Here is a 144,179-nt window from a genome sequence, read left to right on the forward strand (position 1 = left end):
GGAGCAGGTCCTGGTGGGACTCACTAAAGCCAAAAACACAGCTTCAATGTGCCCCAAAAATATCTCAGAATGTCTCATAAATAGTTCAAAACATGACCTATCAGGACCAGTTGAGTCACTTTACAGTTACAGCCTCAAAACAGACTTTGCCCACATGAATGGTGGACTGCAACTATTACCACACTTCACAAGGGTGGACCAGAAACTGACCTTAGAATCTACAGACCCATTAGTCTGACTAGTCTAATATGCAAAGCTATGGAATGAATTATCATGGAAATGACTGGCAAAGACATAGGCAACCTTCAGACACTGGACCCAACCCAGTTTTTGTCTTTGTCAAGATAAGGTAATGCCTATTAAACCTGGTGGAATTCTTTGAGAAGGTCATCAAAGCAACAGAAGAGGAGAAACAATGCATACTGCCTACCTAGACCTAGCTAAAGCATTCAGTACAATTCCCCACTCACGTATAGTTGACAAACTCACCAAACTGGGCATAAACCCCTTACATAATTTGTTGGATTGCCTGCTAGCTCACAGACAGGACCAAGGAAGTCAGGATTGGTAAGACCACCTCCACTGGTCACCTGGTACCTCAGGACTCCATGTTGGGACTGCTCCTATTTGGCATTTACTTCTTGGAGATAAAGGTTAATGTCAACGGTCTTTGACTGGCCAAATTCACAGACGAATACAAATTGGGAGCTACCATAGATTCCCCCAATGGCACAAACATTTTACAAGAGAGTCTAACACAGACAAATGATGGATGCCAAACACATGGACTCAATGCCAAGAAATGCATTATATTGCCTTTTGGGAAAACAGCCACCTAGGCTAATTACTCCATTGATAAGATGCCAATAAGAGTTGACCCAGAAGTCAAGGATCTGAGAACGTACATAGACAGTAATATGACCTTTGACCAGCATGTGGCCAAGGTAGTAAGAAAATGATTTTCTGTTGCCCAGCTTATAATTAAGTGCATGGCATCCGTGTCCAAGGAGATCATAGTGCCATTTTATTCAGCCCTTATCAGACCCTTCATTGAGTACCATATCCCCATCAGGATGTACCTGATGAGACATATACAACATTTGGAACACCCACAAAGGTTCCTTATCAGTAGAAACCATGGTATAAATACATTTTCCTATTTGGATCACTTTAAAACTCTATCTGTGTACTTGGTCTTATACAGGTTACTGAGAGGTAATCTATGCCTGGCATACAAGGCTCCATCAAATCCAGATAGATGGACCTATTGCACTGCCAATCTTGTTGTCTTGGGTCACTTGAGGCAGTGTAGCAATTGCCTCATGTACATTGACAACCCTCTACTAATAACTCGCTCTACTACAGAGGGCAAGAGATGTATCTACACCAAGAATCTTGAATCTATGCTCTCTCACACTCAAAACAATAACACTGAAGAGATTGTCAACCCACCCACCACTACTCATGCACATAGTATCACTACTCATACACATAGTATGCATCAAACAAAAAAATCAACATGTGTGGAGGTTCGCTCAAAGAACTTACTGAAATACCAGAGACCGCCAAAACACAAGACTGCCACAACCAACACAGTGCCAACAGCACCCATAACACATAGTAACACCAGTGTCTCACCTACCAATCCCATAAGGCATGCCACACAAAAAACAAATTTTCTTGCCTTTGGAGACTTCATAGTGAGACACATGGATATTCCACTCAACAGACTGGATAAGGAGAAAATCCCGTCCACCGCCATGATTTGTCAGATCATATATGCACTCAGATCTCACAGCAACAAGTAATATTATGACTCTGTCATAGTTCATGTTGGAATGAATGACCTGAGATGTACCTCACTGGACTATATGAAGAGAGACATGATTGAGCTCTCTGAGTACATGATCCAGCAAGTATGTCCCTAGCCTTGAGCAGCATACTACTGTCACCTAGAATGATGCCACAGTATAAACAAAAAATGAACTTCAATAATTGGCTTAATTTTTTGTGTCATTCAAAGGGGATCCAGTTCCTGTCATTCTGGAAAGCCATGGTCAACAAACCTCGCTGCTTTTCCAGAAATGGTTTGCACCTGGCACCTCTAGGCTTTCAGCTGCTGGCAAAGACTCTTGCCTCCCACATAGTGCCTTTTTAGGCAAGGTCTCGAAAACAAACTTACCGAAGTGAAATTTGCCAATCATAAAATAAGGGTCATGGTGCTAAACGCTAGGAGTTTAAACCAAAAACTGCACACCCTGGAAGCACCTCTATCACTGGAAGATGTACATGTCTGCGCAGTCACAGAAACCTGGTTTAAGGTCTCAGATAGTACCCTAACATTGCAAGGCTACAATGCCTTCCACACCTTCAGACCGCAAAACAAATGTGTAAGAACCAAAGGAGGCAGTGTTTCTATCTATATTAGAGAATAATTCCACTCCCGTCTAGTTAGTCTGGACAACTCCATGGAGTTACCCCACATTCAGGTTACAGTGGGTACGACCTCCATTCAAGTCATAGTCCGTTATAGATCTCCCACTATGGGTCATGACATGCACAAAGCCTACTTGACCAAACTGGAGACAATCCAAATATTACAGAACACTCTGGTTATGGGGAATTTCAATTATCCCACCATCATTTGGGAAACCTACTCTAGTCCTAACTCATTAACATAAAAGTTCCTCGACTTTGTTAACTCAAATGCCCTGGAACAAGTTGTTCATACCCCGACAAGAGGAATAAACATACTAGATCTGGTCCTCACTAACATGTCAAACAGGTGCACTGTTGAAATTATCGGACCCTCATTAGTTAAATCTGACCACAAATCAGTCACCTTCAAGCTGGCACTAACAACAGAAATCACAAAGGGAAAGGGCAAAATTAGACTAAAAGAAAATCAAGGCAAACTATACCCTCCCAGGTGAAGGTATGAATGCATTCCAAGCCCCACCTCCAGCTGGAAGTGGTAACTATTTATTATTTATTTATTTATTTATTTGCTTGTTTGTTTATTTCCAGTTTGATGACCAGGGAAATCCACGGGGCCAAGCAGAGCCCATTTTCAGTGAAGGCCCAGGGAGAAAAGTTCCAAAAGCAGTTAACAAAATATAACATAAGTAAAGTATGGAATATATAGTATACAAAAGCATAAATATACAATTTAAAATACAAATACAAAATCAGGGAGTATATATTTAAAGAACACAAATGTTAAAATGAAGATAAAGTCTAAAGCAATACAGATAATATAATTAAAAGTTGTTGTTGTTGTTGTGTCTTTTGGCTTTTCCCGGTTAGGGGTCGCCACAGTGGAACTCTGGTCTGCTAATGATTGGCAGTAGATTTTTACATGCCGAGTTGCCAGCCCTGACACACAACCTTCAACGAAGGTACGCCCATTCACTCATGTCTCCACACAGAAGACGCTCTAGCTGAGAATCTAACAGGACAATGTCGTACTGTGAGGCGACTATAATTAAAAGTACAAGTCATAAAGTGTTTATACAAGTTTAGTGTTTGTTCTCACAATAATGTTAGTGAAGGAAGGTTTGAAAGAGACAACAGTGTAATTTAGGTGGGATGGGGCAGGAGCAGTCCCAGTTTGAGGTAAGATAAGAATGGAGGAGAGATTTGAAATTAGAGTGGTTGTGAGTACAGTTAAGTGGGGGGGTGGGAATTCCATAGATTAGCTAAGGAGTGCGATAAAAGTAATTGGCCAGGAGGGTGAAGTGGCTTATAGATTTTAAGGAAGTTTTGGTTTTCAGATTTAAGAGTACAACTGGGGAGGTAAGGGGTTAAGACGGATGAAAGAGAAGGGAAGATGAAGGGTTAGAATATGAGTTTGTGAGCAGTGGTGAGTTGTATGAATTTCAGGTAATTAGGAAGCTCAAGCCAGTTTAGGGAGTGGAGGGAATGGCAGTGATGGGTGGAGTTCGGTAACTACACCGAAGCTTACACTAAAGCTCAGTACAATACTTGAGTAAGTGTATAAACTCAGCTGTACCAGAAAAAACAAAAACAGAGCCCCAAGTGAAAACTAACCACCATGGAGGACATCCAGCATCAATAAAGTTTACAATAAATGCAAAAAGTTGCTGTCCAGGCAAACAAAGACGAGGCCCCAACAATGGAAAAGTATCCTCCTCAGCCTCAACAAGCAAATAAGACAACTAGTCAAATCCTCTAAGGGCTTCTTTGAGAAAAACTTAGTAAGCACAGCCAAAAATAACCATAAAAATGTTTACAGCTACTTACATAGCCTAAGAGGTTTGACCCAAGCATGTGCAGAACTACTGACCACTGGCATCACACACATTGACCTCACAGAGATAGCAAACCTGCTAGCGGATAGGTTTGATGAAAATTTCACTCCCCTAACTCCTCCAAACTTATCACAAATTTCCCCAGCCCCCCCCCCCACCCACTCTACATATATGAAGATCAGATCATCAAAGCCTTGTCTAAAGCAAAAAACACAGCTTCTATGGCACCAGGTGGCATCCCAGGCTGTCTTCTAAACAGACTAAAACATGAACTGACATCAAACATTAAGTACCCTTTTTAAGCATAGCCTAACCACTGGCTTTGTTCCTGTGGAATGGAGAACAGCAGCAGTTATTCCCCTCCACAAAGGTGGCTTAGCAACAGACCCTGGGAATTACAGACCCATAGAACTGACTGGCCTCATCTGTAAGGCCATAGAACATATATATCAGTATGGGCCTCATAAATAAAGACATAGACAACCTCCAATCCCTGTATCCAGCCCAATTCAGCTTCGTCAAAGGCAGATCCTGCCTGTTAAATCTGGTGGATTTTTTCAAAAATGTGACCAGGGCTATTGATGAGGGCAAATCTGTGCACACAGCATACCTCAACTTGGCAAAGGCTTTCGACACAATCCCTCACTCATGCATAATGGAAGAACTTAGCAAACTGAATGCAAACCCCTTTATTGTAAGAAAGGTGACCAACTGGCTCAGAAACCAGACACACACTATCAAAGTGGGTGACTCCACATCAACCAGCAGACCTGTCACCAGCAGGGTGCCACAGGGGTCAGTGCTGGGCCCCATACTGTTTGGCATATACTTCTCAGAAGTTCAGGTCAAAACTAAAGGGTTTTGGCTTACCAAGTCTATAGATCACTGCAAACTGGGTGCAATTATTGAATCCACAAACAATGTCAGTACACTCCAGGAGGATCTTACACAGACTAACGACTGGTGTCTTAGTCACGGTCTCAAACTGAATGCAAAGAAATGCATCATCATTCCCTTTGGCACAAACAATATCCCTTCACAGTATCAAGTCAACAATATCCTAAGTGCCCACAAAGTTGTAAGGGATCTGGGTTCACAGGTTGACTGCAACCTTAACTTTGACTACCATGTGTCTGCTGTAGTAAGGAAGGCTTTCTACATAGCACACTTGATTAGTAAAGGCATCACCTTGAGAGCAAAAGAGGTCATAACCCATCTATACTGGGCACTAAACCGGCCCATAATTGAGTATAACACACCATTCAGCATGTAGTGTACAAAGCACCTGCAGCAATTGGAGAGAACTCAGAGATTTCTAACAAAGAAGACCAAGGGACTCCAGCACATGCCTTACACAGACTGACTAAAGTCTCTGTCATTATACTGTGTATCGTATAAACTTCTTAGGGGAGACATGCCTGATTTACAGAGCAATCTTAGACCCAAACCTAATAAACTTGCAACATATCTGTAAATCAAACAGGACTAGAGATACCCACTCCAGGGACCTAAATACGCCCTGTGACTTAAATAGGACATACTGGAGGGACAGATTTGTCTCCCAGCAACTGCCTCTTCTTTGGAATAGGCTACCAATTCATGTGAAACAGACCACCTCTATGGCACTGTTCAAGAGGAACCTGGATGAGTGGATGGGGCACCATAAACTCTTAATGGGGATAGAACCCACAACCCTCCTGGACATGGGCAGTCATTACTAAATACAATCTTGACTTGTATTTCTATGGTATTACATTGGGATGAAACTTCTAGACTTGAAACAACGATGGTCGATAGCCTAGTAATCTCCTATGATCCTATAATCCTATGGTCCTGTTGCAGATTTTAATGGAAATTAGGTGTCAAACGTTTATTGCCATACGGACTTGTATTCATACCTGTCATTCTCTAAACATGAAAATCATAGCAGAGTGACTGAAAGAGGAACACATTCTCACTTTTCAGAATAGAACATCTTCACATAATTGGCACATATAGTTGTAATTAGAACAATTCATATATGCTGTGATGCCCGTGCCCTGGCCCAGCAATCAAGGAGCCTCAATCCTCACCACTAACAACAGAGGGGGCATCTCATATATGAGGAAAGGATAACAAATGCACACAGTAAAGTACAATTTCCCTTAAGAGCACACAGAGATCGCAGTCAGTCCAGGGCTGGTCGCTCCCTTGCTCTCCAGGTCCCCAATAAGACTCCCGACTGGCACAGCTATAGGGTCCAGATCTCAGCCTAGCTGGGCAAGCTAAAATCTCCAGCACTCTCTCTGTCCAACCAGTGCTTCATGCCCCTGCCCAAGTAGCTGACACACATACACTTTGAGGTAAGTTTATACAACCGCACAGACACTCCTGGGAAAGGCTGGCACAGGTTCTCCAGCTGTGCCCCTTTTACCCAGACTATACGGTAGTACCGACTGCCACCACCCAGCTAATATTATCAGCTACCCAAAGGCCCTTAAAATGGTGCCCAATTATTACTGTGCAAGATTATTATCCAATTTGTAGTATAGCCCAGGGCTGAAGCTATTAGAGTGGCCTTGTACAGTTTTACAAAGGCATGCAAGTACTCTTAAGAGCTTAAATTTTCTCTACACAAACCAGCAACAATTAAAAGGTTTTAAAATATTTAATAATAAATAATTATAACCACAAGACAATACTTTCTACTACACAGAGCTAGTCAGGAGTTCAGGGATCACACAGAAATACTTAAAATAATTCAGTAGTACAGTTGTGACATCACAGAAAAACACTTAGTCTAAACTTTCTAATTTCTAGCTCTCTAAAAGAAAACACAAGTCTAAGATAACTTACATAAGAAAACAGGCAGAGTTCTGTGAGTTGGATGATCCAGACAAAAATGCTTCATGCCTTCTGGTTCTCTCTGTTTAAATTTAAACTGCAGTTCTGATAAAACATTACATCATTTCACACTTTCCTGGTGGTCCCAGGCTGACAGAAACTGCATTTACATTATTTTACACTTAGACCAATAAAGGACATTCCATATGTAAATTCTGGTCATTAACTTTAGCCTTAAAGCAATAGACAGGAAGCCTTCATCTAGCCCGGCCGAAGCCGAATTGTAAACATCAAAGTAGTCGTGAAATAATTTTAATTTCAAAGGACCAACAAGAAATGCTTGACTTGGCTATCTTTACAGCAGATGGAAATGTTGCCACATTGTTTTAAGTTCAACATTTCACAGCATATTCTTTCATTTAAAAAAAACAAGCTTGTAGTTCAACATTCATATTTGCAAATGATAAAATTATCTGCACAATTATTCTCGGATGTTGTGCATTCTGTGAGGAGTCTGCATCTCCTCCCTGTGGTTGCATGGGTTTCCTCCGGGTGCTCCGGTTTCCTCCCACATCCCAAAGACATGCTGCTATCTGACTAGGCTGGCAGCCTTCACCCATCTCTACCAGTCTTCACATATGCTTAATTTAGCTGTTTAATAACATATGTGAATTTAAACATTTCAAGAAATTGTCTGTCTTTATTAAGATAATCAATAAATCTAGGAAAATCAGGGAAAAGTCTGACATCAAAAATCATAGCGCTATGCCTAAATCACAGCAGTTGAGAGTTATGCTTTATCTATTGCTTACTCTGTCAGGCAGGCCCAATTACGCAAGTATTACCTTTTTCAAAGGTGTTCCTAGAATACAGGAAGTTAAATTGTTATACCAGGATTGTACAGAACACAAGCTAATGGGGCAGCATCCAAACTGATCATACGTGCAGAGCTCAGGGTTCTAACATCACTCCATTACTAATAAACAAGAGTTGCTTCTACTTTTATTTAATTATTTCTAATTGATTAAGTCGGTTTAGGCAAGAGATCTGCTTACTGGGATACCCATCATGTACTGGAACAAAAGTTAAAAGAATTCTAAATCCATGCCTGTAAGAATTCTTCAGCTTCTTTAATATGTTATTACTACATCTCACATTCTTGTACGTATAAAGCACATACTGTTTAGATTGTCTACAGCCTTTGAGGTATAGAACAATCAACCAGTTGTGTGAGTAAGCTGGTGTTTGTTCTTTAGACAGATAGACTGGGAGTGAAACTGCATTCCTGTAATTTCTGGCAGGCACATGAGTGCAGTTAGCACTGTATGTGCTTTTTTAATATAACTCCTGGTTTAGGCGACAGCCTAGGGAACTATTTAAACATCCTTCCATGGTTGTGTGTGCACCCAGTCGCATGCTCATGTGTGTGTGTGCATGTGTGTGTGTGTTTTAGTGAGAAGTAAGAAGTAGTAAACATGATGCAAAGTATGGGGCAAATGGAATCTGAAACAGCTCAGACTCAAAGTGTTTTTTTTTTTTTGTCTTTACAAGCCCTCATAGTTATAAAAGTTAATGAGGTTACTGTGAGTTAGCAGTTTACACTATTTTAATAAGCAAAGTGCAGTAGTTAGGCAAGGCCTACCCAATATGTGCCTCTCCAACCACATGTGGATTTATGTAGCTTGATGTGGTGGTTCTCAAAGTTTGCCACATTTATTATAGTTAGTTACATGTGCATCATTAAGACAACATTCAGACTGACATGCTTCCACAAGGCTCAGTGAGTTATTTTATTAAATATGTAAGCAATGATCAGACCTTGCTGTGCATTTTTTTTTAAATATAGTCAAGTACTGAGTATATAGTGATGTGTTACATACCTGATATGCAGCTTTTTTGATCTTTACTTTCTTCACCTCCTCCATTGACATTTGCTGGACATACACTTAGACTTACTATTCCCAATGATCACTTCATCGCCCAAGTATAAAACGTGTTGCATGTGTGCATATGTATATGTGTGTGAGAGTGAGAGAGAGACACAGAGTTAGAGAGAAAAAAAGGATGGAGAGGTGACAAGGTGGATGGTCTTGGAGCTGGAAGCATCAAATATTTGTATAGTTCTCACACTTCAGCAATGTAGAAAAATTACAAAAAACAATCTGTATCAAAGGTTTCAAATCAAAGGCACTTTTAAAATATTGCTGTTGATCATTTTGAAAGTTAATGGAATAACAGGATGTGAATTAACGTGTATTTTCTGAGGTAAAACAAGTCTGCAACTGCTATTAGATTGTTATTGAATTCTGACTGCAATGTACCACCTTTTCTCACAAAAGCATCACTTTCGGGAAGGACAGAGGAAAATTTCAAGCCCAGATCAGGTATGACTCTAAAAGCAGGGACAACTGAGAGGCCTGCTATACACCAGCAGCAACGCTTTTGTTTTGTCCAACCTACCCATGGCTGCTGCATGTGAGCACAGCTTCCACAGTGCATATGCTTACCTGCTTGCTGACTTCTCTGTCACAGGGTATTCTAGTATTAATACGACTCCAAATCTTCACCCCCCCCCAAAAAAAGGAGACAGACCATTGGCTGCTCAAGTGACTCCACTGCACAGACAGCTCTCCAAGATCAATATGACAGTGAAACCTCTTCTAATCTGTATCTTATCATACCTCTGTAAATGTTTTTCTTATAAATGTTTGACTTTTGCATTATACAAAGATTTTTATTATTTATTTTTATTTATATTTATCTGTGTTGATGGACTGTTACAATTACTCTTTTCAGCCACAACTTGGACCAGAGGGACAAACAACATGTAGAAAATATAAAGTAGGCAGCAGCCACTGAGAGTGAGTACACTTTCAGATGGTTAAGTAAACAGTGCATGTACTGTTTCATGAAATGTATGCAATATTGTCAGCATACATATCAAATGTACCTTATTACAAGAAAAGCTCCTCATGTTGAGTCTGAAAACTTACATATTACATGCAGTTTCACATTGAAAGGATATATTGCACATTCATTAAGACTTATTTAACAAGTGACCATGGTAAATAATATTGAATCTTAGTAATTCATCACATGAACTTTGTTGGAAGTATGAGAAATTGCTATTAAATGTATACTTGTCTGTCCTCTTAGAGCAGCAGCTATTCATATATCTTACAGGCCTCTCAACTGTCCCTATTTTCAAGGAGCATTTCTGTTTTCAGGTGGGTGTAGTATGTTCCTATTTTTGTACATATGTCCCTATTGTAAAGCTTGATTTACCCCAGTCACACAATTTTCTGAATCCCCTTCATCACTTGTGATTTTTGAAGCTGTCTAGTATACAGAAAATCACACTACATGGCCAACATACTAGCAGTAACAATAATTTAAAGAAAAAGGGCACACATCATATAACTCCCTTTTTCTGAAACAAAAGTAAATTACTTTGTGTGGTAGACTTTTGCAATGCAGTTCATTAAAGTCTACATATTTTACAGTGTTGCCTTGATAATGTGCTTATATTTTCCATCATTTTGTCACTTTTTAAACTGTGTTTCTGAGTAGTATCCCACAAAAATACACCGAGCCCACAGACATTGCCAACATCCTAGCTGACAGGTTCAGCGCAAAGTTCTCCCCCCCTCCCCACCAAAAGGGCAAATATCTATCCCAGCAGAGTGCTGCCCCCCTGACATCTCAGATGCTCAGGTAAGAGCTGCCCTCTCCAAAGCAAAAAACACAGCATCAATGGGACCAGACGGTGTCCCGGGCTGCGTCCTACATGAACTCCAAGAAGAGCTAAACCCAAACATAAAACTACTGTTCAATCTCAGCCTTACTACAGGATATGTACAAAAAGAGTGGCGTACAGCAACAGTGGTCCCTCTCCACAAAGGTGGTGCCTCAATGGATCCTGGAAACTATCGCCCCATAAGCCTGACTACCTTGGTCTGCAAAGCTATGGAAAGGATCATCATGGACCTCATAAATACAGATATTGGGGACCTACAGACAATGGATCCTACCCAGTTTGGCTTTGTTAAGGTCAGATCCTGCCTCTTAAACCTGGTTGATTTCTTTGAAACAGTCACTAAGGCCATTGATGAGGGGAAGGTGGTCCACACAGCCTACCTGGACCTCGCAAAAGCCTTTGATACAATACCCCACTCGGGCATTATAGATAAGCTCACAAGCTCAAATATAAACCCCTATGTCACTAGATGGGTTGCAAACTGGCTCAAGGACAGAACCCACATGGTTAGAATTGCTGGAGCCATGTCAGACTCCAAACCAGTTACAAGTGGCATCCCACAAGGCTCAGTCCTGGGACCTCTCTTGTTCGGTATATATTTCTCGGAGGTACAGGCCAACATGGAAGGACTGTGGCTGACCAAGTTTGCAGATGACTGCAAACTGGGTGCCATAATCGACACTCCAGCCGACACAAGCATCCTCCAAAAGGGCCTCATAGAAACAGACAACTGGTGCCAGAGCCACGGCCTCAAGCTAAACGCCAAAAAGTGTATAGTCATCCCCTTTGGCAAAAACAAAGTGCCCACAAATTACCACATAGGTGGTAATCCATTAAGTACAGAAGAATTAATTAGGGACCTGGGGACCCAAGTTGATAGTAATCTCTCATTTGACAACCACATGGCCAAAGTGGTTAGAAAAACATTTTATATAGTCCACCTAATCATGAAGGGATTCACATCTAGATCAGGGGAGGTCATCGTGCCTCTTTACTCATCCCTCATCAGGCCCATAATTGAGTACAATGCCCCTTTTGGGATGTACCTTACCAGACACCTGCAGTAACTGGAAAGACCCCAAAAGTACCTCACCAAGAGGATCAAAGGGCTCAAATAGATGCCATATGCTGCCCGGTTAAAGAAACTCCAGCTCTACTCAGTGGTATACCACCTGCTCAGAGGCGATCTGTGCCTGACGTATAAAGCCATGTCCAACCCGGAATTAATGGACATGCTGCACCTCAGAAAATCCAAATCCCATCGAGCTACACGCTCGAGAGACTTGAACCTCAGCACTGAAATAAATTGGACATACTGGAGGGACAGATTCATAACCCAGAGGCTCCCTTCACTCTGGAATAAAATCCCAGTCCAGGTTAGGCAGAGTCCCTCATTGACTCTCTTCAAGAGGAATCTTGATGAGTGGACGGAAGATCATAGGTTTATCCCGGGTATCACTTCTGTGTCACTGTTAGGCAGAGGCACAGTATACTAACCTCGAAAAAGAGCATAGCAAAATTAATTTAAAATGGGTGGCGAAAGCCAAACACACTCTGGCTAGGCTTATAAATGCCCTAGGGCAGATAGCCTAGTATGAACCTATGAACCTATGAACCTATTCCTACTGGAATTGGAAAGAGTTATGTGTTATTTAGTATTCAAATGTTATGCTAATTAGGTGTCCAGATTTTTAGCTGGATGTCCCTGTTTTTCAAGGGACTGAGTTCCTATTTTCAATGTCTGCAGCTTGAGAGGTATGTTAACTACACCTCTTACTACTTCCTCTAACTCTTCCCAGCACACATCCTAACTAGTCAGTCTCACTCAAAAAACTGTAACAAATCATTAATCTTATACTTACGTACACATCAGTTTAAATTATCCCTTTGTTCTCTGTTCTGTCCATGTCAACTCCTATAGTAATGGTGTTTTCAACAATGCCAGCACTGTTACTGTTAAGCTTATTCCATACCACTTTTTAATGTGTTAGTCTCAATTCCCATACTTATAATACCTAATCAGTTCCATCGCTTAAATCTCCTTATACTTTTATTACATCACCTTTATGCAATTTAGAAAATATACAGTTTTAAAAAACGTATTTACCTTCCATTTGCAAATATATGTAAACACACACACACACACACACACACACACACACATATATATATATATATATATATATATATATATATATATATATACATAGAGAGAAAGAGTGTGTATCTTATTAAGTATAGTATATATATGCTAAAACTTCAATACAAAAACCCTTATTCTATGAGATCTACTTTCTTATCTCAATTTATCAGGCTAATAATTACTTTCATCTCCTACTAACCACTATCCTTCATATCTCAGGTGATATATATTCCATCCCTGGCCCTTCTAATCTAAGAAACTATTCCTCTATGCCACAGCTTCTCAACACCAATTCATTCCTCACCCACCAATCTGCTAATGCCTCACTCACGTTGTAATATTAACATTCACAGCATTTCCAATAAAACTCATAATTTGATACATGGGTTGCTTCTTACATTCCTTGTGTAATTTCTCTCACTGGTACGTGTTTAAACCTCATATTAAGAATAATACTTTACTATCTCCAGGATATAATATTATTAAAGTTAAATGCACTAACAAGAAATGAGAGGAAGTAGGTCTTATCCAGTCAAATATCCTAACTGTCATACCCTAACTACATGAAATACCTATCTGCTTTGTCAGTCTCCCAAAACTCTACCCCAGACAATAATCTCTTCACAGCAGAAGACATAATATTGGAGATTTCATCTAATATTAACCAAGAAACCCTCATCCTTGGAGATTTTAACCATGAGTGGAATTCAGTTATTTTAAATGCATCCCTAACCTTATTTAACCTATATGTATTTACTCAGTTAATCAATTCTTCCACTAGACAAACTAAATTTACCAACAAATGTACTACCCTCAATTGGAATATGTCTAACTCCTTACAGATGCTCCCAGTCACACTAAGTGATCCCCATCCCACTTTTATCACATAGCAAAGAACAAATACAAATCTTCATGTTTTGCCGCCTATTTTGAGCATTTTCTGGCTTGTTAAACTTGATTTCTGCATTAGTAACTGTATTTAGAGCACAACCTAGAGCTGTTTACTGAATTTCCTGTTTGCACTTATTTTTAAAATCGTTTTTTTTTCTCAAAACTTGCATTTTATCTGTCTTTGGCCTAGCACTCTTGTGTGGGGTCATTTACTGCACTGTTATAACTTGTTGATACTTGTGAACCTCTGCTATCTCTGAAAAAACAAAAAAAAAATCTTGCTTTTTTCCCACTTTTCTGAGATTTAAAAAAGTTCAGTTACAGGCTTGCTGTTCTTGAACTGTTTGTATGTTTCTGTGAGGCCATTTTTTGCTTGGGCTAAAGGGAAGTCTCTCTGTTGATCAGTGGCAGTGAAAAACATTGAGCAGCCTGTCTGCCCCTGTGGGAGTGGTTACTGACTTGAAACTGTAGTTTTATTGGCCATTTTGGGTCAATTCCAAAACTCCTTCATCTTCCTCTCTTAAAACCTGGTTGCCTCGTGGTTTTGGCATCTTTTCAGGCTTGTTGGCTGTTGGTGAAGCACCCACCAAGAGGAGAAAATGCTGATAGAAGAAAGGAGCCACTTTTGAGATTTTAAGTATTTTTCCTCTGTTTATTTGCTAAGTTTTTCTGCATAGCCGCCTATTTTGAGCATTTTCCGGCTTGTTAAACTTGATTTCTGCATTAGTAACTGTATTTAGAGCACAACCTAGAGCTGTTTACTGAATTTCCTGTTTGCACTTATTTTTAAAATCGTTTTTTTCTCAAAACTTGCATTTTATCTGTCTTTGGCCTAGCACTCTTGTGTGGGGTCATTTACTGCATTGTTATAACTTGTTGATACTTGTGAACCTCTGATAGCTCTGAAAAAAAAAATAAAAATCTTGCTTTTTTCCCACTTTTCTGAGATTTAAAAAAGTTCAGTTACAGGCTTGCTTTTCTTGAACTGTTTGTAAGTTTCTGTGAGGCCACTTTTTGCTTGGGCTAAAGGGAAGTCTCCCTGTTGATCAATGGCAGTGAAAAACATTGAGCAGCCTGCCTGCCCCTGTGGGAGTGGTTACTGACTTGAAACTGTAGTTTTATTGGCTATTTTGAGTCAATTCCAAAACTCCTTCATCTTCCTCTCTTAAAACCCTCTTCTGTGCGGTTTTGCGCGTTTTTGAGCATAGCGCAACCGCGGGCAGTGCCGCCTAATTGGGTTTAAACTATTCCTGGCTCCACAAAGTCTGTTCTTCACTTTTTCCCTTAGAACTGCTCTATCTCTCAATTTAAACACCATATTCTCATGTTAAGGCCCTTCACTGGTCCAATTAAGTAATCCTACAAGTTAGCACTATTAAACCATAAGCACTACTTACTCTTATACTCTCTACAATTACCCTGTCCTCTATTGGTCTGTCTTAAATTCAGTTTCCCTATATTACTCTAGCATGTCCAAAGGTCAGTCAATTGTTTCCTCTCCAGTCCAGCTGGTGAATCTGGGAATTTTGAGGCAATGTTACAACTGTCTCATGTACACGGACAACCCTCTCCTCCTCCAAACAGGTTCAAATATATGTGAGAGATGCAACTATTTAGCCAAACTGGAGGCTGAGCTCTCTCATCTCAAAACTGGTGTAACCATTCAGGAGGAGAAGGTAACCTCACAAAACACAATTCCAGTATCACATAGTCCCATCACATCAGCGAACCAAACACATAAATACACAAAAACATACTCAGAGGCTCTAAATAAAAATCTACCTAAGCAACAGAGACCTCCAAAGCAGACATCCAAGCAAACGCTACCTCAAAACAAAACACGCACAACACATAACCCACAAAGTCAGTATGCCAAGCAGCCACAGCCCTTAAGGCTGAATAACACACCTGATACTCTTGTAATAGGTGACTCTATTGTCAGACACACTGACGTCCCACTCACCAGGCTGAATAAAGAGAAAGTCACGGTGAGCTGCCTGTTGGGTGCTAGGATCCGCCACATAACGCAAGCACTCTGGTCACTCCAAAGCAAATACAAATATGACTCAGTCATTGTACATGCTGGTGTGAATGACCTGAGACGTACCTCCCTGGACTACATGTAAAGAGACATAGAGGAGCTCTCTGATCATGTAGCCCAGGCTGGTATGACCCTGACCTTGAGCAGCATCTTACCCTCACCTAGAATGATGCCACAGTACAAAGACAAAATGATCGATTTTAACAATTGGCTAAAATTTTGGTGTCATTCAAAGGGGATCCAGTGTCTGTCAGCCTGGGATGACATGCTCGACAAGTCACATTGCTTCGCTAGGGACGGCTTGTACCTGTCACCACTGGGCTTTTGGATATTGGCAAAGGCTCTTGTCACTCCCATAGTGCCTTTTCTAGGCAAGGCTCAAAAGTCAAACCCACCCCCATAGACAGCACAAGGAACAAGAAACTAAGGGTAATGCTGCTAAACGCCAGAAGTCTTAACCTCAAGATGCACGCATTCGAAGCTCTCTTCAGTATGGAGAGCATCGATATCTGTACATTGACAGAAACCTGGTTCAAGGCTCCAGAGAGCACCCCAGCACTACCAGGCTATACCTCATATCATGCTTTTCGGCCCCAAAACCCGGACCGAACCACAAAAGGAGGGGGAGTTTCCATATTTATCAAGGATATCCACACCTCCAGGTTAGTGGCATTGCATGAAGTATCGGAGACCATCCATGTGCAACTAACAGTGGGCAAGACTGCTTTTCAGTTTATAGCATCCTACAGACCACTCTCTCAAAGTCAGGAATCCCACTCAGCTTTCTTGAAAACATTAGAGAACATGAAGATCTCTCCGAACACCATTATATTGGGCGACTTCAACTACCCAAACATTGACTGGGAGCACTACTCAAGCCCCAGCACCTTAGCCCAAAGGTTCCTGGAAATTATAAACTCAAATGCTATGGAACAACTAGTCACCACTCCCACAAGAGGGGACAACATACTAGACCTGATCATTACCAACATGGGGACTCTATGCTCCACACCAGAAGTATATCCCTCATTGGTAAGATCAGACCATAAATTAATTTCACTGGATGTCCACATCCCGACCCCACCCCCAGCCCAGAAAACCACAGTGATAAACTTCTCAAAAGTGAACTTCTCACTTCTCAAAACCGAAGTGGAATCCTTCAGGGCCCCAGGGCCAGTGGAAACTATGGCCCAAACTGCAGAATCCTATATAAACACATTCTACGGACATCTCCAGGAATGCATGGATCATGCTATCCCAAACAAAACCAAGACCCAATTATCCAAAGGCAGACGTCCAGTCTGGTGAACCCCTGCCATAAATAAACTGTACAACAGAAGGAGGAAGCTACTACATGATAGAGCAAAATCCCTAATAGGGAAGGCATTTCTGATCAGTACTAGCAAAAAGTTACAATCCCTCATAAAATCCTCCAAGGCCAGCTTCGAGAGAAAAATTGCACAGGACACCAAAGACAATCATAAGGCTTTTTTCAGTTATGTTAGAAACCTGGGATGCAACTCCCACACTTGTTCTGAGTTGATTCTAAATGACAAAAAATACACTGAGCCCACAGACATTGCCAATATCCTGGCAGACAGGTTCAGTGCACCTTCTCCACCCCCCCCCCAAAAGAGCAAGTATCTATCCTGGCAGAGGGCTGCCTCCCAAACATCTCTGATGCTCAGGTGAAGGCTGCCCTCTCCAAAGCAAAAAACACTGCTTCCATGGGACCAGATGGTGTTCCAGGTTGCGTCCTACATGAACTCCAAGAGGAACTAATCCCTCAAATAAAACAGCTATACAATCTCAGCCTCACTACAGGATATGTGCCCACAGAATGGCGTACAGCAACAGTGGTCCCACTCCATAAAGGTGGAGCCTGTACGGACCCTGGAAACTATCGCCCCATAAGCCTGACTAGCTTAGTCTGCAAGGCTATGGAGAATATCATCATGGAGCTCATAAACAAAGACATTGGGGACCTACAGACACTAGATCCTACCCAGTTCGGCTTTGTCAAGGGCAGATCCTGCCTTTTGAACCTGGTTGACTTCTTTGAAACAGTCACCAAAGCCATAGATAAAGGGAAGGTAGTCCACACAGCCTATCTGGACCTTGCAAAGGCATTTGACACAATACTCCACTCGGGCATCATAGATAAGCTATCCAGCTTAAATATAAACCCCTATGTCACAAGATGGGTCGCAAACTGGCTCAAAGACAGAACCCACAGAGTGAGAGTTGCTGGAGCCATGTCAGACTCGAAACCGGTCACAAGTGGCATCCCACAGGGTTCTGTCCTGGGACCACTCTTGTTCGGTATATACTTTTCCGAGGTACAGGCAAATGTGGGAGGACTTTGGCTCACCAAGTTCGCAGACGACTGCAAACTGGGTGCCATAATCAACTCTCCAGCTGACACAAACATCCTTCAAAAAGGTCTCACAGAGACAGATAACTGGTGCCAGCACCATGGTTTAAAGCTAAATGCCAAAAAATGTATAGCAAAAATAATGTGCCCACAAATTACCACATAGGCGGAAACCCACTAAGTACAGAGAAAGTTATTAGGGACCTGGGGACCCAGGTTGATAGCAATCTCTTCTTTGAAAACCACATTGCCAAAGTGGTTAGAAAGACCTTCTACATAGCCCACCTCATCACGAAGGGTTTCACATCTAGATCAAGAGAGGTAATCGTGCCCCTTTATTCATCCCTCATCAGGCCCATCATAGAATACAATGCCCCTTTTGGGATGTACCTTACCTGACACCTGCAGCAATTAGAAAGACCCCAAAAGTATCTCACCAAGAGGATCAAGGGTCTCAAACAGATGCCATATGCTGCTCGGTTAAAAGAACTCCAGCTCTACTCAGTTGCATACCGCCTACTTCGAGGCGATCTATGCCTGACATACAAAGCTATGTCAAATCCAGAATTAATGGACATGCTCCACCTCAGTAAATCTAAATCCCTTAGACCCACACGCTCGAGGGACTTGAACCTCAGCACAGAAATAAATAGAACTTGCTGGAGGGACAGGTTCATAACCCAGAGGCTCCCTTCGCTCTGGAATAGAATTCCAGTTCATGTGAGGCAGAGCACCTCACTGAATCTCTTCAAGAAGAATCTCGATAGGTGGATGGGGGATCATAGGTTTGTCCCAGGGTTACTCTTGTGTCACTATTAGACAGAGGCACAGTAAACTAAACCTTAAAAAGGGCACAGTATACTCAAATCAAGGGGTGGCGTAAGCCATACAGAATCGGGCTAGGCTTATAATTGCCCCAGGGCAGATAGCCTAGTATGAACCTATGAACCTATGAACCTAAATGTAAAGAGCTTTGAACCCAATATCTTCTTTTCCTCATAATCTGAAATTAGTTGGACTACTCTTAAGTAGGTGCCATTAGACCAAGCAGTTCTCACATTTAATACCGTCGTCCTGAATATCCTTAATGGCACTGCCCTAATTAGAATGAAATGATCAAATCTAGCCCAGCTCCATGGCGACCATCCCAAAGTAAGTTGCTTAATGAGATAGTATACATGGAAAATAAGGCATACAAACAAATATCTCTGCTCATTCCAGTCTTATAAGCAACTCTGCAATTTTACCAAAACCACATTCTAGCAGACAAAATAAACTATTATACTTCTCTACTGCACTCCCAAAGCTCTAAGCCTAGGTTCTTCTGGACTTCCATAAACCAACTACTTAAACTAGGAACACCTCTACCCAACTCTCTTTCCCATCAGGCTAATTATGACATAGCCTTTAGATTCAACTTTTATTTTATTGATACTGGCGTCTACCATCTGATCACTACTATCAATGTAACATGAAGTCTCGAGCCTTCAAATTTCAGCCAACATTAAACTCAAATCATCCACATTAGCTGCTGATACCCTTCTATCCAAGTACCTAAAATTTGCAGCTAAACCACTTACTTATCCAGCATCCAATCCCATAAACCACTCTATTGCTGACTCTACTGTACCCACACTATGGAAGTAATGCTGTATCATGTCTGTCCACAAAGTAGGGAGCTTATGTAACTTTTGACCTATTGCAGTCCAATCTTCTATTTCAGAAATCCTTGAAAAATGTATACACAAGCAAATTATTCCATTCCTACTCTCTAACAATATTGTTTTACCCATTCAGCATGGATTTTGACCCTACCATAGTACTATCACAGCTTTATGATCCTATCTTACCACTATATATCAAGAAAAAAAAATGAAAATAAACTCCTCTTCTATATTTCTAGATCTTTCTAAAGAGTTTTGATACTCTCTCACACTTAAGTGTACTTCACACCCTTGCTTCATAAGACTTTTCCTCTCTTGCTCTTAGCTGTTTTTCTAGTTAACCCTAATTGTACTCGTGCAGTAAAATGTCTTTCCTCCTCCTCTTCCTTCCTGCCTGTAGCTACTGGTGTCCCACTGGGTTCTGTTCTTGGACCCCTACAATTTAATCTTTATATAAATAACTTCTCCTTGCCTCATTTCAATGCCACTCTCATATAATATGCTGATGCTGCTCTAATGTGTTCTGTTATCTCTTTATCCATGCTATAGACTTTTACTCAAGAATCTTCATTGAAACTTGTTTTTTACATTCTCAGTTGCTCCTGAATCCTAACAAAACCAAGCTAATGCATTTACCCCTAAAACTGAAGCAGAAACCAAGTCCAGTTTTACAGCTGTAACCAGCAATAACATTAAGTTCAAAATAATTTCACAAACCAAACTACTTGGTGTTACCATAGATGACCAACTACAACAAGACAGTCATATTCAAAACAGAATAAAAAAGCAGAAGCATAGCTGGTTCAGTTAGCACCCTGGACTGTCACTATGAATCAGCTCCCCACCTCCTCAGTTGTTCAAGTGAAGAAAGAAAAGAAAAAATAAAAAAAAGCACTTCAGGCCAGATGCATGACAAGCACCCCCCACCCCAGCCATTCAGGTCCCATTTCTTTGCCCTGCCCCCAACCCTTGTTTAACACAAAACAGGAGAGAATTTTTTTTTCTTCTTTTAAACTGTAGCAAACTGTGTCCTACAAATTTATCAAACAGTTGCTATAGTTACTACTCTGCCTGTACGGACTGCTACAGCGCTCAGGTTTTAGTTAAAAAAATATATATATTTTTTTTACATTTAAACTGGAGCAAACTGTTTGCTACAATGAAGCAAGGAGTTGCTACAGTTTAGACCATACACTGAGCTCTACAGCACTCAGGTTTGACTGCAAATGCAATTCTAAATGTAAATGCTACAGTTTATAACTGCCTATGCAGAGCACTTCAGCACTCATGTTTAAGTTAAAAAAATGTATTTGCAAACTGATTACTACAAATGTAGCAAACAGTTGCTACAGTTTATACCCTGCCTCCAAAGATTAGTACCAGGCTACCTGCACTTGTTGGCCATTTTAAGCCTAACCAAATACCTCAGGTGAGTATCAACCCCTCTACCTTGGATTTGTAAGATAAGCAGCTTAACCATTATGCCAGCCTCCCACAACAGTACCAAAGTCCTCGTGTTTTAGTTTTCATAAAAAGAAATAATCTTTTTAAACTGTAGCAAACTGCTTGCTACAAAAGTAGCAAACAGTTGCTGCCATTTATAACCTGCGTGCAAGGAGAGCTAGACCACTCATGTTTTAGTTAAAAAAAGTGTTTTTTGTACTTTTAAACTGTAGCAAGCAGTTGCTACAGTTTTGACCACACACAAAGCACTACAGTGCTCAGGTTTGACCGCAAATGAAATACCAACTTTTAAAAGTCGGTATTATATTATATTAAAGAGTGATCATGGTTGATTGATTGCACCCCATTTTTAGACAAGGTCTTGAAAACAAACTTACCAACGTGAAATTTGCCAACCATAACAAATTAAGGCTTATGCTGCTAAACACTAGCAGCTTAAAACTGCACACCCTGAAAGCACTTGTATCACTGGAAGATGAAGATGTCTGTGCAGTCACAAAAACCTGGTTCAAGGCCATAGAGAGTACCCCAGCCTTGGAATTCTACAGTGCCTTCCACACCTTTAGACCACAAAATGAACATGTGAGAACCAAAGAAGGCAGTGTCTCCATCTATATTAGAGATAAATTCAGCTCCCATATAGTTAGACTGGACAACTCCAGTGAGTTACTCAAAGTTCAGGTTACTGTATGTAAGACCCCCATTCAAGTCATAACCAGTTATAAATCCCCCTCCACGGGTCATGATGCGCATGAAGCCTACTTGACCAAACTGGAGTCAATCCAAATATTGCCGAACACTCTGGTTATGGGGGATTTCAATTATCCCACCAACAACTGGGAAACCTACTCTAGCCTGAACTCACTAGCACAAAAGTTCCTTGACTTTATTAACTCAAATGCCCTGGAACAAATTGTGTAAACCCTGACAAGAGGAGCAAACATAATAGATCTGGTCATCACTAACATGTCAAACAGATGCACTGCTGCAACTGTCGGACCCTCATTAGTTAAATCTGACCACAAATCAGCCACCTTCAAGCTGGCACTAACACCAGAACTCACAAGAGGTGAAGTAAGACTAAAAAACTTTACCAAGGCAAACTATACACACCTAGGGGTAGGTATAAATGCATTCCAAGCCCTACCTCCAGCTGGAAGTGGTAACTACACTGAAGCGTACACTAAAGCCCTGTACAATCACTTGCATAAGTGCATAGACCTGGCTGTTCCAGAGGGAATCAAAGCCAGAGCCCCAAGTAAAAACAAGCTGCCCTGGTGAGCATCCAGCATCAACAAACTTTACAACAAATGCAAAATGTTACTGTCCAAGAAAACCAAGGCAAGGCTCCAACAATGGAAAAGAACCCTCCTCAGCGTCAACAGGCAAATAAGACAACATGTCAAATCCTATAAGGGCATCTTTGAGAAAAACCTAGCTAGCAGAGCCATGGATAACCATAAGGCCTTTTACAGCTATGTACATAGCCTAAAAGGTAGGACCCAAGCATGTGCTGAACTAGTGACTAACAGTATCACACACTGACCCTGCAGAGATAGCAAGCCTACTAGCGGATAGATTTGGCAAAAAGTTCACTCCCTTATCCCCTCCAGACTTATCACAAACCTTTCCTCCAACTCACCCCCACCCTACATAGAGGAGCAGGTCATTAAAGCCTTGTCCAAGGCAAAAAAAAAAAAACAGCCTCTATGGGACCAGATGGCATTCTAAGCTGTCTTCTAAACAAACTGAAACATGAACTAGCATCACCACATATACCCTTTTTAATCATAGCCTAACCACAGGCTTTGTGCCTGCAGAATGGAGAACAGTAACAGTTATTTCCCTCCACAAAGGTGGCCTAGCAAAAGACTTGGGGAATTATAGACCCATAAGTCTGACCAGCCTCATCTGTAATGCCATGGAACAAATCATAATTGACCTTATTAATAAAGACATAGGCAACCTCCAAACCCTGGATCTGACCCAATTCAGTTTCCTCAAGGGCAGATCCTTCCTGTTAAACCTGGCGGATTTATTTAAAATGTGACCAGGACCAAAGATGAGGGCAAATCTGTGCACACAGCATACCTTGACTTGGTAAAGGTTTTTGACCCAATCCCACATGCAGGCATTACCAATAAGCTTAGCAAACTGAATGTAAATCCCTTTGTTGCAAGATGGGTTGCCAGCTGGCTCATAAACCAGACACACACTGTCAAAGTGGGTGACTCCACATCAACCAGCAGACCCATCACCAGTGGGGTGCAACAGGGGTCCATGCTGGGCCCCCTACTGTTTGGTATATACTTCCCAGAAGTTCAGACCAAAACTAAGGGGATTGTGGCTGACCCAAGTTTGTAGATTATTGCAAACTAGATGCAATTACTGAATCCCCAAATGATGTCACCATACTTCAGGAGGGTCTTACACAGACCAATGACTGGTGTCTTAGTCACAGTCTCACACTGAATGCAAAGAAATGCATCATCATTCCTTTCAGCAAAAACAATGTCCTTTCACACTATCAAATCAACAACAATACCCTAAGTACCTACAAAGTGGTAAGGGACCCTGGAATCACAAGTTGACTGTGACCTTAACTTTGACCACCATGTGTCAACTGTAGTAAGGAAGGCTTTCTACGTAGCACACTTGATTAGTAAAGGCATCACCTCTAGAGCAAAGGAAGTTATAATCCCTCTATACTCATCACTAATCAGGCCAATAATTGAGTGTAACACCCCTTTTGGCATGTACCGTACAAAGCACCTGCAGCAATTGGAGAGACTTCAGAGATTTCTAACAAAGAAGATTAAGGGACTCCAACATGTGCCTTACACAGACTGAATAAAGTCCCTGTCACTATACTCTGTATCATATAGACTTCTTAAGGGACATTTATGCCTAGCTTACAGAGCAAACTTAGACCGAAACCTAATGAATTTGCTGCACATCTGCAAATCAAACTGGATTAGAGCTACCCATTCCAAGGACCCTAAATATTGCCTGCGACTTGAATAGGAGATGCTGGAGGACATATTTGTCTCCCAGCAACTGCCACAAATTTTGGAATAGGCTAGAAGTTCATGTGAAATGGAGCACCTCTATGACAGTGTACAAAGGGAACCCGAATGAGTGGCTGGGGCACCATAAATTCTTACCAGGGATAGCACTCACAACCTTCTTGGACATAGGCAGCCATTACTAAATTCAGTCCTAGGTATTAACTAGAGTTTCTATGGTATTACTTCGGGAAGAAATGGCTAGGCTTGAAATTACTCCTATGATCTTATGTTCATCACTTTGTGCCCAGGACTGTTGCTCCTCTCAACTTGCCTTAGCTATGCTACTGAAAAAAGCATCACAATCTAGACCTTCTGTACAGAACATTAAACATTTTCTCTGTTCAATCACACAGAAACATTGCTTTTACCTATCTACTATCAACCTTGCCAGTTCTAACAAAAATTAGCATACCTCAATTAAAAAGCTAGGCCAATGCTACAAAAAATGCTAAATTTGCATCCAAGATGTCAAATTCTACCCACCATTGCATAGCACTCAAAAAAAAATACACTTTCTTGAACTTCGTGACATCCTGAACCTTTCACAGTTAAAACTTGCCCACACGATACTTTACTCCCTTCCATTAATTTCTTTCTGCAATGCTACTCTCCTCTAAAACCTCTACGCTCTACTGATGCAACCTACTTTTGGAAAAAAATTCTTACAACATTTGTGGTGTTTCAATATACCCCACATATATATCAAGTTATAGAACTCCCCACCAACACCTCCCCTTTACCTCTCAGGCAAATAACATTATTTTGCTCTTTCAAAACAAATATGAAAAGATTACCTGCATGACCTTTGCATCTGTTCCTTCTCTTGGCCTCCCAGATAGGCATCCACCTCTAATACTCTCCCTCATACCTCCTGTTCCACTTTCCTCCTTATTTTTATCTTCTCTCTGCTTTCTAAACGTTACCATTAGCTCTTTATCCTATTGTACCGTTTACCTCTTTACCATATATTTCTTACCTTTTACTGCCTACCCTTTCTTCTTGTGCTCTTTTCCACCTCCTTCTTTTACTATTTATAAACCATAAACTTACTTAAATAAAATTAAGAACTGAGGGGGGGCATCGATATGATTGTAGGAATTTGATAGCTGATACAGTAAAGTGATTGTTTTTTGCTCTTCACTTGTGAAAAGCTGGGGGGGGGGGGTGAAGAGCTATATTGGGAAGCAATACTGTGTGCTGAATGGGCCAGCTATGGCTCTGTTTGTACTCTTAAATTTAGATCTTGTAGATGAATACAGCCACTCCTGTGGCATAGAAGGATAAACCCTGACTGTAGCCTTGCCTACTCTGGTTTGATTAGCAGCACTGGCGACTGATGGAATAGGAGGATGGGATGGGTGTTTCCATCCTGGGGGGATGGGTGATCCTGTGGTTTTCTCCATTGACCAAACCTGATGGAAGTTGGGAATGTTGCTACCAGTGGGTGTGCCCAAAGATGGAATAGGGTGGGAACTATGGAAAGCTGAAGTGGGGAGAAATGCTAGATGTCCACTTTGTATGCCCATCCCCCAGAGCACCTCAGGAACCATGAGAGGACAGAGTAACTGAGTAGGTCAAAAAGAAAAAATCCTCCACCCACCTGGTGGATGTTGATGGCCAGACCCCCAGAATGCCCTTAAGTTCTACATCAGCCCTAGCCATATCAGAAGAATCTATTGGTAGGAGATGGCTGGTAGTCATGGCAATGGACATAGAGCATTGGGTAGAGTGCTGTAGGATAATGCAGACAGGAGAAAAAGCTCAACCTTGCAAATTATTCTGTGCTGAAACTATAGCAAACAGCTATCTACACATGTAACCAGTGTATTTACATCTGTAGTTATCTCTGAATGCTAGTACCGCCACCTTGTTCTTTGGGATGCTGACCCTTCAACCCTTCCTAGATATGCATCTGGTAGCAGCTAAAAAGGAAATATGACATCAGTGTTTTTTACCAATGGTTATAATTGATTAATGTTATATTACTCCATATATGCAAATTATATCTCTTAATGTCTGTATATATATATATATATATATATATATATATATATATATATATATATATATATATATATAAAACTCTGTTTAACATGTCTAAAATGATTTGTACTATTCCACAATGTATGCACATACCTCTGTTAAGAATATCTGCAACAGGTTTGTGCTCATCAATGATGTATTTCTTCTTAGCACAAGCAAATGTTTATGGTGTCAAGCAACAGCTACTAAACTTGTACTTCTGTGTTAACAGAACACATATTAATTCTCACATGGTTTCCACTGAAAATGAATATTGCCCATTCAGAATACTGTTGTATTTTGCTTTGAAAGCTCATGACATGGCTGGAAGTGGTTCCTAGTCCAGTCCACCTACCCAGTTAATAATGTACAGAAATAAATAAATCCATGAACTAATGATATGGGTTCAGTAACATAGCTATGGCAAGGCGAGAGGGGCAACTGCCCTGGATGGAAAGTGTTGAAGGGCGTGATCAGCTAATCATGATCTTTCTTTAATGCAATACCAGCTTTTAAAAGATGGTGTTGTATTTGTACTTAAACCTGAGTGCTGTAGCACTCCTTGTATGGTCTAACTTGTAGGAACTGCTTGCTACATTGTTGCAAGCCATTTGCTACAATTTAAAAGTAAAAAAATTTTTTTTTTTTTTACTCAAACCTGAGTGCTGTAGCACTCCATGCAGCCAAGCAGGGTATAAACTATAGCAACTGCTTGCTACATTAGTAGCAAGTGGTTTGCTAAAGTTTAAACAGAAGTTTAAAAAATATGAGCACCATAGCACTCCGTGCAGGGAAGGTATAACCTGTAGCAATTGTTTACTACATTTGTAGCAATCAGTTTTCCATGATTTAAAAATATCTTTTTAACTAAAACATGAGCGCTGAATCACTCTGTGCAGGCAAGTGTAAACTTTAACCACCATTTGTTACAGTTTAAAAGAATAATGGGGGCAGTGCACAGAAATGAATGGCTAGGATGGGGGGGCATGGGTGTTTCATGCATCTGGACACTTGGTTGGTGAGCCAGTAGAAGGAAAGTCTTTTTCATAGGTTCATAGGTTCATAGGTTCATAGGTTGGTACTAGGCTATCAGCCCTAGGGCCTATATAAGCCTAGCCATAACAATTCCCTGGCTATTTCTTCCCACATTATTTACTTTCCTGGACCCCTGTCTAGCAGGGCAACTGACATGATCCCTGGGGTGAATTTCCTTTCTCCCATCCAATTGTCAAGGTTCCTCTAGAAGAGGTCCAAAGAGGCACTCTGCTTGACATGTATGGGCAATCTATTCCAGAGTCTGGGGAGTCTCTGGGTCAAGAACCTATCCCTCCAGCATGCTTTGTTTATTGTGATGACAAGGTTTAGATCCCTGGAGCGTGTAGCTCTGAGGGATTGGGATTTCTTTAAGTGTAGCATGTCCAACAGCTCTGGGTTTGACATGGCCTTGTATGTTAAGCAGAGATCGCCTCTGAGTAGACGATATGCGACAGAGTATAGCTGGAGTTTTTTAAGGCGATCAGCATAGGGCATCTGCTTTAGGCCTGTGATTCTTTTAGTGAGGTATTTCTGTGGCCTTTCCAGTTGTTGCAGATGTCTTGAGAGGTACATACCAAATGGGGCGTTGTATTCTATAATGGGTCTAATGAGGGATGAGTACAGTGGGACAATGACCTCCTTCTTTCTGGATAAAAAGCCCTTCATGATGAGGTGTGCCACATAGAAGGATTTCCTGACTGTTGTGGCGATGTGGTTATCGAAGGTGAGACCACTGTCCACCTGTGTCCCTAAGTCTCTTATCACACTTTCTGTGTTTAGTGTACTGCCACCTATATGGTAATTCATGGATACATGTTTTTTCCCAAAGGGGATAACAATACATTTCTTGGCATTGAGCTGGAGCCCATGGCTCTGGCACCAAGCATCTGTTTCTGTAAGGCCTTTTTGTAGAGTATCCACATCATTTGGGGATTCAATAATGGCTCCCAGTTTGCAGTCATCTGCAAACTTTGTTAGCCAGAGTCCCTTAGTGTTGACCTGTACTTCAGAGAAGTAGATGCCAAACAAGAGCGGCCCCAGGACTGAATCCTGAGGTACTCCACTTGTCACTTGTCTGGAGCTGGATTTGGAGTCAGCTACTTTTACAGTGTGGGTTCTATCAGTAAGCCATTTAGCAACCCATTGGGTGACATAGGGATTAATGCCCAACTTAATAAGTTTATCTATGATTCCAGAGTGGGGGATGGTGTCAAAGGCCTTGGCAAGGTCTAGATAGGCTGTGTGGACCACCTTACCCTTGTCCATGGCTCTGGAGACTGATTCAAAGAAGTCAATCAGGTTCAGGAGACAAGATCGGCCCTTCACAAACCCAAACTGGGTGGGGTCCAGTGTTTGAAGGTTGCCAATGTCTTTGTTTATAAGTTCCATGATAATACGCTTCATGGCCTTGCAGATAAGGCTTGTCAGACTGATAGGACGGTAGTTTCTGGGATCCAAGGTGGATCCCCCCTTGTGGATTGGGATAACTGTAGCTCTGCACCACTCAGTGGGCACGAAACCTGAGGTGAGGCTATGATTAAACATGACACTTAGGTGAGGTGCCAGTTCATATTGTAGTTCATGTAGTACACAACCCGGGATGTCATCTGGTCCCATGGATGCTGTATTCTTGGCTTTAGAGAGTGCGTGTTGTACCTGTGTGGCCGTTATTACTGGAATTTGGCAATCTTCCGGTACTGAGATGGGCCATTTAGGGGGTGAGAGGGGGTGAAGTTGGCACTGAATCGATCTGCTAGGATATTGGCAATATCCTTTGGATCAGTATATTTAATGCCATTCTGTTTTAGCTCAGAGCAGATCTGAGCATTGCCATTTAGATTCTTGACATAGTTATAGAATGCTTTGTGGTTGTCTTTGGAATCTTTGGCAATTTTATTTTCGTAACTAGCTTTGGAGGATTTTATGAGGCATCTCAGTTTCTTACTGAGGCTAGTAAGGGAGTTTTTTGCATCCTGGGATTTTCCTCTTTTCTGCAAAAGTTTCTTCCTTTTGTTGTAAAGTTTGTTTATGGCAGGGGACGACCAGATTGGCTTCCTTTTTTTGGATGAGAGCATTTTGGTTCTATTTGGGATGGCACGATTCATGCATGAGTGGATGTGCTCGTACAGTGCCTTAGTGTAGGATTCAGCAGTTGAACTTTCAGTTCCCTTCTGCATGGGTGTTATGAGGTTTGTCACTTCTAACTTGAGTAGCATGAAGTTGGCTTTGGAGAAGTTTTTTATGGTGGTTTCTTTACTTGGGGGTGGGGGTGGGATGTGGATGTTAAGGGTGATTAGCTTATGGTCAGACCTGACTAACGAGGGGGTGACCATAGGTATGGAGCTTTGATTTCCCATGTTGGTAATGACCAGGTCTAGGATATTGGAGCCCCTGGTGGGACTATGGATTAGTTGATCCAGGGCATTGGAATTTATGAATTCCAAGAACCGTTGCGCAAAGGTGTTGGGACATGAGTAGTTTTCCCAGTTAATGGCAGGGTAGTTAAAATCACCCAGTATTAAGGTGTTTGGTTCTATCTTAATTATTTCCAGTATGTTTAGAAAGGTGTAGTGAGAATCTTGGGGTATGGTGGGGGATCTGTAGCAAGCTACAATTTGGATTGCAGTCTTACCTAGTCTTACCTAGTGTTAGTTGCACTTGGAGAATTTCAGACACATTGTGTTGGCCAACTAGCCTGGTGGTGTGAATATCCTTGGTGAATATTGACACTCCTCCACCTTTAGTGTTTCGGTCCTGGTTTGGTGGCCGAAAAGTGTGGTAAGAGTTGTAGCCTGGTATTGCAGGGGTGCTCTCTGGAGCCTTGAACCAGGTCTCAGTTACTGCACAGATATCGATGTTCTCCATTTTTAGGAGTGCCTCGAGAGAGTGCATTTTGAGGTTTAGACTTCTAGCATTGCTGGTAGGGGTGTGTAGATGTAACTGTAACAAGATGATCAGTCATGGCTTATTACAGTTACAGTGAAGTGTTTTTTTTTCTTGCTGTTCACTTGAAGAGGTGAGGGGTGAGACACTGGTTCATAGTACGAGCCCATGGCACTAACTGAACCAGCTATACTTATGTGTGGGTTAAGTAACATTTACCTTTTTTCTCTAAATACTGTACACAATCTTATACATGCACCAGAAAAAATGTGTGGCACTAAAAGATACCCTGCAATACTACTCTCCAGGTAGAGACCTTCACTCAACCAATAAGCTCTTAATAATCACAGCCAAGTCTAATAACACAGGTGACTCACTGTACTTCCATTACTTATCTAAACTGTAGAACACCACCCCAACATACCTACAATAGGCCATGATACTTTCCACCTTCAACCTTACCAAAACAACACTTTTATTTATTTATGTATTTATTTATTTGACATGTGTTTACTGGGAAAGTCCGACTGGCCAGAGAGTGCCCATTTTCAGTATTATTATGTTACATTACAAAAACAGCAAGTACAGATATTTTCAATCACAAATTATCATGTTACTTTACAAAACAGTAAGTACAAGTATTTTTTTTTAATAATAAATCTTTATTATTTTAACATTTTTTCATACAATAAAGAAAAACAACAAGAAAATACAAATAGTACCCAAATTAAGCTACTAACACCCATACTGCAAACTATGTACACTATTTACATAAATGCTTCCATCCGTTAAACAAAATCAATGACAAAAAAGAAAGTAACATCTAATAACGAGAGTCAAAAGATCTAATATCATTAGAATGGATTGTTATTACCAACTTTCAAATTAAGTATGCATGTCCTGGGGTTGAGCTGAATTCGGTACATTAAGCTAATATAATGTTGAAAATTTGTTCCCACACTTTCGGATTATTAATATTCCTTTTATTATCCTTGATTAAAAGTTTATGTGCTAAAATATGTTTCATGGCTAAACCTTTAAAGTTTTCCCATGAAGTTTGAGATGGAGTCAACCAATTTGTAGCTATATAAAGTTTCATTAATAAGAAAATATTTATAAGTATAATCATTTGGGTTCTATCTAAATTATTAGGAGGGATACGTAGAATCATGAATTCCCAAGAAAGTGTAGAATGTTGATAACCCATCTTTTGTAGTTGGATTTTTAAGGAATTCCAAAGTTTGTATATACATTTACAGCTCCAGAACATGTGCAAGAGGTCCGCTGTTTGATCTTTACAGTATGAACAATTGTGCGAGTTTTTCGAGTTAAATTTATGCAGGCTAAGGCGTGTATAGTAGGCATTATTAAATATCATCAATTGTGTAAATATTAATTTTTGGAGAGAAACTGATTTTATTGTTAAGTTAATTGCTTTTAATATTTTATTTTCTTCTATCAAAGGTATTTTATCTTTCCAATATTTTGACAAGAGTATTTGATTTTGGTATTTCAACTCTTTTATCAGTTCACTTGTAGAAGTTATAAATTTGGCATATTGTCTAAGAGTTAACCATAAGTTTGAACAATTAGTTAACATTTCCTCATCCATTCTGAAGTCTTTAAAGTAATTTATAGAAAGATCCTTTAATTGTCTCAATAATATTAAGTAAGATTTAGGAAGATTCATCCCCTGCAACTTGACATGAATTGAATGATTAAGATATGGATACATCTCAAGTAAATTTAAATTAATTATAAGTGGATATTTTTTAAGATCTATTAATTGATTATTGATTTTCAAATTTGGGTTCTTATGAAAAGGTTGAAAAATCATCATGTGTTGCAAGAGATTTAATGACTGGAAAAGATTTTGTATTAAACTTATATATACTCTAATATGGTCCATTAAAGGAAATAATTTAAGGGTATCTTTGCTTAAAAAAGGTAAAGCTTTCGGGTTAATATTCAAACTTACAACGTGTTTATGATTCATAACTACCCATTTAGGTGGCCATTTATAACTAGATATCTCATAGTAAGCTATTCTTAAAATTCTATTAGAATTTATTATTAAGTAGTAAATTTCAAAATTAGGTAGATCTAGGCCTCCTTTATTTTTCGGAGTCATCAGTTTATCATATGATATTCTAGTTTTCTAAGGTTCCCATATAAATTTAGCCGATTAAGTACAAGTATTTTAAATCACAAAGTATGATGTTACACTACAAAACATGTTGTACTGAGAAAACATAGAACATATGTTTCATAGCAGAGTGCAAAGAAAATAACATGAGTTGAAGAGAATATGTGAGGAAAATTCAAGAGTCATAGTATTTGTTACATAGATTAGTATGCGTAAATTAGACCTGAGATGATTCTAATAAAATATTTAAAGCGATAGCAGAGATTACTTGATTAGAGACAGTGAGGTGAAATTGAGTGATGTCTTAGTATGAGAGAGGTGTTCATATTATGGTTATAGAAGGAAGAAGTAAGATGGATGGCGAGAAGGAGATTATACGAAGAGTGCAGGGTAGGGCATCTTCAGGTAGCTTAGATGAGAAGCGAAGAAAGAAGTTGTGCAAAGGTCTACAGAGATGAATTAAATAAGGTTAGGTAGTGGGGAAAACAAAAAGTTGTGGAGTAGGAGGCTGGCTGAAGAGGATAGTGAAATGTGATCTAGTTTGTAGGGATGAGTGAAATATAATAAGTTCAGCCAGGACTGGCACAGGAGAAGGTCCAAGATTTTACAAGGTATTCTTTTAGGAAGCATTTAAAGGTGGGTAGCTTAGAAATAGTTCTGGTGGTCAGAGTTAAGGAGTTCCATTTTTTTTTTGCCACTGAGTATGAGTATAGGCTTTGTACAGGGGGTTATTCTGTTTATTTAGGGTGAGAAGTTGTTTGTCTTCTGATCCAAGAGTTCTTTTTTGGAAAATACATGTTGGTTAAAGGGGTAAGGGCTGGGCAGGATAACGGTTTGTGTATGATTTTATGTACTATTAGTTGAATGTAGGAGAGCTGGAGAGGGAGTTCCAGTCAGCTAAGGATGCAGAACCTTGCAGTGATGGGTAATGGAGGATGAATTAGTAGCAGATTTGGCAATTTTGTTGTTGCAGCTTTCAAATTTGTTTTTTTTTTTTTTTGTTTTTTTAATGGAGGATTGTAAATTAGTTAAAATTTGTGTTCCATAGAATAGGGAGGGCAAACTATAGGTTTTGGCTAAAGTACTTTTTGTGGGTGTGCTCAGAAAATGACTGTTTCTGTATAGCATACCAAGTTTTTGGTGGGTTTTCTTGATATTGCGTTAGATGTGGAGGATAAATTTAAGATCAATCATCTATTATGACTGCTAATAGTTTGGTATGGTGGACTAAATTTCAGTGCCATTTGCCGAAAAGATTTTGAAAGATGCTTTGTTAGGGGTGTGAGTTTTTGGGGTAAAGAGGAGTAGTTTGGTTTGGGGGGTTGAATCGCAGTTGTGCCATTGTAAGTCATGTTTCAATGGAGATGGCAGCTTGTTGAGTGATTTCTTGAAGGTGAATTAGAGAGATTGAAGAGCAGATGTTGGTAGAGTCATCTGCATAGTGAATCAAAGTGTCTTCAAAAAAAGTTGAATGCAGGTTATTGATAAAAATATTGACCAGTAGAGGATCAAGAATGGATTCTTGTGGGATTCCTGTGGAATTGGGGAAATATGTGGAGATGGATCCCTGCCATTTTACAGCTTGTTGCCTGTAGACGAGGTAACTAGAGAAGAATGGAATAGATGGGGATGTTAGACCCAAGGTGGAGAGTTGATTGTGGAGTTTACTGTGAGAGACCATGTCAAAGGATTTTGATAGATCTAGAAATACTGCAGATACAAGTTTATTAGAGTTGCTAGTCTTATTCACATGATAGTAGTGCAGTATAGGTGCTGTAGTCTGGCCAAAATCCATGTTGTGCATTGATGATTAGCTTATTTTTTTAAGAGATAGTGGAGAAATTGTCGATTGATACATCTTTCAAGGATTTTAGAAAGTGGAGACAGGATGGATATGGGACAGAAATTTGAAATGTCAGTGGAATTGCTTACTTTATGCAATGGGGTAATGTGTGCCATTTTGTACAAGTTAGGGACACAGGATTCTGTTATTGATCTTTTAATAAGAATGCTGATTGGGTATGCTAGTGCATCTGTAGCTAAATTTAGGTATTGTGGGGGGAAGGTTGTTGGCTGAGGAGGAACAAGATTTTAGTTTATGTAAAAGATTTTTTATAAGAGTTATATAAACTGGTTGAAAGGCAAAGTAGGTGGAGATATCTGCATGTGTATTGAAGAGGTTGCAGATAGGTGAGTTTTGTGAAGGAAATGTGCTAGTGTCTAAGGTAGGTTGGCTGCCTGGAAGGGGGTGTGTGTTAGATTAGTTTGAGGTTAAGCTAGCTATGCATTCTATGAAGTATGTATTGAAATAGGAAATGTCTGGGTATTGGGCTAGGATTCTCTTTTATACCTGGACTGATGACAGATGATAAGGCGGACCAGATTTTTTATGGTTGTTTTTATGGCTATCTTGTAGCTGAGTATAAAACAACTTTTTGTCTCTATTAACTTGTTTCTTGACCTGGTTTCAAAGTTGTCCAAATAGTTGCCAATTTTTGTCATTTTTAATCTTTTGCCAGTTAATCCATATTTTGTCTATGTCTTTCATAAGGAGTTTGCATTGGTTGGTGAGCCACGGGGTATGGCTGTTTTTAATTCTTTTTGTACACTCTGGAGCTAATGTGTTAAGAATATTTAGAAATGCTGCATTGAAATATTCATCTGCATCATTTAAGTGGTGACTTTTTAGGACAGACTAGTTAACTGCCTTGAGAGATTCAAAGAAAGACTCTTTGAAAACTTTGGAGAGATTACGGGTAGTTCTGAACTTATGTTCCTTTGTTAACTGTGTAATACTCCTGTGGGTATAATCTGGCATGTGATCACTTAGTTTGTCAGGGAGAGTACCTGAGGAGGTAAAATTAGATGGCTTGGTAACCAGAATCCAGTCCAGGAGGGTTAGTTGGGAGTTATGTTTGCCATATCTTCTCAGTGTATTAATAAGTTGAGTGAATCCAAAAGGTTTGTGCTATTGATCACAGCATTTGCAGATAAAGACTGCCATTCAATGTTTACATCACAGGAGGATAATTTCATTTGTGATTGTATCTGTTATCCAGGATAGTATGTTTACAAATATCGAAATGTTCTGACATGGGGGATATATAGCACAACAATGCATATGCTCTTGGCTCTATTAAGTTTAGGGAATAAAATTAGAATTTCAGCTTTTCTAAAAGTTAGGATTGTGCCTCTATAGGGAGTTACTGTGAGTATATTTGGAAAGATAATAGCTATTCCACATGTATTTTCATGTTTTCTATCGAGCCTAATAGTATTATAACCAGGAGTGGTATTTCAGCATCTTCAATTTCAGGCTTTAGCCATGTCTCAGTTGTAGCTAGGATGTCTGGGTTGTGCTGGGTCATCCAGGTATGAAAATCTGTGATTTTTTTGCATATGCTTCTAATGTTTAGCATGAGTATTTTAAACTTTTAGGGTAAATTTTATGGTTTGGGGTGTGACGAGACCTGGGTTGGGTGGATGTCACCACATTGATGTATGATGATGAAAGTTAGAAGCATTACCTTAACCTTGGGCCTGACATTCTTTTTAGTATTTTGGGGTTACAACAGTGGAATGGAGTTATGGGAAATAAGCTTGAAGAGATTTCTGAGTAGCTAGTGGGAAGATGGTTGATAGGTGAGGATGAAGTGATGGTTGAGGTGTGCTTAGTTAATACTGCTACTGGTTGTGATGTTAGAAATGAGAGGAGGAGGATGAATAAGGTGATACAGGAAGGAAACAGCATGGTTAGTTTTGTAAAAATCTTGCAGTGTGGTTAGGTGAGGTAATGAGGAGTGATAGAGTGGAGAATAGGTAGGTTTTGATCGGGAGGAGCAGAGTGAGATTTGATTAGGAATTTAGAACAGAATTGGGTGCAGATGGTATAACGGGAAAGCTTGTGATTGGATAATAAGTTAGGCACAGGATAGGAGGGTGAGTAGAGGAGGTGGAGTAAGTGAGGTATAAGTGTAGATGTATTGGGGACGGGTGCGAATTGGGGTATGGCAGAGGAGCGGAGGGAAGCCCAAGCATAGTGAGGGCTGATCAGAGCTGGCTGGTGCACAGTAGAGTAAGTACCAGGAAAACTATCTGTAAAACTGCAACAAAAACAGAAGGTAAGACAAATTCTGCTAATTTTAAGGACAGTAACACAAGCTGATAAAATGCTGTTAACATAACACCTAAGTTAAATGCAAAAGGCTGTATTGCAGCGACTTTGGCTTGAAATAATGTTATAGTAGCTGGAGAAAAAAATGAAATAAGAGCAGGACCAACAGGCACTTCAGTGGAATGCAGTTACTCTCCCCCACAGATGGTTTACCACCAAAAACAAACAGTCAGTGGGGTAAAATGTTTATGGATACAAAGACAAGGTCTTTGAACTCTAAATACTTCACATGAATCACAAAATTTAATTTTATGGGTTTTTATTGTCTTTCCAGGCATGTTTTACACTGCTAGAGTAAAATATGCTAAAGTGTTAATTTAGCTTCACCTTCAGTAAAAGTAAAAGGCCTGTGATTTTGGGTGGGGGTGTCCTTCCAGCAGATTCAACACTACAGTACAGAACACACTAATGCATAAGTGAGGGAAAACAATTAAGTTTTTAGTTTGAGTCTTGGAAATTGCCTTACATAGATTTTAACTCAAGCTATTGTTACTTTTGAACTTTTGCAACTGCAGATGAAATTCAGCTGTGCAAGTTCCTTTGGTAGTGAGATATGATAACTTTTTCAGCAGCAATTGTCAAACTTACTGTGTTTGGTACACTTACTGTAGCATGAAGCAGTTGGATGGAGAGGAAAACACTTTGGTCATGGGGGTACAGAAATCACACATGGTCATGCACATGCTCTTCAACTGGGTAAGTCAATTTTCCTTTGTAATCTCATACCCCAATCCTTTTATAACCTCTATCCACTTTTACACAACAAATTTTTTCTACCACTCTGTTTCCACTTTACATTTTTCTATTTCCAACCTCTTACTTTATCCATCTACTTCAAATATTCTTTACTACCTTCTTATAACCAAGCTCTAGGTCAGTATGTACCCATGCATTCTTAACCACACTGTTCTTGACTCATCCGCTATACCATGCCTTTCTCCCTTTTCTAGCTTTAAATGTTAACAGCCAAACGACTACTGTTTCATATTCCTTATCTCAATTTTATTTATTCCTAACATCTATACTGTAACTGTCCTTACCCATGTCTTATAAGTCATATCTAATGCCTGTTTGACACATATATTGTCCATGAACTGTTTGCATACTAAATGCTTTATACTTGGAATTTAACATCATGTTTAATTCCATCAGATGTACTTCTAAACATCAAAGTACATAAATCTCAAACAGTTAATGATTGATCCCAAAAGATCGAAAGCCAAAACAGTGAAAAAAAAACACTTAAGTTGTTGCAGGGTTGCAAGCCCTCATGCACCATCCATGTGGGGGGTTGCACCCCCACACCCCCTGCTAATTATATATACTGACTCTGAGCTCGCTCTACAGTGGGGAAAGACCAAATTCCCGATCCCCACTGTGCACAATCTTGCATGAACTTAACACTTCTGCCATCGTTAAACACATTCTAGATTACAATAAAATAGTGGAAACACAAACCAACTGTTGAAATAACACAAAAAACAAGGCAGCAGCTCGTGGAACAACTAGTAGGACATGATGCAGTTAATAGTACTAGCAGTGAAATCTTCCACCAAAAAAGAACTAATACTAAAAGAAATGTCAAAAAATCTCATTTTGATCCACAAAGTCAACAGAGTTTAACGCTTTCATTCCTCCTGGAACTTCATCAGAACTCAGTTTAAAAAACAACATATTCATATTAATACCATCTTAAAACCAATTAAAACAATCACATGTCCAATTCCTACCAATTGAATCAGTTAAACTTCATTTAAAATTAAATTGCTTTAATTTTAAAATGTGAAGTAAAGTGTCATTCAGACCTGTAAAATATGTTGCATTTAAAACAATTTGCCACTTCAGTTCAGACATATCCAAATGCTCATCAACCACCCTCCCTTGTAGGTCCTTAACAACTTTCTCCACTACCATAGACTTAAAAAAGTGGGTGGGATTTTTGCTAATATGTCTGTATAATGCATTGCTCAACTTACAATTCCTGATATCAGCACTATGCTCGTACATACGATCACGCAACCTTCTCATAGTTTTACCTATGTACAAACTTGTACATAGGTTGTACAACTCCAAATAAACTACATTTTTGGTGTCACAATAAAACCTCCTCTTTACAAAATAAGTGACATTCCTCACAGTAAAATGGTCACTAGTCATAATACCTGAACATTGTGAACACGCTCCACATGTTCTAGTTCCATTAGTTTGCATGTTGTTGGAACTATTAAAGTACCTAACTTCCAATTTCTGTTTTAAAAACACCCTCTTTCTGTATACAAATGTTGGTTTACTACCCATTATTTCTGTTATTTTGCTATATACATCCATATCACTAGCAAAAATATAACATTTTTTCTATTATGTTTTTAATAGCCCTTCTGTCCAAACTATAAGTAGAGCTAAAACTCTTACTGTTAACCCTCTGTTTTCTGTTATTAACTACCATAGTTGAACCATCAGTTCCCAATAATGGTAAAAATACACTGATTTGTCTTTTTCTAACCACTTCACCCTTTAGTTCTTCCAAGAAAACCAATGGGTATCCTCTTTTCATAAACATGGACAAAACTCTATCACATTCAATCATAAAATTGTCCATGTTCGATACCATACGTGCCACCCTCACCAGCTGGCCCTTAACAACAGCCTTATTTTGGTGCATAGGATGCCAGCTGGTGAAGTGCAAATAGGTATTGGAAAACGTGGGTTTTCTATAGATGTCAGGCACAAACATCCCCTCGATTCTGTCCTTAGATAGTGCAATGTCTAAGTCGTGAATCTGTTCACTACTAAAATGTGATGAGAAAGACAAAAACTCCACAGTATTGTCCAAATAAACAAGAAACTGCTCTTGTCTTTCAGTAGTGTCATTCCATAAAAGAAAAATATCATCCAAAAACCTAATATAAACACCCCAACATTGGACAAAAGGGCTATTCAGGATGAATCTTTCTCCCCACTCAGCCATAACATATTTGGCAAACATGGGGGCACAAGCTGCCCCCATTGCCACACCTGTAACCTGCCTATACAGTTGACCTTTAAAATGTATATAATTGTGTTTAAGAACCAATTCCATCAAATTGACCATTGCAGCTGTTCTCCAACCTGTCATTTTAAATACTTTGTTCAGTTGTTGTTCAAAGTAGTACAAACCATCCCTGTGGGGAATCACAGAAAATATGTCTTTAACATCAATAGTAACAAATATGCCATCGGGATTAAAGGTTGTCTCACTTATATTTGTCAAAAAATCCCATGAATCTCTGCATATCTGTTTTGTATGACCTACGCCCTTTTTCAAATTTAAGTCCAAAAATCTTGCTATTGAACTTGTCTTTGACCTCCCTCCGTCAACAATGGGTCTAAATGGAGGGTTGTTAATATCTGAATGTATTTTCGGTATTCCAAATATTTGTGCTATCTTTGGTTTTTCATTCAACATATACCTATACTCATTGATTGAAATTTGCCCTTCAGTTACCATATCTAAAAGAACCCTATGTATTCTAGCATAGGCAATGTTAATTTCACATATGGACACTTCTTCATAGGTTTCTGTAACTAACAATTGGTTCATTGTATTCAAATAGTAAATTTTATCCATTATAATCAAGCCTCCCCCTGATGTTATAATCTTCACATACATTTCTCAATAAATCTTTCTCTTCTATATTTAAGTTAGCAAAATCACATTCACTTTTCTTGCTGAGTGTGTTACGTATGTCTACCTCACGCACCCTTTCAAACTGTTGAATGAGACTGTGCATTGGAGGGTTAAAAATAATAGGCTTGTGTAATGTGTTCTCACACCTAACATGAAAACTCATAATTAGGCTTAAATTCAATTTACGGCAATACCGCTTCAAATCAATCAAACTTTCAACAATACTTGCTCTTTTTGAAGGTACAAAAGTTAAACCTTTCGAGAGCAAGTTAGCGTGTTTAACAGTCAAACTTTTTTGAGAGTAGTTGAACAAATTAAAGTCACCTTCATTATTAGTCACAGTGATATAAGGAGACACACAACAACCAAAGTCACTGGAGGCATTTACTAAATCATTTACCTCCGATACCACTGTTTGTAGTTCTTCGGTTTGGCTCCCTCTTTCCTGTATTGGTCTTCCTCACTGTTTGCATATCATTCTTTCTCCTTGTTCATTATTCTCTCCGATCTGTGGAATCTTCCATTTTCTAAAGGGACCTCAGAGCTGTTGAAGTTGTTATGCTGAGCCGCACTGTTGTTTCCTGTAATTTGGGGCGGTGCTTGTCTACCAGTGTTATCAAAGTTCCTGTTAGTGTTCCCATGGAAATATGGCAGCCGAGGATATGCTTTATAGTTTGAATAATGATCCAAGTCCCTGTTTAGTTTTTTTTAATTTTATTTTGAAAAATGTTGTTGCATTGCTTATCAATTTTGGGGAATAAATTGTTATAATTAGTCTCATAGTTGCAAAACATAAGGTCTGCTCGTATTTTTTTGTCCAAATCATAAATTGATTTAGATAGTGTCTCTAATTCAAGACCGTTGTACTTAACCATTATTCTGAGAATGTCACAACCAGTTCTATCAAACAGTTCATAAAGTTCAGCCAACATATCGTTTTTTTATCTACCCCATTTGGAAACCGCCATATTCTTAGGCCCTTTGGAATGCATTTCAACCAAATGCATTCTGCCAGATATGCATTCTCAACTTGCAGTGTTTTAAACTGGAACATTTGTTTATCCAAAGACCGCAACATGTCAGCCAAACATTTCAGTTGTTGCCGGGAGTTACCAGCAGTACTATCGGTATTCACCTCTGCTTGCCCGTTAAAAGACTATTTATTTAATTTCATTTAATAATGGCAAACTGATGGAGTTAACCCCGCTCTCGTTGTCTCTTATTCTCCAATACCAATTTGCACTTCACTAGCTGGCATCCTATGCACCAAAAGAAGGCTGTTGTTAAGGGCCAGCTGGTGAGGGTGGCATGTATGATATCGAACATGGACAATTTTATGATTGAATGTGATAGAGTTTTGTCCATGTTTATGAAAAGAGGATACCCATTGGTTTTCTTGGAAGAACTAAAGGGCAAAGTGGTTAGAAAAAGACAAAATGGTGTATTTTTACCATTATTGGAACTGATGGTTCAACTATGGTAGTTAATAACAGAGAACAGAGGGTTAACAATAAGAGTTTTTTCTCTACTTATAGTTTGGACAGCAGGGCTATTAAAAACATAATAGAAAAAATTTGGTTTATTTTTTCTAGTGATGGGATGTATATAGCAAAATAACAGAAATAATGGGTAGTAAACCAACATTTGTATATAGAAAGGGGGTGTCTTCAAAACAGAAATTGGAAGTTAGGTACTTTAATAGTTCCAACAATATGCAAACTAATGGAACTAGAAAATGTGGAGCGTGTTCACAATGTTCAGGTATTATGACTAGTGACCATTTTACTGTGAGAAATGTCACTTATTTTGTAAAGGGGTGGTTTAATTTAACACCAAAAATGCAGTTTATTTGGCATTGTGCAACCTATGTACAAGTTTTTACATAGGTAAAACTATGAGAAGGTTGCATGATCATATGTACGAGCATAGTGCTGATATCAGGAATTGTAAGTTGAGCAATGCATTATACAGACATATTAGCAAAAATCCCACCCACTCTTTTAAGTTTATGGTAGTGGAGAAAGTTGTTAAGGACCTACAAGGGAGGGTTGTTGATGAGCATTTGGATATGTCTGAACTGAAGTGGCAAATTGTTTTAAATGCAACATATTTTACAGGTCTGAATGACACTTTATCTTCACTTCCCATTTTAAAATTAAAGCAATTTAATTTTAAATGAAGTTTAACTGATTCCATTGGTAGGCATTGGACATGTGATTGTGTTAATTGGTTTTAAGATGGTATTAATATGAATGTGTTGTTTTTTAAACTGAGTTCTGCTGAAGTTCCAGTAGGAATGAAAGCACTAAACTCTGTTGACTTTGTGGATTAAAATGAGGTGTTTTGACATTTCTTGGACTATTAGTTCTTTTTTGGTGGAAGATTTCACTGCTGGTACTATTAACTGCACCATGTCCTACTAGTTGTTCCACGAGCTGCTGCCTTGTTTTTTGTGTTATTTCGACATTCTAAATTACAAATGTTTATATGGAGTGTTTCCAATGCCACCACAGAAGAAATACCTATTTTATATTTGTATAGTGTCATAGAACAATTACCTGTTTGTATACAAATATCTTAAGAATTATATATGTAATGTATTTTTGTAAAAAAAGTGTTTTGTCATGAGTATCTTAAATGTATCCACAGGAGCTTTTCTCCCTGGGCCTCTGCTGAAAATGGGTCAATCAGACTTTCCCATTTAGCAAAGACAAATGACTAATAAATAATATAAATGAATACAATTATTGCTGACAGTTTTCTGTGAAATTATTTGTTTACAGTTATTTTTGTATTTTTTCATTCAAGGCTGTAGATATTGTGTAGGCTTGTCATATTAATTTCTGGAGCTTATCACACAGTATCCATTGAAAATGAACAATGGCCATTTATAACTTCCTACTTAATAAATGATAATAAATAAAAGCAATACGCAACATTGCAGATGGAAGGTGTGTCACCAAACCAGCCAAAATTACTATGAAATTTAACACAGCTGCTTCTTACTCAGTAATTAACCTCTAGGAAATGTAACAGTCCTAGCTTAAGTGATCATGGGATTGTTTCTGGGAACAGCAGAAAAAAATGTAAATGTTCTGGACTGAATACATGTTCATATGTGACACTGCAGTGCAATATGACTATCATTACTCTAGAGATAAGTTGATTTTTAGATAAAACCTTAATAACTGTGTCTTTTTTCAGCAGAGGAAATAGCTGAGTTTAGTAGCACATCTTGTAAATCTGACAAACGTTAATACAATTGAAAATGGCAATGCATTCTTGTGACGGCCTCTCTTTACCCCAGGACAGTAATCAAGAAGCCTCAATCCCCACCACTGACACCGGTGAGAGATGATCACTAAAACCAGAATGGATTTGCACAGTATTTTAAGATGCAGCTCTCTGCATCAAGCACAGTTTCCCCCTAGAGCATACAGGGAACATGCTCCAGACCTGGGACTGGACTATCTGTCTCTCCAGATCCCAAACAAGACTCACTTTGGAGCACTGTGTCCCAGTTCCAAGAAGCTGATACACCCACACCTGGGTATTTGATTTTCACACACATACATAGGCTAGTACAGATTTACTAACTGCACCGCTTCTGCCCAGACTATAAAGTAACTTTGCTGCTACCAGTCAATCACTAGCTCAGGCTCTTATAGTGTTTCCAATTATACAGAGTAAAACTATGCTAACAAAAAGGGTAGAGTGTAACCGAAGCAGCCTGGCTTTTCAGAGTGGCCAAGGCATAACAAAAATAAGCACAAGTACTCTCAAGATCTTAAAAGTATTTTCTAAAAGACCAGCCACAATGAAAGTTATAAAAATATTTAATAATAAATAATAAAGTAGAAAGAAATGAGAATATTAAATATCTAAGTACAATAAACACCAGAGTTTCAATCACAGGAGAAATAAAAATAACACAGTTGGACAGATTCAAACAGATGCAGAAAAAAACAATACTCAACAAATCTCACTGTATTTCCTGACTGTCTAAAAAATAACTATTCCCTAACTGGCTTAATTAATAAAGCAAGGGAAGATCAGATGCTGAGATACTTACTTCCACAATGCAAAGTGATGAGCTTCTAACAGACTGAAGTGAACATCTGAACCAGCTCAACTGACTGTTATAACTGTCATAGATCTTTATATCATGTTCCAAAGAAAACAAAACAAGCTGCTGTAAGAGTCCCATCTTCTCAGTGCTGGTTGTAGAATAACATGACATTTGATCACCTGACTCTGGTACAATACACAATCAGAGCTTTGCTAAGATCTGTTGCAGCATTTGAAAATTACAGAACAACTTCAAAAATCTCCACTCCTCCCTTCCAGAATCCCCTGTCCAAACATAATCAGTTATAATAACACTGTTGATACATTTTACACATAATCATTTGTACAAGTCAGTGTGATAGTCAAATGACACAAAATTATTTACAAAACTCCAGCTAACTATGCTGACATATGTTACATATGCACTGCCCTGTTCTCCCTGGCACAGATGGCAGCACCTTACATCATCACAATTTTGATAATATGTAATGCATCTTTGCTGATGATTTTCTAGTAAGGACTAAAATTTGACAGAGCATCATATATTCATAAATCAAAGCAGACCTAAGTCCATGATCAGAAAAGCAAAATCACTCTGGCAGTTAGTGCAGAGGATTAAGATACTGAATATTAATGAGCTGCACCGCAACTAAAGGGGCATGCTTTGATTTGTTCTACCTCCAACTCCCTACTGTATGGCTGAGCAAGTCACTTAACCAGATAGTACTCCTCAAAAGGACATTGATATTCAGTGGGCTTACCCTGTTAACAAATGTATAAATAAATACATATAATATGCCACACATTAAAAATATCCAAAACAAATAAATACTGGAGCAATAAGGATTTTTAAAAACATTTCTAGTTGAAAAAAACTTGCACTAGTAACAAAATATCAATTTAAACTAATATACAAATCAAAGAGTCTGTTATCTGGTATCATAATATCAACAAAATGATAGATGTTGTAAAGTTGTAAAGTTCCATTTCAGACTTTTAGAGGCTGAAAACCTCCTCCCCCAAACCACACACACACACACACACACACACACACACACACACACACACACACGGTTCCCATTCAGAAGCCTGAAACATCATAAGCCTGAAAATCAAAATCCTGAAACCAAAAGCCTGAAAATTCAGAATCCTGAAAACTCAAAATCCTGAAAGCCCAAAATCCTGAAAGACCAAAATCCTGAAACTCAAAATCCTGAAAACACAAATAATGCTAATATGTCACTATAAAGACACTAATATCTACCAACAGACCCTGACCCTAACCCTAACCCTAAGGTCCGTCACTATCGCACACTCACCTGACCCGCGCCCTAAACCTAACTCACTTAAACCACCCCTAACCCCAATATTTGTCACTATTGCATACATGCCTAACCTGCGCCCTAACCCTAACTCACTTAAACCGCCCCTAACCCTAAAATAAAACCAACTGCACACTTACCTGACCCCAACGCATGACCTAACACCACAGGGCTCACAATAGCAAAGCCACAATGACATCAGTATGTCTATTTTGTGTTTTCAGGATTTTGAGTTTCAGGATTTTGGTCTTTCAGGATTTTGGGCTTTCAGGATTTTGAGTTTTCAGGATTCTGAATTTTCAGGCTTTTGGTTTCAGGATTTTGATTTTCAGGCTTATGATGTTTCAGGCTTCTGAATGGGAACCACACACACACACACACACACACACACACACATATGCATGAACACGCACACATGCATACACACGCACATACACGCACACACACACACACACACACACACACACACACACACACATACATACACCCACACACACACACACACACACACACACACACACACACACACACACACACACACACACACACACACACACACACACACACACACACACACACACTGAGTTACAAATGGCAGGAAAAATCTTACAGGAATTTCAGTGCCTTCATAACGATTGCAAAAAAAAATAAGAGTTTCACCCCAACCTTTGACTGATTCTAAAGGCTTAAAGAATATCATTGCAGTTATTGGAATTGTATATGTACTTCCTTTGATTTTACAGTCTGTAGAATATTTCATTTAAAATATATATAAATGACTTTAGCTCCATTTCATGTTTACCGTCACCATTGTTTTTCAAATTTTATCTCCATTGCTGTTTATCTCTGTCTGTCCACTTCTTTCTAAAAAGAGAAAAAGCTCTTCACAGAGGCATGGAAGGATGGATTTACATCTCCAATGAAGACACTGTTTTTAAAGCAGCCAGATCTGCTACATCCCCCTAACATTTTTGCCTACGTTCCCTGTGGGCAGACTGTGTCTACAGAATAATGCCGTAATGGGTTTAATTGCTGAATGGGGTTGAGTTTAGATCAGTCTGAGAGTTCCCTCAGAGATAAAAGTTTGCAGATACATAGAGGGAGAATGGCTCTTTAAAAACAGATGAAACTTTTTTTCATGTGATTAGTTTCCACTCAAGTCCAACCTCCATTCCAAGTGCATAACAACAGTTTCCAGGAATAAGATAAAACTCTTTCTCAAAGCCATTGTAAAATGGTATCCATTAAGTCAAAAGCTTTCACAACTCTTTAAAAGTTCCTGTAGAGAACAGTTACACTGTCATCACAATGTTAATGAGATTATGACTGAGAAAGTTTTTCAACTGTTGACTATTTCTAGTTTGGATGTGCTATGAATCTTGCACTAATGTGATTATAAAATATACCCCTTACTTGTCAATTTTCTGCAAAATTTACGAAGTGTTGATAGAGTACTTGCAGTTTATGGTGCATGTGTAGAGGTACCTTTCTGATATGAAAACCTTATTTACTCTAGGTTCATTGTCCTGGCTATTTTTTTCCTCATTCTTTCTTTATGCAACTTGATCTATCACAAACACATTTTCATTTAACATTGTACAGCTGCAGTTTTTCTACGCACCACCACCCCTCACCTCACACCTACATAGACATAAAGTAGTGGAAGCAGTCTAGGAAGGAAATGCTCACTCTTCTTAACTGCTATAATTTATGCATAGTGCTACAATTTTGGAACTTAGATTTAAACTTGCTTCTCTTCAGTTTACTGATGTTGTTCATAAAGTCAGACATGCTTGTGGGTGCATACCTTATTAATGAGATTATTCCTGTATTGGAGGGTTTTATTCCCTCAGCCTCTGTTTGTCTAATGTCTGACTTTGACCAAGTTAAATATTAAAAGAGAATAGCATAATGCATTTGCTAACAGCCTCAGACAACCCACTGGATACAAATGTTCCCATATAATACTGCTTACCACTAACTATATAGGAAGTAGCATACAAAGACATATTTTGAAAAATACTAAATGTGTACCTCATTGCTAGCTCCTGGTTCCTTTTTGTGCTAAGGCACAGTAGGGGCACAGTTGTTAGCTGGTGGGGTAAGTAGGATATGTGAAAAAAAAAAACGCCATACCTATAACATGATACATGTTGACACCTCACCCATAGTCCGCTGTTAAAAAATGAAAGACAGTTTCCCTTCAAAAAAAAAAAAAAACAGTGAATGTCATAATCTTGCAAACCTGAGGCATTGCAGCAATTGCCTCATGTACACTGACAGCCCACTTATTCTTAATAAAACAGGTAAAGCATGTAAGAGGTGTAAATATACTTTAACGCTGCAGGTAAAGCTCTCTCATGCAACCAAAACTAATCCTATAGAGGTTGTCAGTGACACTGGCACCACGCCTACTGTACAGTGTAAAGAACCTACACATAAAACTACTTATACTGAGATACTTACAGGTAACCTTCCTAAAATGCTAAGACCTCCTGCACAATAAATACTCCATTAAAACATCAACCACAGCTACACATAGTAACACTATATCCATCGCCTCTACTGCTAAGCCTATAAGGCAAACCAGTGCACAACCAAATTTTCTGGTCATTGGAGATTATATAGTGAGGCACAATATCCCCCTCACCAGACTGAGTAAGGAGACCATCATGGTTAGATCCATTTCTGGGGCTAGGATCTGTCAAGTCACACAGGCACTCAGGTCATTGAACTACAGGCACCAGCATGACTCTGTCATAGTCCATGTGGGTGTTAATGACCTGAGATGTACCTCCCTTGACTATATGAAGTGAGATGTGATTGAGCTCACTGATTATGTGTCTCAGGCAGGTATGAGGCCAGCTCTGAGCAGCATAATTCAATTCAATCCAACTTTATTGCTATATGTACTAGAGACAGCACCACAAAGTACAATGAAATTCTTATTCTGCAAGTCCTCCAGCAATATATAAGAAACAATGACGATTAACAAAAAGAAGTAATCTAAGAAAAGAAATAGACAATATTATAAATATCAATATCAGTAAATATATATAACTGCAAAAAACTCATTGTGCAAAAGAAAACTTGTTTCCCTCCGAATGTGAACAAACCTACAATATTGGAGGGAGAAGAAGTGAGCTTATTAGAATGTTTCATGACAATAATGAATTAAGAGTCATGAAGCCTGATAAGGGTGGGGGGGTTGTATTATTCAACCAAATGGGCTATATAAATTCACTTCTTGAGATTTTTTTACGACACTGACAAATATCATGAGGTTTCCAAAAATGAAATATTTATAGCGCATAGAAAAATTCAACTACTTTTGGAGGACTCTTTGTTTCAAGAACTTATTTCGGAAGAAGTATTTGAATTTTTAAAGAGTGAACATATACTAATTCCGGTGGCTTTTGGCATACCCAAGGTCCATAAGAATATAGAACATCCTCCTTTCAGAATAATAATATCTGCACAAAATGGCCCTACATACTCTTTAGGGGTATTTATAGACAGGGTAGTGAAAAATGTCATAGCACTGACTGACTATATGCTTAAGGATTCATGGGACCTTTTATCCAAAATAGAACATGGATGGTATAGTGATATTGTTTATTTATTTACATCCATCCTCCATCAGGAAGGTATACAATTATTTGAAGAAGCAATTGGAAGTCTTACCAGGTTAGATGAAACCCTGATTAGATTTATTATTTTGGCCATGGAAGTGATTCTGGCCAACAACTACTTCCCTTTTGAAGGAGCTTATTTTAAACAACTTAGGGGAGTGGCCATGGGTGCAAGTTGTGCAACCATATTTGCTAACCTGGTATTACATGCATGAGAGGCCAAATATATATTTAACAGCAATTTCTCTGACAAATTGGTAAGTTACTTCCGTTTTTTGGATGGCATCCTTATAATTTGGAAAACTAAGGAAGAGAATAACAAATCTTTTCTAGAATATATTAATAATACCCCATCCTTTCTTAAGTTTACAGGTAATTTCAACAATGAGGCCATAAATTATTTGGACATCACCCTTAGTAAGGACAATATTAGGATAAAATTCACTACAACAATATATAGAAAAGAAACCTTTTCTAATAATTATTTAGATTTTCAGAGTTGTCACCCTGGTTACACCAAGAGAAATATATACATGGGGCAAATAGTCAGGGCAGTAAGTATGTACTCTGAGCTGGAAATATTTGAAATGGAAGTAACCAAAATCAGTTCAATGTTTATAGAAAGGGGGTACCCTAAAAAACTAATAGCTGATAGTGGTGAACTAAAACGAGGTTGGGGAACAAAGTTTAAGCCATTATTAGGTAGCAGGGAGATGTCCAATAAAACCAAGGAGGAAGGGCATTCTGCAAAAATGGGGATGGTGATTCCGTATGCATCAGATAGTAAGGTAGTCAAAGAAATAGTGGTTAGGAATTGGAATATTTTTAAGGACAATTTGGAGGTTATGAAATATGTTGGTAGGGAGCCCAAATTTATTTAAAAGATAGGTGGAATTGTAAATCACTGTTTGAAGAAAGCGTAATTAGTGACATTGTACCCAACAAAGGGACCACTAGTTGTGGAGCCTACAATCAATGTCAGTACATATTAAGGCACAGCAACCTAGTTTTAGAAGATATACCCTTTAAAATTAGGTTGCAAAAGGGTAATTGTAGCATGAGATGTGTTGTATACATTGAGATATGTGATGGATATGGGCATTACTATGTCGGTTAGACAGAAAGACTTTTCAAAAAAAGAATATATGAACATGTATATGCTATACAGAGAGCTAACACTAGTAATGCCTTATTTAGACAAAGTATTGAATGCCCAAATTTTTCTCAATTCAAATTTGGTATTTTAGAGGTGGTCCCTAAACACCCTAGAGGTGGTTGGTGGGAAATGAACTTAGAATAAGCTGAATTACAATAGCAAATGAAGTTGAATGCAGTTAAGGCACCCGGCATCAATGATAATATCTCATTACCAGTGCTTAAAAAGAGAGCACTAAAATTATAACACCACCACCTTATGTAAACATATTCAACTTTGTTTTCCTGGTGCATCCCATCTACTATGGCTGTTTTTAGTATATTTTACAAACATAATATATTTTATAACATATTTTATCAACACATTATACTTTTCAACATTGTGTTTATATTTTATATCCCAACAGCATATGCTTTCTATTAGGTTTATAGCAATAATTTATAGTAACACACTTTTTAAGTGATTTTTTAGTGTGTGCATTTAAATTATTGTATAAAGTACTTGTCACTTTAAATGCTGTAATGGTGCAACAACCAGTTAAATGATTCAGTATAAAAGGAAGGTTCTGAAGTGTAATGGCTGTTCTGATGAAGTCTCCTTGCTTGTCGTTGAGGGACGAAAGCGCTTAACAGTCTTTTTATTTTCTGTGATTTAGTCATTAAACTCAGCTGTTCAAATGATCTGGATTTAAAGTTTTGCATTCTGGAAGTATGAATTCGACATGACTCTATGGAACTACATAAGAGGTTTTGCTGTTTTATGATTGTTTCTGTTTACCTCTTTGTTTGCTGACATGATGTACTTCTTAGTTTTATTTAACAGCCTAATAGCTTGAGGTATAAAACTGTCTTTCTACCTTGTCTACTACCTTGTCCAAGGATGAAGCCACATTACCAACAACAAATGATTGATTTTAACAGTTGGATTAGCTTCTGGTGTCAATCTAAGGGGATACAATATTTGATGGCCTGAGAGGACATGGTTGATAGGCAATGCTTCTTTGCCAGGAATGGTCTGCACTTATCCCCTCTAGGCATTTGGATATTGGCAAAGACCTTGTCCTTCCCCATAGTACCTTTTTTAGGCAATGCCAAACTGATGAACTTCCCAACTTAACTGAACCTATGAAGGAATATCTGAAGGTGGCACTGCTCAATGCTAGAAATTTTAACAAGAAACTCCACTCCCTGAAAGCCTTCCTGTCCCTAGAAGGTGTCAACATTAATGTAGTAATGGAGACATGGTTTAATGTCACAGAGAGTACCTCAGTAGTGCAAGGTTATAATGCCTTCTACAGCTTTTGAGCAGTTACTACACAGGAGGAACTAAAGCTGGAGGAGTCTCAGTCTATTTTATAAACAACCTCACATCCAGACTAGTTAAAGTGTATGACCCACTGGAACGCATACATGTGCAGCTCAACTATAAACAGGGTCTCATACCATATCCTTTCAACCTGTAGGTCTCCATCCATGTCCCAGGAAACCCATACTGCCTATCTCAGTGTCCTAGAGTCCCTCACTGTTCAACTCAATGCAGTCTTCATGGGGAACATCAACTACCCATCTATAGATTGGGAATACTACACCACTTTTAATGTGCAAATCCTGTGATCCCTAAACATCATTAATGCCAACATCCTGGAACAGCTGGTCCATTGTCCTTTCACGGGGTACAAACATACTTGACCTTGTACTAATGAACATGGGAGAGTGATGTTCCTCACCCAATGTAATGTCCTCACTCATCAGATCTGACCATAAGGCAGTATTGCTTGAAATAAAATTTTAATCCAGGGACTCAACAAAAACCTTTATGAACTCTTCCAAAGCTAACCAGTCTCTACTAAGTGACACCTTGGCTAAATTCCAGGCACCCATAAACCCAGAAAACCATAGCATGTGCTCAGCTATTTACAAATCCCTGTACAGCCATATTGACAGCTGTATAGAGTAAGCTGTGCCCACTCATATTAAGAATAAGACAAACTCAAAGGACAAATCACCTTGGTGGAATCACAATATCAATTTGTTTTAGAACAAAAGAAAAAATCTTGGCCAAGTGTAGGAGGAACAAAGCCCAACATACAAAGCAAAAACCCAACCAATCTAAACATGTAGCTAAGAGGGCTAGTTAATACTTCAAAGGGTAAATTTGAAGAAAAAATAGCTTTTCAGGCAAAGGACAACCACAAAGCTTTCTACAGCTATGTCCATAACCTGAAGGGAAATAAGCAACAACACGCAGAACTTAAAACAGCATCCCCCACACTGAACCAGAGGCCATTACCAACCTTTTGGCTGACAGGTTCAGCTCAGATCCCCCCCCCCCCGACTCCTACTCAGATAGTCTGAAAGATATACTGCATACCACAATCTCCCCAACAGGACTTCAATGCACTTTCCAAGGCCAGAAACACTGCATTGATGGGCCTTGATAACATCCCGGGGTGCATAATAAATAGCATGAAACATGACCTCTCTGATCCACTTGAATCACTTTTTAAACTGGAGCCTACAGTTAGGCTTTCTGCCCAGGGAATGGAAGATGGCTGCATCTTTCCCCAGCAGAAAGGAGGTCCAACAACCAATCCAGGTAACTACAAATCCATAAGTCTGGCCAGCCTCATTTATTTATTTATTTATTTTACATTTGTTAACCGGGGGTGTCTGACTGAGCCGAAAAGGCCATTTTTCAGCAGAGGCCCGGGGAGAAAAGCTCCACAAAGAAAAATTACAGATACATTTAGTTATTTAGACATGATCAGTATACACACAAATTGCAAGAGACATGTTTTTACAGTGGTATGCGGCACATCAACAGTCACAGTAGAGTGAACAAACAAAAAATATTAATTTAAAAATAAAGGTAATTAATAGATTTGTGGTGTACAGCTGAAATTTGGAACATAGGTGGAATACATACATAGTACACAGGTACAGTACATACATTGTAGATTAGCTAGTGTTTGTATGTAAGATTGAAAACTATTATCAAGATATCTAGATTTAGAATGTATACCTTATCCGCTTTCACTAGCCTGGGGAGCAATCATGGCACTGCCAACTTTGCTTGAGATGTTGCCTGGTGAGGTCTTTAAAGGAGGCTTTGGATGATGTGTTTTGTATGCTAGTAGGGACAGAGTTCCATTTTTTAGCCACTGAACTACTATATAGTGCATCTCCAAAGCTATTGTAGCTGTTGGTGACTTCTAGTAGTAGCTTGCTTGATGATCTAAGAGGCCTTTTGGCTGAGTGATGTTGTACTAGGTTTTTGAGGGCAGGACATTTAATGGGGAGGTAATAGATAGAATAACAAAGGCAGAGCTGATTGTAGGTTAGGAGGTTGGGCAGTTCAAGCCAGTGGAGTTGTCTCAAAGCAGTACAGTGATGAGTTCTACATGAGCAATTTGCAGCAACGCAGGCAATTCTGTTATAGCAGGCTTCCATTTTGCTTAGTTCAGTTTTGTTGAGATTAGTCAGAATGGGAAATGCATAGAGTAGTGTGGATAGAAGCTGGCAGTGAGCAATGGCTGATCTTGTGTTGTTGGTAAGAAATGGTTTGATATGGTAGAGTGATCCCAGTTTGGCATGTACTTTTTTAATAGTTAAGTTGAGGTGACTATCAAATTTTAGGTGGGAGTCTATGGTTATTCCCAGTAGCTTACCCTGTGCCACTGGAGCGATTGGAGTAGCATTTGTGGAGTAGATAGTGAATTGACTGTTATTGGTGTTTTTGTTAGAACTGGTTATAATCATAAGCTGAGTTTTCTTTGGATTGAGGATAAGTTGGGCTTTGGTAAGGTAGTTTTCAACATCAGAGAATGCCAGTTGAGTTGTTTTCAGGAGGGTGGTAATGTTTTATGAAGCACAGATTAAGATAGTGTCATCTGCATACTGAATGATAAATGCATGCTGTGTGGAGATATGGAGGTCATTTGTGAAGACTGTGAATAGCAGTGGTCCTAAGATAGAACCCTGTGGGACTCCTATAGTTATGGGCAGCTGAGGAGAGAGAGAATTTTCCCATTTCACAGCTTGGTACCTGTCAGTTAAGTAGCTTTGGAACCAGGTAAGAGTGGAATTTGATAGGTGATATTGGTTTAGTTTGTTTAGCAGGATTTGGTGTGAGACTGTGTCAAATGCTTTGGACATATCCAAAAAAAGAGTTGACACCTGTAGGCCTTCATTTTTGAGACAGTCAACTGTGTCTGTAAAGCAGAGGAGGGCTGTAGTGGTACTATGGGCAGGTCTGAAACCATGCTGAGTAGGTAACAGGATGTTGCTGTCTAGGAGATAGTTTAGCATCTGGGTATGGATGCATTTTCTAGGACTTTGGCCAGGGGGGAGAGTAAAGCAGCGGGTCTGCAGTTATTAAGTTCAGTGGAGGTCCCACCTTTATGTATGGGTGTAACATAGGATATTTTCCAGAGTTTGGGCACATAGTTTTCAACAATTGATCTGTTTATGAGAGTGGAGACTGGGATAGCAATAGCATCTGCTGTGAGTTTCAAGAAATAGCTGGGGAGTAGGTCGGCTGCTGCTGATGAGGTTTTTAGCTTGGAAAGCATGCTTTTGATTTAAGTGGTGGAAACTGTTTTGAGGGTAAAGCTTGTATTAGTGTTATTTGTGGTGGGGGGGGATAGTGAGGAAGGAACTGTCCTGTGATACTAAGGATAGAATTGAGCTCACAAAGTGGGAGCTGAATTGTGTTTCGATGGGAACTTTAGTGTCAGGGGTGGTTGGTTTGGGGGTAGCCTTTTGGGTGGAGTTTAGTAGCTGGTTTACATTTTTCCAAAATTTTTGGGGGTTTTGTTGGTATTTAGTTTGTAATGTTGTGTAGTAGGATTTTTTGTCCAGCCTAATGCATTTTTTTGCACGGTTGCACAGTTCTTGGTACTTAGTTAGGCTTTGTGTTTTTTTGTTTTTTTGATAGTAAAGCCAGTCAGTGTCTCTGGACTTGAGGATTTGTTTGGTTTCTTTACTGAGCCAGAGGTTTTAACCTTGATTTCGCACAATGGAGCGACAGTGTCTAGGTGTTGTAGAAATATTTTGTTGAAATATGCTACAGCCTGGTCAAGTGGGAGGGATTTTAGGTGGGTCCAGTCACAGTTGCAGAGTAAAGTGTTGAGGACCTCAGGAGAGAATTTGTTGTGTTTCTAGTAGATATATAGTTAGTGGTTTTACATGTGCGTGTTCTACTATGTATAAAGTATATTATGTTGTGGTCACTTAAGGTGTCTGGGAGACTGCCTGTGTGAGGGTACAATGTGGGGTTGTTAGTTAGGACCCAGTCAAGGATGGATTCCCTTTTAGAATTTTTAATCACATCTAGTTGGAATTTGGACTAGCTGCTGGTAGCCATGGAGATTTATTAGATTACTTGGTGGTTCAGATATACAAGTGAACCAATCTAGGTTGAAGTCCCCCAGAATAAGGGTTTCTTGTGAGTATGTGGAAGAACACCAGGATAAGAAGTCTTCAAGGTTAGTAGGTGTATTACCAGGTGGAATATAGATCACAATTGTGGTGATGACCTTTTTAGGGTGAAGTTGAAGTTGTGAGATAAGTATGTTCCAATTATTGGGGGAGGGGTAGGCGTTTGGTAATTGATGGACAGTTAAGTTGGACTTGTACAGTAAGGCAGTTCCAACCCCTTTACGAAGTGGTCTGTCTTGTCTAATGATATTGAAGCCGGTAGGGAGAACTTCTGAGTTAGCTATGTTTTTATTTAGTCAGGTTTCTTTTAAAGCAACTATGTCTGGGGAGTAGTGTGCTATTGTGGCCTGGAGTTCAGGTATTTTATTTTTGATACTTCTAATATTAATATTTAGCATTAAAAGATGGTTGGTTTTGCTGCTGTTGTTGATTTGCCCAGGGATGAAGAAAGTGGGGGTGTTATGTTCAGACATTTGTGTTGGAGGAGTTTGTATTGGACAGGATGGATTTGGGCCTGGGTTGGGGTGGATATCCCCACTTATGGTGAGCCTGTTGTTAAAATGGTGATACAGATGTTGGAGTTTGGTGAGGAGTGTAAGAAAGTATTGTGTTTTTTTTTTGGAGTAGGAATGAGAGCATATGTGTTTAGTTCTGAATTGGTCCGTTATGTAGTTCCTGAACAATTGTGGGCAGATATTATTATAATGTGTGGTGTCTGCATATGAGAGTGCATACTGTAGTGTTGTGCTACTAAGTTTAGGGCTATTGCTAGAGTAATAACTTGTGGTGTTGTAAAGAATTATGAGAAGACAGACTAGACTTAGTTGTGTGATAATCATGGTTATAAAGTTTAAGTTGGTTCTAGGTGGGGTGTTTGAACAGGAATTATAGGGTTGCACTATATGTGGATGGGGAAGTAGTGTGGGTGATGTAAAAATGCCTACTGGGAATGAGAGTGATTGGGAGTATTTTGTGTGGAGCAAGTTGGTGTGGTATAATGTGATATGACTTGAGAAGCTGTGTTTGGTGGAAGTGATGTGAGGGTGAGCTGTGGGTGTGGCTGTGATTACTATAAATGTAGAGGTATTGGGGGCAGGAGGAAATAGGGGGCAGTGCAGGGGATCAGAGAGAGCCCGAGCATTAACGAGGGCAAACATAGCAGGGCAGAGCTCACCAAGACAAGAGAAAAAATATTACTTTACAAATCTGAACATTTTAAACAAATTCCTGAGGTCTAATGGCTTACCAGCAAGCAGAATGTAATTGCTGAAGAGCACTTGTGTCCTGGTGGGAGACTAGACATTTAAAGATGGCTCCATGCTCAGCAGGATTCTAATATAGACTTAGTATTGGGGGAAGGAGATAGCACAAGGGGTGTAAACCAGGTGGAATGCAAAGAAACCAGAGAGGTAATCAGTGGAAATCAGTGAAGGCCTCAGAAGGGGTAAGTAATAATTCAAGCTACCTGTAAAGTGAAGGAGAGTAGAGACAGCAAAGTATATTAAGGTTGGGAGTGTGTCTTCACATTGACTTGCTGATTAGTAACCAGTTTGTGCACGGGTTAGAGTAGGGAGATACATCAGCAATGAAGGGGAATGTATAGAGATGCAAATAAACAGGTGGGCCTCCAAGTGATACAAACTAAGGCAGAAAGCACTGAGAGGGTTGCTTGATGGTTAATTTAGTCACAGGGAGGTATGTAAGGCCATGGAAAGAATCATCATAGACATGATAAATGAGGACACAGGTAACCTGCAAACACTGGCCCCATCACAGTTTGGCTTTGTTAAAAGAAGGTCATGCTTATTAAATCTGGTGAACTTCATTGAGAGAGTCACAAAAAGCAATGGATGAGGGCAAGACTGTGCACACATCTTACCTCGACCTGGCCAAGGCTTTTAATACAATACCTCACTAAATTATTACACACAAGTTCACTAAATTAGGTATAAACCTTTTCATCACCTGCTGCATACCCAATAGGCTCACTGATAGGGCCTAGCAGGTCAAAATAGGTGAGACCACCTCTACCAAGAGGCCAGTTAGTAGTGGAGTCTCCAGGGCCCAGTACTGGGCCTGCTCCTTTTTGGCATCTATTTCTTGGGAATGAAAGTAAACACTGAAGTTTTATGTCTGACTAAGGCTGCAGGTGATTGCAAACTGGGGGTTATCATTGGCTCCACTACAGACACTACCATTCATCAAAAAGGCCTGTCTCTGACTAACTCAATACTAAGAAATTCATAACTGTATCCTTTGGGAAGTCAACCATCCCATCTAATTGCTGTGTTGACAATATGCCCCTCCTAAGAGGTGACTCAGTGGTTAAGGATCTGGGTACACACATAGACAGTAATTAACCTTATCTTTGACTACCAGATGGCCACAGTGGTGAGGGAATCCTTATATGTTGCACAACTTATAAGTAAGGGCATGGCATCTAGGTCTATAGAGATGATTATTCCACTTAACTGCCCTTATCAGACCAATCACAGAGTGCAATGCTCCTTTCAGTATGTACCTGACCAGGCATATGCAGCAACTAGAAAGACATCAGAGTTTTTTTTACAAAAAGAATACAAGGTGTAACAAAACTGCCTTGCACAGACCACCTTAAAGCCATCGACAAACCCCACCCTTATGAATCTCCTGCATATTTGTAAGCCAAACAGTACTAGAAATATGAAATCTATGGACCTGAATTATATATATATATATATATATATATCAAAAACCACCCCTCCTTATGGACAGAGGCAAATTATAAATGCCTGGCCTTCAATGTCATGTTTTGATACAGGAAATCATTGTTCTTTTGGGAAAACTTGGCTAGGCTTAGAAAGGCCCCCAACCTCATTTATTTAGAGCTTCCATGTGCCTGACTTGGACATCTGTGACTACAAGACTTGGATTGCTTCTAAAACCATCTGTACTTACAAAGCTGATATAAGTATTTTTTTTTTGTACTCACTTTGTTTCTGTGCTGCATTTATTGATTTTGTTGAATTTATCACTGTTTTTCAGCCTGCACTTGTTAATGAAACTCCATGTGTTTGTTACTGTACTGCTCTTAGGTTGTTTTAACAGTATTCTGATATTTCCTAACCTCCTCTGATACTGCAAAAGCTGTTCTGAGTTTGCCAAAGTTCTCCTGAGTCTGCCAAAATATTTATAAGTTTTGCATAGTTTTGTGTATTGTGAACATTTCTCAGGGTTAGTAAACTCATTTCCAAAGATTCCCGATATTACAGGAATTCTGACCTCTGTTTTAAAGCATTTATCTAATTGGTCTGAAGGTTTAACTCTATAAACGTCTTTCATCCAACTCTCCAGTTTACAATCCTCTGTAGAAAACACTCTCCATAATCTCCCACTGTTCACAGCTGTTCACAGAGCTGCCAGTTTGTGCAGAGTGTGGTACCACTGCAGGTTATCTAATAGTATACAACTAAGCACTCTCACCTTGACCCTTAAGTGACCCTCCCCTATTCCTTTACATCTAAAATTGTTTTTCCTTGCCTTACACAGACCTGCTGAATCTACATTATTTGGTATCACTGTGCTCTTAAACCAGATATCTTACATTAAGAGGGCCTGCCTGTACCCTTGTGGCAGAAGTGTGTAGCTCAGGACCCACCTGAGTTGGGGATTGCTACAGAAAGGCTCAGTCTGGGGCTTTCCCATAGGTAGCTGTGTTAGAAGGTATTTAAATTCACCTGTATATAAGCCTTGCTTTTGTGAGGGTTTGTACGCAGCTTACCAGAGCTGCTCAACATGTGGCAACTTTAGTCAGAGGTCTGGAGTGCATCTGCACTAAAAGCCAAGGCATCCACTTAAAAAAATGAAAAAAATAAGTATATTTTCAACCAACACTACACTTTGTTATCTGTATTTAATTGAATTACTGTTTCATTGTATCTGTTTGTGACTGCTTTTTACTCAGCACTTTGAAATTATGTTTCCTTGCCTTACATAGTATAGGCTATATTCAAACCTGCTGAATCTAGACTGTTATCACTGTGCTCTTACACCAGCCGTCTTACATTAAGAGGGCCTCCCTGTACACTTGTGGCAGAAGTGTGTAGCTCAGGACCCAGCTAAGTTGGGGATTGCTGAAGAAAGGCTCAGTTTGGGGCTTTTCCTTTGGTAGTTGTGTTAAAAACTGCTTAAATTCACCTGTATATAATCCTCACATTTGCTCATTGCCGCTCACTACACAACAGGGTTTAGCAATGCCCAGTATAGATGCAAATGCCTGGGAACACCATTTTCCCTAGAGACCTTCCAGTAGAACCCCCCCCCCCCAGTTTCCCTGCTGAGTAAAGGCCAACTCAGTTGCGCTCTAAACAGTGTTCTCACACTTATCCACAACCTACTATACACCCACTGCCTTCGCTACTCCAAGTCAAACTAGCCCACTAGTTAAGCCAAAGTCCTAAGTCCAGCTAGCCCACTTCCTTCCCAAATACCACATTCAGATAAATTCTGCCACAATGAATGGGCAGTTTCCCATCATTTCTCCTGCCAGCTTGATTGATATGGCCATCTTTAGACAATGTAGCAATTGCTTCCTATATACCAGTGGTGCACAATGTCCATCCCTGGACCCAAATCTGGCCCCCAACGCAACACCATCTGGCCTCCAGAGACTAACCAAAAGTTAAAAAAAAGTGAAAAAAACGCTATGCCTTACTCCAGTCATGCAAACTTTCCAGCATCTGCATACTTACCTAATTGATTGTGTTGCGCACACCTCTAATTTTAGCTGCAGAAGTAACTATTTTTTGTTGTTTATAACTTGTAGTCTGTAAACAGTAGTAACTTTCTGCAAGAGTTTATAATAATTTATGGCTGCAAGCTAGATTAAAGTTAAATGCAAAGTTGATGTAGAAAACAGGCAATTTCATGACTGCTGTCTTAAGTAAAAACACCAGCCACCTGCACCTATTGTTAACTGGTAATGACTTAATATGTTATGAGGTAGCCTGCAGATGCATTAAGAATTTGTGTAGTGGCCCTCCCCATAAAAAGGTTGTGCACTACTGCTGTATACTGACAACCATTTACTCCTAAAGCAAGCTAACACCCCATGCAAGAGATGCAAATACACTGTGGAATTAAATTTTCCTGACATAAAAACAAACTAGACATCAAACAGACTGTCAGCGCACACACTTCACCTCTCATGCAAACCTCACCTCTCACACAAAATAAGGTCACAACACATAAACCCACATATGTGAAACTACTCACTAAAAGCTTACCAAAAGAACAGAAACCTCCAAAACACACACCACCTACACTCACCATTAAGCAAAAAGAAACTACTACACATATACACACACACACCTGTGTCTCAATAAGCCCCTAAGGTAAAACAGATCAAATGCCTTGGTCATAGACAACTCCATAGTGAGAACACACAAATGTCCTGCTCACCAGAGTGGAAAAGAAGAAGGTCATGGTCAGCCACCTATCAGATGCCAGGATCTGACAAATCATGCATGCGCTCAAGTCACTCAGCAAGTACTGTTATGACTCTGTCATAGTCCATGTTGGAGTGAATGACTTGAGACATACCTCTCTTGACTATATGAAGAGAGACATGGTGGAACTCTCTGATTATGTGCCCCAAACAAGTGTGTCCCTAGCCCTAAGCAGCATCCTTTCCTCACCCAGGATGATGCCACAAAATAAATTAAAAATGATTGACTTCAACAATTGGTTTAGCTTCTGGTGTTAGACCAGGGGGGTCCAGTATTTGAAAGCCTAGGAAGATATGGTTGACAAGGCCACTCTGCTTAGCCAGAGATGGTCTGCAGTCTGCAACTGTCTCCTCTAGGCTTTCGGATACTGACAAAGGCCCTTGTCTCCCCCATAGTGCCATTTTTAGGCAATATCAAAACAACAAATTTTCCAAATGAACAAAATCTAATCAAGACAAACTCAGTGTCATGCTGTTTACTGCTAGCAGTTTAAACACAAAACTGCACTCCCTGGAAGCACTCCTCACCTTGGAGGATGCTGACATATGTGCAGTTACACAGACATGGTTCAAGGCTGCTGAGAACAGCCCAGCCATGCAAGGCTACAATGCCTTCCACAAATTCAGACCTCAAAGTGAATGTGAAGGAACCAAAGACGTGAGTCTCTTGAACTACTCCATGTCCAATTAACTGTTGGGAAAGTACCATACCACATCATTGCTAGCTATACATCTCCCACCATGAACCAGGATAAGCACACCACCTACCTCGATTTAATGGAATCCCTCACCATACAGCCCAACACCTTAGTCATGGAAGATTTCAAGTATCCTTCCATAGACTGGATGACATACGTGAACAAAAACATGCTCACCCAGAGGTTACTGGACTTTGTTAACATAAAAGCTCCAGAATAGGTAGTCTGCACCCCCACTAGGGGCTGTAATGTTCTGGACATAGTACTCACTAACATGGGGTGTCACTGTACTTCCCCATGCGTGATGCCCTCCCTTGTAAGGTCAGACCACAAATCCACGTCTTGTTTGAAGTAACTACTTGAACTGATACGCTCACATGAATAAAAATTATAAAACCCTTTACCAAGGATGGTTTACAAGGATAGTGGACCATACCCCCTCAACCTCTTAGCATGAGGATAATGGACATACTCCCTCAACCTCTTGGCACAAGGATTCTGGGCAAAGCCAAAATTAATGAGGGACAAAGGCCCAAAACCAGGGACAGATTTTAACTAAAAAAGTTAGAAAGTTGCTAGAATAATAGATTTTGCATTAGCATGCATTTTTCTGAAGGATATGAAGTCTGAATCTCAAATGTGTCATTATTTAGTAACATCAGTCTTCCATGATTTGCCAGAAAACCACACATTTTATGAGGAACAGACCAAAATATGAAGCAAAAATCTGAATATTCTGCAAACCTTTGGACAGTTGAGAGGTATGGATAGAATTGTGGAATATTTGTATGATAAACAAAACAACTCACCAGCCATATCCACAGCACAGCATTTTAGTGGTGTGCATAAGAGGCACACCTCAGAGATTAAATACTTAGTACTATTTTCTGCCAACAATGAAAGTGGCCATGATGTTTAGTGTAATATACTGAGACAAAAAGCAGCTTAACATTTTGAAATATAACACAATGTACCATGGTGGTTTTAATTTAGAAACAGAATGGACCGTTTATGACATAAGAAAATTGTGTAATTGCTTTATTTTGTAACTGTTTAATGAATGTAGGGCATGCAGTGCTGTTGCTTAATGGCTTGCTCTAAATGTTCTGTAACTCCTTAGAGGTCAGCATATTAAGATGTCAAAGTTACATTTTAATATAGTAAAATAAATAATAAAATTTTTCAGAACTCCATATTTTTTCATCAATAATTTGCAGATTCTGACATATTTGTTATTTTGCTGCTACAGTAGAGAGTCGATTATCCAAACTAATTGGGACCTAGCGTAATTTGGATAATCAAACTGTTTGGATAATCAAACATATAACTGAACCAGATAAAAAAAACTTCTAAAAATGTTTTTGATTAACATTAAACAAGCAAAATAAAACAAATATACTGTAAGTACAAAATGGTATAGTATATTATTGTAGTACAAGCTCAAAAAACACTCACAAGCAAATATGTGTAACATTTACATATTCAGACTTTATGATTTTTCCTACCTGAAAACATTGGAAGGCTGCATTAGGATAAATGACATTTGGATAATCGACTCTCCACTTATTTACATTTGGATAAACAGTCTACAGCAGTTCCTCATGGTATCTCTCAAAGTCTTTGTGAGAATTGCCTCATCCAAAATATTAAATATCTGTGAAGCTGCTGTTGGGTCAAGTGTTGCATGACCTGAATCATTTCATGCTGGTCTCCTCCTTATCATGCATGGTGCCAACGATGCACGTGAGATCATATACATCCCCAGGGGAACCCACCTGAGGCTGCATCATCTGTTTGTTCAGCAGCTTGTTGGACTTGATGAACATCAGTTCAGGCACCAAATCTTTCCCATAAGACACAGACATCTAGTGCCTGTATTGTGTGGTCCCAGATCATAATACTGATCTATATCTAAATTATGTTAAGGACAACCAAGTAACCCTCAGATCAGGAGCAACCTTCCCAGTGCTGCATCTTTCAAAGAAAACTAAACTTACTGCTCGGGATTTATTGTTAATCCAAACAGCAGCAGTAGCAGCAGCTATGAATAAGGGCTCAGCAGACCGCCAACAAGCTAAAGTCAAAATGTCTTCTTCATGTAGGAACTGCAATAAACTGGAGGTAAGGAAAAGGAAAGATGAATCTTCAAAGCCAGGAAATAGACATCAAAGCAGTTTCTCCTGGGAATAAAGCATGGTTTCACTTTCTTCTTGCCACCAGTATCCTCAGTGCAAAGATAAAGCATAAGGCTTGACTGCTGTGGCAAACTCTTTGTGCTAACTCATCCCCTTTTTGTTGAAGATCAGTTATAGATGTTGTGACAATATGTTCCAATGGAATCTATTGAACTGGAATTACTTCTTTAACTAACACCACATCACAAACCATATGTGGAGCAGTTCCAGTATTCCTTTTTACCATTGCTAGTGTCATGTGACCCATTGACATCACACTTGAAAATTGAGCCGCCAGCTATCCTGATCATGGCCTCAGAGACTGTTATCAGACATACCAAAGCCACTTGAGCATTGCTGCAAGTCCCTGGACCTTGTTGCTAGTTCCCTGTCATAATTCCCTCACAGATCTCATGTCAATGATTTAAAACAATCCCCATTTTATCAATGATTTTCTTATTTTTGTTTCCCCTCTGACCTCTTACTGCATCAGTGTTCCATCAGACAATAAAGTACCACAAGGCAGTTTCCCCTTCAGAGGGATACCCATACCACAAAGGGTAATTTTAGGAGTTAAGGTCACGAGCAGGAAATGATATGGATGAATGAGTCCATGGAGAGTGCTATCAGGCCAAGAAGTACCTGGTACCAGCAGAAAATATGCAATGTAAAGTATATATGTATATATGTATATATATATATATATATATATATATATATATATATATATATATATATATATATATATATATAAACCACAGTACACTTTAGGAGTGGTCAACAAGGTATAATTACTTGCTTTGCAGCACCACTGTCTAAAATAGATCTACACAGGCTTCCATTTTTCTTGTGATTGCTGCAGCAGTAGTTCTCTGCAACTGAATCACTAAGCCCATTTCAGAGAAATTGGAGGGGTTGTAAAGCCACTTCTTTAGCAAAATCCAGTCCACAAGTATGCTAGAGAAAACTGTTTCATGACTTTCATTAGTTGAGTAACAGTACAAAACCATTAAATGTGTGCTAATTGCAGCTAGATTCATGCTACCTGAGCATTCTTTATTACCTCATGCCCAGGAAGAAGGTGATATGGATTCTAAGATATGCAGCTCATTTTTAAAGACTAACCAAAAAAATCAGAATGTTATATAGGTTCATAGATTCATAGGTGTTTACTAGGCTAATGACTACAAGGGGCTTTTTCAGCCTAGCCATGTATCCCAAATCTCTGACAAGTTCTGATACCTTTTTATACAGCTAAGCCATATTTAACGTCATCAGCAGAAATTCACACTAACCCAGTCACTCCTATTATTGGGTTTGCTATAGGCTTGCTATATGCTGCTGCCACACTAACTAATCTAAAAATTCTACTAATAGTTTACACAGGCCACCTTGACTTGACCAAGTCATTTGACACAATCCCACACTTAGGCATTGCTGACAAAATTAAGTGATTAAGTACAAACCCTTATGTTATCAGGTGGATAGCCAGCTGGCACATAGACAGAACCCAGAAAGTTAAAATTGGGGAGTTCACCTTTGCAAAGATGCCATTCACAAGCAGAGTCCCTCATGGATTGGTCCAGGGACCTCTCTTTTTTGACATTTACTTCTGTAAAATCAAGGCCAATATCAATGGCCTCTGGCTGACTAAATTTGCAAATGATTAACTCACCCACAGACACAAATATTTTCCAGAAAGGGCTGATGCAGACAAACAACTTGTGCCAGAGTCATGGACTAAAACTGAATGCCAAGAAATGAATAATAGTATCCTTCGGGAAGTCATCCTCCCCGATAACTATTATATTGACAACACACCCCTAAGAGTTGACCCAGTAGTCAGGGACTTAGGGACACACACATAGACAGTAATCTAGCCTGTGACTATCATGTGTCTACAGTACTGAGGAAATCATTCTATGTTGTGCAACTTATAAACAAAGGTATGGCATCTAGGTCCAAGGAGGTCATTGTTCCAATGTATTTGGCATTCATAAGACCTATTATTGAGTACAGTGCCCCTTTTGGTATGTACTTAACCAGGCATATCTAACAATTGAAATGTCCACAGAGGTTTCTCACTAAAAGAATACAGGGCATGATTAACACATCCTCTACAGACCGTCTCAAGGCCCTATCCCTGTATTCTGTCTCCTGCAGACTGTTGAGGGGAGATCTATGCCTGACATATAAGGCATTGTCAAATCCCTCTCCGATGGACCTCCTGCATATTCACAAAAGAAACAGCACCAGAATTACCCATTCTAAAGACTTAAACCTTGCCTGTGATATAAATAAGACCTGTTGGAGAGACAGGTATGTATCCTAGAGACTACCACTTCTCTGGAACAGGCTCCCCATCTATGTAAACAAAGTTCCTCCTTAACACAATTCAAGTTTATGTTGGACAATTTGATTGGGAACAGGAAATTCATCCATGGTTTGGCACCTATGTCTCTAATGAAGAGAGGCAACATGTAAATGGCTCATCTCCCAGGCCCCTGCTTGTAAATGTTTCACCTCCCAAGCCCCTCCTTACACTTATCAAGGGTACCAGAACATATAAGAGATTTGGGATGCATGGCTAGGCTTAAAAAGGCCCTTGCAGTAATTCTAGTAAACACCTAGGAACCTAGGAATCTATGAATCTATGCCACGACTTCTGTCGGAATGTTATGTATCAGATTTTATCCATATCCTAGTACAGCAGGAAAAACAGTGAAACCTGTAATTTTTCTTCCTAGCAGATCCCTTAGATCTGCTAGTTCTCTCCTCTCCTGCACTTTTACTAGCTTATTAGTCTAGCACTTTACCAGACTTCTTGTAGCAATTATTGTAGCACACAAAAGTGCTACCAGTACTAAATGTTCTATAAGGCAACAACTCTAGTACTTATTATTAATGCCCACCCCTCCAGGAATGTCTAAAGGACAGTTCCCTGTGCTTTCTCCTATCCATCCTGACGCAATGTAGCAACTGCCTTATGTACACTGACAACCCTCTCCTCTTACCTCCCAACATTCAGCCTTGCGAGAAATGTACTTATATATCCAAATTGGAAGCCACACACTCTCCAGCCAAGACCTAAATAGCTGATCAAGAGGAGAAGGTCAACACTTGCACCACGCCGCATGGAACACATAGCCCTTCAGAACACACACCAACACTGTCTTCACATAAAAACAAAACCACACACCCACCTTCGATGAGGCTCTCAATAAAAATCTTCCCAAACAGCAGAGACCTCCAACAGAAATGCACTTGACCACCACAGCACAACACTAATCATGAGACACATAACTCTCCAAAACAGTGTGCCACTCAACCAAAGCCCCTAAGGCAAACAGTATGCCCAACAAACTAGTCATAGGTGACTCGATAGTGAGGCACACTGATGTCCCACTCACTAGGTTGAATAAGGAGAAAGTAACAGTCAGTTGCCTGTCAGGTGCCAGGATCCACCACATAATGCACGCACTCAGGTCCCTCAACAACAGGTACAAATATGACTCAGTCATAGTACATCTTGGTGTGAATGACCTGAGACATACCTCCCTGAACTACATGAAAAGAGACATGGAGGAGCTCTCAGATTTTGTAGCCCAGGTGGGTATGACCCTAGCCCTGAGCAGCATCCTACCATCACCCAGAATGATACCACAGTACAAGCAGAAAATGACTGATTACAACAATTGGCTAAGCTTCTGGTGTCACTCTAAGGGGATCCAGTATCTGTCTGCCTTGATGACATGATTGACAGACCTCGATGCTTTGCCAGAGATGGCCTGCATCTATCACCCCTGGGCTTCCAGATACTGGCCAAAGATCTTGCCACACCTATGGTACCTTTTTTAGGCAGTGTTCCAAAGACCAAATTACCACCATAACAGCTACAAACAAATGCAATCTGAGGGTCATGCTGCTCAATGCTAGAAGTCTAAATCTCCAAATGCACTCACTTGAAGCACTCCTTAAAATGGGGAATATCGACATTTGTGCTGTAACAGAGACCTGGCTCAAGGCAGCAGAAAGCACCCCTACACTACCAGGCTATAACTCTTTCCACACATTTCGGCCCCAGAATTTGGACTGAAGCTCCAAAGGCGGTGGTGTTTCCATATTCATAAAGGATGCACACACCTCCAGACTGGTAGCCCAACATAACGCATCAGAGATACTTCAGGTGCAGCTAACACTGGGTAAGACAGCAATTCAGGTCGTAGCCACTATAGGTCCTCAACCATGTCCCAAGACTCACACTCCATGCTCCTAAGCACCCTGGAGAATATTAGGGTCCAACCTAACACTCTCATACTAGGCGACTTCAACTACCCCTCCATTAACTGGGAAAACTACTCTTGTACCAAACGTTTCCTGGAGTTCATTAATTCCATTGCCCTGGACCAGCTCGTTCTTACCCTCACTAGAGGTAGCAGCATCTTTCACCTGGTCATTACTAACATGGGTGACCATTGCTCTACACTAATAGTCAGCTCCTCCCTGGTTAGATCCAACCACAAACTAATCACCTTGAAAATCCACATCCCCGCAAAGGTAACCACCATGAAAAACTTCTCCAAATTAAACTTTGGGCTCCTAAAAACAGAGGTGGCTAACTTCACGGCACCCATGTAAATGAAGAATAGCTGCATGACTGCCGAATCATACACCAATGCACTGTACGAACACGTACACAAATGCATGGATCTCGCCATACCCAATAGAACCAAGATGCTCTCCTTCAAAAAAAGGAAGCCAATCTGGTGGTCCCCTGCTATAAACAAACTCTACAACAGAAGGAGGAAACTGATGTGGAATAAGGTGAAGTCCCAAGACTGAAAAAACTCCCTTATCAGCCTCAACAAAAAGTTGAGATCCCTCATCAAATCCTGTAAAGCTGGCTATGAAAACAGAATTGCAGCAGACAGTAAAGACAACCACAAGGCCTTCTATAGTTATGTAAAGAATCTCCATGACAATACCCAGATTTGTTCTGAGCTACTGCACAATGGTACCTCCTATACCGAGCCAACAGATATTGCCAATATACTGGCCAACAGATTCAGTGCCAAATTTACACCCCCCTCCAAAGGACCAATCACAATACCAGTATATTGTCAGGCACTCAGTATTACTGCTGCACAGATTAAAACAGCACTGTCCAAGGCCAAGAATACAGATTCTATGGGACCTGACAATATCATGGCTATGTTCTACATGAACTACAGAGTGAATTGGCCCCTCACTTGTGTGCCCTGATCAGTCACAGCCTCACTTCAGGCTTTGCCGCTACCAAATGGCGCACTGTTATAGTCATCCCTCTCCACAAAGGAAAAGCGACTACAGACTATGGGAACTATCGACCCATTAGCCTGATGAGTCTGATATACAAGCTATGGAAGGCATCATCATGAACCTAATAAACAAGGATATAGGGAATCTCCAAACTCTGGATCCCACGCAGTTTGTTTTTGTGAAGGGTAGATCATGGCTGCTCAACTTGGTCAACTTCTTTGAGTCAGTCACCAGAGCTGTGGATGAAGGCAAGGTGATTCATACAGCCTACCTTCATCTTGCCAAGGCCTTTGATACCACTCCCCACTCAGGAATCATAGAAAAACTCACTGTGCTAGGCATCAACCCCTATATCACCAGGTGGGTTGCAAACTGGCTCACAGATAGAACCCATAGTGTGAAAATAGTTGACTCCAAGTCAGACTGCCGACTAGTCACGAGTGGTATACCACAGGGTTTGGTCTTGGGTCCTTTCCTGTTTGGTATCTACTTATCTGAAGTCCAGGTCAACACAAATGGACTCTGGTTGACAATGTTCGCAGACAATTGCAAGTTGGGAGCTATTATTAACTCCCCAAGTAATGTTGACATCCTACAAAATGGCCTCCCTGAGACCAACGACTGGTGTCAGAACTATGGCCTTAAGCTCAATGCCAAAAAAAGTGTCATTATTCCCTTTGGGAAAAACCTGGTTCCCATGAATTACCACATTGATGGTAGTCCACTGAATGCAGAAGGTGTTATAAGAGATCTGGGAACACAGGTTGACAGCAACCTTTCTTTTGATCACATCATTGCCACTGTGGTCAGAGAGTCCTTCTATGTGGCACATCTCATTACTAAGAGTTTTGCATCCAGGAAGAAAGAGGTCATTGTCTCCCTCTACTCTTCCCTCATTAGGCCAATCATTGAGTACAATGCCCCATTTGGCATGTACCTCACTAGACACCTGCAACAACTGGAGAGGCCACAAAAGTACCTCACAAAGAGGATCCTAGGCCTTAAACACTTGCCTGTATGGACAGACTCAAAAAAACTCCAACTATTCTCTGTCTGATATCGCCTACTTAGAGGTGATCTCTGCTTGACTTACAAAGCTATGTCTGACCCAGCTCTGTTAGAAATGCTACATCTAAAGAAATCCCAATACCCCCACACCACATGCTCCAGAGACCTCAACCTCATTACCACAATCAACAGAATGTACTGGAGGGACAGGTTCATAACCCAGAGACTGCCCATGCTATGAAATAGACTTCCCATACATGTCAAGCAGAGCACCTCACTGACCTTCTTCAAGAGAAATCTCAATGAGTGGATGGGAAATAGAAAATTCACTCCGGGGATAACTCCAGTGGCTCTACTCGACAGAGGCACTGGGAACTAAGGTCAGGTGGCACAATGCCAGGGTAATCCTATGGCTATACTTGTAAAGGCCCCAGGGCCATTAGCCTACTACACACCTATGAATCTATGAACCTAAGTGAACAACTATCAGACTCTCAACACAATAACATTTTCTTAAATGAAATTAAATATATTACACATTTGGCAGACATAATTAACTAAGTATCACCAGCTTTGAGTGATTGAAAGATCCATGGCATTAGTTCGCATGCTTTACAAGTAAATGCTAAATAAATGTTTTGTGCAGAGATGTCCACTGAGAGCATGATATCTGTCCAGACAGAAAAGAGATGGGATCCCCTGAATCCTACTGTTCAATCTCAGCCTTACTACAGGATATGTACCCAAAGAGTGGCGTACAGCAACAGTGGTCCCTCTCCACAAAGGTGATGCCTCAACGGACCCTGGAAACTATTGCCCTATAAGCCTGACTAGCTTGGTCTGCAAATCTATGGAAAGGATCATCATGGACCTCATAAATAAAGATATTGGGGACCTACAGACACTGGATCCTACCCAGTTTGGCTTTGTTAAGGGCAGATCCTGCCTCTTAAACCTGGTCGACTTCTTTGAAACAGTCACCAAGGCCATTGACGAAGGGAAGGTGGTCCACACAGCCTACCTGGACCTCGCAAAAGCCTTCGATACAATACCCCACTCGGGCATTATAGATAAGCTCACCAGCTTAAATATAAACCCCTATGTCACTAGATGGGTTGCAAACTGGCTCAAGGACAGAACCCACATGGTTAGAATTGCTGGAGCCATGTCAGACTCCAAACCAGTTACAAGTGGTGTCCCACAAGGCTCAGTCCTGGGACCTCTCTTGTTCAGTATATATTTCTCGGAGGTACAGGCCAACACAGAAGGACTGTGGCTGACCAAGTTCGCAGATGACTGCAAACTGGGCGCCATAATCGACTCTCCAGCCGACACAAGCATCCTCCAAAAGGATCTCATAGAAACAGACAACTGGTGCCAGAGCCATGGCCTCAAGCTAAATGCCAAAAAGTGTATAGTCATCCCCTTTGGCAAAAACAAAGTGCCAAAAATTACCACATAGGTGGTAATCCATTAAGTACAGAAGAAGTAATTAGGGATCTGGGGACCCAAGTTGATAGCAATCTCTCATTTGACAACCACGTGGCCAAAGTGGTTAGAAAAGTATTTTATATAGCCCACTTAATCATGAAGGGATTCACATCTAGATTAGGGGAGGTCATCGTGCCTCTTTACTCATCCCTCATCAGGCCCATAATCGAGTACAATGCCCCTTTTGGGATGTACCTTACCAAGCACCTGCAGCAACTGGAAAGACCCCAAAAGTACCTCACCAAGAGGATCAAAGGGCTCAAACAGATGCCATATGCTGCCCGGTTAAAGAAACTCCAGCTCTACTCAGTGGCATACCACCTGCTCAGAGGCGACCTGTGCCTGACGTATAAAGTCATGTCCAACCCGGAATTAAGGGACATGCTGCACCTCAAAAAATCCAAATCCAATCGAGCTACACGTTTGGGAGACTTGAACCTCAGCACTGAAATAAATAGGACATGCTGGAGGGACAGATTCATAACCCAGAGGCTCCCTGCACTCTGGAATAAAATCCCTGTCCAGGTTAGGCAGAGTCCGTCATTGACTCTCTTCAAGAGGAATCTTGATGAGTGGATGGGAGATCGTAGGTTTACCCCGGGTATCACTTCTGTGTCACTGTTAGACAGAGGCACATTATACTAACCTTGAAAAAGGGCATAGCAAAATTAATTTAAAATGGGTGGCGAAAGCCAAACATACTCTGGCTAGGCTTATAAATGCCCTAGGGCAGATAGCCTAGTATGAACCTATGAACCTATGAACCTAATCCTTCTTGCTGAATTTCTTCAGTCAGTAAATATACCTAGAATCAGAATGGAAACTCTTCGCAAGTGCTATGACCTTGTAGGTGGTTATGTTTAATTCTCTACTTGCATGTTGATGTGTCATGGAATCAGTGTATGAATATTCACAACTTTCAGGGAATAAATTGTTTGATGAGAATATCATAGGGAATATTTTTTCACAAATTTTTATTTTATCAGCTGCAGGGGCCCATATCTGCCTTTGTCCTTACCCACTGGCAGGGGCAAGAACATTATTCTAGTATGTGTTATCAGTATTTATAGCAATCATTTCTGTACAAACTATAGTTGTAAAGCCACAATTAGGACTGTTGTGCAGTTTTTGAATTTGTGCTTCAATATATACATTATAAAAGGTCAACACAGCATTTTAACAGCTGTACTCACCTGCTACATCTGTCTACTTCCACTTAGTTTATTAAACTTAGAAAGAACAATTAACCTGGTAGAATGCCTAATGTGGTGGGAAGAAATATTTCTGCACTTATCTGGCCCTATATCCCCTGATACTACATCACTGAAGATTAGAACATTTTTTCACTTTTGTTTAATATTGTGAAACCATTACTGAAATAACCACTGATTCCAAAATTATGGCTAGGATTGGGGGGGTGCTGCTTGTTCCTAATGTGTGAGGTCACTGTCATCACAAGAAACCAGAGTAAAAAATCTTCTGATCATTTACACTCATCCACCAGTCATCTCTCCATTACGGAAAAAAGGCAGAACCTGCAGACTAGTTTACAAGATGGAAAAATCTATTATGGTGCTTTCTATCCACCTGTATCCAAAGGAGATACTGCCAGCCCAGCTGGCTGCAATTTTGTAAATAATTATATGTAATTTGTGAATACTAATATGATTTATATAGAAATGTAACAAAAGGAGATACTGCCAGCACAGCTATCTGAAATTTTGTAAGTGGTTGTGTGTCATTTGTGAATATTAACGTAATTCATATGCCTGTGTTACAAATGTATTAGAACTGTATGTCATATTGTATAGACGTGTGCTGAAGAGATATTTTTATACACTATTGTAAATGTTTAACAGTGAAGATTGAAAGACAGGAGATTAACTTGCAAAACTTCAGAGAATGATTGAAGTTGTTACTTGATAGCTGGGCCATAACCAAAAGATGCTATCTCTCAGTGTCAGTGCAGTAGCAGACATAATGTCTAGAACTAGACGTTTTTTTTTTGTCTTTAAGTGTGGAGGAATGTAAATTGTTTTATGACTTCCACCATTTGCCAAAAGATCTAAGGTCTATGTGTTTTTGCAGGGAGATGCTAAATGCTACAGCTGAATCAATGGTTGTGAGCCTGGGAACTAAGGTCAGATGACAAGAAGTAATGTCATCCTGCAAGTATCCCAGCAGCAATATTTGAGATATTAATTTAAGAACTCTCTGAGAGAGAGAGAGAGAGAGAGACTGTGTATTTTGTTTTTGTCTGACCTGACAGCATCAGCTGGGAAAACCCACTCACCACATCTGCCTTGCTTGCTCTGTAAGTAAGTTAACTAGGGTGCAGTAATTTCTTTTTGATTCAGTAAGGAATATAGAAAAGCTTAGTTTAGCTGTTTTCTGTATTTATTTGAGACTGTCCTGCAATGCTGTTTTCAATATTTCCTGTGACGTTGAACTCTGAAGTCACTGTGAATACATATTTAGTATTGTCTTGTTCTTTTATTATTTATTATTAAATGCGTTTAAACCTTTCACTTGTGGCTAGTCTGTCTACAGATATTTAAGCTCTTAGCTGATAAGGAGTGGCTGGTGGCAGTCAGGGCTACCGTATAGTCTGGGCAGAAGGGGGCATAGCTAGTAAACTGGTGCCAGCCTCTCCCAGGTGTGTGTGCTTTATATATAAAGCAAATCTCAAAGTGTGTGTGTGTGTGTGTGTGTGTGTGTGTGTGTGTGTGTGTGTGTGTGTGTGTGTGTGTGTGTGTGTGTGTGTGTGAGCTACTTGGGCAGGGACTCGAAGCACTGGTTGACAGAGAGAGTGCTGGTGGTCTTGGCGTGGCCACTCAGCTGGGATCTCAACACTATAGCTGTGCCAGTGCAGAGTCTTATTGTGGATCTGGAGAAAGAGGGAGAAACCAGCCCCAGACTGACTGTAGTCTCTGTGTGCTCTTAAGGGAAATTGCACTTTACTGTGTTTGTACTTCTTACCCTCCCGGTGTGTACATTCCTCACTGTTGCCAGTGGTGAGGATTGAGGCTCCTTGATTACTGAGCCAGTGTTGGGGCGTCACATATTAATTGGTGGGCAGTGGTGGGATATCCACATCACATATTAATTGACTTGCAGCAGTAGGATATCCACATATTAGGATTCAGTGGTGTGGATATTGAACTCATGTAGCCTCTAGACAGTAGTCACGGAAGAAGGCATTTGTACTCGCAATCAGCCACACAGTGAGCATTCTGTTTCATATCACAATTGTTTTATTATTTTCTTTGTTAGCTTAGTTAGTCATGGAGAGTGGGCAAGGATGTCAGCAGAGGAGTATGGCAAGCTGACAAGGAGCCATTTGGCTGATATGTGCCAGGCTAAAGGACTGGTGCATGCCAATCTGACTAAAGCAGAAATGATTGCAGCCTTGGGCACCGCTGCATCACAGACCAGCAATCAGGAGGACAACCAGACTAGACTTGGAGATGTACAACTCTCAGAAAATGGACAGTTCAACCTTTCCACAGAGACTTAAAAATCTGTCTGGAGTTAAAGAGACTTGAACTGGAGGCTAAACATTTGGAACTAGAATCAGCAGAGAGACTGTGGCAGGAGAAACAACTGGAATTAGAAGCAGCAGAGAGACTGAGATATCTGAAAGCTGAAGAGAATGAGAGGCAGAGGCAACATGGAAAGGAGATGCTGACTCTTCGCCAGGTTCATGGAGGTAATGGGGAAGGGAGTAACTGAACCCCAGAAGCAATAAAGGTCAGTCAATTTCTTCCACAATTTACAGAGAGGGATAATTATGATAGTTTCATTCATATGTTTGAAAGGGTATGTAAACAGTATAATGCTGACCAAGGGCTCTGTGTACGGTTCCTGACCCCCTTGCAACATGGTAAAGCTGTAACTGCTATTTCTAAATTGTGTGATACATATTGCTTAAATTATAATATTGTTAAAAATAGTCTTTTAGATTGTTTTAAATTAACACCTGAAGCTTGCAGGAAAAAGTTTCATGAGCACAGATGCAAGGCAGATGAAAGAGTGTGGGAATATATTGCTGAACTAAGCACTTATTTTCATAGGTGGGTGAGTGTCAGGTCACCACTTTTGAAGGTCTGGCAAACCATTTGGTGAGGGAACAAGCCCTTACCACTTTTCCTGAGGACATGGGAATCTGGTTAGCAGATAGGCAATGTAAACTGCAGATGAGTTGAGGAAAAAGGGAGACCTATACCTAGCAAGCAGGGCATCACCGCACAGGAAAGCGATACCCAGTGCTGCTCATGGGTCTAAGGGAACCCATTGTGGGCAGCCTAGACTGCAGACAACAGAATCTACCAGCAGCAGGGGAAACCACTAGTCCAGGTACATGTCCAGGACCAAGGGTTAAATGTTTTAAATGCAACCAGTGGGGCCATGCAGCATATATATGTCCACAGAGGCAAGGTGAGGAACAAAAGGTGGGAGAGCTAGTAAGTGGGAATGACAAAATGCCAACAGTAGGTTGTCTTGAGGCAACAAGGGTACCAAACTACCAGAAGAGGTTATATCCTATCTTAGTAGATGGGAAACAGGCCACTGCTAAGAAAGACACACCCTCATACCTCCCAACTGTCCCAAATTACTCGGTTTTTACCAAGTTTTGGGGTCCAAAAATGGGGTGCCATGATTACCGAGTGGCACCAATTCATTTCTGATTTTTTTTTTTGTTTTTTATTTTTTATTTTTTTATTTTTCGTGCTTTGTCAGCTGACATCATCATATGTGCGATGAAGTCAGCTCTGTCTGGGCTACCAGCCTGTTGGAATTGCGCTCGCACACGGAGGCTCAAATCAAATGCTTTTGCGAGTGGGAATGTCTTGTTTGTATCACTCGCGCCTGGATTTTATTAGCTGCTGCCTGCTTTTTTGCTGAGATAGCCTGCAATGGAATGTGGATATATTATGGCCAAACGTCTCACTTGTCGGATTTTTGAAGGCTCGGCATTCACAGTCAGTGTAGAGACTTTAACTGATATTGATGGTAAGCATGCAATATTAAATCAGATTACTTTTTCAAAGTAATGGTTTAGTTGAAGCTGATAGTAAACGTGCCACACTTCCAATTGCTCCACATTATTTATGAGAGACAGTGCACCACATTTTGGAGATTGAAAGTTGAGAGTTATGACTGCAATAAATAGAACATTGTCCCTTGTGATCAGCTTTATTATTTTTCAATAAAAATTTGTCGATATTATTTATTAATTCAAAAGCTTTGCATATATTTGGTCATCCCAAAACGTATAAGTAAAAGATTCTTGCAAGCTTTTATTTCCTGAAGATTCAGTCATGGGTGAAAAGAGTTCTTGCAACTAACAAATAAGTAGAAATAACTAAATCAGTCAATAGTTGAACTGCATACCCTCTAAATCTATTTGTATTTCTTTTTCACAAAACAAAGCATTCTGGTAAAATGGTGCTGCATGTATGGCAAGAGTCCGGCACATATTTAAAGGAATATAAATAAGCTCTTAGCAGTACCAGAGGAAATATGTCATTGAGAATTGGTGCATTTTCCAGATAACAAATGGAAAAAAGCACTACAGTCACCTCATTTAAACATGAATTTGTTTATTTGCCTACTTATTTATTATTGTAGCAGTTATCAACTACCATTAAACAATGATCCTGAAGCAACTATTCCATTCCTTTGCAGAATACATCAAGTCCAGTGTATAATCATCGGCACAGGGCACAAAGTTTACTGTCAATCTTCAAATGAAGACTGTTGTATTACATCAAACATTTCTAACGAGTAATACACATAGATGGTAGCTGGCCAGTTTGATAGCTAGAGAGAGAAGAGAGAGACTTACTTGTATTTTAAGCGCTTCTTGTTTGCAGTTAGTTGTTAGCACTAACAGGTATTCGGAGCAGCATTGTACATGTATGCTGTTGGTGACCATCTCATTTGGGTTCGAGTTAGGGCCTCCCATTTCTCTGACTTGAGTTTATCAGTGCAGGGCATTGTGACTTTTAACTATTGACTCTCTATTCATAGACTCACTTTGTGATTGCTTTAATTTCTACACCTGATGTAATACCTGAACAAAATGTTGATTTGAGTGTACCTGCTTCAATAGTATATATAGCTGAACACTTAATTGCTTGTGAAAATATGTTGTGCAGTGGCGGCTAGTGACTTCAAATCACAGGGGGGCTGCAGGAGACAGCGGAATGGGTGGGGTCAAGGGGAGGGGGTGTGGTCAACCAGAAAGGGGAGGAGCTATGCACAAAACCACAAAAAACTAACTTTAATTAAATACGCTGCCCTGGGTGGCAAACCATCATTATGAAAGTCCAATCAAGACAAAAATAAGTGTAGAAGAATAAAAATATTTCAATGCATTGGCTGCATGACAGCTTACTTAACATCTAGATGGAAACAAAAGGTTGTGAGGCATGAAAAAATAAATTACTTTTTAAATACATTACTGGAATGCCAGTCAAAATCAAGTATAAGAAAAACCAGAAGCACTCAACTCAAACCACTTCTCCTTGCACTGCAGTCCTAATTATAATATATTCAGCTTTATTAAAGTACCAAGTAACATGCTGAAAGTAGAAATCTATGTGATGCCCCCACTTGTAAAAATGTTTCTTATCCAAAAAAGACCTGCTGCCTGACAACTTGTTTCATGGGGCAAACATGATAAAAGTAAAAAATGAAAAGCAAACAAGAAACAAGCTCAAGATACATTGCTTAAAGGATTACTGTACAGGTTATGGACCACACATGATTGGCATTCTGTTTAGTTTACGGGTAAAGTCTGTAGAGATGACTGGAAGTCTCCAACAAGTTTAATGAGCTTTTTAAAATAATGGAATCCTGTCCTTTAATATCCAAGGCTTATACATTATCTAGTCAAGTATTCTCTGCATGGCAACAACAGAAAGGCTTTCAATGTTGGCAATTCTTTAACAGTATGCTTATTAAAGCTTACTTGCATCTTACGATCTCAGACAAGCTTACCTTATGGTCATTAAAGCATTGCTACTTAAAACACAGAGCAACAGGCACTTTGAGTAATAAGCATAAATCAACAGTACAAAAATATGACAGAAACCAGACCATTCTGCAAAATCAAGGACAGATGAAAAGCCACTGTAGTACTTATGCAGTGTGTCCTCCCCATCCAAGGTAGATACAACTACTCCTTGCCTTGCTTGGACACATCCAGAGTCACTACATGGGGAGTGGGGTGCAACAAGCATGTCACAATTTGAAATCTCTCTGGCTGACTGTGATGGCCCTGACACATTTGTCATACCTCTCAACCTCAAGAGCAAGAAATCTGGACAAAGCCATACACAGAAGTGGGACAAAGGCCCAACAATAAGGACAATTTTTAAATATTGCTCTAATAAACTTAGAAAGATAATAGAATAGGTCTTGCATTAGTATGAATTTTCTGAAGGGTATAAAATCTGAAACTCAAATGTCTGTCATTTTCTAACTTCAGTCTTTAGTGATGTCACTAATTTGCCAAAAACACAATTTTATGAAAAATGGACAAAAATGTGATGCAAAAATATAAAATAGACACACAATACAGCTGCTACCTGTCAAAGAAGGGACACTTTAATATTAGTACTGCTACCTTGAGCAGCTGACAAAATATAAAAGAATCTACATGCATTTCAAGTAATCTATAACTTTGATTATTACAGTTATTTCTTAATTGTAAACCCTCCATGTTTTCTTCCAAAATTGCTATTTTGCGGAGGGATTATAAGGGGGAAGAGCAACATTTTGAGCCAAAAATTGGGGACAGTTGAGAGGTTGGCTATGCCTAATTCTATAAAGCAATTTATTTGCATGTACCTCTCAACCTGTTAATGCAGTAAATCTGAACAAGGCCAAATATATTGGGGCACATATAAACAGTACTAAATATTGCTCTTGTATAAATTGAGACAGTTGATAGAACAGCTCTTACTTTAACATGCATTTTTCTGAAGGTTATGAAGTCTGAAACTTATTGAGTGACTTCTGGCAAATCATTTAGGAATTAAAACTACAAATTTTATGAACAACAAACCAAAAATAAGAAGCAAAATCTATTCATTCTTTGAAAATCTGGACAGTTGGGAGGTATAGTTCAGCTGGGCCTGTCTGAGTTTGCTGCCCTTCCCCTGACAAAATAATGGTTGAATGGAGCCTCTGCAGCCATTCCAATGAACCATTATACTTGGCTATTTCACTCCATTTACCATAAACACTAATGTGCATACTGCTTTACTTCTATGATGAGTTGGACTTCATTTGAAAGTTTTATTTTGTATTTTACAGCACAAACACTAAGTCATCTGTTAAACAAAGCAATGCAGTCTCACAATGAAAACTTAGCATTAAAACTTCTCTGCCCTTGAAACTCACATTCATTGAAACAGCATTGAAACCCACATTCAAAGAAAATACATTTTGCCAGTGGCAGATAAAGATTAATTTTGGGCTGTTTTCGAATCATAGGCTCCTTGCATATGAAACATACATGTGCTCTTTGATACACCTTCCTCATTGTACTAAAATTATATTCCTTGTACAATACAGTACACTTGTTACAGGGTGTTTTAAATTTGTTTTGAACATTTTTTCCAGTAAGCAATGAAACAAACCATATGCACCCATAATGGCAAAACTGCCCAGTTGAGAACATTTATCATAAAAAAGTCTACTCAGGCTTCCACAGTCCACCATTATTAGTAAATATACACAATTCTACAGTCCACCATTATTAGTAAATATGCACAATTCCACAGTCCACCATTATCAGTAAATATGCACAATTGTACGGTCCACCTTTATCAGTAAATATGCACAATTCTACAGTCCATTATCAGTAAATATGCACAATCTCTGAAGTCAGTCATCTAAATAATTCCACATTAAAGAAATCTGTAACTAATGAAGCGGTTGCTGCTAGCAATCACCTTTATATTTCATGGTTTCATCGAAAAATAAAGTGTCTGTTGCCCCTCAGGAATAAATTGCCTATATTACATTAAAAAAATGATAAGCTAGTGATAATATTGCAAGAGGAAATGGATGGCAAACTGATAACGAACTCATAGTTAGTATCTTCACCCAGGAGAACATTCTCAGTACGGTAGCCTCCACCCCTTGTGGGAGTAGAACCCACAACCTTCTGCATCAAAAGCAAGTACATAACCTGTTGTGCTATAGTATTAACTTAGCAAAGCACTAAACTTTTATTCCCCTGCAGCTCTCAGTTCCTTGTAAAATCTACTCAATACTCAACTGCATCTCAACTTCGCAGCTCAAGAAAACTGGAAAAAGCCAAAATGTATTGGGGGGGGGTCAAAAGCCCAAAAACAGGGACACATTAAACATTGCTTGTATAATCTTGGAAAGTTGCTAGAATAAAATGTTGTGTTGCCACCATATATTTTACTGCCAAGGTCCCTGAGCAAAAAACAGTCAGAGTAACATACCACTACGCCACATCAGCTGCTTTGTAAAAGAGAGGAAGACTGAAACTTAAATGGCTATAATTTAGTGAATTCAGTTCTCACCATAGCTGTCAACCTCTTAGTACAAAACACCCGGACAAACCCAGTAATGAGGGAATACAGCCCTCAAACATATTCAGTGAATTCAGTTCTTGCCATAGCTGTCAACCTTAGCACAAAAACCTGGACAAAGCCAATAATGGGGGAATACAGTCCCAAAAATAGGGACAAATTTAAAATATTCATCTTATAAACTTAGAAAATTGCTAAAAAAAAGGTTGTGCTACTATGTATTCTGAAGAACATGAAGTTGGAAATTCAAATGCCGGTCAATTTTACTGCGGACAGAACAAAAACAATTTTCAGCAGAGACGCAGGGATTAATACTGCAGACACGTCTTTGTAAAATGGCAGGGCACCAGAGCAAATCCACACAAATACAGGGAGGAGATGCAGACAGAAGCCACCCCAACCAAGAATCAAACCAGAAAACCTATAGCTGTGAGGCAACAACACTACCACTGCACCATCAATTATGCAAGGAATTAAACATTCAGAAACCTGAAGTCTGAAATTCAAATGCCTGTCAATTTTACTGCGGACAGAACAAAACAATTTTCAGCAGAGACGCAGGGATTAAAACTGCAGACACGTCTTTGTAAAATGGCAGGGCACCAGAGCAAATCCACACAAACACAGGGAGGAGATGCAGACTCCACACAGAAGCCACCCCAACCAAGAATCAAACCAGAAAACCTATAGCTGTGAGGCAACAATACTACCACTGCACCCTCAATTATGCAAGGAATTAAACATTCAGAAACCTGAAGTCTGAAATTCAAATGCCTGTCAATTTTACTGCGGACAGAACAAAACCAATTTTCAGCAGGGATTAAAACTGCAGACACGTCTTTGTAAAATGGCAGGGCACCAGAGCAAATCCACACAAACACATGGAGGAGATACAGACTCCACACAGAAGCCACCCCAACCAAGAATCAAACCAGAAAACCTATAGCTGTGAGGCAACAATACTACCACTGCACCATCAAATATGCAAGGAATTAAACATTCAGAAACCCTTAAGTCTGAAATTCAAATGCCTGTCAATTTTATTTAACATTTTTTAATCAGGACAGTCTGACTTGGAACAAATAAACAATTTTCAGCAGAGGCCCAGGAAGAAATAATGCAGACATGTCTTTGTAACATGGGAGGACACAAAAGCAAACCCACACAAACACAGGGAGAAGATACAGACCCCACAAAGAAGGAACCCCAGCCAAGAATCAAACCCAAGAACCTACAGCTATGAAGCAACAATGCTACTACTACACCATCAAATATCAAGCATTGCAGCATTTACAAACCACAGATATTATGAGGAACAGATCAGATCGAATATGAGGCAAAAATCTGCAATTTTTTTTACAAATGGTGGTGGGTAGGGAACTCAAGTCTTTAACACCTGCATACAGGGTGCAGGGTTCAAGCCTGAGGTATTCCCTACCACACCACCATAAGCACCTGGGGCATTTACACACACACACACACCAGTAAAGCATAAGCACCATACACAAACTCCAGTAAAGCATAAGCACCACACACAAATAAACATTGTAAAATAAAGGTAAAAAGCACCATACACTTACCTGAATATATCCAGCTAATGTACATCCTTCTTGTGCAATACTCAAAGACCTGTGAGATCCCAAGGAAAGCCTGATGAGATCCCAATGCTCCTTCCTGAGTCCTGCTGCTGCTCTTGCAGTCCAGATGTGACCCATAATCCTAGCGAGTCTGTGCACTTTAAAAGTGCACAGACGTCTCCTTGTGTCCCCCTATGGGGATTGCCTGCGCATGCGTGAACAATATTTTTTTTTTATTTTTCTTTCTATTTTTTATTTTGAGAGAGCCTATTTTTTATTTTGAGGGGGCTGCAGTCCGGCAGCCCGATGCCACGAGCCGCCCCTGATGTTGTGAATGTGTTGTTTTGCTTGCATGTTTTCCATTTGAGTTTCTCTCCTTGGACTTCTGATGAACATGCAACAACTTGGTCAACCAATACTGCATAATAAAACATGGTACACATTTTTGCATGTTTTAATTTTTGATTCTGAGTCACTAATAAACGGATAAAATGTATGACATGTTTTATCTGACCACTTCATCACCACCACCCGATGCAGCAAGAATTTATTAATCCTTGTAGTAAGTACATTCACAATCAGGATGTCTGTCATTATTTTATTTTCTTAACACTCTCATGAAGGTATCTGCCATTATGGTTAACTTTAAATTGTTATCCTTTTAATAAGGCAGCCCCTTTAACTCCATTAACTCCAAGGCTAATCCTATAAAAGTAAAGTATCAAAGCACACAGTTGGTTTACTGTATGTACAGAGGAAGTAAATTAATCTAAAATCAAAATATGCTCTAATTTAAAATAAATACATACTTATTTTACAAATATTTCATGGAAAATGTTTTGTCATGTATTCAGAAATATTTGTAATCTTAAAATGAGTTTTTCTAAACTTTTTTTTTGTGTGCTCTGATGCCATTGTGCATAGTCCGTCCTTTCTAGGAAATGTTGTAGTAAGGGCTCAGTTTATCCACCACTGGCCAGATGCATTTTTTTGGATGTGGTGTGGGTTTCAATACTGTTTCAATTAATGTGAGTTTCAAAGGCAGAGAAGTTTTAATGCCAAGCCTATTTTCATTGTGAGACAGTATTGCTTTGTTTACCAGATGTCTGTTAGTGTTTCTGCATTGTTGTGCTGTAAAATGTAAAAATAAAATCCAAATAATCATTGTAGAAGTAAAGCAGTATGCATACATTAGTGTTTATGGTAAATGGGGCAAAACAGCCGAGTAATGGGACATTGGAATGGCTGCAGGGGGACTCTGGTGCCATATTTTGGTTGTCTGTTCTTCAGTTTGCGCTTGAAAGTTGGTATCCCACAATTCCATTGGAGTGAGTGGGGTTACATAATTGTGTATGCAAATTAGCTGTTAATCAGCGTACAGATTTGTACCTATTTTTCATGGGCCTTGTCCAGATTTTTGATGTTTCCAGGTTGAGAGGTATGCACACCCTCTGACCTAACCATTGTGAAGCCTGCAATGGTTAAAGAGGACCACTACTTGCTTGGGCAGTCCACTCCAGTCAGAGCTTTAGGAGGGACCCCATTCCAAACACCTTTGGCTAGGGTTCACCTTGACTGGGAAGGTAGAAAAGGAAGCAAGCAAGTAGGTGTGTTTGAGGATATACCTGCAGATGTCCTGATAAGGAATGATTTTGATAATGTAGCACCTTGTGTGCATGCAGTGACATGCAGTCAGGCTTGGAGACAAGCATGTGGGTCTGGTAGCCTGGGGGGAGGCCCAGACAGACTGTAGACTTGAAGCCACTTCAGGGGAGGGAGCTACCCTGTACAGTGAGACTGAAGGTGAGCCACAGCTGCTTGTGGGTACTGATGTTCCCTGGGACAGAGTGACTGCAAAGGCAGAGGTGAGTAGTAGTACCCAGGCTGACAGTGAGGCACCACTGTCAGAGGATGCCAGACTTCCTGTGGAAGGGGAGCTGGGAAGGGTTACCAAGAGGAGTTGAAACAGACTTAGCTCTCAGACCCTACATAACAAGGCCTGACAGAGGTAGCTAGTGAGGCACCTGACTTTCAAGGGAAGGGGGAATCTGTATACTGAGACAAAGGGTTACTGTATAGAGAGTGGACCCCTGAGGGAGGTCTAGAAGGTGAGAGAATACAGCAGTTGGTAGTGCCCAAAGCCTACCCTCTGGCAGTTCTAGCCATAACCCATGACATTTCCTTTGCAGGTCATATGGGTATAAAACGTACCAAGAGACGTATTATGCAGAACATTTATTGGCATGGAATTTCTCAAAATGTAACAGGGTACTGCAGGACCTGTGAGCAGTGCCAATAAGTAGGCAAAGGAGAAGACAAGGTGAAAGCTCCTTTGATGCCTTTGCCTGTGATTAAGGAGCCATTTCAGAGGGTAGTTATGGATATTGTGGGGCTCCGGAGTACCCCAAGTTCCACAGAGATGAAATATATCCTAGTGGTAGTAGATTATGGTACCAGATACCCTGAGGCGGGTGAGGGTCTGTCCTCCATTGAGGCAGAAAAGGTGGCAAATGCTTTGTTGGAGATTTTCAGCAGGGTAGGTTTCCCAAAAGAAATACTAACTGACAGAGGTGCCAATTTCATGTCAGACCTGCTAGCTTGTCTGTGGAAGCACTGTGGGGTGAAGCACCTAAAGACCACCCCTACCATCTCCAGACTAATGGTCTTGTTGAGAGGTTAAACAATACATTCAAGTCCATGCTATAGGCATTTGCAGACAGTTCAAGAGGGAGTGGGACAAATATTTTCCCCATCTATTGTTTGCTTACACAGAGGTGCCCCAGGAATCCACAAGTTTTTCACACTTTTGAGTTGCTGTATGGGTATAGAGTGAGGCAACCTCTAGATTTGATTTGAGATGACTGGGAGGCTGAGTGTGAATCCCACAAGGAGTCTGTTGTGGCATATGTCCTAAACCTCAGGACAAGGCTCAGGGAAGTCATGGCCTTGGCCCAGGAGAACCTGGCAGAAGCACAACAGCAGAAAAAGTCTGGTATGACAGGAATGTTTGAGTTAGAGAGTATGCTGTAGGGCAGCAGGTAATGGTTCTCATTTCTGTCAGACAGAACAAGCTGCAGGCAGCTTGGGACAGACCCTTCAAAGTGGTAAGGAAGATCAGTGATGTTAACTACATGGTAGAACTGCTAGGCAGGAGCCAGGGGCCCAAGCTGTACCATGTTAACATGGTTAAACCTTACCATGATAGTAAGGCCCAGGTGCTAAGTATTTGCAGTGGATGGCAGGAGGAGTCTGAGGGGGATTTGGTGACTAATCTCCTCAGTGAGGCTTGGACTGACACCTCAGTGGAAGGAGTAGCAATGTCCCATCAGCTATCCCCTACCCAAGTTCAAGAAATCCGAGCAGTGTTACAGGAGTTTGGGGACATGTTCACTGGGAAACCAGGGTACACCCACCTGGCGTAGCACAATGTGGATACAGGACCCCAAAGGCCTATTAAGCAGGCCCCTTATAGGGTGCTTAAGAGAGTCAAACAGACTCAGAGGGAAGAGATGCAATAAATGTTGGAACTGGGGGTAATCCAGGAGTCCAGCAGTCCCTGGGCCTCCCCAGTGATGCTGGTACCAAAGAAGGATGGTTGCACCAGGTTCTGTGTGGGCTACAGGAAATTAAATAGGTGCACAGAGTCAGATCTTTACTAGATACCTAGGACAGATGAAGCCCTAGAGCTGGGTTGGGCTAAGTATTTTACCACTACTGATCTTAGCAAGGGTTACTGGCCAATGCTCTTGACTCCCAATGCTAGAGACAGGTCAGCCTTTGTGACTCCTTGTATGAGTTCACAAAGATGCCCTTTGGGCTGAAAAATGTCCCCGTGACTTTCCAGATGCTGGTAAATCATATCCTAGCAGAAGCAGGAGATTTTGTCCTTGCTTACCTGGATGATATTGCCGTCTACAACCATTCCTAGCAAGAGCACCTTCAGCATGTCAGGAAGGTGCTGGGCAGACAACTGAGAGCAGGGTTGACCATTAAGCCCAGTAAATGTCAGGTCGGTATAGCAGAAGTCTCCTACCTGAGACATAGAGTGGGGAGTGGTAGGATCAGGCCAGAACCTGCCAAAGTGGAAGCCATTCAGGCATGTCCTGCCCCTGTTATAAAAAAAAGCAGGTGAGGGCCTTCTTAGGGACAGCAAGGTAATACAGAAAGTTTGTCCCTAATTATACTGCCACAGCTGCTCCCCCTCACAGACCTGACAAGAAAACAAGCCAGATAAGGTAGTGTGAACCCCAGCATGTGAGTAGGCATTCCAGAAGCATAAAGGAGCTTTGGGGGGACCCCCTGTGTTAGCCAGTCCAGATTAATGCAAAGAATTTGTTGAGCATGTGGTTGCTTTAAACTATGGGGTTTGGGCTGTACTCAGCCAGGTTTCCTCAGAGGGAGAAGGGCACCCAGTAGTACATTTCAGCCATAGGCTCCAACCTAAGGAGGAATGCTATGCAGCTGTAGAAAAAGAATGTTAAGCCATAGTGTGGGCATTGCAGAAACTTCAGCCTTATCTGTATGGACAGAAATTCACTGTAGTTACAGACCACAATCCCTTAACATGGTTTAATCGAGCCAGCCAGCAAAATGCCAAGTTACTAAGGTGGAGTCTAAGGTTGCAGGCATATCATATGACAGTGCAGCACCACATTTGGGTTAGTAATACCAATGCAGATGAGCTGTGAAGACAGGGTATGGCGTAGTGTATTCCTAGATAGGCTCACTCTCTCAAGTAACATTTCTCAAGGGTGATTTGAAAAACTAGCATGAGTTTTTGGGGGTGGAGCAGAGAAATGTAACAAAAAGAGACACTGCAAGGCCAGCTAGCTGCAGTTTTGTAAATAATTATATGTCATTTGTGAATATTAATATGATTTATATAGAAATGTAACAAAAGCAAATATTGCCAGCCCAGCTATTTGGAATATTTTAAGTGGTTGTGTGTCATTTGTGAATATCAACATGATTCATATGCAAAGACATGCTGTAGGTGGATTGGACACTTTAAATTGGCCCTAGGAGTATGTGCGTGTGTGCGTGTGTGTGCCTTCTGTGGAAGGTTGGGTGCCGGGCTGGCAACTCGACACCGTAAAACTCTGCTTCCAATCATGAGCAGACATGGTTATCTGCTGTGGCAACCCCTAACTGGAAAAGCAGAAAGAAAAATAATATGATTCACATGCCTGTGTTACAAATGTATTGTATAGACATGTGTCCTGAAGAGATGTTTGTATACACTATTGTAACTGTTAGACTGAAACACAAGAGATTAACTTGCAAAACTTCAGAAGACTGGTTGAAGTTAACTTTATAGCTGGGCCATAAACAAAAGATGTTATCTCTCGATTTCAGTGCAGTAGCGGACATAATGTCTAGAACTAGAAGTTTTTTGTATTGTCTTTAAGTGTGGAAGAATATAAATTGTTTTACGACTTCCACCATTTGCTAAAAGATATAAGGTCTATGTGTTTTTGCAGGGAGATGCTAAATGCTACAGCTGAATCAATGGTTGCTAGCATAGGAACTAAAGATAGATGACATGAAGTGATGTCATTCTGCAAGTATCCCAGCACCAGTATTTGAGATATTAATTTAAGAACTCTCTGAGAGAGAGAGACTGTGCATTTTGTATTTGTATTTGACCTGACAGCATCAGTTGGGAAAACCTACTCACCACATCTGCCTTGCTTGATCTGTAAGTAATATAACTAGGATACAGTAATTTCTTTTAGATTCAGTAAGGAATATAGTAAAGATTAGTTTAGATGTTTTCTGTATTTATTTGAGACTGTCCTGCAATGTTGTTTTAAATATTTCCTGTGATGTTGAACTATGAAGTCACTGTGAATCCATATTTAGTATTGTCTTGTGCTTTTATTATTTATTGTTAAATGTGTTTAAACCTTTCACTTGTGGCTGGTCTGTCTACAGATGCTCTTAGAGTACTTGCATATCTGTTTGGTGACACTGTGCAGGCCACTCCTAATAGTCTTGCTCTTGGTCAAACTACAATTTGTATTAATAGTAACATTACACAGTAAGAATGGACACCCTTTGATAAGGGCCTTAAAGTAGCTGATAAGGAGTGGCTGGTGGCATTCAGAACTACCTTATAGTCTGGGCAGAATGGGGCATAGCTAGTAAACCTGTGCCAGCCTTTCTCAGGTGTGTGTGTGCTTGTATATAAATCAAATCTCAAAGAGTGTGTGTGTGTCAGCTACTTGGCCAGGGACACAAAACATTGATTGGACAGAGAGGGTGCTGGAAGTCTTGGCTTGGCTTCTCAGCTGAGATCTCAACTCTATATCTGTGCCAGTAGGGAGTCTTATTGGGGATCTGGAGAGAGAGGGAGAACCCATCCCCAGACTGAGTGTGGTCCCTGCATGCTCTTAAGGGAAATTGCACTTAACCGGTGTGTACTTGTCATCCTCCCAGTGTGTATGTTCCCCACTGTTGCCAGCGGTGAGGATTGAGGCTCCTTGATTACTGGGCCAGTGTTGGGGCATCACACCACCCATATCTAAGGAACACAAAAATGTTTCTGGCACAGAAATGAATAATTACCCATTATTTCTTTCTGGGCAAATAAACTAGAGTAAGCAAGTTATATAATATGGGTCTGAACTTAATGAATGTGAATTACATTATTATTCCAAATCAGAATGTAAAGTATAATTTCAAGTGTAATATAAAAATAACCAAGCCAGTCAGTACGGCAACAAAGCAACATATTTAATCTACAGTAATCCACAAAGCGAACAGAAGGTTAAGAGCTTTCATCTGAACCATCAGACATCTTCAGAACCAAGTTTAACAATCAATTAATTACTTAAAAACGCACCTCATTGTGTACACACCCTCCTAAAAGCCAATGAGTTACTGCAATCAATAAAAACTTCATCTTACATTGTATTCATATAAAATTGCACAAAGGCATATTTTACATAAATAAAATATAATATGCAAAATCCCTTAGTTTCCACGTCCACTTCCACTTTCCACACAGTTTCCACTAAGGGATTTTGCATATTATATTTTATTTATTTAAAATATGTCTTTGTGCAATTTTATATGAATACAAAGTAAGATGAAGTTTTTATTGATTGCAGTAACTCATTGGCTTTTAGGAGGGGTGTGTACACAATGAGGTGTGTTTTTAAGTAATTAATTGATTGTTAATCTTGGTTCTGAAGATGTGTGATGGTTCAGACGAAAGCGCTTAACCTTCTGTTTGCTTTGTGGATTACTGTGGATTAAACGTCTTGCTTTGTTGCCGTACTGACTGGCTTGGTTATTTTTATTTTACTGGTTGAGTTCACTTAGCTGAGCACTTGTTGGATTTATTTGTGGTTATAATTTCAAGTGTAATTTTTATGTGGGTGATAATAAAAAACAGCACCATGCAGCAGGATTCAGCTGCCTGCACCCCGAGGTCACTGCCCCCTCAAGACCCCATTATTTATATAATCAACTTCAGGGTCACTGCCCCTCAGGAATAGGGCAGTGTTGTTCATTCTCAGAGAGCATACATTCATACTTGTCTTTTTTCATGCTCACAATGTTTACAATCAATGTCTAATGGACTTGATACATGTCCATGTTACTTTTATGCACTTAATATTTCTGTTAATTTCACTCTGATGTCAGTGAAGCAGCAGTTACAACATTTTTAGTAATTGTTTATAGTATGTGTTATACCCTGTTACCCCATTATTTTATAGTTTTGTTGCTGACAATGTATATATTCAGAATTGCATAATGACTGGCCATTAGTATTCAAAAACGTGGATGCTGATTAGCCAGCCCAACCAGCGTGCCCATTGTAAATCCCAGAATATACCAATGGAAAAAGATCCGGTCACCCGGTCTTCTTTACGTTTGTATATTCCAAACCTTTAATTTTTTTTCAACAAAAATTACTCTGGACATACCCAAGAGGCAGCATGGAGGAAATACAAAGAAAAGCAGGTATGTTATTTAAAACTAAAGACACGTACCTGATTTTCTTTACATTTCCTCGATTCTGTCTCTCTCTCCAACCCCTAAAGTAGCCCAAACTTTTTTTTTAATAATAATAAAAAAAAAAAGAAAACAAAAACAGAGCAACAGAGACTTTCCTTACTCCATTGATTCCTTTTCAATGCATTGATGTACTGGGTATGTGTGGGAACGCAAGTCCCATAAGCATGTGCAGTACATCAAAACAAGGCAGCAGTATACCACCAATCGTGGAAGAACAATAATGCACCGATATACAAAGACATTATTTAAGAAAAGTAAGTATATTTTTTCTTAAATAATGTCATTGTATAATAGCAATGACTGACTCCGTGGTTGTGGTATATTGAAATTTACCCATGATTGGCTTTATTTAATCACTTGGGCTTCACCCTCATGATTAAACCACACCAACCGTGGGTAAATCTTCAATATACCACACCACGTTGTCTTTTATTGCTTATATAAATACAGTGATGCAATACTTTAACCACTAAGGCAAATCAGGTGGATAGTTTTGTTTTACATATTGCATCTTTAGTGGTTTTCGGGTTGATAACTCCATACTGGCGGATAATGCTGTTATAGTGCAGGTCACTGTCTAAACATAAACTAAGGTACCTTCTGTTGTTTACTTCCTTTTGCATCATGGAATGATAGTAAGCCACATATGACTTTGCGTAGGTCATTATTTTCCTTCAGCCTTATCTCTCAGAGTTCCACATTTTCACTTGTATTTTGTTCATTTTTGTATCACACTTAGACAAAGAACAGTCCTTATTCACATGAAAAATCATACCAGAGTCTTTCATGCACATACCTACATAAAATAATTTGCTTTTGTCGTCCATGTTTTATAAACACAGTCCGAAAATCCTTCTACCTCCTCTTACCTTTGACCTTATTTATATCTCTGAAATGCCTAAGGCAGAGGGAGCATTAAAAAAAAGAACAAAGTGAATGTGCAGGGTCTTTTATAATACTCATAAGAAGCAGCTATTATACCTTAGCATATATATATTCCTGAAGGAATTAGACCATGCATCATGTAACAGAACCTACATTTATTTAAGAGCATAGAAACTGTAGAAGACAAAAGCATGTGTCAGCACAAGGTATGGTAAGAAAAGAGTGTATAAATCAAAGGACAGAGAAAGCAGGCAGATTAATACAAAATCTTCTTATTCTTCTTCTTTCGGCTTTTCCCGGTTAGGGGTCGCTACAGCAGATCAACTGCTTCCATTTCTTCCTGTCCTCTGCATCTTGCTCTGTCACACCAACCATCTGCATGTCCTCTCTCACCACATCCATAAACCTTATCTTAGGCCTTCCTCTTTTCCCCTTACTTGGCAGCTTCATCCTTAGCATCCTTTTTCCAATATACCCAGCATCCCTGCTCAGCACATGTCCAATCACAAAGTGCCACCCACTAAAGATACGGCAGAATATGAAAGTAACAGGCACAGAAGACTGTGTGGGAACAAATCCACTTAAGACAACTCAAAGAATTCAGACGGAAATGGAGATCAGGTATAGAAAACCATGTGCTAACATAAAAATAGTGAAGCAAGAAGTCATGCAGACAGCAGTGTTTCTGTTGCTAACATTAAGCAGTCAAGCACAATGGACTTAAAACTCTTTCCTCTTGCCAGTTTCTAGTACACAAACAGAAACGCCTTCCTTCACCTTTGGTCAGAGCCATACATTCTAGGTGGCATAACTTGCGATGCTTATCTCCTTGACTCAGCTGAGGAAGAACAGAAGAACATTTTAGGAATTTATATTCACTTTTACATGTGAATAATCATATATTCATTGCAATGTTTTTCTGTGATAGTGACATATGGCTACTGAAGCAACTAAAACCGTATGTAGTTTTCCACAGGTACCAGTCTAGCATCTGTCAGAGATATTGCCAGCATCCCCATTGTAGAATATTTGCAGTTAATTCCCTGAGGATAAAGGTAACAAGGCAATTACATAATCTCTCAGCTGTCAAGAATGTTGTCAGTGCAACAGCTTAACTCAAGCACATCTGACCTGCTTTTTAAGATCTGGCAACAGTCTGTTGATGTTTGCTGTGTATGAACCAACACATGGATTTAAACAGGGGTAGAAGCAAGGCAGGCTCACTCCTTTTGGCATCCCTAGTACAAGATGGATGTTAGACATATTCAAAACCTTCATAGTGAAGACATACTGGATATAGTACACCTGTTCACTACCCATTTGATTAAGCCTGCTTATTTGGGTTAAATAGGTCAAATGGGATAAGGCTGGCAAAAAATTTACTTAGAGAAGTTTTTAGCCCCTTACATCTTAGTATCCTCTTGTCACGATGTCTACCTCAAACTACATTGTCATGTCAAATAGCAGTGTCACTAACATCAGAATAGATCAACATTTGCAGTAAAAATGGTAACTTTTAATCTGCATAAAATGACAGTAGAGTAAGAATGATGTTAATAGGTCAGTATTCATAATGTACTGGAAACTGGAGAGACAGGTATGTATCCCAGAGAGTACCCTGTCTCTGGAACAGGCTCCACATCCTTGTGAAGCAGAGTTCCTCCTAACCCAATTCATGTGGAACTTGGACATTTAGATGGGGAACAAGAAATTAATCTCTGGTTTGGAACCTATGTCTCTAATGGACACAGGCAACCTGTAAATGGTTCATCTCCCAGGCCCTAGCTTGTAAATGTTTAATCTCCTAAACCCCTGCTTACACTTATCAAGGGTATCAGAACTTGTCAGAGATTTGGGATGCAGGACTAGGCTTAAAAAGGCCCTTGTGGTCGTTAGCCTAGTAAACACCTATGAACCTATGCACCTATTAGACTGCATGCAATACAGCATACAGTACTTCTTAAAATGGCAATGATATACATTTGTCTTAAAGTGGCAATGCTATAATATATATCCACAATATATACACAGATTCATAGCACCTCTAAAGGGTCTATATCAGAACATCGAAGTTTTAAAACTTTGAATGTTCTAATATCGACTCGTTTTGAGCGAACGCTAAAAATAGCAAAGCTGCAGAACACCAAATTCTTTCCTAGGGAAAGAATTTGGTTGGCCGGTTCTGTGGCTTCACTATTTTCAGCGCTGTGGTGGAAATTTACAGGTCGGGTTCAGGTAAGTGTGCGATTGTGTGGTTGTTAGGATTAGGGTGCAGGTTAGGTGAGTTAGGGTTAGGGCACGGGTTAGGTGAATTAGGGTTAGGGTCGGGTTACGTGAGTTAGAGTTAGGGCACAAGTTAGGTGAGTGTGCGATAGTGACGGACCTTAGGGTTAGGGTTTGGGTTAAGGTAAGTGTAGAGTTTAGTGTAGAGTTAGTTGTAAGATTATAAGTGTATGTGTGTGGATTGATGTTTTTTAGGTGTGCCTGTGTTGTGTGTATGCGTTTCAGAAAAGCAATTTTTTTCCCAAGGAAAAAATTTGCTGTTCTGAATGTTCGATATTATGTGGTTTAGATATTTTAGGTTCGATGAAATAGCGTTTGCTATTTTCATCTTTTGATAGCGTGATATAAACACCCTTTAAATGCTTCTTATCACATTCCATAACTATATAATCATCTCAGAGCTTGTAACAGCCTCAAGGTATATTAGAAGTTTTACTGGGCTTGACCTTTTCTACCTACTTCCACTTCTACCAATGTAGTAAACATTTCATGCCCTCACCATTTCCTTGTTGGACCTGAGGTGAACTGAGGTGGGCTACCAGCCCCAACTCTGAGGTGAGATACCAGAGGACTAGAGGCTTTTGAGGACATAAGTTGCCTGTTTTTTTTTTTTTTGCTTAATTATTGTATTTACTGCACTTTTTATTGTACTCTATCAAATACTGTTTTTAAAATGGTAAACTAAACTGCACTATTTCTACTGCATTTGTCTGGCTTACTGTGCCTGTTAAATCATATTTTGTTGCTGTTTTCTCTGTTTACAAAGTAAATGTTGCTAATTTTCACTGTTTGCAAAGCATCTGTTATGTTTGTTTTGTTTTCCCACCAAACAGTGTTTTAAATAGGGGATTTGTTTGCTGTTTAAAACACTCTTTAGTGTCTCTTTGCTAATTTTTTGCTGTTTAAAACATGTTTAGGGTTTCCTGAGTAAATTAGTTTAGCTAGTAACTGTAACCTAGTCCAGATACAGGTTTGCTCCTTCTGGATCTGTTTGTAGTGGCTGCTGTATTCTGAGCACATTTTCTAAGCCATCTTTGATTGAAAGGGGTCCATCAGTACCCTTGTGAGAGAAGTGTACTGACTGGAACCTGTCTGGTGGAGGGTCATAGGTCTAGGCCTTGGAGTAAGCACCCTCATTGGCTCTTTTGAGTTTTTTAAAGTTTTTTTTTTTTAAGTTTTTAGCTTTTGGTATTTAAGCCCTGATTTGAGCAAGTTTCTGCTTGTTTGATCTGAGCTAAACTGAGGTGGGCTACCAGCCACAACTCTAAGTTGAGACACCAGATAACTGGAGGCTTTTGAGCTTACCAAAAGCCATAAGTTGCCTGGTTTTTGCTTGATTGTACTATTTACTGCACTTTTTATTGTACTCTGCCTATTTAGTGTGCTTTTAATACTGTAAACTAAACTGATTCACTTACCAGGAATAACTTTTCTTTCTCAAACTTTAGCAATGCAAACTGAAAAGAAAGGGTGTGCTAGAGCTGGATCTAACTTGGTCCTGTGAACCACTGACATTTTCTCATGTAAACACTGACCAAAGAAGTCATGAGAACAGTATATGCTATAAACCTAAATTGCAGAACTATTCCCTGGCATAATCTAGGACATAGGTTCATAGGTTGGTACTAGGCTATCGGCCCTAGGGCCTATACAAGACTAGCCATGACAATTCCTTGGCTATTTCTTCCCACAATATTTACTTCCTTGTCCTCCTGTCTAGCAGGGAAACTGACATGATCCCCGGGGTGAATTTCCTATCTCCCATCCAATCATCAAGGTTCCTTTTGAAGAGGTCCAAAGAGGCACTCTGCTTGACATGTATGAGCAATCTATTCCAGAGTCTGGGGAGTCTCAGGGTCAGGAACCCATCCCTCCAGCATGTTTTGTTCATTGTGATGACAAGGTTTGGATCCCTGGAGCGTGTGGCTCTGAGGGATTAGGATTTCTTTAAGTGTAGCATGTCCAACAGCTCTGGGTTTGACATGGCATTGTATGTTAAGACGGTCAGCATAGGGGATCTGCTTTAGGCCTGTGATTCTTTAGTGAGGTATTTCTGCAGCCTTTCTAGTTGTTGCAGATGTCTTGAGAGGTACATACCAAATGGGGCGTTGTATTCTATACTGGGTCTACTGAGAGATGTCTACAATGGGACAATGGTCTTCTTTTTTCTGGATGAAAAGCCCTTAGTGATGAGGTGTGCCACACAGGTGGATTTCCTAACCACTGTGGCGATGTGGTTATTGAAGGTGAGACCACGGTCCACCTGTGTCCCTAAGCCTCTTATCACACTTTTGGTGTTTAGTGTACTGCCACCTATGTGGTACTTCATGGGTACATGTCCCTTCCCAAAGGGGATAACTCTACATTTCTTGGTATTGAGCTTGAGGCCATGGCTCTGGCACCAATCATCTCTTTCTGTAAGGCCCTTTTGTAGAATATCCACATCATTTGGGGATTCAATATTGACTCCCAGTTTGCAGTCATCTACAACCTTTGTTAGCCAGAGTCCATTAGTGTTGGCCTGTACTTCAGAGCAGTAGATGCCAAACAAGAGCAGTCCCAGGACTGAACCCTGTGGTACTCCAAATGTCACTTGTCTGGGTCTGGATTTGGAGTTGCCTACTTTTACAGTGTGGGCTCTGTCAGTATGGCAGTTGGCAATCCATCAGGTGACGTAGGGATTAATGGCCAGCTTAGTACGTTTATCTATGATTCCAGACTGGGGGATGGTGTCGAAGGCCTTGGCGAGCCCGTATAGACTGTGTGAACCACCTTACCCTTATCCACAGCTCTGGAGACTGATTCAAAGATGTCAATCAAGTTCAGGAGACTTGATCAGCCGTTTACAAACCCAATCTGGGTGGGGTTCCAGTGTTTGCAAGTTGCCAATGTCTTTGTTTATAAGTTCCATGATAATACATTCCGTGGCCTTGCAGATTAGGCTCATCAGACTGCTGGGGCAGTAGTTCCCAGGATCCAAAGTGGATCGCCCCTTGTGGACTGGGATAACTGTAGCTGTGTGCCACTCAGTGGGCACAAAGCCTGAGGTGTGGCTATGATTAAACATGGCACATAGGTGAGGTGCCAGTTAATTTTGTAGTTCATGTAGTACACAGCCCAGGATGTTGTCTCTTCCCATGGATGCTGTTTTCTTAGCTTTGGAGAGTGTGGTTTTCACCTGTGTGGCCATTATTGCCAGAATCTGGCAAACTTTTGGTATTGAGATGGGCCTTTTAGGGGGAGGGAGGGGGTGAAGTTGGCACTGAATCAATCTGCCAGGATATTGGCAATATCATTGGAATCAGTATATTTAATGCTATCCTGTTGTAGCTGAGAGCAGATCTGAACATTGCCATTTAGATTCCTGACATAGCTATGGAACGGCTTGCAGTTGTCTTTGGAATCTTTGGCTATATTATGTTCATAAATAGCTTTAGAGGATTATATGAGGGATCTCAGCTTCTTACTGAGGCTAGTAAGGGAGTATTTTGCATCCTGGGAATTTCTTCTATCTGCAATAGTTTCTGCTTTTTGTTGTAAAGTTTGTTTATGGCAGGTGACCACCACATTGGCTTCCTTTTCTTGGTGAGGAGTGTCTTGCTACTATTTGGAATGGCACAATTCATGCATGAGTGGATGTCCTCGTACAGTGCCTTAGTGTAGGATTCAGCAGTCGACTTTTCAGTTCCCATGTGCATGGGTGTCATGACGTTTGTTACACCTGACATGTATAGCATGAAGCTGGCTTTGGAGACATGTTTTATGGAGGTTTCCTTACTAGGGTGTGGGGGAGGGATGTGGATACTAAGGGTGATTGTCTTATGGGGAGACCTGACCACCGATGGGGTGACCATAGGTGTGGAGCATCGATTTCCCATGTTGGTAGTGACCAGGTCAAGGATATTGGAGCCCCTGGTGGGACTATGGGTTACTTGATCCAGGGCATTGGGAATTATGACTTCCAAGATCTGTTGGGCACATGTGTTGATACAAGAGTAGTTTTCCAAGTTAATGGCAGGGTAGTTGAAATCACCAAGTATTAGGGTGTTTGGTTGTATCATAACATTTCCAGTATGTTCAGAAAGGTGTAGTGGGAATCTTGGGGCATGGCTGGGGATCTGTAGCAAGCTATACAATTTGGATTGCAGTCTTACCTAGTGTTAGTTGCACCGGGAGAATTTCAGACGCATTTTATTGGGCAAGTAGCCTGGTGGCATAAATATCCTTGGTGAATATAGACACTCTTCCACCTTTAGTGTTTTGGTCCTGGTTTGGGGGCTGACAGGTGTGGTAAGAGCTGTACCTGGTATTGCAGGGGTGCTCTCTGGAGCCTTTTATCAGGTCTCTGTTACTGCACAGATATTGATGTTCTCCATTTTTAGGAGTGCCTAGTGACTGTGAATGGCCACAAAAGCATTGATTCCTACACACACACAACCAAACACACACACACAGAGTTTCACAGTTGCCTTGTCTGGGATTAGAGCTCCTACCTAACTAGTACATCACTCTACAACATTACGCAGGTATAGCATATGCCACCAAGCTTACTAGGATACTCCTTCCCCAAAGGTGTATTTCAAAGTGAATGACATCAGCAGGTCTGCCAAAGTAGGGCAATGGAAATTGTAGTGACTGTGAATGGCCTCAAAAGCATTGATCCCTACACAGACAAACAAACATACAAAGTTTCACAGTTGCCATGTCTGGGATTAGAACTCCTACCTAATTAGTACATCACACGACAGCATTATGCAGGTATAGCACATGCCACCAAGCTTACTGGGCTACTCCTTCCCCAAAGGTGTATTTCAAAGTGAATGAAATTAGCAGCCCTGCCAAAATAGGGCAATGGAAATTGTAGTGACTGTGAATGGCCTCAAAAGCATTGATCTCTACACAGACAAACACACACAAAGTTTTACAGTTGCCATGTCTGGGATTAGAACTCCTACCTAGCTAGAACATCAAACTACACCATTACACAGTTATAGGATGTACCATGGATCTTACTGGGCTACTCTTTCCCAAAAGGTGTATTTCAAAGTGAATGACATCAGCAGCCCTGCCAAAGTAGGGCAATGGAAATTGTAGTGACTGTGAATGGCCTCAAAAGCATTGATCCCTACACAGACAAACACACAAAGTTTCACAGTTGCCATGTCTGGGATTAGAACTCCTACCTAATACATTACACTACAGCATTACTCAGTTATAGGATGCACCATGGAGCTTACTGGGCTACTCTTTCCCCAAAGGTGTATTTGAAAGTGAATGACATCAGCAGCCCTGCCAAAGTAGGGCAATGGGGAGTGTAGTGACTGTGACTGGCCACAAAAGCATTGATCCCTACACACACACACACACACACACACACACACACACACACACACACACACACACACACACACACGCACACAGTCTCACAGTCACCATGTCTGGGATTAGAACTCCTATCTAATTAGTACATCACACTACAGCATTACACAGTTATAGCCCACGCCACAGAGCTTATAGTGCTACTCTTTCACCAAAGGTGTATTTAAAAATGAATTACATCAGCAGGCTTGCCATAGTAGGGCAATGGGGAGTGCAGTGTGTGTGCATAGGCCATAAACCATTCATCTGGAAGCAGACACACAACACTCAGGCACACATAGGTTTAAATTTAACAGGTACATGTATACAACTGTTAGATGAATAATGACTTGTACAGTCATGTTACACAATTATCACAAGCACCACAGACACTATAGTGCTGAGGGATACCAGAGGCAAATGTCTACAGTGATTGACATTTGCACATCATGTGATTTTAGCCAATTGGATGTGTGCTGTGTGGGACAGGCCTCGTGATGGGTGACTCTTTGTCACTGTCTGTCACTCTCTTCCACACATCTATGTATGTGTAAGTTTGGCCTATTCCTTGGATATACGTGTGTATTCCTATCCAATGTGTCTGCAAAGCATGACTGGTGTGCAATGTGGAGTGTGTGCACAAACATCTGTGACTGTCAGATATGTATAGTCAACTGTTGTTGCCAGACATGGGCTTCAATTCTCAATTTTCAAGTGTAAGAGCATGCCCAGTATGATGTTCTGTATTGAATGTGTGAATCCATTCCAGGTAAGTTGTACTCCAGTGCAGGATTTTGTGTTCTACACCTACAGCTAGCAAGCTGTTTCTGCAGGATATCTGTAGACTGGGTGACAATATGGGCAAAAGATAGTGAGTTACTGTAGGTAATTGTGTCTGTGCTGCATGGTTTTGGTCTTAGCAGAGATATTCAGACATATGTACGGTTTTACACTGTGATGTTTTATGTCACCAACTAGTGTCAGATATACATATTTGCTTGCAGTAATTTCCTGGGGAACACAGGGTGAATGAAGCTGTGTCCAGTATTGTGGTCTGCAGCCTACATATTCTTGCACAATCATGCCATTCTGGAGGGGAGGCTGCAGACACTTGCTGATGGGTCTGTGTAAATGGTTCAGCACCTTGGTACAGTGGTGGCTGAGGATCCCATGCTTGTACATCCAACAACGTGACAGTATGGCCATATCCTGCTGTGGTCATACCTCACAGCTGTACAGATTCACACAGGTTACCCAGAGGCAGGGCTCATATTTCTGGTCATTACCTCTTCACACATGGTTGGAGAATGTATAAAAATGTTCATTGCAACTTCCTCAAGTACACTGACATCCCCCTACTAATACCTCAGTCTAGTACATAGTGCAACAGATGTATCTACACCAAGAGTCTTGAATCCCTGCTCTCTCTCACTCAAAACAGTAAGACAGAAAAGATTGTCAACTCACCCACCACTATTCATGCACAGTGCCACCACTCATACACATAGTACGCACCCAACACATAAATCAACATATGCAGAGATTCTCTCAAAAAACATACTGATACACTAGAGACCTCCAAAACAAAATACTTCTGTAACTAACACAGTTTCAGCAAGACTCAAGACACATAGCAACACCAATGTCTCACCTACCAAGCTCTTAAGACGTAACACTCAAAAAACAAATGTTCTTGTCATTAGAGCCTCCATAGTGAGACAATGGATCTCCCACTCACCAGGTTAGATAAGGAGAAAGTCGCGATCAACTGTCTGTCCATTGCCAGGATTCGTCAGATCATGCATGCACTCAGGTCTCTTGGAAACAAGTACCATTATCAAAATCTTCACCAAGGCAAACTATACCCTTCTAAGGGAAAGTATAAATGCATTCCAAGCCCCACCACCAGCTGGAAGTGATAACTACACCAAAACTTACAGTGAAGCTCTGTACAATCACTTGTATTAGTATATAAACTCAGCTATTCCAGAGAGAATCAAAGCCAGAGCCCCAAGTAAAAACAAGCCACCCTGGTGGACATCCAGCATCAACAAACTTTAGTACAAAAGCAAAAAGTTGCTGCCTAGGAAAACTAAGGCAAGGCACCACAATAGAAAAGCACCCACCTCAGCCTCAACAGGCTGCTAAGACAACATGTCAAATCCTCTAAGGGTAACTTTGAGAAAAACTTAGCAATCACATCCAGGGATAACCATAAGACTTTTTACAGGTACGTACATAGCTTAAAAGGTAGGACCCAAGCATGCGCTGAACTAGTGACTAAACAGTATCAGAGATAGCTAACCTGCTAGCAGAAAGATTTGATGAAAATTTCACTCTCCTATCCCTTCCATACTTATCACAAACCTTGCCTTCAACTTCCTCCCCACTCTACATATCCAAAGAGCAGGTCATTAAAGCCTTGTCTAAGGCAAAAAACACAACCTCTATGGGAGCAGATAGTATCAGAGGCTGTCTTCTAAACAAGCTCAAACATGAACTACCATCACTATTAAGTACCCGATTCAGTCATAGCCCATCCACAGGCTTCGTTCCTGTAGAATGGAGAACAGCAACAGTTATTCTCCTCCACAAAGGTGGTTTAGCAACAGACCTGGGAATCATAGACCCATACATCTGACCAGCCTCATCTGTAAGGCCATGGAACATACCATCATGGACCTCATAAATAAAGACATAGGCAACCTCCAAACCCTGGATCTGACCCAATTCAGCTTCGTCAAGGGCAGATCCTGCTTGTTAAACCTGGTGAATTTCATCGAAAATGTGACCAGGGCATTGACGAGGGCAAATCTGTGCACACAGTATACCTTGACTTGGCAAAGGCCTTTGACACAATCCCACACTCAGGTATTACTGATAAACTTAATAAACTCGGGTCTTCTTTATACCCTCAAAACACGAAAAACCCGAATCCGAATCACGCGACACATAAAGAGTAAACCGTGGATACGCCGAATGTACTAAAGTGTGAAAATGTAAACCTCGATCCATCATAATCGGCCAACCCACCACCCGCAACACACTACCTACCCAAACACAATAAAAAAACACATGCATACACTAACCAAATCCCTACTTCTAACCCTAAATTAAAGCACCAAAATCCTACTGCTAACCCTACACTAACCCCACATACACAACTGTCTATGCACTATCCTTAACCCCTCCCTAACCCTAAGGCCCATAACTACCGCACACTTCCCCTATGGAGCTATACCCAAACAAACTAAATATTCCACACACATACACTTAGCAAAACCTTACATACATTTCCTACACAAAACCTTACATACACTACCTACCTATGCACTTACCTTAACCCCTCCCTAACCCTAAGGTCTGTAACTATCACACACTTACCTTACGGAGCTATATCGCAGATGGGCCAACTATGCAAATTCAATATTTCCCCTTTCGCGGTTTCATTCATTCAACTTATTTGCAGTTTGCTCTTTCCATGTCACGTGATTCGGATTCGGATTTTACTGCTTTTGAGAGCTTAAAGTAGACCCAATAAACTGAATGTAAATCCCGTTGCTATAAGATGATTTGCCAACTGGATCACAAACTGGTCACACACTATCAAAGTGGGTGACTCCACATCAACAGACCTGTCACCAGCAGGTTGCCACAAGGGTCAGTACTGGGCCCCGTACTATTTGTTATATACTACTCAGAAGTTCACGCCAAAACTAAGAGGCTGTGACTGAACAAGAATGCGGATGACTCCAAACTGGGTGTAATTATTAAATCCCCTAATGATGTCAGTATACTTCAGGAGGGTCTTCCACAGATCAACTACTGGTTTCTTAGTCACAGTCTCAAACTGAATGCAAAGAAATACATCATTATTCTCTTCAGTAAAAACAATGTCCCTTCACACTATCAAATTAACAACAATACCCTAAGTACCAACGAAGTGGTAAAGGGATCTGGGATAACAAGTAGACTGCTACCTTAACCTCGACCACCATGCATCTACTGCAGTAAGGAAAGCCTTCTATGTTGCACACTTGATTAGCAAAGGCATCACCTGTAGAGCAAAAGAGATTTTAACCCCTCTATACTCATCACTAATCAGGCCCATAATTGAGTATAATGCCTCTTTGGCATGTATCATATAAAGCACCTGCAGCAACTGGAGATATCTCAGAGGTTTCTAACAAAGAAGATCAAGGACTGCAGCATTTGCCTTACACAGACCAACTAAAGTCTCTGTCACTATACTCTGTATCATGTAGACCTCTTAGGGGAGACTTATGCATGGCTTACAGCACAATCTCAGTCACAAACCTAATGAATCTGCTGAACATCCGTAAATCAAATAGGACTAGAGCTACCCATTCCAGGGAACTACGTATGGCCTGTGAATTTAATAGGGTGTGCTGGAGGGACAGATTTGTTTCCCAGCAGCTGACACATCTTTGGAACAGGCTTTCAATTCATGTGAGCAGAGCACCTTTATGACACTGTTCAAAAGGAACCTAGACAAGTGGGTGGGGCACTGAAAATTCTTACCAGGGATAGCGCCCACAACTCTCCTGGACATGAGCAGTCATTATTAAATACAATCCTGAGTATTGACTAGAGTATCTATGGTATTACATTGGGATGAAACAACTAGGCTTGAAATGACCTATGGTTCCATAGCCTAGTAACCTCCTATGATCATATGAACTTGATGTTAAATATGCTGAGATTTTTAGAAAGTATTTTGTCTGTCTGGCAGTTAGCACACCAGATTAAGGCTATGAGCTATTAATAAAGTACATCCTGTGCTTCCTGTGCTAGAGGATTTGATTCCATCAGCTTTTATATGCCTACTGTGTGACCTTGAGCAAGTCACCTAACCAGGCAGTGCTTTTGATCAACTGAATATGGGTTAGATTCCTCAGTCATCTCCTGTATGCCTGGTAACTACCAGTGAACCTATGAAACAGCTGTCCCCTCTGCTATGGATCACCATTACACCAACTCCTTTGAGATATGAATTACTCCTGAGTTTAACTTCAATATAAGAGAAATAAGCTTTTACCTAGTGAAGAAACAGCTGTCATCTAAAGCAAAAGGGACAAGAAAAAATGTTTAGATCTCAATACATCCCAATTTCATAAACATTTGGCATTCTCTGTAGCCTTCCCACTTAAGTCCCTTTTTAACAGAAGCTTAAGAAAAAGTTGTGTCCCTTTGCAATGGAATGAAGGAAGCTTTCTTGATCCTATGGGACAGAGGTTTTTCTTGCTTCAGACAAACAGGTACAGACGCATTATTGTATTAAGAACCTTGACCTACATTTTGGAAGAGGTGGCCCTTCTTCAGTGCTCCCAATAAGCTACATGTAACACTATGTTCAGTAAATCTCAGCACTACTTCCCAAAAGGCTAGGTAGTCAATATTGCTTCACTATCTGTCTCTGAGTATATCCGTGGTGACCTCAGGAAAGGGAAGGTTATATCTGCCCGGTTTCCCCATGTATCTGAGGCCTTTAATACTAAAAGCTCAAATGTCTCATAACAAGAATTCTTGCAATTGTTGCTCTAGAATTAAATGTACCACTGATTCTATAACTACTAGGATAACTGAAAATACAGAGTTAAATGGTTATCAGACCACCATAGTGAATTAGTTGCCAAAAAGGTGCACAGCAGGGTCAATGTTTGGTCCATTGCTCTTTAACGTATATATTAACTCATTAGGCCCACAAAATCTGGATCCCGTAGTTGTTCAATATGCTGATGATACAACGCTACTTTATAGAAACAAATCGGTTTTCATAGCACAGATATGCTCTCTAAAGCAAAACGTTGGTTAAACATACTGGTATCTCTTGCTAAGTGCCCGCAAAACTAAATTGATACTCTTTAGTGGTAACCCTTATCACAACCCCTAATCACCCAACCTTGTTATTGCTACCTGTGTTAGTGATTTACCATATCTAGGTAATTTTCTGGATAAATTATTATCTCTAAATAAAGACATTGAGACATGTGAAAACGTACAGACAAGTAACTGGAATGGACTTCTGTCATGTGGCTATGCCATCAACAGTAGAAACCTGACTGGTCAGCTGCTGCTGGTCATATGTGACAGTGATCCATGCAAGGAATGCATTGTAAGCTGGACATGAGTCCTACAAGCACACAGTTTGGAAAACAGAAGGAAATAACTCATGTCATAACTTTCTGCTACCACACCAAGAGTTTGTAATCTAATTACTAATCTTTAAAATTTCCGAGACAAATCACTGAACTTGAGACTAGATGGACTAAAGCCAGCAACACAGCAGTGCTGCCACCCATGTGTGTCACTGCAAAGGGTGCTGCCATGTACCAGAACAGTGCTATTTAGGAGGGAGTTATACTCATTTCTGGAATATCCCATTTCCTGCAGCAAACGTCACTCTGTAGTTCACAGATGTATTTAATCAGACATGGACGTCCTATCCTTTTCTAGTCATGTGTCAGTGAATGGACACTCCATACCTGGGTGGTCCCAGAATTATTTAACAAATTAGTCTTGCACTGCATGCAACAGCAATGTTACATGATAAATCTGTGTTTCACACAGCTGGTTTTGGCTGCTTGGATCATGACCACAGTCTTTGCAATCTGATAACAGAAATCTTAGTGGAATACAGGTTCCAAATCAAGGACTATATTTTACATTTACTATAGGAGATAACTGCCTCAGTTTCCAATTACCTGCTGTGTGTTTCAGTCAAGTTAATTCAGCAAACTGTATTCACATGTCTGAGTGGATCAGTGTTTTATCATGGATTACAAATGAACAAATAAACTAACAAATAAATAAATGTCTAGTTTTAGAAGCAAAGCTGTCTGATTTAATTTCCCAATTTTATTTTAATAGCAGTATCCTACTTTTAGGACATTCTTTATGCAAAGTCTCTGAAATCCAACATATTTATTGCAGAAGGTGAAGATTTTCAGGATACATCACTGTGACCTGTACAAAGGGTTAAACTGGGTTTCGTTTTCACACAAAGAAAAACTGCCTCAATTCCAGTTTTTTACTGTCTATTCTCAGGTGAGTCATTTCTGTAACTCTCCCTCCCAGTCTGATAATCCCCTGCTAGAAGGCAGTATTCCTCAGATGCACAGTTCATAGAATAGTGAACAAGTCCAAACAAATACGGAGATCCCGAGATCACTATGTGAATAGTATCTGGAACAAACTTCCCAAGGGCATAGGAAGCACCAACAAAATATATATATATATATATATATATATATATATATATATATATATATATATATATATATATTTATTTATATATATATATATATATATATATATATATATATATATATAAATTACTGTTGCACTGACAGTTTTAATTACACTTCTCAGAACAGTGAGAATTTAAGAGTGACTAGGTTAATATGTACTAATTCTGAGGCCAGTAGTCAAGGAGCCTCAATCCTCACCACTGACACCAGTGAGGGATGTTCACTTACACCAACAAATAAATACACACAGTATTTCCAGATGCAGTTATCTGCACCAAGCACAATTTCCCTTAAGAGCACACAGAGAACACACTCAGTCCTGGGGGTGTGTTTCTCTCTCTCTCCAGGCCGCAAATAAGACTCCCCACTGACCACAGCTGTAAATTTGAGTCTTCAATTGAGTGTTCCAAGCCAAGCCCTCCACCACCCTCTCTGTGAAATCAGTGCTTTGTGTCTCTGCTCCAAGTAGCTGATGCACACACTCATTGAGATTTGATTTTCAATCACACACACTCACACACACACACACACACACACACACACACACACACACACACACACGAAAGGCAGCTGCCCAGAGTATAGGGTATATACTGCCATCAGAACACTCCAAAGCTACCTACTCTAAGGATCTTACCAGGGTACTCAATTATACTGAGTAAAATTAATACTAATACAAATGGTAGTGTTTGACCAATAAAGCAAGGCTTTCAGGTGGGCCAGAGTGTCATCAAATAAATATAAGTGCTCTCAAAGGTAAATAACCTCTAAAAGACCAGCCACAATGAAACATTTAAATATATTTAATAATAAAAGAACATGAAAATACTAAATGTCTATGTACAGTAAACACCAGAGTTTCAGAAAAAAGAAATATTAAAATAACACAGGTGGATAGATTTACACAAATACAGAAAAACAGTACTTAACTAATCTCATTGTATTTTCCTGACTGATATCAAGAATTATTGCCCCTTACTTCACTGACTAGAGCAAGGCAAGATGAAGTGGGTGAGTGGTCTTCCTTCTTTGTCAGGTTATAAAAACAGACTGCCCTGAGATTTCTGTCTCATCTAGTATTAAAACATCATTTTAATTACAGAATGACATCACATACATCTGGGCATCTGCCTTCTGGTTCCCACACTAACCCCTTTACTAGAAACTGAACAAGAATCTAGCACATATTTGTCATAATACACACACATAGAGCTTTTCTAAGATTTGTTATAGCATCTGGAAGCTATAAAATCATTAAAAAAAAGTCCGCCCTTACAGGGTAGCAATTAGTTCATCCCTAATGACAATACAGTAGGATTCCTAGTTCTGGTTTTCACAGACATTTTGTCTTTGCTTGTAGTCAGAACTATAAGATACAATCTTTATGGCCTAAACCAGGTAATTTAATTTCAGACTATTTTTCAAATTTAGCTGGACTGAGATTAACCACTTTTCTTCCAGTATTTTCTATTACAATATATTAATTTCAACAGTTACACTACAGTCTGGCATACAGGTGCATTTCTTTTCTGTCCAGCAGGACCCATTGTTGGTACATTTTTAACACAGGCAGCTTTACAAATACATTTTCAACACAAGCACCTGTACAAATCAGTTTGATATACAAATAACATATAATTCTTTACAAAACTCCAGCTAGCTATGCTAGCATATGTTAAACATCCCTGAACTACTACTCCTGGCACAGCTAGCAATACATCACTTCATCACAATAACAATTTCCATGCTATTAATGCTTTTCTTATTTTTGTTGCCCTCTGACCTCTTATTAATAAGTGTTCCATCAGTCAATAAAGTAGCACAAGGCAATTTTCCCTTCAGTGGGATATCCACACCACAAAGGGTAATCTTAGGAGTTAGGATCACCATAAGGAAATTATATGGATGAATGAGTTCATGGAGAGTGCTATCAGGGCAAGAAGTGCCTGGTACTAGCAGAAAATATTATAGAAAAATATAAATAATGCAGTGTAAAAAAATATATGTATATGTATATGTATATCCACTTAGTTACAGTGGTTCTAAACCATGGTGCACTTTAGGAATGGTCAACAAAGTATAATTATAGGTTCATAGGTTGGTACTAGGCTATCAGCCCTAGGGCCTATACAAGCCTAGTCATAACAATTCCCTGGCTATTTCTTCCCACACTATTTACTTCCCTGGACCCCTGTCTAGCAGGGTGACTGATGTGATCCCCGGGGTGAATTTTCTTTCTCCCATCCAATTGTCAATGTTCCTTTTGAAGAGGGCCAAAGAGGTACTCTGCTTGACATGTATGGGCAATCTATTCCAGAGTCTGGGGAGTCTCTGGGTCAAGAACCTATCCCTCCAGCATGTTTTGTTTATTGTGATGACAAGGCTTAGATCCCTGGAGCATGTGGCTCTGAGGGATTGGGATTTCTTTAAGTGTAGCATGTCCAACAGCTCTGGGTTTGACATGACCTTGTATGTTAAGCAGAGATCGCCTCTGAGTATAGCTGGAGTATTTTAAGGTGGTCAGCGTAGGGCATCTGCTTTAGGCCTGTGATTCTTTTAGTGAGGTATTTCTGCGGCCTTTCCAGGTGTTGCAGATGTCTTGAGAGGTACATACCAAATGGGGCGTTGTATTCTATAATGGGTCTAATGAGGGATGAGTACAGTGGGACAATGACCTCCTTTTTTCTGGATGAAAAGCCCTTAGTGATGAGGTGTGGATTTCCTGACTGTTGTGGTGATGTGGTGAGTCCCCTTACATACCCATCCTGACATTATTGACTCTCCATTGATTGTCAGGGTTCCATGCCATCCATTCTGAAACCTCCACACTAGTCTATTGCTCAGATGGCTTGTGTAGTTTATGGTAGTGGTAAAAAGGAGCAAAATAACCTTTGGAAAATCTGGATAGAGAGGATGCAACTCAGAGAGCTTCCCCATCTATCAAACTCAGGTATCATTGAAAAACTCATCAGCTTAAATGTAAACCCATACATCACAAGATGGGTTGCAAACTGGCTAAGTGACAGAACCCACAGGGTCAGAGTTGCTGGCGCCATGTCAGACTCAAGGCCTGTCACAAGTGGTGTCCCACAGGGCTCAGTCCTGGGACCACTCTTGTTCGGCATCTACTTTTCTGAAGTACAAGCAAACACAGGAGGGTTATGGCTGACAAAGTTTGCAGATGACTGCAAACTGGGTGCCATAGTCGAAAACACATCTGACACAGATATCCTTCAGAAGGGTCTCACAGAAACGGATAACTGGTGCCAGAGCTATGGCCTAAAGTTAAACGCCAAGAAATGCATAGTCATACCCTTCGGGAAAAACAAGGTTACCCCTAGCTACCATATAGGTGGCAATCCACTGAGCACAGAAGAAGTTATCAGGGATCTGGGGACCCAGGTTGACAGTAACCTTTCATTTGACACTCACGTTGCTAAAGTAGTTAGGAAGACCTTCTACATTGCCCACCTGATCATGAAGGGATTCATATCTAGATCAAGGGAGGTCATCGTCCCCCTGTACTCATCACTCATCAGACCAATGATTGAGTACAATGCCCCATTCGGAATTTATCTGACCCGACACCTGCAGCAACTGGAAAGGCCCCAAAAGTTCCTCACCAAAAGGATAAAGGGTCTCAAAAATATGTCTTATGCTGCCCGACTGAAAGAACTCCAGCTCTATTCAGTCGCTTACTGCTTGCTCAGAGGTGACCTGTGCCTGACATACAAGGCCATGTCAAACCCAGATTTTATGAACATGCTTCACCTCAAAAAATCTAGATCCCTCAAAACTACAAGGGTGGGAGATTTAAACCTTGACACGGTTATTAATAGGACGTGCTGGAGGGACAGATTCATCACCCAGAGACTCCCTATGCTGTGGAACAAAATCCCGGTACATGTGAGGCAGAGCACCTCGCTGGCCGTGTTCAAGAGAAATCTTGACCAATGGATGGGAGATCGCAGATATACCCCAGGGATTACCTCAGTGTCACTGCTTGACAGAGGCACAGCAAAATAATGGGCATAGTTTTCTTCAAACTAAAGGGGTGGCGAAAGCCACAAAAACTCTGGGCTAGGCTTATAAATGCCCTTGGGCAGATAGCCTAGTATGAACCTATGAACCTATGAACCTATGAACCCAGTCATCACATTTTTGATAAATTTTCCAGAGCTGGGACCAAAATTGCATTTCCAGACGTGATTTTAAATGGCATTTTTATATCCTGTATGACTCTCTGTAAATGACGCCAGGCAAACAAACTAGCAGTATTAGCTGGTGCAAGCAGAATGCACTGACTCCAGGGGTTCCAGTAAGCACTTTCCTGTCAGCCCTGCCAGGCTATATCACTCTGTTTCACACCACCCATGCTAAACCTATATACTGGTGAACATGCTGCTTTTCCTGTCTCTTCACAAGACACTGACTACACATAAGCTGGCGATGTCAGCTCTGGGCACCTCTTAGTCACTCCATTTAAGAAGGTTGGTCTCATCCATGCCATGCTATGTCATTCTCTTTGACACATCCTATGCTAAACACACACACTAAGAGAAAATGTACTGGTGAACCATGCGGCATTGCCCACCTCTCCACAAAACAGTGCTGCAACAACTGTGGACCACCCAATCTGCAGTTGATGTCAGTTCAGGCAACCCAACAGTTGTGGCAGCAAGCCCACTGCACTGACATCATGTCATCCCTAAACAGGGTTGGTGCCAGTGCAGCTCAAACTACATTGTTCAACTTCAGACAGACAGACACACACAGTCAGTCAGACAGTCAGACACTCACGCACAGACAGTCAGACACTCACACTCAGACACTCATTCATACACTCAGACACATACATATATACATTCACAAAGGCAGGCTTGTAATCAAACATTAATTTCACACAATTTCCCCAACTCGTCTTAAAATAGTGATGCAACTCATCTTAAAATAGTGGTGTAAAACGTGTGTGCAATCACTGTTCCGATGCCTCAAGCTCAGTGCAGCTACATTCAGTTGGAGCAAGCACAGTGCAATACCCCCTCTGTTTACCTAACTGGGCTGCCATTGACCCAACTATTCTTCATCAGTCTTGTTTTGTAGCACAGAATGCTACAGATAGATAACCACAGTGTGTCAGTCAACTCTGTTGCCTTTCTCACCTCTCCACAAAGCGATGAAGAAACAGCTATGGGTGACCCTAGATGCTGTTGATGTCTACTTTAGGCACCCACCATGTGCTGAAGCAAGCCAACTGAATAGATTCTAGATGCTGCACCCAAAAGTTAGGTGCCAGTCCATCTCAGACCCAGTTCTTCCCTAAACCCATCATCTTCCTAAATGCATACAGAGACACTATCACAATATAGCAGTATACTATGCCTGTTTCCCAACCCTTCTCAAACACATTTGCAAAGAGTTCCATCTGTGAGTCCAAAAAAAAAACATTACATCATTCATAAAAGCACAGTAGCTGTGTTCCTCTTCCTACCTCTCTTTACAATACAATGACATCCAAGGTCAACTCAGGTATTGATGAGCTAACTCCAAGATTGCCATCATTTGTTGCACCAAGCCCTCTGGATGTGAACCAAAACACTTGCCATGCTATTGGAAGTCCAAATTTGCAGCATCGCGCAATGATAGAACCTACCAAATGAATTGGTCATCACCTTCCACCCTCAATCCAAATTATATAAATATATAAAATTAATATAACACCACCCACACCTGTGCACTACACATACCCAAACAAAGGAGACCTCCAGGGCAAACACACATGTGATCTCCACAACCCTCCACACCACATACCACATACAGTCCACACACCTGTGCCTCACAACCACTGAGGATTCACCATAAACCAAACATATTAGTCATGGGAGACTCCATTATCAGACACACATCTGTGCCTCGTACCACGCTGGATATGGAGAAAGTCACAGTTAGTTTTCTGTCAGGTGCCAGAACTCACCATATCATACATTAACTCAAGTCTCTCAACAACAAGTACTGTTAGAACTGCCATAGTTCATGTTGGTGTGAATGACTTGAGACATACCTCCGTGGACTATATGAAGAGAAACAAGATTGAGCTCGATGATTATGTGCCCCAAGCAGGTATGTCCCTAGCCTTAAGCAGCATTCTGCCGTCACTCAGAATGATGCCTCAAAACATTCAGAAAATTGACTTACTTTAACAATTGGCTTATTTTCTGGTGTCTTTCCAGGTGGATCCAGTACCTGATCAACAAACCACAATGCTTTGCCAGAGCTGGCCTGCATCTGTCTCACCTGGGCTTTAGGCTTCTGGCAAAGGCTATTGCCTCCCCTATATTGACATTTTTAGGAAAAGTGTTGATGATAAAACTACCGACATGAAAATTTAAACCAAACAAAAATTACAGATCATGTTGCTAAATGCTAGTAGTCTAAACTTGAAGCACTCCTTAAAATGGAGAACATTGACATTTGTGCTGTAACACAGACCTTGTTCAAGGCAGCAGAATGCACCCCTGCACTACCAGGCTGTAACTCATTCCATACCTTTTGGCCCCAGAATTTGGACCGAAGCTCCAAAGGTGGTGCTGTTTCCATATTCATAAAGGTTGCACACACCTCCAGACTGGTAGCCTGACATAATGCATCAGAGAGAATTTAGGTGGAGTTAAGACAGCGATTCATGTGGTAGCCTGGTATAGGTCCTGAACCATGTCCCTAGACATCTGCTCCACATTCCTAAGCACCCTGGAGAATATTAGGGTCCAACCTAACACAGTCATATTGGGTGACTTCAACTACCCCTCCATTAACTGGGGAAAACTACTCATGTACCAATACACTTGCCCAACGTTTCCAGGAAATCATTAATTCCAATGCCCTGGACCACCTCATTCGTACCCCCATTAGAGGTAGCATACAGCAAACATATATCAAACCCAGTATTAGAAGTAACTGGGTTAGTTGAATTTCTGTTGATGACGTTAAGTATGGCTTAGCTTTAAATAACATTCTAATTTTAGGGTTAAGCCTTAAGAAATGAGCTGCATATCTCACAATCCATATCACCTTCCTCCTCAGTATGAAGTAGTAAAGGATGCTCAGATAACATGAATCTAGCTGCAATTAGCACACATTTAATGGTTTTGTAATGCTACCCTAACGATTGAAGTTCATGAAACTGTTTTTCCTAGCATACTTGTTTATCATATTTTGCTAAAGAAGCAGCTTTACAACTCCTCAAATTTCTCTGAAGTTGCAGAGAAATACTGCTGCAGCCTATCACAAGAATAATAGAAGCTTGTATAGAACTATTGCAGACAGTGATGCTGCAAAGCAAGTGGTAAATGAGGTTGAGTTCTCTGGAGTGTGTGTGGTGCAGAGGGATTGTGATTTCTATTGATGTAGCATTTCTAACATGGCTGGGTCAGATATGGCTTTGTAAGGCAAGCAGAGATCGCCTCTAAGTAGGAGATATGAGAAAGAGAATATTTGGACTTTTGCCTGAGTGTGGGATTGTATCAAATCCCTCAGTTATGTCAAGGTAGGCTATGTGAACCTTTACTTAAGTAAAGGTTCACATAGCCTACCTTGACATAACTGAGGGATTTGATACAATCCCACACTCAGGCATTGCTGACAAACTTAAGAGGTTAAGAACAAACCCTTATGCCACCAGGTGGATTAGCCAGCTGGCACACAGACAGGACCCAGAAATTGGGGAGTCCACCTTTACAAAGAGGCCAGTCACAAGCAAAGTCCCTCATGGATTGGTCCTGGCACCACTCCTTTTTGGCGATTACTTTTCTGAAGTCAAGGCCAGTCTCAATGGCTTCTGGCTGACTTAATTTGCAGAAGATTGCAAATTAGGAGCTGTCACTGAATCACCCACAAACACAAATGTTTTCCAGGATGGGCTGACACAGGCAAACTACTGATGCTAGAGCCATGGGCTAAAACTAAATGCTAAGAATTGCATAATAGTATCCCTCAGGAAGTCATCCACCCCATTAATTATTATATTGATAACACACATAGGGACACACATAGACAGTAATCTAGCCTTTGACCATCATGTGTCTACAGTAGTGAGGAAATAACTCTTTGCTGTGCAACTTATAAACAAAGATACAGCATCTAGGTCCAAGAAGGTCATTGTTACACTGTATTCGGCATTCATTAGACCTATTAATGAGTACAATGCCCCCTTTGGTATGTACCAAGCCAGGCATATCCAACAATTGAAATGTCCACAGAGGTTCCTCACTAAAAGAATGCAGGGCATAAGTAACACATCTGATACAAGGCCCTATCCCTGTATTCTGTTTCCTACAGGCTGTTGTGGGGAGATCTATGCCTGGCTTACAAGGCATTGTCAAGCCCCACTCTGATGGACCTCCTGCATATTCACAAAACAAACAGCACCAGAATTACCCATTCTAAAGACTTAAACCTTTCCTGTGATATAAATTGGACCTGCTGGAGAGACAGGTTTGTATGCTAGAAACTACCCCTTCTCGGGAACAGGCTCCCCATCCATGTGAAGCAAAGTTCCTCCTTAACACAATTCAAGTGTAACCTGGACAATTGGATGGGGAACAGGAAATTCATCCCAGGTTTGGCACCTCTGTCTCTAATGGACAAAGGCAGCCAGTAAACTGTTCATCTCCTAGGCCCCTGCTTGTAAATGTTTCATCTCCCAAGTCCCTCCTTACACTTATCAAGGGTACCAGAACTTAATAAGAGATTTGGGATGCATGGCGAGGCCTAATAAGGTCCTTGTGTTCGTTAGCGTAGTAAACACCAATGAACCTATAAATCTATGCCACATCTTCTGTTGGAATATTATATATCAGATTGTACCCATATCCTAGCACAGCAGGAAAAACTATGAAACCTGTAATTTTGCATTTAAGTAAACAACACAATACAATTTTCTTAAGTGAAAATAAATATATTACACGTTTGGCAGATAGAACTCTCTAAGTATCACCAGCTTTGAGTGACTGAAAGATCCATGGGATTAGTTTACATGCCTTGCAAGTAAATGTTAAATAAATGTTGTGTGCAGAGATATCCAGTGAGAGCATGATACCTGTCCAGAGAGAAAAGAGATGGAATGCTCTGAATCCTTCTTGCTGAATTTCTTCAGTCACTAAATATACCTGGCATTAGAACAGAAACTCTTCACAAGTGTTACGACCTTCTAGTTGGTTATATTTAATTCAAGGGTGCTGTATTTCTACCTGCATGTTGATGTTTATGTAATTAGTGTATGAATACTCACAGCTTTAAGGGAATACATTGTTTTGTTAGAAGGGCTTAGGGATCCTTTTTCACTAAATTTTATTTTCGTCAGCTGCAGGGGCCCATATCTATCTCTGTCCTTACCCACCACTGGCAGAGGCAAGAACATTCTTCTAGCATATATTACCAGTGTGTATAGCAATAATTTCTGTACAAATTACAATTGTAAAGCCACAGTTAGGATTGTTGTGTAGTTTTTTGAATTTGTACCTCAATATATACATTATAAAAGGTCAACCCAGCATTTTAACAGCTGTACTCACCTGCTACATCTGTCTATTTCCACTTATTTTAATAAGCTTGGAAAGAACAATTAACTTGGTAGAATGCCTAATGTGATGGGAAGAAATATTTCTGAACTTATCTGGCCCTTTATCCCCTGATACTATATCACTGAAGATTAGAACATTTTTTTGTTTTTGTGTAGTATTTCGATATTATTCCTGAAATAACCACTGATTCCAAAATTATGGCTAGGATTGGATGAGGGGGAGGGGCTGCTTGTCCCTAATGTGTGAGGTCACTGTCATCATAAGAACCCAGAGTAAAATATCTCCTGATCATTTACACTCATCTACCAGTCGTCTCTCCATTAGGAAAAAAAAGACAGAACCTGCAGACTAGTTTACAAGATGGAAACATCTATTATGGTGCTTTGTATCCACCCATCCCTAAGGAACACAGGCAATGGTTCTGCTTCAGAGATGAATAATTACCCATTATTTCCCTCTGGGCTAATAAAATAGACTAAGCAGGTTATATAATATGGGTCTGAACTTAATGAATGTGAATTTTATTATTATTCCAAATCAGAATGTAAAGTATAATTTCAAGTGAATTTTTTATTTGGATGGTTAAAAAAAACTCAACACCGTGCAGCAGGATTCAACTGCCTGTACCCCAAGGTCACTGTCCTCTCAAGACCCCATTATTTGTATAATCAGCTTCAAGGTCTCTACCCTCAGGAATAGGGCAGTGCTTTTTATTCTCAGTGAGTGTACATTCATACTCATCTTTTTTCATACTCACAATGTTCACGATCAGTGTCTAATGGACTTGATACATGTTCATGTTACTTTTAAGCACTTGCTATTTCTGTTAATTTAACTCTGATGTCAGTGAAGCAGCAGTGACAACATTCTTAGTAGTTGCTTTTACTATGTGTCACATCCTGTTACCCCATTATTTAATATTTTGGCTTCTAACAATATACATACTCAGAAATAAATCACTCAGTGTATAGTATACTGGGTTTCTGGGTGGGTTGTATATTACAATGTAAGGTGCAGAACACGAGTGTCATTCATCACATCAGCAGTCTTTATTTATTACATGGAATGAGTTGTATTTACAGTGTCTTGTCAGTATGCAAGCACAGTGATGCAATACTTTAACCACTAAGGCAAATCAGGTGGATAGTTTTGTTTTACATATTGCATCTGTAGTGGTTTTCGGGTTGATAATTCCATACTGGCGGATAATGTTGTTATAGTGCAGGTCACTGTATAAACATAAACTAAGGTACCCTCTCCTCTGTTGTTTACTTCCTTTTGCATCATGGAATGATAGTAACCACATATGACTTTGCATAGGTCATTATTTTCCTTCAGCCTTATCTCTCAGAGCTCTACAACATTTTCACCTGTATTAAGTTCATGTTTGTGTCACAGATAGATAAAGACTAGTTCTTATTAACATGAAAAATCATACCAGAGTCTTTCATGCACATACCCACATAAAATCATTTGCTTCTGTCTTCTTGTCGCTTGTCTCATGCATTCAAAAGAAACAATAAAGCAATGTATGGGTTCAAGATATTTATTGTAGATAAACATGACAGGAACTTTAATTAGAACTTGTATTTTAGCTAACTGATTCACACATTACTTCTAACATGCATGTGCATCTCCTTTCATGACTGCATTCACTCTGGCTAACTATACAAAATGGCACTGTTCTTGCACGTGCTCAGTATTTATATGCACATGCTATCTAGCTACAGTGGTTGAATAGGAACAATACACACAATGATCTATATATTTCATGTTTTATAAACACAGTCTGAAAACTCTTCTACCTCCTCTTACCTTTGACCTTATTTATATCTCTGAAATGCCTAAGGCAGAGGCAGCATTAAAAAAAGAAGAGACTGAATGTGTGGGGTCTTCTATAATACTTGTAAGAAGCAGCCATTATACCTTAGCATATATATTCCTGAAGGAATTAGACCATGCATCATGTAAAGAACCTACATTTATTTAAGAGCATAGAAACTATAGAAGACGAAAGCATGTTTCAGCACAAGGTATGATAAGAAAAGCATGCACACATCAAAGGACAGAGAAAGCATGCAGATTAACATAGAGTGCCACCCACTAAAGATGCAGTAGAATATGCAAGTAACAGGCACAGAAGACTGTGGGAACAAATACATTTATGACAACTCAAATAATTCAGGGGAAAATTAGATCAGGTATTAGAAACCATGTTAACCTAGAAAAAGTGAAGCAAGCAGTCAAGCAGACAGCAGTGTTTTCATTAATAATATTAAACAGTCAAGCACAATGGACTTAAAAGTCTTTCTCCTGGCCCGTTTCTAGTAAACAAACAGAAACCCCATCCTTCACCTTTGGTCAGATCCATACATTCTAGGTGGCATAACTTGTGATGCTCATGTCCTTGACTCATCTGTGGAAGAAGAGAACATAATTTTAGGAATTTATATTCACTTTTACAATTGAATAATCATATATTCATTACAATGTTTTTTTCTGTGATAGTGACATATGGCTACTGAAGTAATTAAAATACTATGTAGTTTTCCACAAGCACCAGTCTGGTATCTGCCAGAGACATTTAGCATCCCTAGTGTAGATCATTTGCAGTTAGTTCCCTGAGGATAAAGGTCACAAGACAATTACATAATCTCTCAGCTGTTAAGAATGTTGTCAGTGCACCAGCTTAACTCAAGCACATCTGACCTGCTTTTTAAGATCTGGCAACTGTCTTTGTTGATGTTTGCTCTGTATGAGCCAATATGTGGATTTAAACTGGGGTAGAAGCAAGGCAGGCTCACTCCTTTTGGCATCACCTAGTACCAGATGGATGTCAGATATATTGAAAACCTTCAGAGTGAAGACATACTGGATATAGCACACATGTTCACTACCCATTTGATTAATGCTTGCTTATTTGGGTTAAATAGGTCAAATAGGCTAAGGCTGGTAAAACAATTACTCAGAGAGGTTTTTAGCCCCTTTCACCTTTGTATCTCCTTGTCACGATGTCTACCTCAAGCTACCCTGTCATGTCAAATAGCAATGTCACTAACATCAGAATAGAGAAACATTTGCAGTAAAAATGGTAACTTTTATTCTGCATAAAATGACAATAGAGTAAGAATGATGTTTACAAGTCACTCATCATAAATGCACTGGCAACTGGCATTAGGTTGCGTGCAATATAGCATACAGTAAGTACTTCTTAAAATGGCAATGCTATATATTTGTCTTAAAGTGGCAATGCTCAAATACATATCCACAGTATATACACAGATTCATAGCACCTCTAAACGGTTCTCATCATATCCGCTAACTATATAATTATCTCAGAGCTTGCCAAACTTCAAGGTATATTAGATGGTTTACTAAGCTTGACTGTTTCTACCTACTTCCACTTCTACCAATCTAGTAAACATTTCATCTCCTCACCATTTCCTGATGAACTTGAGGCTAAATTTGCTGAGATTTTCAGAAATATTTTTGTCTGTCTGGCAGTTAGAGCACCAGATTAAGGCTATGAGCTTTTAACAAAGTACTTTCTGTGCTTCCTGTGCTAGAGGGTTTGATTCCGTCAGGTTTTGTATGCCTACTGTGTGACTTTGAGCAAGTCACCTAACCAGGAAGTGCTTTTAGTCGACTGAATTTGGGTTAGATTCCTCAATGGTCTCCTGTATGCCTGGTAACTACCAATGAACCAGTAAAACAGCTGTCCCCTCTGCTATGGATCACCATTACACCAACTCCTTTGAGATATGAATTACTCCTGAGTTTAACTTCAATATAAGAGAAATAAGCTTTTACCTAGTGAGGAAACAGCTGTCATCTAAAGCAAAAGGGACAAGAAAAAATGCTTAGATCTCAATACATCCTCGTTTGTTAAACTTTTGGCATTCTCTGTAGCCATCCCACTTAAGTACCTAGTTAACAGAAGCTTAAGACAAAGTTGTGTCCCTTTACAGTGGAAGGAAGGAAGCTTTCTTGATCCTATGGGACAGAGGGGATTCTTGCTGCAGACAAACTGTTACAGACCCATTACTGTAAAGTTTCTGGAAGAGGTGGTCCTTCTTCAGTGCTCTCAATAAGCTACATCTAGCACTATGTTCAGTAATTCTCAGCATTGCTCTGAAAAGGCTAGGTAGTCAATATTGCTTCACTGTCTCGGATGATATCTGTGGTGACCTCAAGAAAGGGAAGGTTAATGCCTGCCTTGTTTCTCCACGTATCCAAGGCCTTTAATACTAAAAGCTCAAATGCCTCATAACAAGAATTGTTGCAATTGTTGCACTAGAGTTAAATGTGCCACTGTTTCTATAACTACTAGGATAACTGAAAATGCAGAGTTAAATGGTTATCAGACCACCATAGTGAATTAGTTGCCAAAAATGTGCACAAGAGGGTCAGTTTTTGGTCCATTGCTCTTTAACGTATATGTTAACTCATTAGGCTCACAATATCTGGATCCAGTAGTTGTTCAATATGCTAATGATACAACACTACTTTATTGAAACAAATCAGTTTTCATAGCTCAGATATGCTCTCTAAAGCATAACATTGGTTAAACATACTGTTATCTCTCACTAAATGCCTGCAAAACTAAACTGATATTCTTTACTGGTAACCTTTATCACAACCCCCAATCACCAGACCTTGTTATTTCTACCTCTGTTAGTGATCTTACCATAATGCACTGACGTTCTGAAATATCTAGATGATTTTATGGATACATTTTTATCTCTAAATAAACAAATTGATACATGTGAAAACCTACTGACAAGTAACTGGAATGGACTTCTGTCATGTGGCTAAAACGCCAACAGTAGAAAACTGACTGGTCAGCTACTGCTGGTCATGTGTGATAGTGACCCATGCAAGGAATACATTGTAAGCTGTGCATGAGCCCTACAAGCACAGAGTTGGGAAACCTGAAGGAAATAATCCTCATTCCATAACTTTCTGCTACCACATCAAGAGACTGTCATCTAATTACTAATCTTTAAAGTTTCAGAGACAAATCACTGAATTTGAGACTAGATGGACTAAAGCCCATAGAAACACAGCAGTGCTGCCACCCATGTGTGTCAGTGTAAAGGGTACTGCCATGTAGCAGAACAGTGATATTTATGAGGGGTTGTACTCACTCCTTGAATATCCCACTTCCTGCTGCAAACGTCACTCTGTAGTTCACAGATGTATTTCAGACCAGTTTCTGGGTATCACAGTCATACATGGATGCCTCGCCCTTTTTCTAGTCCTGTGGCACTGGATGGACACTCCATACCTGAGCAGTCCCAGAATGCTTTGACAAGTGCAGTGAAGAGCTCTGCTTCACTGCTTCATGTGAACTAGAAGTTTATTCCAGAGTAGCGATAATTTCTGGTAGATATATCTGTCTCTCCAGCATGTTCTGTTAATGTCACAGGCTAGGTTAAGATCCTTAGAGCAAGTAACTCTTGTGCCATTTGACTTGTGGATGAGCAGCATATGCATCAGGGGAGGGTCAGAGACTGCCCTGTAGGCCTGGCGTAAGTCACCTCTCAGCAGCTTGTATGATACAAAGTACAGTGACAGGGCTTTCACTCTATCCACATAAGTCATGGTTTGGAGGCCCTTTATTTTCTTGGTGAGAAACCTCTAGCTGCTCCAGGTGTCTGGTGAGGTACTTGCATACGGGAGCATTCTACTCTATTTCTGATCTGATGAGGGTTGAGTACAGTGGAGTCATAACATCCTTAGACCCGGATGCAATGCCCTTACTTATGAGATACACAACGTTTAAGGCTTTCCTTACCACTGTGGAAACTTGGTGGTCAAAGTTCAGATTGCTATCTACCTGTGTTCCCAGATCTCACATCACTAGATTTGAAATTGGAGGGTGGGGGTGCTGTCAATATTGTAATTAGCAGGGAATTCTGCTTTGCCAAAGGGGATAAAAATTCACTTTTTTTTGCATTTAATTTTAGACCATAGCTTTGGCACTAGTCACTTGTCAGTGTTAGCCACTCCTGTAATAAGTTAACATCATTGGGGACCCAATGATTGCACTCAATTTGTAATTATCAGTGAACATGGTAAGCCAAAAGCTATCTTCTTTAGCCTGGATGTCTGAGAAATAGAATCCAAACAGTAAAGGGCCCAACATAGATCCATATGGTACGCCACTGGTGATGGGTCTAGTGGTTGAGGTGTTGTCACCAACTTTGACAGTATGTCTTCTGTCAGTGAGCCAATTGGCTGCCTATCTAGTGACTTAAGGGTTAATCCCCAGCTGGAAGAGTCTCTAAATGATACCTAAGAGGGGGATTGTGTCAAAAGCCTTGGCTAGGTCAAGATAGGCAGTATGCACTTTTACCTTCATCCAGAGCATTGGTGACTTTCTTAAAGAAGTCTACTAGATTTAATAAGTATGATCTACTGGGTTGGGTCTAGAGTTTGAAGGTCACCTATGTCCTTGTTGATAAGGTCCATGATTCTTTCCATGGCCTTGCAGATTAGGCTGGTTAGACTTATGCATTTATAGTTCCCAAGGTTGTTTGAAGAACCCCTTTTTTGCAAGGGGACTCTGGTGGAAGTTGAACAAAGCCATTTCTCAGGCTATGGTTAAAGAGAATGCCAAGTGGGTCCACTAAGTCCTTTTTTAAATTGCTTAGTAAGCAACCTGGGATGTTATCTGGTCCCATCGAGGCTGGGATTTTGGCCTTGGAGAGCACAGGTATGACCTGATCTCTAAAGATACTAGGCAGAACACTGGTGGCAAGGTATGCTTTGGGATATGGTTGGTGGGGACAGGGGGCTGAAGTTTGCACCAAATCTGTCAGCTAGCAGGTTGGCAATTTCCTCCAGTATAGTATGAGTGGTACCATCTACTACCAGTTTAACACATAGATGGGCATTCCCTTTTAGATTTCGGACATAGTTAAAGAATGCCTATGATTATCATTAGCTAGGGATGGTATTTTAGCTTTGTAATTAGTTTTAGAGGTCTTCACAAGATTTCCGATTTGCTTGTTCAAGCTGTGGAGGGAATTCTTCATCTGCTGAGTCAGTTCTCTCCTGTTCTTAAACATCAGTTTCTTCTTTTGTTATATAACCTGTTTATACTTGAGGTCCACCAGGATGGCTTGTTTTTTTTTTTTTGGGAGGACATGGTTTTAATCCAGTCATGTACAGCTGAGTCTATACAGTTGCTTAAGTACTTATACAGAGCATTTGTGTGCACCTCTGCATAGCAGTCATTGTGTGTGACTGCGGGGGTATAAAACTTTTTATACCATTGCTTAGTAGGCCATAGTTTGCTTTGGAAAAGTTTTTAGTTATTTTGCTCTGTGAGGTCACAAGTTCAATAGTTACTTTGAACGAGACTGATTTATGGTCCTACCTTCCCAGGGAGGGCATCACATGGTGGGGAGTGCAGTGACCCCCCCCATGTTGGTGAGTACTATGTCTAGGACATTTGAGCCCCTTGTGTGGGTGCAGACTATCTGTTCCAGAGCACTGGTATTGATGAAGTCCAGGAACCTCTGGGCAAGCATGTTCATGCTCTTGTATGTCACCCATTCTATGTCACCCATTCAATGGAGGAATAGTTTAAATCTCCCAAGAGTAAAGTGCTGGGCTGTATGGTGAGTGACTCCAGTAAGTCCAGATAGACAATGTCCTTTTCTTGATTCATGGCGGGGGACCTATATATAGCAATGATGTGATAGGGTATTTTACCTACAGTTAATTGGACATGGAGTAGTTTGAGAGAGTCATGCTGTCTGACTAGTCTCGAGGTATACTTGGCTTTAATAAAGGTAGAATCACATTGCCTTATTCTAGTTGAATCTTGTGGTGCAGAGATTCTCAAGCAGAAATCCTCCTAATGTAGTAGGTGCCTCCTTTTGTGTCTCTGGGTTTCTTTCCTCAAAATTCCTTTAGGATCCATTAGGGCCTTCCACTAATAAAGAAAGAAGAGTACTCATTTATATTTGTGGTGATTAATTTAACAGACTATATGTTACCACTCTAAACAAACTCCAACAGACTTACCATAAAATAGCCAGATTCATTACTAACTCCCCATGCAACTCACACCACTGCATTTCTTTAAACTCTCTCCAATGGCTTGAACTTCCCCAGTTTCTGCTATCTTATTAATTTCATATGCTACACTCTATTCTTTATAAACCCTCCTTCTGTCCATCTCTATCTTCCTTAGTCTCCATCTACATCCCATCCTGGACCCTCCGTACTTCTAACCAACAATTACTTGATATCTACCACCCAAAAAGGTCAGTAGGCAAACTACTCTACAAACACTCCCTTGCCCATGCTTGGAACAAACTTCTCCTTGATTTACGTTCAATCTCCCACACCTCACACTTTAAAAACGAACTAAAAGCTTATTTTCTCAATTCCAGAACCTGCCCTTGCCATGACCCCACCTAGTCTTCCTTCCCTTTATGTACCCTCAAAAGGACCATACTTAGTACCTTATTACACCTCTCTCTCCAATGTGTCTACTATGCATTTGCATAATTTTATGCAAACAAAAAAAATTATTGTTGACCTATTGAACTATATCAGTGTAAAATTATGTTACTTAGCTTCTTTTTAATGCAACTTTAACTTTATGCATGGAACCCAACATTTGTGAATCGTTTTGCTATAACTGCCATTATATCAATATTGTTTAAAATTGTACTTATTTAAAAATGTACTACTGAAGCTTTTCTCCTCGGGTCTCCACTGAAAATGGGCCACAACCCCAGTTGGACAAACCCGGTTAGCAAATGCCAATAAATAAATAAATAAATAAATCCATTTTTTTTTCTACCAACTAAAGGGCTAAAAACAGGGCTCACAAGGGCTCTTAAGGGCAAAACAGAATTCCAGACCTGAACACAAGTTGAGGAACCAAAGCTCTGAACACAAGTTGAGGAACGAAATCCGGATATAGAAAAGGAGGCCCCTACTACTTTAGAAGGATTTCCACTTGAGAATTTCCATACCACAAGATTCAACTACAATAAGACATGGTGATTCTATTATATTAAATTTGCCCTTAGCTACCTATGTGGCAGCTAAAGATTATTCTTGCCTCTTTGGACCTACTCTTAGAACTCAGGTTGGGACTTTCTCCCCTTTTGGCTTTAATGAAGATGGATACACCTCCACCTTTGATTCTTTCACATTCATTTTAAGGTCTGAATGTGTTGTAGCCTTGCACAGCTCAGGTGCTCTTTGCAGCCTTGAACCACGTCTCAGTGACTGCACAGATGTCAGCATCTTCCATGGTAAGGAACACTTCCAGGGAGTACAGTTTCATGTTTAGACTCCTAAAATTAAGCAGCCGAACCTTGAGTTTGTCTTGAGTGGATTTTGTTAAGTTGAAAATTTAAGCTAATCCACCAGTAGGAAAGCACACAATGAGCTTTTCTCCAGCAATCCCCAACTCAGACAAGGCTAGATTGCCCCTTTTTGCTGCAAGGGTGCAGGGGAGCCCTTCTTAATGTAAGATGTCTGGTTTAGTTATCAAGTGTATCAATAATAAGCTAGATTCAGCATGTCTGAATCTAGTCTATGCTATCTAGGTATCATAACAGTGCAAATCTAGTGCACAGAATAAAGCAGTCACAAACAGTAAAATGGTAAAAAAAAAACAGAAATGATGCAGCAATTTGATAAAATACAGTTCAAAAATGCAGAAGAATCACAAAACATACTTATTTAATTGTTTTTTGGGTTTGTTTTTGCTTTGGATACCTTGGATTAAAGCAGAAAAGCTCTAGACCTCTAGCAAAGGATGCCAAACACAGAGCAACTCTGGTTAACTGAGCGCAAACCTGAGTAAATGTGAGGCTTAAATACAGGCAAAATTAAACACTTTTAAGCTAATCTACCAACAGGTAAGCATACAATGAACTTCCAGTCAGCAAGGCCCAGCTCAGGCAAGGCTGGATCCACACTCTTCTGCCACAAGGGTGCAGGGTAGCCCTTCTTAATGTATGATGGCTGCTTTAGTGCTCAAGTGTATCAATAACAGGCTAGATTCAGCAAGTCTTAATCTATTCTGTGCTATCTAGGTATCATAACAGTGCAAATCAAGTGCAATGAAGTGAAAAAAAAATACTTAGAGTCCTTTTGTGTGTTTCCCAACTTATGTAAACCAGGTAAACACCTACTGCCACTGGATGAATAATCCCAATCATCCTAATGTAAAAGCACAGTAAAGAAGTGTCCAGAGTAAAATGCTACCCCAAACAAGCTTAAAAAGTATGAAATATTATCACAAACAAACTTAAATATATAGATACAGCAATGCACTTTAAATATTTTATAAAAGTGTGATTATTAAATAAAAGCAATTCACTTTAAATAAATGAGCCAAGAGCTACTCAATTGTATAGACTTTATAAAGGCACTAAAAACAAGATAAGCTGATTAATAAGCCAATAAACTACATTCCGAAATCTCAAGTGTTTCCCCAACGTAAACAGACAAGGCTATCTCCCAGTGCACTAGATGGAAAATCCACTGACCTCCTTTGATGTAATGTAAAAATGATTGATAGAGAGCAAAAATGTGCTACTTTTCAACATCTAGATGGATAATGAAGTCAGATCAAGTAGAACAGAAAGTGGGAGGCAAACTGCACTTTTTCAATATAAGCACAAGGAAAGGCAAATAAATAATCCAGGATATCAGTAACAGTATAGAAATGGAGGAGCTTAATAAGCTCAATTTACAGTATAGGTGGGCAGCTTAAAATCACCAGGTTTAAAAAGCAGATCACAAAGGGAAGTGTGGGTCGGAAACAAAGTAGGGAATCACCGGCAGTGCTTTAATTTGTACAGGTTTCAAATTGTTTCAGACAAAGACAAAGGCCAGAAATTTCACTGAGTATTTAAGCATCACTCAAGAGACAATATAACCAGTGAAAAACTATGTGAAATGTGCAGCCTAGATAATTTAAGTGTCTACCTCTTACACAGAGCAAAAACACCAAGCCAAGTAGATTTCTTAAAACAGAAAACAAAATGGAACAGGTATCAGAAAGCTCTATCATCACAGACAAAGGGCCAGATTCACGAAGGCTTGCACGGAGTCTAAGAGTAGAGTAAGACTCCATGCAGCCAACATGTCCGCCGAGCAATCTAGGAACAGCCGGCAGGGGGTGTGCAACAGAGCTCCTAAAAACGACTCTTACATGGACAGGGCTAGGTTATGCAAATTACCTCATTTGCTGTCGAAAGCTATGCAAATGAAGTAAATTTGCGATCCAGGAAACCCTAACCTGTCCGAGTAAGAGTAGTGTTATTTGCAAAAATGTACTCCGTTGACAACTGAGTACCGTTCTGCAAATAGCAAAATGGAGCCATGACAGCTCCAAATAAAGGCTGCATCCAGTTGAGGAAGCATGCCAATGGCCAAATATATGGCCATTGGCAATGTTCCCTGATGCAAAATTAAAAAAATAATAATTTTTTTTTTACCTCAATCTCCGAAGTTTAAGCGTAGCGCAGTGCCGCGCAAATGTGCTGCGCTCTAAAAACCAGAAAACCAGAAATTAAAAGCCACAAATAGGGATTTTATAGCAAATCATAATTTTCAATGCAAGTGAATGGCAGGCTGAAGACAACATGGCAACCAAGTAGAGGTTGCTAAGGGGGGAAGCTCAGTCTAAGAGATGTAACCAAGCACTAGTAGGCAATCCCATGCAGATGAGGGTAAGGATAGTGAATGCCAAGTTTACATAGCAAATGAGCACAGTCAGTGGAGTGTATGAGTAGGATAAGGGGAGTAACAGAGTAGAAGATAGGTGACATCACGAGGGGGGTATGTATGAAAGAATGTAAGCTCATTGGAGCAGAGTGGCATGTGTTTGCTGTCAGTTACTCATCACTGGAAGAGGTGTGTCAACAGGTATCCTAGCTAAAGGCAAGAAATAGAAGGTGTATGCCATGGATAACACTAAAGTTTCTTGTTGAAGTGCCTGCAATGTGTTTGCGCGTGGGTGCGCACCTGTATATCCGAGTAAGACTGTGTGTGCGTGTGTGCACCCGTGTGTGCATGTTTAAGCCAGAGTAGGTATGTGTAAGGTAGTTGAAATATGTGTAAGCGCGTTTGCACCTCTGTGCGCAAGTTTAAGCAGGAATTAGCAAGTGTTAGGCCGTGTAAGCATGTGTGCGCGCGTGTGAGCTGGTGTGTACGTGTTTGCGCTTGTGCACACGGCATTGCCCCCCTGTGGAAACAGAAAGGGAAAAGGAAGCACAACAAATAGTAGGAAGTTAACCAGGGAGAACTAGCAGAGCTAGCAGGTGAAAACAATCAGAATCAGGCAATTATACAGGCAGTACACTAGCCCAGCCCAGCCCAGCACTTAAAACTCTGCAAACAACTTTCCACCATGTTTTCCTCAGAGACACTACAACACTGCAGTAAACTAAGAGAAGTGAAAACTTAAAAAGCTTTACTGAGACAAAGAAATGTTAGGGGCTGCCATTGCTGTTATAAGGTGACATATGCAACATGCTGAGGGTGGTGACAATACGAATGCTGCTGAGCAACCCCCAGTGAGGAGATGGGGAAGAGTGTACAGGCCCAGGGTAACCTACCAGGGGCTACATGAGCTGGAGATAGTGGAGCGCTATAGAGTGGACAGAGACCTCATGCAGCAAATTGTTGAGCTGTGCAGGCCACGCCTCACACACAGAACCAACAGAGGGGAACCCATCCCAGTGGAAACCAAGGAATGTGTTGGCCTAAGAATACTAGCAACAGGTACGTTCCAGAGACCAAATGGTGATATGATGGAGATATCACAGGCATCAGCATCCAGGGTACTGCACCAGTTCCTGAATGCCATGTCAGCACATGTCGGTGATCATGTATATTTCCCCAATTCCAGTGAGGTATTGGCCAGCAATATGTGTCTCTTCCAGCAAATAGCAGAATACCCTGAGGTAGTGGGTGCAATAGACCGCACGCACATATGCATCAAAGCACCAGCCAGTGAGCGGGTTAGAGCCTACATTAACCACAAGGGCTTCCCTTTCATCAACTGCCAGGTCATGTGTGATGCCCAGGGAATAATACTGAATGTGTGCGCTGGCTGTCCTGGAAGCTACCATGATTCCCATATCTGGCATCTGACACAGCTGAACCAGACATTTGCCAATGGGGACATCCCTCATGGTCACCTAGTGGGGGATGCTGGATATGCACTGGAGCCGTGGCTGATGACACCCATCAGAAATGCACACACACCTGAACAGGAACACCATAATGAGGCACACGCACAAACACGAAATGTAATCGAGCGTGTGTTTGGGTTACTCAAGTCACGGTTGTGGTGCCTGGACACATCTGGTGGAGCCTTGCAGTACTCACCAACTACATGTACCCAAATTGTCATGGTATGTGCTATGATACATAATATGATCCTGAGAAAACAGCTGCAGCAGGAGCAGCATAGGCCCGGGCCTAACAGCCTCCCACCATTGTCAAGGCCATCACAGGCAGAGCGTGACTCGGAGGAGGAACATCCTGAGCCTGCCCCAGTAGGCAGAAGGAGGCATGCCCAGTATGCTTTGGCCTTGGCAAAGAGGCAACACATAGCACATACACTGGCTCAGTAGGAACCCTGGAAATGATACCTCTCTCTGACTCGCACATATAGTAAAAGGGATGCCTAACTTGACACTACCTGTTTCCAAACATGTATAGGGAGTGCATTATGTGCATCCGACATAGGCAGCCCTGCAGCACCACCTGAGGCATGATTGCCATGTTTTAAGCAATATAAAGCAGTGCTAAACAGCTGTTACCACTATTTAGTATATGTAAACAAAATTGCACACACTAACTAGCACAACTTTGGGCAATGTTGAGCAATATTGGGCAATGTTCAGCAATGTTGGTTAATGTTGAGCAACGTTGGGCAAGTTTGGTCAAAGTTGGGCAAAGTTGAGCAAAAGCAGGTAAACGTACTCATATTTGCTCTACTGGTCCTTAAGCAGTCTGGTCTGCCCAGTATGAAAATATAAAGCAGTGACAGGCCTCGAACCCAGGATACTGTGCACTAAAGTCACAGTACTGAACCACTAAGCCATGACAGTATTTCACTGGTCAGCCTGTATGAAGAAATGTTGATAAGTCTATGCAAAGTGTCTCATGGAAACCCTGCAGGCACAGCATAATCCCTGTTGAGTTATGACACAAAGGTGAGCCCTGCAGTAAAAATATAACTTGATTTTCAACACACATATAGTATAAATGTTAATATCGGGCATGTTCACACACGTTAACAAATGTAGTGGACATCAGACAGCAACATACTGAAAGGTCGCACTGGGCATGCTCACACACTTGAATAAATGAGACAAATGTCAGGCAACAAAACACTGAAAGGCCAAACTGGGCATGCTCACACACTTAGGCCATGTCTGAGTACAGCAGTGGGACACACATATTCGGCAGTTGCATGTGTTAACCCAGGAACCTCTCACTATTCACCAATCCTGCCTTGTGCACACAGTTATATGGCAACAGACACATATATAATATATTGGAACCCTGTCATAATCAGATATGTACTACAGATACTTAGGTTGTTCATAGAAAGTGAGAAAGCAAAGAAGATAACAAACCTGCAATCAGTATCATCAATAAACAATGTGCACTCCAAACATTATCATAGGTTCATAGGTTCATAGGTTGATACTAGACTATCTGCCCTAGGGCATTTATAAGCCTAGCCAGACTGTGTTTGGCTTTCACCATCCTTTTAGATTAGTAGATTGTGCCTTTGAATAGTAGGTCACACAAGATAGCCCTTTTACGGTTAGTTTATTGTGCCTCTGTCTAGCAGGGACCCAGAAGAGATCCCAGGGGTAAACTTACGATCTCCCATCCACTTGTCAAGATTTATCTTGAAGAGGGTCAGTGAGGGGCTCTGCCTAACTTGGACTGGGATTTCGTTCCAGATTGAGGGGAGCCTCTGGGATATGAATCTGTCCCTCCAGCTGTCCAATTTATTTCTGTGCTGAGGTTTAAGTCCCTGGAGCGTGTAGCTCTAAGGGATTTGGATATCCTGAGGTGGAGCATGACCATTAATTCTGGGTTGGACATGGCTTTATACGTCAGGCACAGATCGCATCTGAGTAGGTGGTAAGCAACTGAGTAAAGCTGGAGTTTCTTTAGCCGAACTGCGTAGGGCATCTGTTTGAGTCCCTTGATCCACTTGGTGAGGTACTTTTGGGGTCATTACAGTTGCTGCAGGTGTCGGGTAAGGTACATCCCAAATGGGGCATTGTATTCAAGTATGGGCCTGATGAGTAGAGGGGCACAATGACCTCTCTTGATCTAGATGTGAAATCCTTCGGGATAAGGTGGGCTATATAGAAGGTCTTTCTAACCACTTTGGCAACGTATTTGTCAAAGGAGAGATTACTATCTATTTGGGTCCCCAAATCCCTAATTACTTCTTCCGTACGTAATGGATTACCACCTATGTGGTAATTTGTGGGCACTTTGTTTTTCCCAAAGGGGATGACTATGCATTTTATGGCATTTAGCTTTAGGCCATGGCTCTGGCACCAGTTATCCATCTCTGTGAGACCCTTTTGGAGGATGCTTGTGTCAGCCGGAGAGTCGATTATGGCACCCAGTTTGCAGTCATCTGCGAACTTGGTCAGCCATAGTCCTCCTGTGTTAGCCTGTACCTCAGAGAAATATATACTGAACAAGAGAGGTCCTAGGACTGAGCCTTGTGGGATGCCACTTGTAAGTGGTGTAGAGTCTGACATGGCACCTGCAATTCCACCCATGTGGGTGCTATCCCTGACCCAGTTTGCAATCCATCTTGTGACATATGTGTTGATATCTAAGCTGGTGAGCTTATTTATGATGGCCGAGTGGGGTATTGTGTTGAAGGCTTTTGCGAGGTTCAGGTAGGCTGTGTGGACAACCTTCCCTACGTCCATGGCCCTGGTAACTGTTTCAAATAAGTCGACCAGCTTCAAGAGGCAAGATCTGCTCTTAGCAAAGATGAATTGGGTAGGATCCAGTGTCTGGAGGTTCCCAATGTCTTTTTTTATGAGTTCCATGATGATATGCTCCGTAGCTTTGCAGACCAGGCTAGTCAGTCTAATAGGGCGATAGTGCCCGGGATCCATTGTGGCACCACCTTTGTGGAGCAGGACCACTGTTGCTGTACGCCATTCCTTGGGTACATATCCTGTAGTAAGTCTGATATTGAACAGTGACTTTATGTGAGGGTTAAGTTCTTCATGAAGCTCGTGTAAGACGCAGCCCGGGACACCGTCCGGTCCCATTGATGCTGTGTTATTGCTTTGGAGAGGGCAGCTCTTACCTGTTCATCTGTGATGTCAGGGAGGCTACACTCTGTTGGGATAGACATTTGCTCTTTTGGGGGGATGGGGGGAGAAATTTGCACTGAACCTGTCTGCCAGGATGTTGGCAATGTCTGTGGGTTCAGTGTATTTTTTGTCATTATGCACTAACTCAGAGCATATCTGGGAGTTGCCACCCAGGTTCCTGACATAACTAAAGAATGCCTTGGGATTGTCTTTAGTGTCTTGTGCAATTTTTCTTTAGAAGCTGGCCTTAGATGATTTTATGAGTGATCGTAGCTTCTTGCTAGTACTGATCAGAGATGCCTTCCCTTTTTGGGATATTGCTCTATCATGTAGTAGCCTCCTCCTTTTGTTGTATAGCTTATTTATGGCCGGGGTCCACCAGACAGGTCCCCTGCCTTTGAGGAGTGAGTCTTGGTTTCATTTGGGATAGCATGATCCATGCATTCCTGTAGGTGTCCGTAGAATGCGTTTGTAAAGGATTCTGCTGTTTGAGCCGTATTTTCCACTGGCCCAGGGGCTTTGAAGGATACCACCTCGGTTTTGAAAAGTGTAACGTTTGCTTTTGAGACGTTCTTCACTGAGATTACCTTCGCTGGGGGTGGGGACAGGATATGGATATCCAGTGAGATAAATGTATGGTCTGACCTTACCAATGAGGGGTATACCTCTGGTGTGGAACATAGAGTCCCCATGTTGGTGATGACCAGGTCCAATATGTTTTCCCCTCTTGTGGGGTTGGTGACCAGTTGTTCCATAGCATTCGAGTTTATAAATTCTAGAAACCATTGGGCGAGGGTGTTGGGGCCTGAGTAGTATTCCCAGTCAATGTTTGGGTAGTTGAAGTCACCCAATATAATGGTGATTGGAGAGACCTTCATATTCTCCAGTGTTCCCAGGAAAGCCGAGTGGGGTTCCTGAGTTTGGGAGGGTGGTCTGTAGCAGGCTACGAACTGAAATGCAGTTTTGCCCACTGTTAGTTGCACATGTATGGTCTCCGCTGCTTCATGCAGTGCTACTAACCTGGAGGTGTGTGTATCTGTGAAGTATATGGATACTCCCTCTATTTTTGTTGGCCAGTCCGAGTCTTGTGGCCAAAAAGCATGGTATGAAGTACAACCTGGTAGTGCTGGTGTGCTTTTGGGAGCCTGAACCAGGTGTCTGTTACTGTGCAGAGATCGACATTCTCCATACTGAGAAGAGTCCTGAGTGCATGCATTTTGAGGGTTAGACATCTGGTGTTGAGCAGCATTACCCTTAGTTTCTTTTACCTTGTAACGTCTATGGAGGTGGGTTTGTCTTTTGAGCCTCGCTTAAAAAAGGCACTATGGGGGTGACAAGAGCCTTAGCCAGTATTCGAAAGTCCAGGGGGTGACAGGTGCAAGCCATCCATAGCGAAGCTACGTGGCATGTCGAGCATGTCATCCCAGGCTGACAGACACTGGATCCCCTTTGAATGACACCAATATGTTAGCCAACTGTTAAAAGTGATCAGTTTGTCTGTATACTGTGACATCATTCTTGGTGAGAGTAAGATGCTACACAAGGTCAGGGTCATACCGGCCTGGGCTACATGATCAGAGAGCTCCTCTATGTCTCTTTTCATGTAGTCCAGGGAGGAATGTCTTAGGTCATTCACACCAGCATGGACAATGATGGAGTCATATTTGTACTTGCTTTGGAGTGACCTGAGTGCATGTGTTATGTGGCGGATCCTGGCACCTGACAGACAGCTTACAGTGACCTTCTCCTTGTTCAGCCTGGTGAGCGGGACATCAGTGTGTCTGGCAATAGAGTCACCTATTACAAGTTTATTAGGTGTGTTGTTTAGCCTTAAGGGCAGTGACTGTGTGGCACACTGACTTTGTGAGCTATGTGATATGTGGGTATTGTTGTGGGGTAGCAGTTGTTTGGGTGTCTGCTTTGGAGGTCTCTGCTGCTTAGGCAGATTTTTTCCAAGTATGTTTTTGTGTGTTTATATGTTTGGTTTGCTGTTGCTATAGGTCTATGTGAGACTGGATCTGTGGTGTGTGTGGTTACCTTCGCCTCCTGATAGACTGTGCCAGTCATGGGTCGAGCAAGCTCAGCCTCCAGTTTGTCTATATAGTTGCATCTCTCACATATATCTGAGTTTGTTGGGAGGAGGAGAGGGTTGTCTGTGTACATAAGGCAGTTGTAACATTGCCTCAAAATTCCCATATTCACCAGCCGGACTGGAGAGTACACACAAAACTGACCTTTGGACATGTCAGGATATTATGATGAAATACTCTTTTGACTGATCAAAAAGGATCAGTAGGGTGTTAAGTGTGTAAAAGAGTATAACAGGGGTTTAGTGCTTAAGTTTGTTGGTGTTTTGGAAAGATTATCTGTGAAGGAGTCCAGACAGAACCATGACACTTCCTTCAGCTATGTCATAAATAGCAATGTACACTTATATATGTCCTGAGTCAGGGCCAACTGTAAATGACTGACAATGCCAACATCCTGTCAGACAGGCCCATACATACATACCCACCTCCCACTGACAAAAGGCCCTATCTTCATACCAGGAGATATCACATGTAGAATGGGTAAACAGCTCCTTCCAAAGCTGAAAACATGGCATGAATTGGATTACATTGTTTCCCTATATGTGTCATAAGTGAACTGCAGAACAAACAGACCCTGCACCTGAACAGTCTGTTGAGCCTCACCCTGTCTACAGGATATGAAACCATTGAATGGGTTACAGCAACATATGGCACACTCCACAAGTGTTGGTGCACAACAGACCATGGGAACTATAGTCTTATAAGCCTGTGAAGTCTGATCTGCATGGCCATGGAGTCCATCATGATTGAAGTCATAAACAGAGCTATTGGAAGCCAACAAACACACAACCCTACCAACCTTGGATTGGTCATGGGCAGATCATGGTTCCCAAACCTGCTAGATTGTTTGCAAGGCAGCCACCCAGGACATACATCACTAAAATGAGCTACACATGTCCCACATAGACTTTGAATAGCCCTTTTCCAACCTCCCAGACACTTGTCGTATCCACAAAATCAACAATCTGTGCATAAATATGTATTGTCATATGATGGATTGGCAACTGGTCCACAGATAGATCACACAAGCTAAGAATTGTGGAGTCCTGTCCAAGCTGTTAACACCTGCTGTCCCCCATGGTGCAGTCCTGGGATTGAATAAAATAAAGTGCCCACACATTACCATGTCTAGTCTGATGATGTCAGCATCCTAAAAATATAGCAGGAGAAATGAAAACACCCAGGAAAGCATATAGCATGTCGTGTTAATGCGTATCTCTCTAGTATCATAAGTTAGGTAGGGGGTTGAATCCTGCAATTGCTGTGTGTGTGTGTGTTTGTGTGTGTGGGGGGTGTATGTTTGTGTGTGATTCCCTTTGAGAGGAGTGCCCTTTTTGGAGACTAGGAAAACACATTAAAAGAGGTAAATTCCTCTTTGGCAAGTCTGATGATGTCAGCATCCCACAAATACAGCAGTGGAAATGAAAACTCCCAGTAAAGCATATAGCGCATTGTGTTAATGTATATCTCTCTAGTATCCTAACATAGTTAGGTAGGGGGTTGAATCCTGCAATTGCTAAGTGTGTGTGGGTGACACTGTTGGTCAATGTGCCATGTGTTTTGCTTTTACTACTGTATGACATATCAGTAAAACAACAGTATGTGCATTGCACATGTCAGGTATCTGTGTGGCAAATACATATATGTACATGTGACCTCAATTAGTTCATAGGTGTGAAGCCTGCTTTCTACATGAATACATCTGTTACCTTTGACAGATTGTGCTGCTGCTTCTCAGACCTTAGGTCACATATGCATGTTTGTGACAAGGCCAGCCACTGTAGTGATCTGTGGCCTAGGTCATCTGTGTCACACACACCAATAACAGTTTCTATAGAATAGTGTGAGTGACAGTTCATGCCTGGGGTATATTTCAGCCATGTTCAAACACAACAAAGTCTGTCAATAATGGACATTCATTATAGGTGTACAACAACTTTGTAGATATGCATACAGACCCCTTATTGCTTATGTGATACACCGAGGGACTTCAGAATACCTTTGGAAATGAGAATACCAAAGGACAGATGACATAACATGTGGCTGTATGTACACATCGGTACCCCATCTACATGTCGTGGGCTACTACCTATGTGGTAGTGTCGGGATACCATGTTTATTAAATGTGGATGACTATGCTATAGTTGGCTTATAGCTTTACAGCATGGGTTGGTCAACAGGTATCTGTCTGTATGATACCATTGTGGAGGATAAGTGTCTCATCCGGAGAATGCATTGTAGGCCACTGTATGCATTACCAGATGTGGACAGACATATCCCTAGTGTGTTTGCTTATACCTGAGGGCTACATGCCAAACAGGAATGGTCACAGGAATGGGTGGCAGTCAATACCACTGGTTACTGGTATAGTATTATACTGGAAGGATCCAAATGCTAATGTGTTTCCTACATCTGTGTGTCAGTTGTCAAGACATCATCTAACGATTGGTTATAGTCAGGCTGTTGAGGTTGTGTATACTACCAGAATGCAAACCAATGACCAATATTAACAGTATCACCCACAGCATAGTGTCAAACCATGTCATACCCACATGTGTACCCAAGTTAAAACATATGTGTAGTAAAATGCATACTGGCCAGCAATAGAAACTATGAAGTGTTAACACTATGTAATACAGGGCATGTCACCCTTCCCATGTGTCCACTATGCATGTACATGCAGACAGTGCACCTCCACCATGTTCACAAATGTGCACCTGCAAATCTGTACTGCACACATCACACACGTACTGTCCACTCACCAACACATGCTGCCAGAACTACACACATCAGCCAAGTGGCACATGGGCGGACAATCCATTTTTGGAATTACCACTGGTGTAAACAATACTACATTGATAATCATAGCTTTAATGCATCATGCCTGCTCAGATATACCTACAAGGATATCATTACACTTTACTGTTGACAACATGCTAACATTGCTACACTGCTATTAAGTCATCCTGTGCATCAGCACCATGTTAGCCTGTTCCTGCATCAATGTTACAGATGACAGGAGGTGGCACAGTTTCATCATATGCACAGGGTGTGTTGTTGGTTTGCCAGAGCCCAACATTGACCCATCCAATTGACATGTATGTGTGTGAGGGACAACAGTACAGCATAGGTCAGTGTTGATGTAATGTGTGTGTATGTGTTAGCCCTAGCTGTTTGGTTTATGTGTGTGTGTCTGCATGCACACAGTTCTACCATGTGGTTGCCAAATACAGAAGGTTGTGGGACAGCTACAGACTGTACCTGCCAGGCTGTACAGATCACCGTCTCTGGCTACGGACACAGTACCTGTGCCTGGCAGGGGTGTCACGGACAGTATCGGGTACTAAGCCAGACTGAGTACTATCATCAGAGGCAGAGGGATGTGGACTGGACCCATGTTCATGCTGGGACTGGCCAGAGCCACGTGCACATGGTCTTCTAGGACAGTCTATTGACAGCCCAGCCCCAACATTGCTGGGGCTGGTACTGCCACTATGGGAGTGGCTGTGACTTGTGTGTCATCCACAACGACTGCCAGCTGATGATGTTGCTGGCATACATCCACGTTGATGTCTCGGCCATCCTGCACTGTCCTCGCACATGGACATGACATTGCGGAGGACATCTAGTGTCTCCCCCTAATGTCTATCAATGACCTCGGTGTAATTACGGATGGCACCAGCAAGGTCACGGATACTGTCATTGATAGCGGTGTTATGGGCCCTCTGTGCCCTTAGTCCCTGTCTGGTGTACCGTTCCATATGTGCCTGTGCCTGCATTACAGCCCGGAACATACCTGAGGTTGTAAGACCTGTGGGGGCACGTCTGCCAGGGGCATTACAACCAGCAGTGCTCCCAAAAGAACCCCTGGACATCTGCCTATATGGTACCATTCCAGGAGTCTGGGTATGGCTGCTGTGAGGGGATGCATGTGCCATAGATACTGCACTATCCTGGTCAATGCCTACTGTATACTGTCCCTCAGCTAAGGCCATTGGTGATGAGGGATGTATTGGCAGTATGTGCACATAGATGGGGTGGAAAGCTGTGTACTGTCGATTGGCAGACCAATGACAGACCCTGTCAAACCTGCCTGTGCCACAACACATGTATCGTCATTTCCACTATTTGTGGCAGTGACTTCAGGTTCCCTGCTGCACTCAACCAACACAACCTCAGCACCTATGAGAGGAAGACAGGAAACACACTTTAAAATCTGTACATGATGTTGGCACACATGAACACATGCACACATGCACACATGAACACATGAATACATGCACACATTTACACATGCACACATGAACACATGCACACATGCACACATGAACCATGCACACATGGACACATGCACACATGCACACATGAACACATGCACAAATGAACACATGAACACATGCACACATCAACACATGAACACATGCACACATGGACACATGAACACATGCACACATAAACACATGCACACATGAACACATGAACACATGCACACATGCACACAAATACACTACTCAGTAAAGTTGACACACACACACACACACACACACACACACACACACACACACACACACACACACACACCAACAGCAATCCAGAACATACTCATTAGTGGTTGATGGTGGAGTACAGTATCACAAGCCAAAGAATCCTATCACATGTGTCAGCATGCAGGATGTGTGTTGCTCAACAGCATGCAGTGCAAGTGTAGAGAGTCCTTGTTAATAACAGTATACATGTCTTTGATGCATGTGTGTTGTTCAATGATTGGCCTCACCCTGGAACACAATGTGTACATGGACACAACATTGCTGTGCAAGTATTAAATGCTTTCCAATGTCCTGTGCACCATCACTCATATGTTTACATGCCATGGCCGGATGCACACAACTGTCAGGTGTATAGCAATGAATGCTATGTGTAGTACTGTAGTTACTGTAACTGGATGTAGTGTAGTACCATGAGCCATCATCAGGCAGCATCATGTGGTCACTCAAGGCCACTAATGTGTGCCACACTGGCAACTATCTTGCTGTACCTGAACTGCAGCACTTTGTCTACATTAACCATTTCACAGGTGGTTGTTACATGGGTATGTAAGGTGTTCAATAGGGAGCATTGCCTAACATGAATGTGTTGTGTGTTGAAGAGTGTTACACCACCCCATGATAGGCCTGTACCCCTCAGGTATAGTATGTGGGCTGTTTGGATGACATTTGGGATACTGGAGTCTGACCTTACAACAGGTGTCTAAATAGGCCATGTGTATCATATGAACACTGAATGCGTATGACAAAGTGGTGTATGTTGTGTGCATGTGTATTGATTCTGCCTATACAATGTCCACTACAGTGTACCACAATTGGTTGGGATGCTCTGTGTATTGCATGTGTTTGAGGCAGCTGCTCATGTTACTGGGATGTGCATAGTCCCACAGAAAACATGCAGAGTATGCATTATGTGTAGGTGTTTTATATGTGTATATGGCCTACAACTCACCTATGACATGCACATGTTATTTGCTATATTAAATGTAGAACACTCACCAGCATGGGTCTGCTGTCTTGCTGTCACACCAGAGGGACCTACAAGGATATGAGACAGTTTGTCAGTGTCAATAACTATGGCATTGCTGCTGTGAGTTTGCAACTTTAGAGTAGTACAACATGTGACAGTCACAGGCATACAGATTATGTTCCAAATTATCAGTATTGCACAACACCAGGCTCCACATCTTCTAAATACACAGTACACATCTGACATATGCGTGTTCTAACAATCGAGCTAACAGTAGTCTACAGATATGCCATGTTACCTGCAAGCTCTGAGTCAACTTGCTGGGTGACTCCGGCCTCCATGATGACACATGTCTGTTGTAGTGGTTGGCCAGGAGCCACCACTGTGAGGAGCAGCTCTTCCACTCTGGTGAGGGGTGGGTGTGATGCTGCACCACCACCTGTGGCAAGCTGTTGTCTGTGGACATCAGAGGCATGCTGCCGGACATGTCTAATTAAATCACTGCAGTGATGGCGTACCTGCTCATAAGTCCAGTTATGCATGCCTATGTCATTCACCCGATGGACATCATCTTGCCACAGTGCAGTGCACCCATGCTGGTCCTGGCTGGTTCTAGAGAACAGCAGGATGTGATGTTGTAGTAGGGCGTCTAGGATTATTTCCTCCTCTTCAGGGGAATACGCAGGTTTGCGGTTGTGAGACATGTCCTTGGAAAACAATAAAACAATAATTGTAAGCAAGTCATGTGGCACACTTAACATTCTAAAGTACAGACATCAATGAAATGCCATATATAGCAACCTATTGGCTGTCAGTAGATACACACTTTTAATACCACATATCAGTGCTCAGCCCACAACTGCCTGACAGTGCCTGGCACATTCTATATATTAAACCATGTTCTGCACAGCAACAAAGTGAAACCAGTATGTAAGACTATACAACAGTACATGGCACGCTGTATGTGACACAATGCACCACCTAGCCACAGGAGGTTTATATCAAGCTAATGGATGAAGAAAGATGTCATCCATTGCAATGCATGTAAAGTACAGTTACAGTATTACCAGTATACCACAGTAGTCTTTGATGCCAAAACCCTGCCTAACATGTGTGCACAGTTGTTGATATAGGTGGCATATTGCTGTACTAAACTATACATGTTGCTAGATACACACGTGTACCCTGTAACACAGATATGATTGAGGGCATGGTACAGGCATAATTACACACACATCAGACATACATACAACACACAAATGTATGCCAACCCAGATGAGCTTCATCTGTGTACCATACAGTACTGTGTGTCACTACTTACAAAACCTTATGCCTGAGGTATGTCATCTGTGAGGACTACAGGAAAGACACAAAACAGTGTTTCCAAGCAATGTGAACATACACCATACTGTACTGTTTAGGCCTACAGCTTCAGGTAGTACTACAGTTCATATGGGAGTTCGATTCACCAGCAGTACCACTCGCTAAGCATACATGTATTGCTTTAGCCTACAGTGGGACACCACAGTCGACAACAAAGGACTATGTCACACCGTATGCCATACTACTTTTTCTGCCTAGCAATAACATACACATCTTTTGCTGGGATCACAGCTAGGACACAAACTACCATGACAGAAACACTAAGCTATCACACCTTTACAGACCTTGCACACATTCATCAACACATTCACCATCACACTCAGTCAACCTCACATAGCAATTATTGCACTAAGTACATGTGTGTGTGCTTCGTGTCATGGGTAGGTAATATGCTATTGGCCCTAGGGCCTACAGCAGCCTAGCCATATGCTACCCTGGCCTTTGACACACATGTAATTTAATTTCACTTGCCCCTGTCAACCAGAGCCACAGAGGTGATTCCCGGGGTGTATTTCCTATCTCCCAAACAATCATCAGGAGTATTTATGACAACTGCTAATGAGGAGCTTTGTTTGCTATTGATAGGTGGTTTGTTCCAGAGTATGGCATGTCTCTGAGTTAGGACTCTATCCCTCCAGCATGTGCTGTTTAGTGAGCTGACAAGGTTTAGGGCCCTAGAGCATGTATCTGGGAGGGATTGTAATATGTTTACGTGGAGGATGTCCAACAGCTATGGGTGTGACATAGCTCAGTATGTTAGCCAGAGGTCACCTCTGGGTAGGCACTATGCAACACAGTGTAGCTGTGGTTTTGTGAGTCGGTCTACATAGGGCATCTGTTTGAGGCCAGTATTACTCTTTGTGAGGTATGTCTGTGGCCTTTCCAGTTGCTGTAGTTGGCGTTGTACTCTCTAATGGGTTTTAAGTGTGATAAGTAGAGGAGAACACTGACCTATATTTCCCTAGATGACACACCTTTTGTGATGACGTGTACCACATAGACAGAGTACATGACCAGTGTGGCACTGTGATTATCAAAGGGGAGACTACTGTCCACCTGTGTCCCATGTTCCCTTATCACACCTTTGGTGTTAGGTAGACTACCACCTATGTGGTAATTAATGGGTACAGTGTTCTGGCAAGAAGGGATGGCACTGCAGTGTCAACACTGAGCTTCAGTCCATACCTTGGTCGCCAGGCACCTGTCGCAGTAAGTATTCCCCATGTCTCTCTCCCTCTCTCTCTCTCTATATATATATATATATATATATATATATATATATATATATATTCTTAAAAAAAATTTTAATTTAATACTACAAAATTCTTAAATCATTAATCTATTAAACACAAATATAAATTTTAATTTTAAAAAAAAAATTATATTTAAAACAAAACAACAAAACAACAAAAAAATTTCCCTTGCAAAATTTAAATTAAAAATAAAGCCATATTATTAATATACTTTCACAGTTTAGTATCAGGAAAAAAACAGTTTTTTCCCGGTTTTTGCCCCTTAGCGCAGGCCCCATGGTCAACCTGCAAAATAAAGAAAAAGGTTTAACCACCACATGTTTAAGCACTAATATTTTCTTTAAAAAACCACATAAAATTGCAAATTCAAAAACTTTTTGTACCCCACAAAATTTCAATTTTGCCCAACAGTAAAAAAAAAACTCCCCTATGGTGACAGATGTACTATAAACACAACATGGAAATAAAATTTATTTTTTTTATTCTTGCCCTTTTTTTGAAATTTTTTTTTTAATTTTTTTTAATTTTTTTTTTTTTTTTCGCTTTGCCTTTTTTTTTTGTTTTTCCGTCCTTTTCTGGCTGTGCCCGCCTGTTTTTTTCCCTTTTTTTCTCAAAGAATTTTTAAGCAATAATCTTTTTTGGTTCGACATGTGCATTGGGGTGCCCTTGGAAAATTTAAAATTCATGGCCCCTGTGTGGGAATTCAGTACCCGTCTCGCCCCCCCTATAAAATGAGAGGGAGGTTCCCTTTGTTTCAAAGTGGGGGATGCTTTTTCTTCCCGTTGTTCATAAAGGTTTTATTTTTTCTGAACTGGGGTTTG

This window comes from Protopterus annectens, chromosome 1.part0 (assembly GCF_019279795.1).
Source record: "Protopterus annectens isolate FY-2018-M chromosome 1.part0, PAN1.0, whole genome shotgun sequence".
NCBI classification, from domain to species: Eukaryota; Metazoa; Chordata; order Ceratodontiformes; family Protopteridae; genus Protopterus; species Protopterus annectens.